This window comes from Pyrus communis, chromosome 15 (assembly GCF_041283825.1).
Source record: "Pyrus communis isolate YQ-2024b chromosome 15, ASM4128382v1, whole genome shotgun sequence".
Taxonomy (NCBI): domain Eukaryota; kingdom Viridiplantae; phylum Streptophyta; class Magnoliopsida; order Rosales; family Rosaceae; genus Pyrus; species Pyrus communis.
Genome location: NC_142579.1, coordinates 2430647 through 2536742, shown reverse-complemented (window position 1 = coordinate 2536742; position 106096 = coordinate 2430647). Strand labels below are relative to the sequence as shown.

The 106096-nt window shown below is 36.5% G+C and overlaps 14 protein-coding genes across 60 annotated transcripts; 8 read left to right on the top strand and 6 right to left on the bottom strand.

Annotated features, from left to right (window-relative positions):
* Positions 1-1054: 1054 nt before the first annotated feature.
* Positions 1055-6944, bottom strand: LOC137718012 (sulfate transporter 1.2-like). 2 transcript variants are annotated; one of them, XM_088686126.1, is made up of 11 exons: positions 6004-6944; positions 4621-5072; positions 4294-4501; positions 3983-4157; positions 3258-3323; positions 3017-3130; positions 2817-2933; positions 2071-2675; positions 1770-1855; positions 1601-1677; positions 1055-1493 (listed from the first exon to the last, which is right to left on the bottom strand). In XM_088686126.1, exons 2-11 carry the CDS (start codon positions 5027-5029, stop codon positions 1353-1355), a joined length of 1998 nt encoding a protein of 665 aa, XP_088542252.1. In that variant the 5' UTR covers positions 5030-5072; positions 6004-6944; the 3' UTR covers positions 1055-1352. The 2 variants fall into 2 exon arrangements, with proteins under 2 accessions (XP_088542252.1, XP_068313640.2); XM_068457539.2 differs by having other exon boundaries at positions 4621-5069; positions 6004-6163.
* Positions 6945-8145: 1201 nt separating this feature from the next.
* Positions 8146-10369, bottom strand: LOC137732691 (uncharacterized). Its single transcript, XM_068471985.2, has 3 exons — positions 9800-10369; positions 8935-9010; positions 8146-8556 (listed from the first exon to the last, which is right to left on the bottom strand). Exons 1-3 carry the CDS (start codon positions 10256-10258, stop codon positions 8435-8437), a joined length of 657 nt encoding a protein of 218 aa, XP_068328086.2. The 5' UTR covers positions 10259-10369; the 3' UTR covers positions 8146-8434.
* Positions 10370-17535: 7166 nt separating this feature from the next.
* LOC137710971 (F-box/kelch-repeat protein At1g22040) lies at positions 17536-20131 on the top strand. 4 transcript variants are annotated; one of them, XM_068450170.2, is made up of 2 exons: positions 17536-17807; positions 18433-20131. In XM_068450170.2, the coding sequence occupies exon 2, from the start codon at positions 18485-18487 to the stop codon at positions 19913-19915; it is 1431 nt and encodes a 476-aa protein (XP_068306271.2). In that variant the 5' UTR covers positions 17536-17807; positions 18433-18484; the 3' UTR covers positions 19916-20131. The 4 variants fall into 4 exon arrangements, with proteins under 4 accessions (XP_068306271.2, XP_068306254.2, XP_068306278.2 ...); XM_068450153.2 differs by having other exon boundaries at positions 17568-17807; positions 18427-20131; XM_068450177.2 differs by having other exon boundaries at positions 17570-17807; positions 18339-20131.
* A 489-nt stretch (positions 20132-20620) lies between these two features.
* On the bottom strand, positions 20621-23784 carry LOC137710997 (aminotransferase ALD1, chloroplastic-like). 4 transcript variants are annotated; one of them, XM_068450188.2, is made up of 9 exons: positions 23630-23784; positions 23405-23433; positions 23230-23297; positions 22964-23080; positions 22746-22808; positions 22016-22120; positions 21880-21930; positions 21247-21774; positions 20621-21164 (listed from the first exon to the last, which is right to left on the bottom strand). In XM_068450188.2, exons 1-9 carry the CDS (start codon positions 23707-23709, stop codon positions 20871-20873), a joined length of 1335 nt encoding a protein of 444 aa, XP_068306289.2. In that variant the 5' UTR covers positions 23710-23784; the 3' UTR covers positions 20621-20870. The 4 variants fall into 4 exon arrangements, with proteins under 4 accessions (XP_068306289.2, XP_088542191.1, XP_068306296.1 ...); XM_088686065.1 differs by lacking the exon at positions 22964-23080 and having other exon boundaries at positions 20629-21164; positions 23630-23775; XM_068450195.2 differs by lacking the exon at positions 23405-23433 and having other exon boundaries at positions 20629-21164; positions 23630-23766.
* A 7212-nt stretch (positions 23785-30996) lies between these two features.
* Positions 30997-36690, top strand: LOC137746655 (protein RAE1). Of its 8 annotated transcripts, none has more exons than XM_068486674.2 (12): positions 30997-31106; positions 31285-31377; positions 31491-31577; positions 32073-32150; positions 32994-33184; positions 33329-33470; positions 33786-33866; positions 34341-34469; positions 35188-35265; positions 35535-35606; positions 36201-36281; positions 36371-36690. In XM_068486674.2, exons 2-12 carry the CDS (start codon positions 31321-31323, stop codon positions 36416-36418), a joined length of 1044 nt encoding a protein of 347 aa, XP_068342775.2. In that variant the 5' UTR covers positions 30997-31106; positions 31285-31320; the 3' UTR covers positions 36419-36690. The 8 variants fall into 8 exon arrangements, with proteins under 8 accessions (XP_068342775.2, XP_068342763.2, XP_068342767.2 ...); XM_068486662.2 differs by having other exon boundaries at positions 31022-31111; XM_068486666.2 differs by having other exon boundaries at positions 31038-31106; positions 31289-31377.
* Positions 36691-38414: 1724 nt separating this feature from the next.
* On the bottom strand, positions 38415-44514 carry LOC137727940 (laccase-14-like). The gene is given in 9 exon segments (XM_088686413.1): positions 38415-38502; positions 38546-38588; positions 39260-39603; positions 39605-40208; positions 40914-41042; positions 41728-41972; positions 42263-42414; positions 42513-42565; positions 44469-44514. Coding segments are annotated over 9 exon segments (1704 nt in total).
* A 1793-nt stretch (positions 44515-46307) lies between these two features.
* Positions 46308-52928, top strand: LOC137711059 (BRASSINOSTEROID INSENSITIVE 1-associated receptor kinase 1). Its single transcript, XM_068450265.2, has 11 exons — positions 46308-46776; positions 46870-47002; positions 47131-47202; positions 47347-47490; positions 49048-49119; positions 49237-49308; positions 49412-49488; positions 50012-50140; positions 50226-50567; positions 50880-51274; positions 52289-52928. Exons 1-11 carry the CDS (start codon positions 46677-46679, stop codon positions 52601-52603), a joined length of 1851 nt encoding a protein of 616 aa, XP_068306366.2. The 5' UTR covers positions 46308-46676; the 3' UTR covers positions 52604-52928.
* A 2462-nt stretch (positions 52929-55390) lies between these two features.
* LOC137727948 (pentatricopeptide repeat-containing protein At1g51965, mitochondrial-like) lies at positions 55391-57880 on the top strand. The gene is given in 3 exon segments (XM_088685307.1): positions 55391-56165; positions 56283-56869; positions 56871-57880. Coding segments are annotated over 3 exon segments (1731 nt in total). The 5' UTR covers positions 55391-55637; the 3' UTR covers positions 57487-57880.
* LOC137745300 (small ribosomal subunit protein uS9m) lies at positions 57704-61068 on the bottom strand. 2 transcript variants are annotated; one of them, XR_011069676.2, is made up of 5 exons: positions 60011-61049; positions 59159-59599; positions 58454-58534; positions 58189-58330; positions 57704-57960 (listed from the first exon to the last, which is right to left on the bottom strand). XR_011069676.2 is itself a non-coding variant. In XM_068485237.2 (4 exons), exons 1-4 carry the CDS (start codon positions 60495-60497, stop codon positions 58239-58241), a joined length of 1101 nt encoding a protein of 366 aa, XP_068341338.2. In that variant the 5' UTR covers positions 60498-61068; the 3' UTR covers positions 58047-58238. The 2 variants fall into 2 exon arrangements, 1 of the variants encoding a protein (XP_068341338.2); XM_068485237.2 differs by lacking the exon at positions 57704-57960 and having other exon boundaries at positions 58047-58330; positions 60011-61068.
* Positions 61069-61921: 853 nt separating this feature from the next.
* Positions 61922-65547, top strand: LOC137711069 (BRASSINOSTEROID INSENSITIVE 1-associated receptor kinase 1-like). Of its 7 annotated transcripts, XM_088685310.1 has the most exons (8): positions 61922-62312; positions 62407-62479; positions 62590-62661; positions 62835-63179; positions 63505-63896; positions 64478-64733; positions 64900-65028; positions 65115-65547. In XM_088685310.1, exons 3-8 carry the CDS (start codon positions 62619-62621, stop codon positions 65483-65485), a joined length of 1536 nt encoding a protein of 511 aa, XP_088541436.1. In that variant the 5' UTR covers positions 61922-62312; positions 62407-62479; positions 62590-62618; the 3' UTR covers positions 65486-65547. The 7 variants fall into 7 exon arrangements, with proteins under 7 accessions (XP_088541436.1, XP_088541440.1, XP_088541438.1 ...); XM_088685314.1 differs by lacking the exon at positions 62407-62479 and having other exon boundaries at positions 62748-63179; XM_088685312.1 differs by lacking the exon at positions 62407-62479 and having other exon boundaries at positions 62744-63179.
* Positions 65548-66504: 957 nt separating this feature from the next.
* On the top strand, positions 66505-68752 carry LOC137711078 (BRASSINOSTEROID INSENSITIVE 1-associated receptor kinase 1-like). The gene is made up of 2 exons (XM_088685315.1): positions 66505-66917; positions 67971-68752. Exons 1-2 carry the CDS (start codon positions 66714-66716, stop codon positions 68283-68285), a joined length of 519 nt encoding a protein of 172 aa, XP_088541441.1. The 5' UTR covers positions 66505-66713; the 3' UTR covers positions 68286-68752.
* A 2565-nt stretch (positions 68753-71317) lies between these two features.
* Positions 71318-94233, top strand: LOC137727994 (BRASSINOSTEROID INSENSITIVE 1-associated receptor kinase 1-like). 5 transcript variants are annotated; one of them, XM_088685302.1, is made up of 11 exons: positions 71318-71369; positions 87785-88161; positions 88255-88307; positions 88418-88489; positions 88663-89007; positions 89329-89720; positions 90304-90559; positions 90726-90854; positions 91007-91333; positions 92534-92928; positions 93802-94233. In XM_088685302.1, exons 4-11 carry the CDS (start codon positions 88459-88461, stop codon positions 93991-93993), a joined length of 2067 nt encoding a protein of 688 aa, XP_088541428.1. In that variant the 5' UTR covers positions 71318-71369; positions 87785-88161; positions 88255-88307; positions 88418-88458; the 3' UTR covers positions 93994-94233. The 5 variants fall into 5 exon arrangements, with proteins under 5 accessions (XP_088541428.1, XP_088541430.1, XP_088541429.1 ...); XM_088685304.1 differs by having other exon boundaries at positions 71330-71369; positions 87785-87991; positions 88187-88307; XM_088685303.1 differs by having other exon boundaries at positions 71330-71369; positions 88255-88332.
* LOC137711105 (BRASSINOSTEROID INSENSITIVE 1-associated receptor kinase 1-like) lies at positions 71354-83726 on the top strand. 2 transcript variants are annotated; one of them, XM_088685305.1, is made up of 14 exons: positions 71354-71686; positions 71788-71920; positions 72048-72119; positions 72265-72408; positions 76007-76078; positions 76189-76260; positions 76364-76413; positions 78009-78164; positions 78257-78598; positions 78923-79314; positions 80370-80628; positions 81343-81428; positions 82339-82421; positions 83697-83726. In XM_088685305.1, exons 1-11 carry the CDS (start codon positions 71602-71604, stop codon positions 80592-80594), a joined length of 1743 nt encoding a protein of 580 aa, XP_088541431.1. In that variant the 5' UTR covers positions 71354-71601; the 3' UTR covers positions 80595-80628; positions 81343-81428; positions 82339-82421; positions 83697-83726. The 2 variants fall into 2 exon arrangements, with proteins under 2 accessions (XP_088541431.1, XP_088541432.1); XM_088685306.1 differs by having other exon boundaries at positions 82522-83726.
* Positions 72881-75673, bottom strand: LOC137711116 (uncharacterized). 21 transcript variants are annotated; one of them, XR_015956413.1, is made up of 8 exons: positions 75289-75640; positions 75100-75166; positions 74912-75006; positions 74475-74582; positions 74048-74109; positions 73374-73441; positions 73141-73274; positions 72881-73050 (listed from the first exon to the last, which is right to left on the bottom strand). XR_015956413.1 is itself a non-coding variant. In XM_088685321.1 (8 exons), exons 3-8 carry the CDS (start codon positions 74925-74927, stop codon positions 73010-73012), a joined length of 384 nt encoding a protein of 127 aa, XP_088541447.1. In that variant the 5' UTR covers positions 74928-75006; positions 75100-75166; positions 75289-75650; the 3' UTR covers positions 72881-73009. The 21 variants fall into 21 exon arrangements, 13 of the variants coding, with proteins under 13 accessions (XP_088541447.1, XP_088541449.1, XP_088541448.1 ...); XR_015956412.1 differs by having other exon boundaries at positions 72881-73014; XM_088685321.1 differs by having other exon boundaries at positions 73141-73229; positions 75289-75650.
* Positions 94234-106096: the final 11863 nt, after the last annotated feature.

Sequence of the window (106096 nt, the reverse complement as noted above, 5' to 3'; positions counted from 1 at the left end):
ACATGCCACAACCATTTGAACCTTCTCATCCCTTGCTTCCTTGTGTTGGCATGAACTCCAGTAACCTTACTGGAAAAGATCTTCCAGGCTCATCTACTGCAAAAGAAACTGCATAGTTGTTCCATCTCTGAAAATCCAATACGAAGGAGTGCCTACGTGGGGATGCTCTTCCTTGGCCTGCAATGGTGAAAAAAAAAGTGGAGAAGGAGAGCCATCGAGAGTTTTCTTACTTGATTAACTTTTGAAATTTGCACCATACAAGGCTTGATTGATTATTGTGCATTTAATTGTTATTTTGTATATAAGTTAAAAAAAAAAAGTATTAATAATTAATTAGTTATCAGACTAAATCTTAACCATTAATAGTAAGATAATCATATTCTAAAGGTTTAAAACTTGTGTCAAATATTGTGTAAAAAATATGGTGTCACGGATCCGTCCCACACAGACGTAAAAGAATGTGCATTGTGCCTTATAAGTAGTCACGATTTCTCGTAAAAAAATAAGAATCTCTTTTCCTTAGCTCTTCACGCACATCCCCAACCCCTAGACACATATGGTAGACTATATCGAAGATCGGCTCGACAAGCACAAATACGACTACAAACTCCACTTGGCACAGATTTGGGCTCCGTGCTACGACTTAGGCCCATGACCTGCAATTTCCAAGAGAACAACATCCAGACTGCAGCATATTGCTATTCAATAATTTATGGTTTTTAAGCCAAATTCCTTTGTAACTTATGTTAAATTCAATTTTTAAAGTTTTGAGGATTTTCACGATTTTGTTATCTTCATATTGTTTTTCCTATCATAATTTCTAGCACTATAAAATCATCTTTATGCGGTGTTAGGTTGTTATCTTTTAGATCATTCAATTATTTGACATACTCGTGAGCGTGGACCGAAAGAAGTCATAATTTCTAATTTTATCTGTAGATGTTGATGTCTTGAGTCTCCAATTAGTACTAAACTAGTAAGAAAAGTGAAGAGGAATCATAGTATCAGAACTGATCTTTTGCCAGACGTCTGGCAAGAAAATTCTCCGGCCGTTAGATTGGAAACCGCAGCCGTTAGCAGGCCTTTTGGACTCCTTGTCATTTAAATTGTTCAGCATATATAAGTGCTTCCGCAGAATAAAAAAAAACTACAAGAAAAAATTGAGACAGACTGCATGCACATTGTGTGCGAAGATCGGAAGATGACCCAAAAAAAAGAGAAGAATACAGCATACAAAAAGAGAAGAAAAAGAAAGTGACCCCTAGCCATCTTACTTTAGACAGAAAAGGAAGGAGGAGAAGGAAACGAAAAATATAGTTCTTGGATAACCCTGTCTTGTTTGTTGGAGTAAATCAAGGTTCTTCATGATGGGGGGCAAATGTAAGAATGGCATCTGCAACTGAAAGAAAAATCTTGCCCTTTCCAATCAAATCGACAAACTCCGATGCATGAATCTTGTCAATGACTACTGTGCCAGGATTTGCTAAAGCAAGCTGAAATGTGAGATTACCGAAATTGTCAAATTAGTTATTTCAACCAAGTCACTTGTTAACTACAGTAACAATGAGTAGATTTTTATCGAAAAGATTGAAGGCATTACCTCGATCTTTCTCTTCTGAAGACTCCTGTAGAGCTCTTCCAAGGCATGAATTCCACTTGTGTCTATGTCAGTGACAGCTGCGGCCGGGAAATGAAAATCCGTGAATTAATGCCATCTCTCTCAATCAGTAAAATCTACATGGCAGTGGACAAAATTAGAATTCACTTACGCGACATTTCTACAATCAAGTACTCGATTTTGGGTAGATTCTGTTCCTTTAGTTGTTCTTCTTCGTCTGTTACCCATCTCAAAATCCTGAAAGAAATTAGTTAGTTGGTGTCATTTAGTTCTCTAGGCTCTAGCACCAGTGACAAAACCTAGTACGTTCACCTGTCACTTGTCAGAGTTGCATTGCTAAAATGTGAATAACGAAAGTATGTCTAAGCGAAAAGAAATTGTTTGAAAAGAGATCATTTGGACATGCAGATTGATCTACACATCCATATATGTGTATGTAGTTATTCTCATACCTCTCTTTAATATAGTTGGAGTTGGAGAAGTAAATTGCAGAGTCAACTCTAACAATGAGAATCCCGGGAATCTGTGTGGCATGGGGATACTGCTGGATGTTTCTGTACACACTAGTCCTGGGGAGCTTTCCTAGCAGTGTGGTTCTTGGTCTTGTGACTTGCAAGATGATTTTGGCAAATGAAATGGAGACGGCAATCAACAGGCCAATCTCAACGGAAATGAAAACAACACCGAAGAAGGCTCCCATGCAAGCAACAAAGTCGAATTTGTCAATCTTCCAAATGAGTTTCATGGCCTCAAAATCGATCAGTCCCAGCACAGCTGAAATAATGATGGAAGCAAGAATGGCGTTGGGGGTGTACTTGAAAATGGGTGTGATGAGTTCCAACGTGAGGAGGACCACCAAAGACATGACGATGTTTGAGACCGCTGTGTGGCAGCCGGCCATGTAATTGACAGCTGAGCGAGAAAAGGAGCCGGTGGCAACATAGCAGGATGTGAATGAACCAATAATGTTCATGGTTCCCATTGCCACCATTTCTTTGTTTCCATCAACCTCATAGTCCTTAATCCCAGCAAACGTTCTCGCGATTGCCACACCTTCCTGCGCGCATTAATTAAAAACATTAACTGTTTAATATAATCAATCAATTAATTAGTCAATCAATAAATTATCCATCCATCGATATTTCAAGATTAATATGTTCGTTTCAGCTGGTTTGGCAAGTACGTAGTGCAAGCTTACCGTCAATGCTACCATACCGGCCACAGAACCAATCCTGAAGCCCTTCATAACATTCTCTCCTGTGAAATAAATTAAATGAGCGGAAGATGGGTTTATGCCGGGCCTTATTTTAGACACCTGAAATAACAAACGTAAACGTCATACGAATTTTCAGTATTATATATGCTTAATTATAATGCGGTACATTCAAATTTACTTACAATTGCAACACCTTTCTTATCTGCACGGGTGATATAAACAAAAAAGGTAGACAGGATAACTGAGATCAAAGGTGCAATTGCAGGCACCCAAAATAGTTTCTTGTTCTTTTTTCCCTACATCAGCATTATCATTAGCAATTTAGCAAGCTCCAATAAATCAATTAATTCAAAATTAATCAATGAATATACAGTTGATTCTCGATTGAGCGGAACTAAATTTATGAGAAGCAATAGGACTTACGATGTACTTCGTCAACAGAAGAAAAACCAAGAAGGAGATTCCTATTAGTATAGTTTGCCAGTTCCACTGCAAAGTTAGACATACAGTTGATAAATTAGATATGAAGAGAAGGCATTCAAGAGGGGAATTCGAACTTGAGACGTATTAATACATTGAAAAGAAGTACCACTAGACGAACTAATAGCTAGTCAGTTAGAAAACAGTATATACTTTATAAACAATATCAATTAAACTCACTCAATCGCTCTTGACACATGTGCATACGATTAGCTTATATATATGGACAGATGGCTGAAAGGATTGAAAAACATTTGTTGGAAAGGTGTAAAATCGGCAGCAAGGCTAAGCATTGTAGATTTGGCCTCCCATGTCCGGTTTGGACGCGTGACCTGCCGTTTCGGAGAGAACGGCAAGGTGAACCAAAAAATCACTTTGCCCTAACGTAGGGCCATTTTGGCCTAATTTCTTCATTTACAAACCTAAAACGGGATTTTAAGATTTATGACCTTTTTGGTATTTTGTTATTTGCTTCTCGTTTTCTATTGTACTCTAGAAATCCTAGGGCTAAGACTATATAAGCAACCGTAGGGGGCTAGGATTGTAATCTTTCCTTATCATTCAACGATAAACTTTGAGGTTTTCTTAGTTTGCTAGTGAATTCTAGCTTGGAGTATTTCGTTCAATTTCCTTGTTCATTATATCGTGCTGCATCAATATATCAGTACCCCATGATGTACTGCAGAAAATACTGAACGCATAACGGAAGCAATGTCAGGTTTCTTGGTAAATATCTTGATGCCAAGTAACCCTTTAAGCTGCTGAAGGGAAATGGTAATGGCAGCTCCACCCATAAATCCAACAATGGAAGCATGAGATAGAAAATCAATCAAGAATCCCAACCTGCACAAAACTATGAATTAATTACTAACTAATATTCATGCATACAACATATATATATATATATATATATATATGTGTGTGTGTGTGTGTGTGTGTGTGTTCTTTTATACAGACAGACATATGATGATGATAATACCTGAGAAATCCTAAAGTAAGTTGTGTGACTCCGGCAAAGAATGTAGCAGTTAACATTAGGCGCAGATAGTCATCTGCATCCGTTTTATAATCAACCTCATTCTGCACCAAACTCCCAAGCAACAGAGACACCACGGCCACCGGTCCAATCGCAATGTCCCTTGAGCTACCCATGAACGCATAAATAAGCGGCGGTACGAAACTACTGTCTACATCACGTACGGATCATGTTATAATCGTATATATGTATTAACTTATCTATCAAATTTCGGACTTGGCTACGGTACATGCATTAAAGGCGGGTAGAAGAAGAAGATGGAAGACTCACATAAGCCATTCTCACTTGGCAGATTGGCAAGCTTTGCATATCCAAGATCCTGAGGAATACAGAGGCTTGCAATGGTAAGTCCAGCGATGACGTCTCCTCTGAGTTTAGAAAGGTTGTAATCCCTCACCCACCCAAATATCGGGAAGAGAGCTTGAAGACCGAGAACCAACTTCCTCCTCTTTGTTTGGTCTTTGAAAGCACGCAAGGGCTCATCCGAAAAGAATGTTTCCTTCATGATGGCACTGAATTCCTTAAAAAGTTGTGGCTTGGCAGGCTCTCCAACCTTATGAACTTGATATGCCTGCTGCTGCTGCTGCTGCGGCAACACTCTCTCAGCTGAATTAGTTTGTTGGTTCGATGAAGGTCCGCTTCTGATGTCCGCCTCATCGTCTTTGATACGCTTACTCATTATACCAATACCAGACACCCCACTTCTACAATCGGCTACCCTGCTACAGTTACACAAACTTATTGTTTTTGAGCTAAACAGATCATAACATCTTAAAGAACGTACTTCGGTTTCTAAGCAGAAGATAGTTACCACCAAGGGGAAATCATACAACTCTAAGAGTTCCTGCTTTCAATCATCCGAATTGTCAATAGTTGCTTTCATTCATAGATGGTCCTTACAAAAATTAGACAAATTCAAAACCATTTAGATATTTGATTTAAGTGATTTTTTGCAAAAACGAAAACAAACAGCTTGTTGGAAGGTGAACCGTACAAGGATATCCTCAACTCAAACTCACTATATATAATTACATATACAAGTGTTTAATTCAGTAGCCTTCACCGGAAGTACATGCCAACAAAGCAAGCTGAGCTTGACCACACCTTGACATCACAATCATCCAATTCCTTCACATAATTTTGGTTGTTTAAATACAACGACATATTTACACTATGGAATGGGGAATTTGAGTTGAGACACACATGCAATGGGTTAGTCAATCATAATCATTTGGTATTTAGCTCACCATTCACAAGAGTAGAACCTAAGATCTTCCCTTATAAGTAGAGAAAAGTATCACTAAATCGTAGTACCATACAATCGTCTCTCTCATACTTGCTAGCTGGACTTTGGAACGTACTTTAGACGACAGCCATTCGTGGTGATCCTTCTCCGCCACCCAGATTAACGATTAAGCGCGGTGACAATTACAAACAATTACTTCACTATTTAACTTCACTTTCTTTTCAAGATCAACAGTGGAACTATGAAATCATTATAAAGAATGAATAACACTGAAAAACATATAATCAAAATATATCATGTTCCAAATTAGAAATATATATATATATATATATATATATATATATATATATATATATTGAACAGAGAGTCTAATTAAGCTGTGTAGAGTAGAGTAATTAAGTTGGTACCTTAATAATAAACTTGAATGTGGATCACTGAGAACCTTGAAAGCATTGACGACACTGATCAATCTCTTTGTCTAACTAGTGTGGGCGTGCAATATAATTAATCCAAGGTAATTAAAACAGTTTTGTATCAAGAACAATATGCGTCAGAACCAACGAAGCTAAAGGAAGGAAGATAATAGGATCGGACTATATATGCATCCAAAGACAGTCATTCTGTTTCAAGGTTTAGCAGGCTATTATTGAGCAGCCAAATTCTGACTCAGCTGTTGGACAACGTAGAAGTCATCGCTCTTGTCACTTAAAAATTAAAAGGAATACCAATTAATCGCAATACGGCCAAACTCACATGCACTGGTGATACTAACCGAAACACAATAATTATAGTTGCACTCTTGATCCTACTTCGAAAAGTTGTAATCGAATCGAGACAAAGGATAAATATTTCAAATATATATGCGCGTAGGTATATGGCCAAACTTAGATTAGTAAATTACATTCTCTTGTCATTTATGTTTATGTCTATATTGTTATTATCTACAGTTCCAGGCCAAGAAGGGATTAAAACAAAAGCAAAAAAACAAAACGCTATTTTCATATGTGAGCTGTGAGCAGTGAATTAGAAACAACAATAACTTTTGTAACAAGAAACAAAATAACAATAGTTTGATAATGTAACTATTTGTGGATAAACAATTAACTATGGTTACTCTATCATTTAAGGGTAATGCTAGTAAGACCAATTTAATTAAATCTTTGGTCTCCCTAGCACATCTTTATCCTAAATTAATTAAATCTTAACTAGCAGCGTGCACATACTCTAGATTTGTGAGAAGTTAAACCGTTTTAAAAAATGGAGAGACCTAAATGGGTTGGGCATTAGTGGGTTTGCCAACTAACCCGACCAATCCAACCAAAATGGTATGGGTTGCATTGGATTGTACATTTCAAAAATTCTTTTCCAATAAATTGAGTGTGATATCCACATACTCCATTTTATTTCTCACACATTTTTTTAATTTTCGGCCGTCGAATCGGATGAATTGAAGAAGATCAACAGACATAAATTATCAAGGGGTGTGTGAGAAGTAAAATGGAATGTGTGGATAGCATACCCCTAAAAATATGACCACATGTTCAATAGGTAAGTTAGTTGGATTGAAGTATTAATAACCCGTAGAGTATTCAAAAGAAAAATTTTAAGTTCCCATTTAAAGGCAACTTATTTAGGAGTGCAAATTGGAATTGTGTTTGCAATTTCGCCAGTAAGTTTTAAAATCCGAACTTGAAAATCCAAATCCGAGTATTTTCAATCCGATTTTTTTTAGTGTTTCGAACTTATTCCGATACAAAAACATCCAAAATGTTCCTTTTTTTTTATAGTTAATTACTCATAGAGTCATATTCTATATTTTGTAATTAATTTTTGTATTATACTGTTAGTTTTGGATACATTTTGGTCTTTTTTTTATATTTTTAAACATACGCTTATATATTAAAAAGGAAAAGCATACTAGTACATCACAAAGTTAATTGAATGTATACATAAGCATATACTAAATATTAAGAAAGAACAATAAATTGCATGGAGGAAAAAGTTTGAGAATATTTGAAAAATTATAAAATACATAAGCATATAGCAAATTATGTTCTAAAATTTTGGAGATTACCTTTGATTCCAAAATTTCTGAATTTGCTAAAAATTGATCTGAATTTTAAAATTGTGATCCGATCCGATTCAAAATTTTTGGAAAGGAAATTGGAAACGTTGTTTTCAATCCAATCCTTCTAAAAAAACACCCCTAAATTTATTTGTAGAATTTTCAAAGGGTAACTTTAATATTGTTAGGTTGAAAATTTCGAACTTAATTTACTGTAACTTGAAAGTGATTTTCCAAAAACCAAATGCCCAACTCATTTGAGTGAGAATAAATGTCATTTGAAGACAATGGTCTATCACAATATTAACCTTTACAAACTCAAATTTAGGAAATACTGACGTCTATAAGTGCCTTTTTATTTGAATTGAGATCTTTAGTCTTTATATATTTAGTTATTAAACTTTCGATCATGTATCTTATTGTCATTCATATTGTTTATATTATGAGCCGGTACACTATTGAATTTTCTTTTGTCGTAACATGGTTAAAAAATAAAGAAATAATATAAATTCAATTGTGCTTCGATTGTCAAACCATGATACATCACCATCACTTTCAATTTGTGACCAGGGAAATTAAAGGAAGAATGGAAAAATAAACATGTCAATATCAATGGGGCCATAGCTCACATGATCAAATTAGCACCCACATTTACCTCATTTTATTTTTTTGGAAGGACATACCTCTTGGAGTAGTTACCCTAAACAGAGGGTACAAATACCCATTAAAATTGACCAACTTTTCCCACTATATGGGGTAACCCTTAAATGGATTCAAGAGGCTAATAACTCTGCCTTCTTCACTTTTGAAATGCTCTCCACGACTCCAACTGCTGAAACGTGTCCCCTAACAGTTACCATCTTTGTCTCTAGGTCAATACTGAAAGATGTAACCCCTGGTACATATACAAAATCCCAAAAATATTTAATTTCCTGAAAATGTTAATTAATTGCAAGCATAAATGGATAAAACAAACAGGAAATGATAACGAAACAAAAAGTGTTTAGCGAGAAATACACAGTAAACCGATTATGGGAAATTTTGGTGTAATTTTTCGAACTTATGAAAATTTTGAGAAAACACGATAAATTTTAAACGACGGGAACAACTTAACTCTTAAAAATAAGATTGGTGCCTCCTTTAAAAGACATATATAGTGAACCAAACCTTCTAAGTTCTAAGAGAAAATTAAATAGAATCAAGGACCCTAAGAAGAAAAAGCCTAGAAAATATTAATGTGATATTCATAGTCATATAAAATATTAAAACGTACCTTCCATCTTAGAGAGATGTTTCTTCAGTTTACCAGCACATCCTTGGCAATGAATGGAAACTCTCATAACCACCACCTGCATATATATGTAACCAACTCATTACACTGCATTGACCTTTAAGTTAAGAATATTTCTTTCTTTTGAGTTATTATGCCAGATCATTCACTCAAGACCTTTGATCTCTACTCGACCGGATGAAAAAAAATGAGATCACTTCATATGGACTTGTTGAGAATGATTCCAATTCAACCCGATCCATTCGTTCATAGAACTTTTTACTTGATCGCAAACATTTCTAAAACACTTCAAACAGAGAGATATATAGTCAATTTTGGAAGAACTTGATGTTTTCTTATAATTTTTTTTACGGGTGGATATAAGGGTAAAACTTGTTTGACTATTGATTTACTTTTTGTTTTGTTTTGTTTTTCTAGGCAGAAAGGAAAGTAATTACGTTGAAGTCGGCAATATAAATCAAGATTTGAGAGAGACGGACCAAGTGAAACTATTCATTATATATTGTAATTTATGTTGACAAATTTCCTAGATGATATTCTTTTACTCTTCAGTAGTATACTATCCAGAAAATATAGTATAGTTACTCAAAAAACAAAAGAAGGAAAATAGTGTTATTGTGGAGGGCCTGGCCTTGCAGGCTGTATATGGCTGCTTTCAATTGAGTACTGGTTCAACTGATCGATTGAGGTCTGGGATAAGGGGATTTGAGAATTTTTGCATAGGATTAGACTGACGTTGATCATTCATATAAACATTTGAGAAAATTTTGTTCCATCTAACACACTACAGTTGGAAAAAAATATTAAAAGTTGATGACGAAGTTTGCAAATAAATATGTATTTTTACCTGGAAAACATTTTCCGCGGATGGCGACGGTGGTAGTAAATCTGGATCAGATGATGGTAGTTTTCCAATCGACTTTGACATTGGCTGCTGATCATGGTGGTTAAGAATACTGCTAGTGGTAGTGCTTCGCCTGCGACTGTGAGAGTAGGACGTCTCATGGCCGTGAGCTGGAGGAGGAGGAGTGTTGAGGAGCCTGGAGTAGTAGTGTTGACCACCGCCGCTGCCATCACCAGCGTTATTTGTACTAGTTGATCTTCTCATCATCATGTAATGCCCATGTCCAGCATTGTGATTGTGGCGGACAGTGGTAGCTGCAGCTGGTCTTGTTGGCGGCACAATAACGGAGCGAGCATCAGTCATACACACCGCAGTTGCTACCTGAGACTGGCACATGAACCCTCTCATCATCATCTTCTTCTTCATCTTTTCCTTAGTACCGCTGCGGCTTTTCATGTTCATGATATATAATTGGTCGCTAATTAGTAGGAGGGAGGGAGGGAGGGAGGGAGGTTGGGAGATAGAGTGAGAGTGTATGTTACTAGTTATGCAAAAGCTAGCGGTGAATAATATAGATAGGAGATGAGCAAAGGAATGAGAACAACTTACATAACATGAGTACAACGTCAAGTGGTGTTATGTGTCAATAAAATAAAGATATGTGGACAAAACTTACACGTGTCTTTTATTTTTATGTCAAATGATGCTTTACTATTGATGAAATACTCGTACTATGAAAGTAATTATTGGCAGGAAGATAAGAATAGGGATGATGAGAAGGAGAGAGTACTGAACATGCTGTCTTTATGACTTAGCTAACAGAGTTTGGCAGGCATTGCACTGCAACTGGCTCTGCCAGACAGTTAATTTTATTTCTAGTACTAGCCTTCTTCACCATCCTGTCTTTTTCTCTGTTTAATGTACTTCACAAATTCACCATTTATCTTCAGTTGTATTACCTAGTTGACTACTCCTGCATCGACCCACATCACATATGCATATGCAATGTATCCTTTTCCTTTCTGAGTAAATGTACCGCATCCTTACTAATGCTACCTGCAGCAAAAACCAGAATAGGACTAGATTGATGATTAGATATATTGAATGGAAAGCTAAAGCTAGTTATATGGTGCTTTCTGGTATAATATACTTATTTAATCGTTTTACATATTAATATTGGATTTTTAAACAGATTGTTAAAAAAACGAGCATCATAGAAAATGTCGACTCTAGTATGTATCGTTCTCTTCTTTACTTCCTAATATGTTGAATTATTCAATTAATCTACTACATTGAGAACACATCATCACTATTCGAAAGGACTATAATTACTTGGGGTAATATATAGAGTCCATATGTTCTCAGGCTAATGAAGTAAATTTAGGCTTTATATATATGTTAAAGCATATTGTAGTAACTCTAGCAGGTTAGAGTTTTATCATGTCTAATAGGTGCAATATCTACAGACTTATGAGACTATATATAGGTGGTCCCTCCTCTCTCTCAAAGACAAGTTTAAATTCTGTCAGTGATTACTGAAAGCATAAGGATACAGTTTTGTGGGAGTAAGACAATCTTCTAGTGCCCGCAGTCATATCTTCATCTTCATTGTATGTGTGAATTGATTTAGTATGTAATTAATATTAGTTTTAGATCCTTAATTTTATATCAGGTATCAAAGCATCATAATTTTTTTATGAAAAAAATTTAAGATTACTATAAGGACACGTCTTTAATGTTTTATAAAAAGATTTTTGAAGAACAACTTTGTAAAATGAATAGGACAAATAAAATTTAGCATTTTTATGATACAAATTATTTATGGTGTTGCAGTACTATTAGATTAAGAATGTGATTGTGTAAATCCTAACATATTTAGGATATCATTATGAGATTTTACCATATCTCTTAGACTAGAGATTATCCTATTAAAGTTGTAATCCCATTGGGGTAAATCCATCTCTAACTGAAGGGTTCAGAGGGCCGAAAATAGCCCTAAAACCATCTCTAACCGAAGGTCAGGCCAAACGGCTCATGGACCTCATTGGACCAAAAAGGGCCAAAGGGCCAACCGACCGGCCCAAATGAACCAGCCAACAGGCCTCCGGCTGGGTTGGAATTCAAAAAGCAACGGTCAACTAGTTGACGACGTTATTTTATATTTTATTTACATAATTTGTTTAATTATTGGCCCAGAAAGTATGTTTGGGTGTTCTTTTTATAGGCTTTAGAGCTTACTCAAATCCCTTCCACAATCGATGTGGGACTCCCACCCACTTCCCTTTTTTAGATGGCCTAGGGAATTTATCTTCCCTACTACTATAAATAAAGGCACAATGAGTGGAATAACACACACCTCACAATTACACATCTCTCTTTTCTCTCTCTATGTGCCGCACCCCCTCTCTTTGGCCTCCATAATTGTTCAGTAAATTATGTCGACAACATGTTATCAGCACGTTCTTGATGTTGCGCTAAAGAGAGTTTGTTATTTAATCATGAGAGTATTACGTTTTAATCATTCTTTTTATGATTATTTTTTTGTTTATTGAATTGATCTACTTGTTATTGATTAAAATTAATTTTTTTCTTTGTTGAATGTGATACAATGCATTAGAGATGCAATTCCAGCTTTCTGAGAAGGATCTTCTACAAATTCAAAGGCCAAATTGTTTTTTTGCCAATTAGGTTCTTTTAAAATAAATTAAGATATTTTAAATGACCGTGAAGCATGAAAATATTCCCCATAATGCATGAACCCCCTACATTTAGATTTACCTTCCAATATATATATTGTACATGTTTCATATATTTGTTAATATATATATATATACACACACACACGTTTCATGCATTACGTAATTTTTTGTTATGTGGAATTTGTGAGTCAAAGAATTAAAAGAAATTAGAAGCAATTAGTGTTTTCAAACCCTTAGGAATTTTGGAAAAGAAAAGAAAAGAAAAGGAAAATTTAAAGTTGGAAAATATGCGGCTGAGCCGTGCCACCAAGCCGACCTGATGCTAAAACCGAGCACGTAGCTCGAGGCTTGGGTGCTGGAACGACGTCGTACTGACATCCTTGTGAGCCAACAGCACTTTGGGCTTTGCTTCATATGTAAACCAGGCCCTCGACCTTCGTTTTGAAATTTGCTCGGCTTGCATACCAGCAATTTGTTTGATGAGCCTCTTCCTCACTCCAGCTCGTTCCAGACCAAACCAACACGTGTTGGGCTTGTCCAATGCCTTCAACTCGCTAGCCAGTAAGCATAACTTGATGAGCTTGTCTCGCATCCCATCCCAAAAGCCAGCGCATTGCTGGGATTTTCACATACCAACCCATCTGCCAACCGCTGACTGGGCTTACATTTGCAACTGCCCTGTTTTCAACTGCAAACTTGTAGCTTGCTTTGTACGCTGGGATGCACATCAGCCTTTCCCAAGCCCATTAGCAGCAAAAAACAAAAAAATGCTTTGATAAGTTATTTACCTCAGCCTACTGCCATCTGCAGTCGTGTCCTCAAGCCCAATGACCTGAAATTTTTGTATTTGTTGCAGGGCAGTGTGTTATAGCTAGCCCATATGTGTTAGGCTGCATTTTTTTTTTCGACTAATGTCATATTTTGGCATCCCCTTCTTCTTAACCATACCTAAATATTTTTGGGACGTTTTTGGTTAAAGCTGTACTAGGCTATAATTCACTTGTCACCTGGTCCGCCGCCAATCGAAACTAATATGACCTGAATGTCATTATTTTGCTTCCACGATTGTCCCCGTATGGTCCTAATCTGTTGAATTAAGTAAAAGTGACTAGCATTCCATTAATCTAACAAGACATCCAAAATTATTGGCCTGAAGCCTACTTTTGGACATTAACGATTCAATAATTTATTTCTCTTCTTTGAACCGTTGACATCCTTTTGTAGTCCCGAAACATTCACACCTAAGTTCCCAAAACAACTCAAATCCACTACACTTAAATCAACATATTGCATTTTGTGTTCTTGTAGGAACCTCCATTTTATGAATTAAGCGTTCATAAACTAAATTGAATATGTAGTTTCGAATTTAGTGCCTTGAAAACCCAAAATTTTCATAAAACAAAATAGCCATGAAAACTCAACGTTTTGCATGCAAACTATCTTAGAACCCGAATGTTCTAACTTTGTCGAAAGCATACCGTGCTTACGTCCATGAATGAGTACAATTTTGAAGTTTATAAATCCGATTGAATTTTGACTAGAGAATACTTTTCTTGTCCTTTCATGTTTCTAACTCACTCCTGAAGCAGCAATATAGAAAGTAGAAGTTTACCAAATTCTCGTATCTGATTACTACCACATATGTGAGAACAGTATAGACTCAGCTTCGGCTGGAGTCTACTGAACGGTGGACCCAGTTTCGGTTCAGTTTCACCGAATGGTATCGCTTTGCTTCGACAAACGTTTACCAAACAGACCCCTTCAGCTTAGGCTGAGGCCTACCGAACCCAAGTATGGGTCTGTCTGTCTCTTTCTCACCTATTTTAAGGTTTGTTTTACAACATATGGTAGAATCAGGGTCTATCAAGGTGTGGCATCATGCCCGAAGCATGATCCTTGGCACATAAAACCTAAAACTTCAAGAATAAGGGATATTGTACCCGAACCTCAACTGTGCAGGTTTTACTTCCATTTTGATGGAAGATATCATTGATTATGCACATGTTCGTGCCTTTTACCAATGTCGTTGAGGAGTACCATTCTCGTAGTCAATATGTGAGACTAATTTTGCTCCACCAAACACTGTTGGAAAAGCAGAATTTTGACATGAATGGCCATGTTGACCGAATCCACCTTTGTACTGACGATGTTTTGGTCTACTAGTCGAACAACACCCCGAATGTGTTACCTTTTGAGTATACCTATGATCTTCCATACACCATATGCAAATGAGACCTTTGAAGAGGTATGGAATCCAAAGTTCCAAATATGAGTTCAACTTTGCGCTTTGTTGTCTTATCTCATTGGGTTAGAAAAGACATCTCCTTTGCTATTGATCTGTTAGTAAAGATGCAGCATCGCGCCTACACTCATCCACTGAATTGGTATTAAAGACATTTTCCACTACCCTGAAAGGTACTACAGATTTGGGCTAATCTCAACGCATCCCGAATGGATTCGACCTTCTTGATCCTCGGAATGATGCTTGCCTTGTTGTTATGTTGACGTTATGTTGACACTGGTTACTTATCAAACCCGCACAAGACACATCCCCAAAATGGTTGTCTTTACCATTAAGGATATCGCAATATCTTGGAGGTCCACGAGATGACCTTAGTTGTGAAATCTTTGACTCCAAGACCCACCTTACTTCACTACGCAACACGTGAAGCATGATTGAGATATCTTGTTGAGCATATTCGAAGTACATGTTGTTTTCATCCATCGATAAGTGCTGGCAACGATCCAAGAAGATTATGATGCATGTATCAACCCGGCCAAGATATGATACATCAACGAAGTCTACGCCAAGACATATTACATCTACATCAACCAAGCATCAGGAGATTGAAGTCATGCAAGCTGACCTCATACAACCTTGGCGACCTCTACATAACGTCACTGCTGAAGTCAACCTTCCAGAAGCTTGTCCGAGGAATTGGTATGCCTAACTATTCATATGAAATGTTTGTAGTTCTCATTTGGAAGTTTTTTCAAACTCAGGAGAAGTATCCAGAAGTATACTCTCTTGATCTTAATGTACTATTTTTTCCTATAATTAGGAGCATTTTTCCCACTGGGTTTTTGCTACCTAACTAGGTTTTGACGAGGCACCCATCTTGGGCTAATCATACTCTTGTGAGCTCTTCTACTTGCGTTTAGAAGACGTATAATTTTGACTTAATGCAACTTCTCACTTTTCTCCTTAGTCTATAGGTTTTTCTCCCATCTTGGGTTTTACCATATCGAGGTTTTGTGAGTTTTACCTTTTATGTATTCTTCCGTTGATTTAAGACTCACATTCGCTCATTGTACCAACAACTTCATCAACTATACTTACTTCATCGTTGAAGACCTGATTCGACATTTGTTTGAGTATTTACACACTCAAGGGGGAGTGTTGCAGTCCTATTAGATTAAGAATGTGATTGTGTAAATCTTAACATATCTAGAATATCCTTATGGGATTCTATCATATCTCTTAGACTAGATATTATTCTATTAGAATTGTAATCCTATTAGGGTAAGGAATTTACCTTCCCTACTGCTATAAATAAAGGCACAACGGGATGGAATAACACACATCTCATAATTACACCTCTCTCTCTTCTCTCTTTATGTGCCGCACCCCCTCTCTCTGACCTCCATAATTGTTCAGTAAATTATGCCTACAACATATAATAGTTTAATTTGAGAATAATTTTATGAGAAAGTAAACATTAAAAATGTGTCTAGTACGAAAATTTGAAATGGAAAAAATTACAGATTCTATGATGGTGTTAACAAGCGTCATGAAGGGAAGATGATACATGTTTTATGTTTCATGTATAGTAAATCTGTAGAAGTGGTTGGTTGTAACCTTTTTTGTAATATAAATTTTAGCATAGACGTGGTTGGTGGTTGTGGGTAGTGGTGACACTGGTTGGTGCGGGTTTTTTGGTTACAACAGTTTAGGATAGGGGGAGCAATTACTGGTGGTGGGAGTGATGGCTGCGAAGATGGTGGCGCGGGGGAGGGGAGAGGGTGCTAGGGAGACGGTGGGAGTGATTATGGCAGAGATACACGCATGAATGATAGGTGATGAAAGAACGTTGTGGTAAAACAAATACATAGAGTTAACTAGAACTCGTGCACATAAGATTAGATATTTGAATGAAAACCTAGTTACAACACTAGTTCACAAGTGAACTAAGCGATTAAATAACTAAATAACAATAAAAGAGTTTGGATCAGTGTGTGATAGAGGAGATGGTGGAAGTGGTGGCGGCAATGTGGTGAAAATGGCGGCAAGGTTGAGATGGTGGTGGGCGGTGGTAGCAATGGTGTGGGGTGAAGGAGATATGGTGACTGTGGTAGTGAGGATTGTGACAATGATGGTTGGGGAACAACTAGGATAACAATTGAAAGGTGGTCGTGCCGTACATGATTTTATTTTTTTCATTTTCTAACTTTGTTCTATACATAAATTATATTGTGGTTATTAAGTTGGAGACGATGTCGGTGATGTAAGTGGTGGATCATGATAAACCTAAAAATTTATCAATATTTTCCCCTTTATCGCTTAAGTTGTAAGAGATTTTCACAAGCTCTTTAGACTACTTTATGGAGTTTTCTAGAGGGGGATGTCTCTAACATTTCAATTTGTAAAAAACACAAAAAATGAATAGATGGGTGCATGATAACATTTTTAGAGTACCAATAACAACTGCTTTGTGTACATAAATTTGGATAATAGTTGCATTCACCTCTTAGGGGATGAACTCATTCTTCATTGTAGAAGCTTTACCATTGGAACCGTTTAATTCTTAATCTTCATTTAAAAATCATCCTTACAAAAAAACCATTCGAATACGATAGCTTTTAGCCATCCAGATAAATCAACAATATATGTACCAAGTAGCGTATTCACAATGTACCATTGATTTATTTTATATATTTACACAATTAAACTGATTCAAATGATGTTTTGTACGAATGATCTTGAAATGAAGATTAAGAGATTAAACAGTTTCGATTATGAAAGTTTTACAATAAAGATACATTATAAGTAGGTGGATTAAGAGTGAATCTGTGAATGTCTTTTATTAGCAGAGTATTTCCTAACCTAAGTAGCAAGACGAATGAAGTCGGAGACATAAGTTAAGACGTGGACTGCGTTGCAGGGAATCGGACGACTTTGGTAGCGCACGCAACGCAAACAAAGAGACAAACAAAGCAATCAGAAGAGGAGAAGAAACTGAGGGATTTCAACGACTTTTGTTTCAGCTCACTATTAAGCTTGGATTGGAGAGCATCCAGATTCCATTTCCCAGGTGATCCAACGCTCTCGATTCCCTTTCTCCTGTTTATTTATTTATTTTAATTATTCGATTTATCTGTTAATTTGCTTCCAATTGTGTTGATTAATTGTGTAGAATGATTGAATTTTGATTCCAATTGCATCAAATTTCTTTTAGTTTACTTGGTGGCCCAGAAAAATTGAGGCAAACAAATAAGATAGTGAATTTGTTTTGTGAGTTTTGGACTCTTTTATTTGTATGTTTCTTTCATATTTCCTAAATGGCACCCATTTCAGTTTGATAATTTGATCTTATGAACCATTTTTCGGCATGAACATCTTAGCAACCATTGTTATCTGAATTATATCTAAAATCCATTGAGCTAACCTGTATGGTGGATGAAGGATGGCAGCAGTTATTATATTTTGGTGTCTTGAATTCAAGGTAGCAATTTAGTGGACTTATGATAACTTTAGGGTTTTCAGTTTTCATTTGATCCGCATTGCATTCTGTCACTTATGATAATTGGCGTTCGGTATTGATTCTTGATTTCTCATGCCAAAGTTTATTTGGCATTCTAGGATTCATACAGCCGACCTCACTTAGTTGGATAAGGCTTTGTTGTTGTTGTATTTATTTGGCGTGCTTGTAGTTGTAGATATATAGGATGTTACAACTGTGATTGAAGAGGTTGAAGGAAGATATACCCAATGGGGGCTATATTGAGCTTGAATCATTCCAGGAATAGGGTCAGTGAACCTTCTCAAGCTTTGCCGAGTGCATCATGCAAGAGGATGAAGTTGTCTCCAAGCTTTTTTGACGAAAACCCAAGATTGATTCCCTGCATTCCTGACGAGATATCTATTCAGATTCTTGCCAGAATTCCTAGGATCCACTATTTGAAGCTCAAGTCTGTTTCACGGACCTGGAAAGCCACCATTACGAGTCCTGAACTTTTTTCTTTGAGAAAAGAACTAGGAACAACGGAGGAATGGCTCTACATGTTAACAAAGGTCCAAAGTGATAAGCTTGTATGGTGTGCTCTGGATCCTCTGGCTGGAAAATGGCAAAGGTTGCCATCTATGCCTAATGTTACTCCGGAAGAAGAATCTAGGAAGGGTTTAACTGGCCAGAGAACGTGGAACATGGCAGGCTCCAGTATCAGAATTGCGGATGTCATCATGGGTTGGCTTGGGAGGAAGGATTCACTGGATCGAATGCCTTTTTGTGGTTGCTCTATTGGGGCTATTGATGGTTGCCTCTATGTGCTAGGGGGATTTTCAAAGGCTTCGGCTTTGAGATGCACATGGCAGTACAATCCAGTTAAAAATACTTGGAGTGAATCAAGTCCAATGTCTATTGGTAGAGCTTATTGTAAGACCGGCATCTTAAACGATAAGCTTTATGTTGTTGGAGGTGTTACAAGGGGTCACGGTGGATTGATCCCTCTTCAATCAGCTGAAGTATTTGATCCAAAGACAGGTGTGTGGTCCCAATTACCAAGCATGCCTTTTACGAAAGCTCAGGCGTTACCAACTGCATTTTTGGCTGATCTGCTGAAGCCTATTGCTACCGGAATGACTTCATACAGGGGAAGGTTGTTCGTTCCACAGAGTTTGTACTGCTGGCCCTTTTTTGTTGACGTTGGAGGAGAGGTTTATGATCCAGAGGCAAATTCATGGGTTGAAATGCCAACTGGCATGGGAGAGGGTTGGCCTGCAAGGCAGGCAGGGACGAAAATGAGTGTCACGGTTGATGGCGAATTGTATGCATTGGATCCTTCTAGTTCTCTTGACAGTGCAAAGATCAAGGTATATGATTACCAAGCTGATGCCTGGAAAGTTGTTGCAGAAGATGTTCCAATTCGTGACTTCACTGAATCAGAGTCTCCCTATTTGCTTGCTGGTTTGCTGGGGAAGCTTCATGTGATCACAAGGGATGCAAATAACAACATTGCTGTTCTGCAGGCTTCTGTGCCGGACCATTTTGCGTCGATCTCAGTAGCTTCATCCTCATCACTCAATGACCCCCATGAAGATGTTGAACGACCAGCAGAATCAGAACGAGATCTTTGGAAAGTAATTGCCACAAGGAGTGCACGGGCTGCTGAACTGGTTAGCTGTCTAGTCCTTGATGTTTGATGTTTTGCATTCCCTTAAGATTTTGAGTATAGCTCAAAACTTGAAAAAAGTTTCGGTTGATGTGATTGCTATTAGTTATTATACCCTTTTTCCTGTCAAAGTTTGAGACTTTTATCAGTGCATTGTGATAGCTCTTTACTGGATATAATCATTCTATATTGACTGTTGTGTTTAAAAGAAGCAAAATTATAAAGGTTGAGGATATATTGTATGTAAGACCTGGTGTCTCAAGCTATTTTCTTTCCCGTTTGATGAATTTGTTTTGAATTAATTTTCCCAGATCTGCAGTTAGCTCAATTATCTCTATGCTACATTAAGAACACAGTTTTAGCATTTTCTTTATCTTGATAGCGGTGCATCGGATTGTTGGTGCATTTCTACTGACATAGATTGTAGATTTCTTTAAGAATTACTTTATTATGAGGCGCAGACGTTCAGCCCCTGGCATATATAGTGAGTTGAAGCGATGTGGCTAGTAGTTAAACGGCAAGTGAGATAAATATGTCAGCAAATCTTCGTAACATTTTCTTAGAGAAACAGTGTATGTGTTTTGAGTTAATCATGTCAGTTTCTTTTGTACGAAAGTAGGTAGTGAATGTTTATGGCAAAATTTTGCTTAGCCATTTGCCTCGTTCCTTTGAGATTACTCTACTTCTGTGACAGGACTGTTTAATTCAAGGGTAAGTGTAGCCAAGCGACTTAATATTTAGAAAAACCCACATAAACTCTCAAAGACATATATAACTTTAATACTAGGTAGAAAATATAATAAATCTCATATTCTCGTACAGATTTTTACCCGTGCCACGAATTATTATTGGTTTAGTAATTATTCCTCTCATAAAACGAAGCCTCTAAGTTGTAAAGTATAACATTTAGCGGGCCAAGCCATCCCAATGATGTCGTGTATGCTGATTGTGAATAGATGAAGTGAGAAGTAGGGTGTTCCTTATTCCTATAGAAATAGGGTTTTAAGCCTAGCTGTGGCCTCTAGTATACACTCTCTGTGGCCAAAAGCACTAATTCTCAGGAACTCTTCACCCGACGGACCAAATCCAGATCCCGGAACTGTAATTATGTGTGTTTTCTCAAGAATGTGTTTGCATACATCCCAAGAATTTGAACCTGGAAAGTGCACCCAAATGTAGGGAGCATTGGCACCGCCGTATACTTGTAAACCAACAGAAGACAATGCCTCACCCAGTACATTTGCATTCTCCATGTAGTAGTCAATCAGAGAATTCACAGCCTGAAACCGAAAATGTGAATTTGTAATTTTGTAGACATGTAACTTGTTTGGAAGTACTTTACTTTATGTATAAATGGTTTACCTTGAAACCTTGCGAGGAAAGACAGGCGAGTCCACCTGCTTGAGCAACATTAGACGCCCCGTTGAAGCAAGTGCTGACAATGCGATTGAAGTCGTGTATAACAGGAAATCCATTCGAGTATAAGAGCTCGTCAGGCACAACTGTCCAGCCTAGACGGACACCAGTGAAGCCAGCAAACTTGGAGAATGATGATATTTCGATCGCAACCTGTCTAGAACCGGGAATTTCAAAGATGGAACGAGGGCAGTTATCGTCTTGTACATAAGACGAATAAGCAGAGTCGAAGATGATAATGGATCCATTGTCCCTGGCAAACTTGACAAGAAGCTCTAATTGCTCCCTAGTTGCTGCATGACCAGTGGGGTTGTTTGGAGAGCAGAAGAAGATAACATCTGTTCTTGAAGTGGTTGCCAAGTCGGGAAAGAAGTTATTTTCAGGTCCACACTTCATGTACTCAATGCTCCCATACCTTCCACTCCCACCTTCGTCTCCAGCTTGACCGATAATCACACTTGAGTCGATGTAAGCCTGCCAGCGCAATGTATCGGATCAGATACCAATCGTCAGTTATTCGGAATAATTCAATTAAGCATTTGTTCGTTTGGAACAAGATTGAGTAACGTAGCAACGTACCGGAAATGATGGATCCTGCACAGCTATGGTCACTTTGGAGCCCAGCAACAACTGTAAGTACACAAGAAAATCATAAATCTGTGTTACCGGAATACCCTTGCTTCTAGCCTTGCACGTGTTAAGAAAACGAGAGTACCTGAAGCCGAGTAATGTCACACTGCGCACCATCTGATACGAAAACTTCTGTGTCTTGTATCTGCAGATCTTTATAGAATGCTTTTACAATTGCCTCCCGCAATGCCTATATGTAGACAAACAGTTTAGGTACTTAGCAAGCGCACGGACACGAGCGCGCACACAAACACACCGACATATATATAGAGGGGAGAGAAAGAGGAGTAATGTTTTCTCACTAGACTTGTGTTCAGCTGACTATGAACGTGGAACACACTTGAGATTCATAATCCGACAAGAGAACAAGCTCGGGGAAGCAAAGCAAAAGAAAAAAAAAACGAATGCAGGGCAATGTTTGAAATTTCTTTGGTGCGGTTGACATTTCCGTGAAAATATTGAAAAATTGACAGATTTCGTTGTCCTAAAGAAACTCTTAAATTTCAACTAAAATCATTAGATTTTATCGATATTTCCGATATATTGGTTAAATATCGGCAAACTCCAATATCCTAAAGTTCCATTTTAAATTTTTACGTTTTTTAGCAAAATTTTTATCATTTTCATCGAAAGCAATCGGTATCAATACATTCATCGATATTTTCACCAATACTAATATTTTAAACACTGATGCATGAAACACATAAAATGTTGAAGAAAGCAAAGCAAGCAATATAGGGTATCCAAGCATTAAAACTCAACCGCCCACTCAGTAAAAATGACATTCGGGAGAGAATCATGCATTACTATGGTACCTTATTGCCTTGTTCAGGTCCGTACCCTGAATAACCGTCAGCGGTCGAAAGGGCATGTGCATACTGCAAAACACCGAAATTCTCTAAACATTATTAAGACATTAAAAACAAAGTCCACCCAAAATCTTTTCTTTTCTTATTCCCCCTTCTTCTGTAATCTGTATGCTTTTAAAAGTAGTTAGTAGAATATATTCATCGATTCAGTTAAATTTACTAACATTAGCCATGCTTGATGCGATGATTTCTGGTATTGGTTCTGTTGTGTCGCCGATTCCGAGGCTTATCAACTTTGCATTCGGGTACTTCTCAATGTGTTCAAGCTCCAGCCTTGAAATCTGAATTTACACACACACACACACACACACACAGATATATATATATATATATATATATATATATATATATATATATATATTGTTAGCATGAGTTTCTGAATAGTGTATTCAAGAGACTAATCCAATTGCCAAAAGAAGAATGAACTCACCTCAGGAAACAGGTAGCCATTCCGCAATTTCTCCATGTTTGCATTGCGAGCTACCTTCGTACGACAACCTGATTTTTACAGTTGGCAGATTCAAAGATCAAAAAATTATGATACGCAGTGTGTGCGTGTGGAAGGAAAGGATAATCACGTAGAGGAGAAATAGTAACGTTCATACCAAACATTTGGTCCTTTTCGTTCTTGAATCTGCGTGAATGACAAACAAAAGAAAGGTTACAGATTAGTAAACCAACTGGCAAGTGCAATGGAGCATGATTACTTGTGAATGCAGGGTTAAGGGTTTGTTGTTGTTGTTTGCAGAAAATGGAGTGACAGGTAGAACTGAAAGAGCAGTGAACTAGTGAGGTAGTTTATAATTTTGAAAGGCATTGCAGAGTAGTACCTGAAGGCCTGAATTATCATCACAGGCTGCAATGTCATGGCATGGGACATTGATGAAAAACTTGTAGGAAACTTGTACATTTGGATTTGGATTATTGATTGCTCCAATCACAAACTTCGACTCAAATTCTTTTTGTGAGTTGGGACTTGTAGTGTGTGAGAGAGAGATATATATGTGTATATATAATCTATATCTATAGGACTCGGTTATAAAAGTCTCAGCCTAACGCCGTCTAGGCCCCGCTTAGACGGCTAGCTTCTGCCATGATTAATTTTTAGATGTTTAAAAAATAAGAAGGGGAGCCTAGGCTAAAAGTCTTGGCCTAACATCGTCCAGACCCTGCTTAGGTGACTAGTCTTCGCCATGATTAATTTCTAAGCATTTTAAAAATAAGAAAGGGCGTCTAGACTAAAAGTCTCGGCCTAACACCATCTAGACCCCACTTACGCGGCTAGCCTCTGCCTTGATAAATTTCTAAGCGTTTAAAAATAAGAAAGGGCGTCTAGGCTAAAAGTCTCCGCCTAACGCTGTCTAGGCCCTGCTTAGGCGGCTACCCTCTGCCATGATTATTTCTACGCATTTAAAAAATAAGAAAGGGCACCTAGCTAGACGCCCACCTAAACCCGCCTAGACCTGCATTTTATTTTTTTCAATAAATAGTAAGATACTTGTTAAATACTTGTATAAACACTCATCATATATTTGTTCTCCATATTTTCAATATGTTTAAGTACTTTATACTTTATATGTCATTCTATTTTTGTATTATGTATCTGAGTACACTTATTTGTTTATTTTAAGTATCTGTTTACATTTATATGTTATTATTTATTTGAAGTATAAGTACACATTTATATGTGATATAATACATTTAATTAAAGTTAAAAAATTTTAAAATTTTTTTTTTTAAAAATGCCGTCTAGTCTCGGTCTAGACTCCTAAGCGCTAAGCCTCTAACTAACAACTAGTATCTTTTAAAATCTGAATAAAACTTATATAATAAAATATGCATTTATCGGAAACATGGTCAATCTATCTAATACCCTTGACCATAATAAAGAATATTTGGTCAGCCTTGATCCATAAATATTTATATGGCAAAGGAGGTGACCCGTGCAGGAAAATTCTGCAGCAGCCGCAGTGCTCATAAGCAACGATATGTCAGATCCATTGGTTCACACCACGTTTCAACATCCGCCATTCATAAGCAACGATATGTCAGATCCATTGGTTCACACCACGTTTCAACATCCGCCATTTATATTTATTCTATATATATCTATGTATGTGTGTGTGAGAAAATTGTAGTGATGTTTCTTAATTTTAATAATTGGACCAATAGTCGCTCAATTCAAAATTCATAATTATTGGTCCCTTAACTCATTAAAATGTGTAACTTTGGTCTTTTTTGTTACTCCGTTAAAACTACTGTCAAAATGAGTCATGTGCCACACTCGTGAGGCTGAATCAAGGGGAAAATATAGAAAACTAAATGAGAAAAATTATAAAAATTGTCTCTCAACTTTAACCTAATTGAATAAATGATTCCTCAACTTTAACCTAATTGAAGCAATGGTTCCTTAGTTTTAACCCAATTGTAGCAATGATTCTTCTAACATAACTCGTTTTGATGTAACTTCTGACATAATTGACGAAAAAAATCACAGTTTCACATTTTGAGGAGTTCAGAGACTAGGTCATGGATTTTTAGTTAATATACTATTACTCCAATTAGATTAAAGTTGATAAATCATTTTTACCATTTCATATATTATATACACACACACATACATTATATATAAACATTGACAAACAATTGTTATAATTTCATATTATATATATATATATATATAAATAGTAGTTGACCAGAACAATGGAAAAATCTATTTTCCACACCACCACCTAATTTCCACTTGTTCCACATTTTTCTACAGTGACGTATTGACCACCTGTGAAATGCTGGGAAACTGCACTTGAGCTCCTCTCCTTGATGTTTATATGTTGAGTCGTCTTTTTATGCAAGAGAAGATGAAGAAAATGAAAACTCCCAGTCGAGGAAAATGATGTCCTCTGTTGAAGTGAATACATCTGCAAAGACAACAATAAAACTTTATCCCACGAAATGAGTCGATTGTATGAATTTTAGAACACCATTGCGTTCGATTTTGCGCTAAATCTTTTGTTAGGCCCAAGTCTCCCTTTGTGCCAAGTCTACTGCAATAAAGTAAACAAAATTTCCACAACTAAATGAATTGAAAATGACGTGTATGAAAGGAAGGATTTGAAGTAGTAATGAAATTTTCCTACCAACCAAACAACTAAAAATTAATGAAATACGATGAACATGGGGACAAACGTTTAGTAAGGACCGAGTTGATATGCGTATTACTTTAGACTAAGTAGCGTCAACTACAAAAAGAATTCTAAAAAAATTTCATTAATCCAAGGGTGCTATTATTCAAGCTTCGTAATAGTCAATCCGCACTCTTTTCATTAAGAAAACTAGGAGATAAGTGACACCTGAGAAGACTGCAGAGTGGCTTTTTAAAAGTGTTAATAACAACTCACTGTTTTAATTATAAATTGGTCCTCCTCCCACATTGCAAGTTTGTAATAGTTAAACTTGAAGATCAAGCATGTGAATTTTATTTCTTGCCGCAAGAAATTTTTTCAATTTGCCGGTAATACGGTCTGGTACACTAAGTGTTATGATATAATTGGTTAGAAATTTTTATCAGTTCATAATCAATTGTATTATTACACTTAATGTACTGAACTATATTTTCAACGCATTGAAAATTTTCTATCATGGTGGATATCAACCTATTTGTGTCCACCATTTATGGTTGCACATTCGTTTGGATTTTGTGGCCCATTTTTACACGTTTGACGTGAAAGTGGACAAAGACTCCCCTTAGTTTAGGGGTCAACATTTACCCTATGGCCTATATACCTTAAAGACCAAAGTCTGGCTGGGCTGGTACACAAGGCCTTATGTTGATGGGTCAGGCTTGGGCGAATAATCCACAGTTTCAATCCGGCCCGTTTGACTACCAAAAGTGGACCGAGTTAGCACGACAAATCAGAAGAAGCGAGGGAGGGAAAGATTCTCTGTGTCTGGGTTTGTAGGGATGAGCTTGCTTGGTATCCGGGCCTTAGAATTTCTCTATACATAAAGATTTCAATCTGCCGCAAATCTGGTGACTGTAATGGTAGTTTTATGTGAGCCTTCATATGCTTCCAAATGACAAAAGAATTTTGTTAAAAAGCTTATTTTGATTTAGTAGCTGTCTGTTATCTTTGCAAAAATAAAATTAGGCTTCGTTTGATATTGCTTTTTTCACTTACATAAGCAGCTTTAGCGCATGGTTTATGGCTACTTATGTCCTTCATGCGCCTAACATGAATTCTCGATGGGATTGCATGCCTAAATTCCTTAAGGAAGTCCAGAAACAACTCATCAGAATCAATCTTGACATGAGCAGCTTTGAAGTATCCAAGTCTTAACAGAGGACCCACCTTGACGATACTTAGGTGGGGAATCTTCATCATTGTTACGCTTGGAGGAGGACATTCTAAAATGGTCCTGCAGAGGAATACCGACAAATATTCGAGAAAAATAAAATAAAAATAACGAAATGCCGCAAGCCAAGCCCAACGCGTTAGGCCTAACGTAGTAGCCTTACAAACTCAACAGACGGGCCAGCCCATCAACTCTAGCTGAGCCTTTCCTCCTGCACTCGAACCGGCCCGCTCCAGTCTCTCCCTCCTAACCCCAGCTGCGCTGACGCCCTTCCAACACCTCCAACAGCATCGCCGACTCCACCACGTGGCCCCAACCGAGCCGCATGAAAAAAAAAAAAAAAAAAAAAAAAGGATAAAAGAAATTTTCTTACCTTGGGGGAAGGGAATTTCTTCTTTTCTCTCTTTCTTGTTTAAGAAATAATTGCTCTCCGGATGGCTAGCCATGTTCCCTATAAATACACTATTTACATATTTCTTAAGTAAGTTGAAGTTAATTCTACACAACTCAACCGTAAAATCTCTTTATTTTTTGAAAAACTTAGGCATCTGATGTTCATTGACCAAACCACTCTCATTGGGCATGTGGCTATGGCCGTAACCAAATGTGTTTAATTTGTTTTGTAGATACAATTTCGTCAAATCAAAGGATAACTAAAATTTGCTACCATATCAAACATAGAATTTAACTAATTGTAAGTTTTGAGAATTTATCGCGGTCCATCCTGTTATTAGAAAGAAAGGAGTTGAAATGTTCGAAATAATATTGAACGGGTATGGAGAGTTAAAAATTCAAAATAATTTTGAAACCAAGTCATATACAAAACATATTACTTATTATAAATAAATAAAAATTAACGAAATTAGCATGAAATGAGAGAATAATGATTTAAGAAGTTGATATTTATATGACAAATTAAAAAAAAAAAAAAAGAAAAACTAATGAAGGGACTTCAAATATTTACATTTTAATAAAAAATCATCTACTAACTTTATTTAATAATAAGAACTAAAGACTAACAATAAAAAATATCAAAAAACCTAACAAACCCAACTTGGGCTGGGGAGCATACCACCCCCCCCCCACAAAACACAAAAAAAAAAAAAAAAAAAACCTCAAACACTCCACTTTTTCTCCCATTAATAACATAAAAAATAAAAAATTTCACCACTTATATAATAACACGTGGTATACCATTTATGTTACAGGCACGAGGAAATCATTAATACCATTTCATTTTATATATGTATGTATATATACACTCACACACATTATAATTTCATATATATACATATATAGTCGTTGGAGACCAGAACAACGGAAAAATCTATTTTCTACACCACCACCTAATTTCCATTTGTTCCACATTTTTCTACAGTGATGTATTGACCACCTGTGAAATGCTGGGAAACTGCACTTGAGCTCCTCTCCTTGATGTTTACATGTTGAGTTGTCTTTTTATGCAAGAGAAGATGAAGAACAAGAAGAAAATGAAAATTCCCAGTCAAGGAAAACGATATCCTCTATTGAAGTGAACACATCTGAAACGACAACAAAAAAATTTTATCCCACGAAATGAGTTGACTGTATGAATTCTAGAACACCATTATGTTCGATTTTGTGCTAAATCTTCCGTTAGGCCCAAGTCTCTCATTGTGCCTAAGTCTACCGCAATAAAGTATAAAAAATTTCCACAATTAATTGCATTGAAAATGACCGTCTCGTGTATGAAAGGAAGGGTTTTAAGTAGTAATGAAATTTTCCTACCAATCTTACAACTACAAATTAATGAAATACAATGAACATGGGGACAAACGTCTAGTAAGGACCGAGTTGATATGTGTATTATTTTAGACTAAGTAGCGTCAACTACAAAAAGAATTCTATACAAAATTTCATTATAAGGGTGCTAGTATTCACGTTTCGTAATAGTCAACCCGCACTCATTTCATTAAGAAAATTAGGAGATAAGTGATACCTGAGAGGATTGCAAAATGACTTTTTAGAAGTGTTAATAACAACTCTCTGATTTAGTTAAGCAAGAAATTTTTTCGGTTAACCGGTAATCAGGGGTGGATGCATTGAGGGGCCAGGGGGGGTCAGCTGACCCTCCTAACTTAGTGAATGTCCAGGAATAACTTGAGTGCTGATCCTCCGAACTTTGGTGAATGTCCATGGATGACTTGGGTGCTGCTCCTTTAAAAGTTGGGGTTGCCCTTCATATATGCCCTTCAATTGCTTGATAAAATGCGTTAGAGAGGTGTTGTCCCTTTACAGTCTAGTCCTAATATTATTTACCTTTGGCTTATTTGTTGGTTGTGATTACAATTGTAGGCAGAAAAAAAGAACCAAGTAAAAAATTATCCAAAAATGCAAAGTAAATGAAATGGTGATCTCAGAGAATAACAAAGTATCATCATTCTTGGACATACATATTAATGAGATGCAGTGATATCAAACAATGTTAGTGTGTTCAAGATAAGTGTGTTTTTTTGTTAAACATTCATATGGAAGCAGCCTTGGAACATGTTAGTTACCCACGCAAATGAGGCATTAACAGGTGTGCAGTATGCCTTTCCAAATGACTTCAGGCTTACAAAGACTCGATGAAATGACGATATGCATGCTATTTATGTTAAAAAAATTTGCACACTATTCTTACTGATCTCCCTAATATTATTTCCTATATCCACCATTGCCAGTAATACGATCTGGTACACCAAGTGTTATGATACAATTGGTTAGAAATTTTTTATCACTTCATAACCAATTGTATTATTACGCTTGACATACTGGGCCGTATTTCTAACACATTGAAAAATCTCTAAATGGATATCAACCAATTTGTGTCCACCATTTATTGTTGCACATTCTTTTGGATTTTGCAGCCCGAAGATGGAAGTTCGGACTAATTTACTATGTCTCAATATTTTGTGGCCCATTTTTACACGTTTGACGTGAAAGTGGACAAAGACTCCCCTTAGTCTAGGGGTCATCATTTACCCTATGGATAAGGCCACAGTCTGGCTGGGCTGGTATACAAGGCCTTATGTTGATGGGTAAGGCTTGGGAGAATAATTCACAACTTCAATCCGGCCCGTTTGACTACAAAAAGTGGACCAAGTTAACACGACAAATCAGAAGACGTGAAGGAGGAAAAGATTCTCTGTGTCTAGGTTTGTAGGGATGAGCTTGCCTGGTATTTGGATCTTAGAATTTCTCTATACATAGGGATTTCAATCTGCTGCATATCTAGTGATTGTAATGGCAGTGTTATGTGAGCCTTCATTTGCTTCCAGATGCCAAAAGAATTTTGTTAAAAAGCTTATTTTGATTTAGTAGCTGTTTTTTATCTTTGCAAAAATAGAGTTAGGCTTCGTCTGATATTGCTTTTTTCACACGCATAAGCAGCTTTAGTGCATGGTTCATGGCTACTTTTGTCCTTCATGAGCTTAGCATGAATTCCCAATGGGATTCCAGAGGACCCACCTTGATGTTCATTGACCAAACCCCACCCCCTCCCTCACTGAGCGTGTGACTATGGTCGTAACCAAATGTGTTTAATTTGTTTTGTAGATATAATTTTTTTAAATCCAAGGGCAACTAAAATTTGCTACCACATCAAACACAGGATTTAACTAATTATAAGTTTTGAGAATTTACCGCAGTCCATCCTGTTATTAGAAAAAAATGAGTTGAAATGTTCGAAATAATATTGAACGGGTGTGAAGAGTTAAAAATTCAAAACAATCTTGAAACAAGTTGTATACAAAACACGTTACTTATAATAAATGGAAAACTTAACGAAATTATCATGAAATTAAAAAATGTTATAAATTCACGTGACATTTAAAAATGTTTCCCATGTACACTCGTATTTTTCTTCCTCGTCGTTCAAACTTCTAAGCCACACATCAGTCAGTTTCTACTTTCTTCTGCACTCTCCACCTTCGGGTAAGGTAACACACACACACACTCTCTCTCTCTCTCTCTCAGGTCCTTCGGGTAAGGTAACACACACACACACACACACTCTCTCTCTCTCTCTCTCTCTCTCTCTCTCTCTCTCTCTCAGGTTTTACTTCTCAGATGAATGCTCGGTAATTTATTTATTTATTTTTGAAATTTCGAGGTAGAGAAGAAGCGAATTTCACTGAGTGCTACTCCAATGTCGAATTTCATGGCTGCTTCGAATCAGAATCAGAATCCGAACAAGTCCTTTGAGGTGAATTCGATTAACTTGCAGTTATTCGTCGATCATGCTTTGTTTTGATTCTCTTCCTTAATTTAATTTAATTCTATTCAATTTAATTTTAATTTTAATTTTTGATATTTTAGGTCACCCATCTTCCTAACGACTCGATATCGAGCCTAAGCTTCAGTCCCAAGAGCAACATTCTGGTCGCCACCTCCTGGGACAACCAGGTATGTATGTATGTAGCCTTGCATTCTGTTTGGTTGCTAAGAAAGATTTTTCTATAGGATTGGATTTCTGTCATCAGACTACCAGGCACTATAATGTATGATTGGGATTCACATATAATTGTTTACTGGAAGCACGTCTTTAGAGAGTCAAACTTCGTGGCGGATGCAGCGACTAGCATGGGATTTGAAGTTGCCAACTTTTGTATTTGGGATAGAACCTTGCCTCCTGTGGCGAGAAAAGCTCTTTTATTTGATTGTATTGGTTCGGGTTGTGACCGTGGTCAGTCTAATTAATGTTTTTTTCCTTTCTCAAGGGAAAAATATATATATCTATTACAGTATGCTTCTTGCTTATGTAGTATGTATGTGTGATTCATGGAGCCGAAGAAGATACACCATTGGATTGATTTTTATAATTTCTTTTCTTATCTGTGCGACCAAACAAACGGTTTATTGGTAGGATTGAGTAATGACTGCTGGTATGCCCGTGTTTAGGTGCGATGCTGGGAGATACACCAGAGTGGACAAAATCTTGCTAGTGTGCCCAAGGCATCCATATCCCATGACCAACCGGTAATGTCTCTCTCTCTCTCTCTCTCCCCATGTTACATGAAACTAGTTCAGTTGTCAAATTGTTTTGTTTCACATGTTTGAATTCCAACATATTGTGGAATAACAGATACATACACAACATTGTGTCAGCTATATTTTTTAATTTGAACTAGGGTATGAATTGGTAATGCCTGTTGAATTTATAAATGCTAGATTGTCTGCCTTTACTTGGTGAATTCGAACTTGGAACCTTTTAGTGTTCCACTGGCAGAGCTAGGGGAGTTTACATCTGGCCATGGCCCTCTCATATGATTCTTAACTTCTGTTCCTCATAGTGACTTAGTGTTATTCTGGTTGAATACAAAACAAACAAAAGGTTTGCTGTTTGTTTCTAGATGTATTACTCAGGAACCGATATAAGATTAGTTTTGGAGAAATATATTGGATGCAAAAAAATTTTATGGTTACAGTTGGACGCAAAATTTTGTTAGATAAAAGCAGTACAATCTTTATGTAGAAGGTCAAATATGGAATTTTAATTATGGGAGGTCTGAGACATGTTTGCAAGATCTTACGTTTGCAATGAAAATATCAAGGACAATTGCTTTTACACTTGTTATATGCTGTTGATTAAGAAAGTAATTTTTTGTACCGTTTATCTATGATCTCTTGTAAAAAGTTGAGTCTTTTGAATAAGGATCACCACTATTTCAAAGATTTATTGATAAATAGTTAAATACATATGTTTTGTGCGTGCACAAGTATGTGCATTTGATTTGAGACCACATTAGATCAATGTATGTTAATTAAGGAAATTCTGTGATATAACTTGAAGGATATATGTCTATCTATAATTCTATATAGGTTTTGTGCTCAGCTTGGAAGGATGATGGATCTACTGTGTTCTCTGGAAGCTGTGACAAGCAAGTTAAGATGTGGCCTTTAGCTGGTAACCAACCGGTGACCGTTGCCATGCACGATGCACCAATAAAAGAGGTTGCTTGGATCCCGGAGATGAACTACTTAGTCACAGGAAGCTGGGACAAGACTCTGAAGTAAGTAAAACATTTGTTTTTATCTAGTTTGAGCTATCTGAATTTGTGCACCAGAAATTTCAGTCGGATACTTGTTAAAATAATTTGTTAAAGAAGTCGTTTTTTTCTTCTTTTTAATGTATGACCTTTGCCATCTATCTTCAGGTATTGGGATCTGAGGCAGCAAACTCCAATCCATACCCAAGCTCTACCTGAGCGCTGCTACACTCTATCAGTGAGATACCCTTTAATGGTTGTTGGCACTGCAGACCGAAATCTGATTGTTTTTAACTTGCAAACCCCACAGGTATCATTTTATTTGTAAGAGTTATCAGATATCATTTATTTTATCAATTTGATGCAACAAGAATACATCGACGAATTAAAGCAGTTCACTTCTTCATTAACTTTGTTTACTTCTAGTCTTCAGAATTAACATTTATCTAGGCTTTTAATTATTTTTGTGGTACCTTGAGGATAAGCTTCTAGTTCTTTTTGAAGTTTTCAAGTCCAGTCAATAGAGATGGGATTTATTATATAGAGATTCTAATATTTGATTGGGTTGCCGTCATTGACATTCTATGTTTTGACTCTAATTTCAATTATTTCTAATTACTAACAGACTGAATTCAAGAGAATTGTTTCACCCCTAAAGTATCAAACAAGGTCTGTTGCTGCATTTCCGGATCAGCAAGGATTCTTGGTAAGTATTTTGATTTTCCCTTCAAAATTGTTCTTTATTTATTTTTTGGCCTTGTAATTACCTGTTTAGTTTCTGTCTAAAAGTATAGTTGTTCTATTAATTATCTAGGGGAGACCAAAACCATGAAGAATATGAGCGCTACCAAGTTTATATCTTTGACTTCGATAATAGTGCTATAATTTTTCAGAATGAGATGGGTGTTCCCTTCCACTAAAGCACATGGGGAGATTGTATAAATTATCTGCTCAAATGTATTATAATCTTTTTGAGAATTTGATGTGTTGATATCATTGGACATAACTGATATACCACTTTGCCATCAGTTCTATCTTTTGCCATTCTACTTTTTTTTACTATCGTGATTCATGATTATTGAACATCACATAGGATCACTAGTACTCTTTTTTTTTTTGCTTCATAACCTATTACCTTATCTGAATAATTAATGAATCAAATAATTATGATTCTGACCAGGTTGGCTCTATTGAAGGGAGGGTTGGTGTACATCATCTTGATGATGGACTACAAAGTAAAAACTTTACCTTCAAGTGCCATAGAGAGGGCAATGACATCTACTCAGTCAACTCTCTGAACTTCCATCCCGTAAGATCCCTTTGTCTTTTTCCTTTTTCATAGTTATGTCTGGACAATGTACTGAGGGTCCAACATATTTGTTTTTGGTGTTCTATATTTTTGTTTTTAAATTAAAGATAGGTGTGAAGGAGAGAAAAATACGTTAGAGTAGTTTATAGAATTTGAAACTCAAAATTCAAAACACTTCAAAGTGAAATGTCTCTGTTGTGGTCTTCGTTACATGCATTCTTCGTCAGCTCTGTAAGGTCCCATCTCCCCCTTTCCTTTGTCCTGTTGCTTTTCACTCTCTTGAATTGTGAAAGACAAAAAGCAAATAGGTTTCTGAATAATCCTTGAATTACTATTTTTCTTTTGTTTTGAATTTTTCTTTTATATTATTAATGGATTGTATTCGTTGTTGGCTTGTCATAGTGTATGAGAATCTGTAAAGTAGTTAGATTGCTATGTATACTGGATGATTTTGTCTGAACGATGAATTTGGTTAATTTAAATCTACCTTCATGTTCGAATTTGTCTTTTTTTTAGGAATGAGTTTACTTCAAAATCATGATTTGGAATTCCTAATTATTTGACAGTTTCCATCCAAACTAATTTATTGAACATTCTCTGTTGGTTCGTTATGTTTATTGTTAGGTTGTTGAGTGAGATGTTGATAAATTCTGAGGCTTCATTTTCTGTTTTACTGTTATTTGTCGCAGTAGAGCTTATTTTGTGCTCCTCGTTTCAGGTACATCACACATTTGCTACCTCTGGTTCTGACGGTTCTTTCAATTTTTGGGATAAGGATAGCAAACAGAGACTAAAGGTTTCTCCCATATTTTTTTCTACTGCTACTTTTGTCTTCGTATTATGCTTAAATTATAAGCATCTTGACTGTTGGTTTCCGATCAGTTTAAGTTGCCGCTAATCTGGCAATTTTACTTTGTTGGCTTTAGTTCTGTACAAGTCATTTTCTTTTTCTGGCATGAGCTTGTCCAGTCCCCGACTCTCTCCTTCCTGTTTATATATTTGGTTACTGATCATTTGTTTTGTATGCGTATAAGTGCCTAATAGAGGGTTTTCTGATTTTTTCAGGCAATGGCGAGGTGCAGTCAATCTATACCTTGCAGTGCTTTCAACAGTGATGGTTCCATATTTGCATACGCAGTAAGTCTCTTTATTCGTGATTTTGCAACTAATATGAGGGTTCGGTCTTGAGGTTTGCCGTTCAAATTTTCACGGCACTGACTCATGGTGTAAAATTTGTTTACAAAAATGAAAATACTATCCTTACGTTTCTGGTTGTCCTCTTTTAAATCTGGGCTGGTAATGAATGGAGTCTGGAGGTTGTATACATCCATAGATGTTATGTTCTTCCAACTGATCTAAAGTGGTAGAAGTAGGTTGTATACGTTGCAACTTCAGGAAATACCTTTGCGTATGCATTTTTATTGTATTTCTTGCAATGATGACTAACCTTTTGCAATTTCAATTTATTCCACAATGAACCTTCCACTCTGTAGACTTGCTTGTCTTTCACTATAGTTTCTGTCGAGATTATACTGCATGGCTTGGCATGGTTATTTTGGTCTTGTGCTGTTGTGGTCGTGTTTCTTTCTGTATTCAAGTGACTGATGCTGGTTTGTGGTTCTAATCTCTGAGAGCCAATTTGACTCAAAAACTGGTTGCACAAATTCCTTATATTTTTCTCTCCTAATTTAAATGTTTCACCGGAGATTCTTTCCAAACGCGTGTTTTTAGGTTTGCTATGATTGGAGCAATGGTGCTGAAAATCACAATCCTGCTACTGCAAAGAACTGCATTTACCTCCATGTGCCACAGGTATGTCTCTGACCATACATTTCCAGTAATTTTGTTGACGAAGGCCTGGAAATACTCAAACTGCAATGTTACGCTTTTCTCGGTTGCAGGAAGCTGAGGTTAAAGGCAAGCCAAGAATCAACACCGGAAAACGGTGAAGCTGTTTGCGACCAGCCATGTTTGCCATGAGCTATTTGTGCATACGACGTTTTTTAGTCTGCAAACGCGTGATCAAGGCGGCATTCTCCGTGTCTAGATGTTTAGATAGAAGATTGTTCTGGTGCTATTTCTGAGTTGCCATTTTCGAAGAGGCGGCTAGTTTGTTCTTCGCTACGTACTAGGTTGTTCAAAGGGTCTTGTTCTTGTTCCATTTTGAGCAGAGAATTCAAACCTTATAAATATCTTTGCTAAAGCTGGAGGATTTTCGTTATTCTGATGCGATCTTTGCTTAAACTACTTCAATTGCTAGTGGTTACGGCTAAATTTTAACAAAGTCATTTTTCTCTTAAAAGCACGGAAATAAAATTAAAATTAGTTTTCTTTTCTTTTCTTTTCGAGATACAATAATAGGAAAAGATTTGTGGCACCATATTTTTACACAACTTTTGACATACGTTTTTGTAGGATCTACTTTGTAATGCATTTTGACAAATCGAACTGTCTATGTTTTAGATCTTCCATCAAAGATCATGTTTACCAAGTCACCCAAATCTAAAACTAATATGACTGTTGGATTAAGGGTTTAATGTTTCTTTATAGAACTAGATTTGCCCATTTCCTTCACTACAAATGAATATCTTAATGATTTTGGATTCATCTATTTTTTTGCAATGGTGATCTATGAATGATATTCTAAAATATAGATGGTACAGATTGTTAAAATACATTACTGAATGGGTTCATAAAAACGTGTGTCAAAAGTTGTGTAAAAAAAGTGATGGTACTGATTTGCTCCCTATATATATTTACATTAAGAGATGGGGAATAAATTGGTATCAAATTCATTATGTAAGAAACTTAAAGCTAAATTAAAATTAGTTTTAGATATACAAGACCCATTCACTTTGGTATATTATGTTTTTTTCTTTTGAACAAACGATATTATCTACACTAAGTAGGAGGGGAGCGGGTGGACTTAACCTCACAATGGGCTAGCAATAATGTGGTTCAAACTCGACTTTGGCGATAATCAAACTTGACACCCTCTCACTTACAAGTGAAGAGGAATACCACTAGACCGTAGTACTAAGTGACTTTTTGGTATTTATGTATTTTTATATTTATTCCACTAATTAATATAATGAGGGCCAGTTTGGGATTGATATGCTTTAAAAAAAAAACTACTTTTGATGTGCTTTAAAAATAATCAAATGTAAAATAAAGCTGATGAACGTTTAGTTAACTGAATTTTAAAAGTGCTTTGAGTATGAAAAGCAACGTAAAAACATTTCATAAAATTTAATGTAAAAGTGATGCAATTGTATACAATGACAAATGAACATAGTAGTAGGAATGTGGGCAACGACAACAATGGTGGTAATGGTGGTGGTGGTTGCGGTGGAGGTGCAATGGTTGTGCTAATAGTGGGATGTGTTGATTGGGGTGGAGAGATCACAAAGGTGGTAAGGCGGTGGTTGCACCGATAATGGCGGTTTTGGTTGTGGTGGTAATGGCAATGGTGGCGGTGGCTGCAATGATGGTGGTAGTGGTAGTTGTGGTTGTAGTGGCAGTGGTGACAGTAATGGTGGTGGTGGCAGCAATGGTGGTAACAATGGTTGTAGTGGCGGTGGTGGTGGTAATGGTGGTGATGACGGTAATGATGGTAGTGACAATGGTAGTAGTGGTGACATTGGTGGAGGTTGTGGTTATGTCGGTGGTGGTGGCAAAAATGGTGGTTGTAATGCTGGTGATGGTGTAAAATTAACAAAGGTATTACAACAATTGAAAATATTTATTAAAAACTCAACTCTGCTTTTTATTACAACAAATTTTAAAAATAAACTACAAACTGCTTTTAAAAATTACTGTCTAGAGCCCATTACTTTTAGAATAAGCAAAATATTTTACTTTTTTTCAAACATTTTTTTACTACTTCAAGTACTACCAAACAGAGCCTAAATCCAGTAAGGAACATGATATATTATGTCCGACCCCTCAACAAGTGGGCAAATCATGAGGGGGTGGAAGAATTTTACTTTTTAGATCAACACCACTTTTCACGAGGAACACCGTTGTCATTTTCAATTGTTGTATGTCATTTTCAATTTTACTTTTTAGATCAACACCACGTTTGATGACGCTCTATGTGACAATGCATCACCCACACACCTGCATTCATCACGATATTAACCATTTCAGATTTTTTTTTTACTTGATTTGATAATTAAAATGTTAATAAATATGATGACACAAGAAAATTACAGGCATGCAAAATTAAATTTGATTTATCTTTTTTCTTTTTAAAATTGAAAGTAGTTACCAAACGAGATTTTAAATTTTAATTTTAAAAAAATAAAAACAAAATGATTATCAAACGTCCTAAAATTGATTTTAAATTTCATTCTCTCTTTAGCATTTGAAGCATATTCTTAATTTTCTTACATAATAAATTTAGGATAATACTTTTTTTTAGTACAAATTTAAGATAATACTTAAGTACTCACAACGAGTACTCTATATGCTCACTTTTCGATTTAGCCCGACAAAAAAATGTTACTTGTCCTTATTTTTAAAGCCTAATTAAAATTAAATAACATGTCCATTATTTTTTTAAACAATACAAGACGAGTTATCATTGTACAAAATAAAAAAGCAAGTACTCACCAATGAGTGTCCAAGTATTATCCATAAATTTATGAATCTTATCAACATAAGAAAATGGTGGTGTGGATGATACCCAAAGGGCTAGCTAGAAAATAAAAAAAGACAAAAACAAATACACAAAAATGTTTAAAGAAGAAAATTAAGGTTAGCATTATCCTTATAATTTTGTTAGGTACCTGGATTATCTGCTCTAAATCTGATTGCAACCCAACCGTTCTTAGGAACACCAACTGTACTCTCCTCTGGAGGATCAACAAGATTGTAGCTTAAAGGGCCTTTCTTGGGGTTGAAGTTTCCGAAACCCCAGCCAACAACATAAAAGCTATAGCCATGCAAATGCACAGGATGGTTATCACTTGCTAGCACATTGGCTCCCTGTAAAACTAGTTCAACACTCGCATTGTACTCCAGAACCACCACCTTCGGGCCGTAGGAAGGGGTAAACAAGTTGTCGGGAAGTCGATCACCGGTATAATTGAACCACTTAGAAGGTTTTCTTGGAAAATCTTTCTCGAAAACACATCTTATAATAGTACGCTCGAAGTATGTCGATGGATGGGGTTACAAAGCTTACGTTGTTCACGCTAGCGGAAAATCTTTTACCAAAGGGACCGCTGCATGGTTTGCCACTGCAATTTAGAAGATTTACAGATATGGCGAAGAAGAGGTGGGTGTTTACATGTAACGGGACATTGGTTGGGTGCTCTTTCGTTGCTAGGCTTCTGAAGTGCTTGGTGAAGTCGGTTGATGCTTGAGTTCTGTTATAGGGAGGTAGATGGGAAAATTTGTAGTGAGGAAACTGTGGATGATCTCGGTGTGAACTGCGGTATTTAACGATGGCTGTTGTCGTGGTTTGATCGAAACCAGCTCCGGTGGCGCTTGAATATGCTCTTGCAGCCATGAAATAGAGACTTGGAGGTTGGTTTGCTTGTAATAAAACATCCATGGATTGGCCTGGGGTTATCATTAAGTAAGATGTCTCGATTTGTTTTGTGTAGTAACCATCCTTTCCCACCAATGTTAATTTGTGGTTTGCTATGCCGAAGAAAAGCTCTTCATCCATTACCGCGCTAATTATCCGAAGCAAATAGGTTTTCCCATTCTTCACTGATATTTCGAAAGTACCTGCATGTTAAATGAATAAAAAGATATATACACATTAAAGAAAGAGCGATTAAGCGAGAAAACAGATATTGTAAAATATTTATTAAAGATGGAGAACTAGAGAAAGATTAAAGATTAAAACAAGTTTTTAATTTTTTTTTAATATACAATAATAATCAAGCACGTATACATTTTATTTTCAAAACTACAAACTAGCCACAAAAGATAAGTCTATTTTTGAGGTTTACAATTTAACTCACTAAATTATTTCAACTTCAAAATTTTGTTTAAAATGACGTTATAAAATGACTAGCTAGTCATGAAGGAAACTTATTGACGGGATAAGTTTTTTAACTGCTAATTCATTTTCCGTCTTCGACTTGGACAAGATTTGAAAGTTAAGTATTCATTTCCTCCTTTAAAAATACATTGAATGTAGTGAGTTGTCCAATTCAATCCAAGAAATTAAGTAGACCAGGCCTAAATATACATTGACACAAACTTATTAATATTCTTGCAGTCCTAATGCTATTAGAAGTTTCTCTCTCACTTATTAGTATAAATAAATGCATAGGGCGTGATAAACATCACTCACAAATTCTCAAGCCTTTATCTCTCGTCTTCTCTCTGACTGATCTCTCTCTTTCTTCCTTCACTAAATTCATACTACAACAACTATTTATTTACAAGAATATTTATCAATTTTCTTTGTTGATATCAATATACCTGATTTGGAACATGGATAGAGATGGCCTGGTTGCCCATTTATGGTATATGCATCTGAGAGTATTGGTTCACCTCCTGTTATATTTGCATTTCCTGGTATCTCCATAACATCTTTCTTCCACCACTCGCCTAAGAAAGAACAATAACATTATTAATTTTGAATATTTTAAAGATCATTTGATCAGTGACGGAGCAAAAAATTGGAGCTAGAAGGGGCTTTTAAGCCATATAAAAGAAATTGGACAAAAAATGCTAGCACGAATGGAAGAAAAAAGGTTAATTTTTATAGTGCAATGAAAAAATTTAATCAAAAGAGAGTAATGGAGTAGGGAAAAAAAAAGAGATTGAGATAATATAAGCACCAAACTTTTTTGTAAGTTTCTACAATGACATTGAACAAAAATTAATAACCATGGTTCAAATCTGTAGCTATGAAAATGGTCTTTCAAGATAAATTCTTCCTCTATTCCATATATATGTAGTTTTACTGTTAAACAACACTCTATCATGCAAAATGATGAACTGGAAGGCAAGTTGATAAAAGGCTTTGGCTTCATAACAATACTACTGTAAAACACATTTTGTTGGTCAATTAGAGAAATATAATAAAGCTAGCTGGGAGCAAAAGCACATAAGTCGAAGAATACACTATGTTCAACCAAAAGCACACAAATAGAAGCTACAAAGTGAAAAAAACTTCATAACAAGCACAAACCTCTCCTGACCCTCAAGTGGCTCCACCACTGCATTTGATAATCATTGCATTTTCTACGTACATACCTTATTGCATTTTCAGTTTTCAGTACGTACATACCTAGTATGATTGGAACCTCTGCATGAGGTTTAGAAAAGGGATAGCGAGAACCACGTTTTGGATAGACAAAAATGGGTCCGTGAACTGTTGCTCTTGCCCACCCACTGTGTGCGTGCCACCACATTGTTCCTTCTTCCGTTGTAAACTCTACTTTGTAAGTGTACTTGTTTCCTGGCTCAATCGGGCACTGCGTGATGTACTCAGGTCCATCTGACCATAGATTCCTTACTTGTCTAACTTCATGCCTGTAAATTAAACATACATTTTGTTGAAAAATGCAACTCTACATCAGAAACTTGACAAAATATATTACTACTTATAAATGAACGGTTTTGCTATAAATAATATCGAGATCTTTTGCGATAAAACTTAACACCTATCTTACTACACAAATGGTTAAATAGGTTAAATCAGAGTGATTAGTAATAGGTTGTTGGCCCAACTTTGAAATCTTAACACATTTTGACACAAAAACAAATTAATTAGTTAAATACATGGATAGAACTATAATTTGAATATAAATTAAATGACGCACCAATGAAACGTGATGTTGTAGTTTGTCTTGTTATAGACCGTAATAATCATTTTATCTCCTCTACGAGCTTTCAAAGTCGGCCCTGGGAATCGGTCGCTCACAGTCAGGATTTCCTTGGTACTACATAGTCGAGTGTAAGAAGATGATTTCACCTGCACCAACAACAACGCAATTTACACACATGAACATGAGAGAGAGAGAGAGAGAGAGAATGTGAGAGATCTCGAGAGAGAAATAGATCGGTACAAACCACGAACTTCTGTTGATGGATTTTCCCATTTGTAACATTAAAAAGTAGAAAAACTTGAAAACACACAAAAACTAAGATGTACTAAAACATTAACCATGCCTGCAAAACTTTCAAAGCTCACTATTTGTTTCAAATCCCAAATTGTCATCAAACTTCTCTTATGTGTAGTGTATACTCTCTCTCTCTCTCTCTCTCTCTCTCTCTCTCTCTCTCTCTCTCTCTCTCTCTCTCTCTCTCTCTCTCTCTCTCTCTCTCTCTCTTCTTTCTTTTTATGTGGCAATTAATAACACTTTCCTCTCTCTCTTTCTTCTTTCTTTTTATGTGGCAATTAATAACACTTTCCTACTGTAGACCTCAGTATTGGATTCATATATTCAAAATTACATTAAATTAGTTGATTTGGTTGCAAACCATACAGTGGAAATGCTTTGTACTTGCAACGTTGTTGTGAAAATCTACACCAACTTTCTTAAATAAGTTGATTTTGTAGATTAGGATAATCTATTTATGGAAATGTTGGTGTGAAGGTGCATACCAATTTTCTTTATTTTATCGTTATTTTAAGATAAATTCTCTTATTTATATGTTACAAGTGTGTTTGGACCTAAAATCCTCATTTCGGCCCAGTTGGTAGGTGCGGGCCTAGAAAGGAGGTTGTGGGTCTCAGCCCAATGATGTAGTGATGATGGAATAGTCGAGTCCTAGACAAAGTAGGATTGTCTAAGGATTAGAATTGGGTTCTAGAGTGGCCGAGTCCTAGATGAAGCAGGACTATTTGAGGGTCAGGAATGATGATAAAGGTTTGAACTAATTTCTCAGTCGTAAGGATTGCCATTGGATGAGATATGAATTGATCATGTTACAACTTACAAGTTTTGGTTCAGAGTTCTAGTTCAAGTTGAAAAGGGCGAGATTTGGCAGTGATAGAGTTTTACTAGAAGGAGGTTTTGTGGAGCTAATTCCAAAGTGTTTTTTTTCAGATAATGTTGAGGAATTGCAATACTATTAGGACTCTGCAACTCGACAGTCTTAGGTATCAAGTAGCTTGTCCTATAAATACAAGAAGATTGACAATGTAGAGAGGGCCTTCAACTCGACACATAAATCAATGCTCTATACAAAACCCTTTTACACCCTATTGTGAAAACTAACTACTTCACTAATCGTTAACCCAAATTTCAACTGGATAGACGGGTCTAGGTTGGCAACTGATGGACGAAGACTAACTAAATAGATGCGGTTTTCCATAAGCAACTATTGAAGGCGAACAACTGATTTGAGGGGACTGAATTTGTAGAGTCAGTTTTCCTTAAGAGATTCGAACGACTGGAGACGGGGATTCTCTATGAATCTATGACAGGCTAGTTATTTCAAGTCTCAAACACCAAAGAGTCTTTGATTCTTGCTGAAAGAGATCACTTCATTAGCCTTCTCGACAAAGTGAAGTGTTTTATGATTGGCTACTCTCATGTTACATTTAGAGTTTGACATACAAACAACCGAATCTTTTTTATGATGAAGACACTCATCTCCTTTGAGTTTCTTTGTCCATATAGTTTGATACTGGTTTGGTGGGCCTATATTTCAACCAATATAGTTGAGGTTGCCAAAACTTGTGCAGCAGATCCAAAACTTCACAGTGATTTGGATAACTTTATTTTTAGGTTCTTGAACTCAAGGATGAGAATGTTCATTCCTCGATCGAAACTGCTAAATTCAGGAGTCAGCAACGCATTTTACCACATTACCACATTTGAATTATTCGTCCGATTGAGCTTGGTAGCAAATTGGCACGCTTGCATCAGCATTCGAGCCACTGAAGAATGTCATTAACTTTTAGTTACTCAACTTGCGTGCTATGTAGATTTGTAATTTTAAAATCAACTAAGTGGCTAAGAGAATTTCTTCTACAAATAAGTACTAAATGAAATTATTCAAATGGTACATTCAATCAACTTGGAGACGCTGCATCATCATTGCTAAAGGCTTGTTTGGTGACCATTTATGTTCGTATTTATATATTGGAAACGGAGGAGTTGATGGATGATGATGAATACATGAAGATATGAAGTAGAATTTGAATTTTACTTTCTTTTAGTTTTCATTTTGTGTAATGTGTAACCTAAAAAACCATTTCAACCTATGTGGCAAGAATGCCAAATAACAAGGAATACAAAAACTTCATTAGGCTTGGGTGTGATCATAGAGTCATTCAACGGGCAACCGGGTGTTTTATACCGAAGGCAGTGCTAGTCACACAATCATATTTACTTTTTTATGTACTTGTGTTAATTTTTTATCATCGATCTTTTATAATTTATTCAATCTGACGACCAAAAATTAAGAGGATGCATGAGAATCAGAGATAAAAATTAGGTGTGTGGATAGCATCACGAGAAATGTTAAGGACATCAAATTGGATTCCAAATAAAATAGCAAGGACATGTTATTAATATTCAATTGATGAAATTAACAAGTGTAATTTAACAATAATTAATTTTGTAAGCAATTTCTACTTTACAACCCTCAAAGTTTGCCAAAATCAGTGTACTTCACTTACTTTTTTTTGTCTCATTTTCATACATAAAGTTTGATTTTTTTGACACTTTGATAGTACTTCCGTTAACTTAGCCATTAACTTTTCTGTTAATTGATGATATGATAAAATCTTAACCATTAAATACCTAAACAAATATTTATATGTTTTTCCCAACAATTTTTGTACTTCATAAAAGAAACAATCCACTTAAGGTGAAGAAATTTTTGTGCGTGTAGCCGAGTCTCTTCTTTTTAGGTAAAGAAGGGCGTGGGGTTAAATCGTGGTTGAAGAACAATTTTCATCCGAAAGTAGGGGTGCATTTTGTATTGGGCCAACCCGAACTCATTCATGTCTAACCCGAATTTAAACCTAAAGAAACGAGTCTTTTCTTAGTTATAAACCGCCCCAATGCAACCCAATTTCAACCCGGTTATTATTGGGTTGGGTTGGGTTAATTCTTTGCATGCCGATGCCCAACCCGATTTATAACCCACTCTAGTCTCTAACTCGATCATAACCCAAATGAACTAATGCACATATTGTACTCATGTCCACCAATCAACAACCTTTATAATGTTTAATACAATATCCTTTATAGGTATAGTTGATAGTGCTGAAGCTTTTGGTAAGGAGGTTCCATGTAGCACTTAACTTGATTCTATTTGGCCATTTGTAGGTCCTCATGTACTTTGTTTTAAATGATTATAATGACAGTTGTGAATATATGACCTACAACTAACTATTTTTCTTATTTAATACAAATGCAAATTAAATTTGGACAAAAAGACTTGAGTTTGGTGTTTGTTTATACTTGGTATGAAGTGTCGTTGTTATTATTATTATTTTTTTTTTCTGTACAAGCTTTGATATTTTCTTGTATTTTTAATTCATAACTTTGCAAGTTTGCATGGTTAAATTTGCGTATTTGGTTTAACTTGTAAGCAGATAGCAATTTGTGGAACTGAATTCAAGTTTTGATTGAACTGTGATAATGAACGTAACTAGTTTTGATGCTACTTTGCTTAATTTTTTTTTTTTTTAAATTATTGCAAAATAAGTTGTTAAAGGATTAAACTTTAAATTAAAAAAAGTTGGATAATCCGAATCCAATCCAATTAAATCCGAATCCATATGAACCTAAACGAAACTCAACACGAACCCGAACTTGAATTGTGAATGTTGAGCTAAGGTTGGGTTTGACCGTTCAATCCGTCTGAGCCATACCATAAACAATGACAACAACAATTTAGTAAATTAAAATGAAGAAAAACAAAAATATAAACAAAGGAAGAAAGGAAATTTCCAACGTGGTGGACAGCGACTTTGACTTATTGAGAACCCTCCATCTGCAGCTCCTCCCGTCTTCTTCCCCAACCTTTTACTTTTCTTCCTTTCTTCTCCAAAACTAGTAAGCTCTCTGATTTCAATCTCTTTCACTCTCTAAGAGGCAGCGGCATGCTTTTCCAAACGCAATTTACAATTTAGTCAACAGGCAAAAGCAAGAGCCACCGAATTTTCTGGAATCCGGTTAACGTGGAGATGCTCCAGATTTTGATCGGTCAACGCCTGCTGCTGCCCCAATTATTAGAGTTGGAATTAGGGATTCGTGTATGAGCTGAGCTCCAATGAACCCAACAGCGATGACGTCCTCCGCCTCTGTTTCTGTTTGGCTGATTCTGCTGTTTGGCTTCTTTCACCTCCATAAGCTTGCTGCCAACGTAGAAGGTATGTCTGTGTCTGCGTGTTTTTGAATTTGGGTGTGTTTGGTTGCGGGAATTGGCATGAACTAATGAATGAATGAATGATTGGATTTGACAGGTGACGCATTGAACGCGTTGAAGACCAATCTAGCTGATCCAAACAATGTTCTGCAGAGTTGGGATCCGACTCTCGTCAATCCCTGCACCTGGTTTCATGTCACTTGTAATAGCGAAAACAGTGTTACTCGAGTGTAAGCAAACCCAACAAACCCCTCCTTTTCAATTCAGTTCAATTCAATTCAATTCAATTCAGTTCAATTCACTTGTAATAGCGAAAATCGTGTTACACGAAATTTCTAACCTTTTTTGCTCCACCCAGTGATCTTGGCAATGCCAATCTCTCTGGTCAATTGGTTACACAGCTTGGTGTGCTTTCCAAGTTGCAGTACTTGTAAGTGTGTTTTTCGCTCTGCTTTTTTATTTGTGTTCTATCCAACTGTTCCATCAGTATGCATTTGAATTGAAATTGGTATCGATACACGACGAATGAATTCACTACTGCATTTGACATTATCGAAACACCCTTTCTTGACAGGGAACTTTACAGTAATAACATAACTGGAACCATTCCCGAAGAGCTTGGGGGTTTGGCAGACTTGGTCAGTTTGGATCTTTACTTGAACAAGTTACATGGTTCCATTCCAGCGACACTTGGCAACCTTGCAAAACTACGTTTCCTGTATGAACCCCCATCCTTTTGTTAGATAAAATATATCTTGTCTTGCTTTTTTTTAATTGATATGCTAATCTACTGTTTTTAATTGTTCTGTTGGAGTGACTTTCTTCCTTAAGGTCCACGATAGCATTTCAGTTGAACCCAAAATATTACTTAGGTTGACTATAATCTCCCAATATGTGGTTAAGGCATATAGCTTGAGTTTTAACAAATTTGAAGAAGGATCACAATATAAAACAAGTGATAAAACAATATGCACAAGACAAGAAAATATGGGAAATCACGTAACTGGAACCTTGAAGGCAAATATTCCTTATGCCGGATGCATATAATTATAATATGATCCCTGGTTTCAAGATTCACAAGAAGGGAGACTAGCTCCCTTGGTCATTTGAATTTGGAATTCTAATGCAAAGATGCATTAAGCTATGATCACCAGATTAAAAATTCTAAAGATCCAACATGAGACTCCTATGTTTGTAGCATACCCTTTGTGTTATACCAATTCTTTCTTTACTTTTCTCCTCTTTTGTAGATCCCCTACCCTAAAAAGAAAAACACAAAAAAGGAAAGGAAGAAAAATATAAGTTCCTATAGCTTTTACTGTGACGATTGTGAAATCCCAGGTTGCCATGGCATATAATAGCTTGAGCCTTGAAAAGCCCCTTTCATTGATCTGTTAAGTATTTTTCAATTGTCGTGTTTCTGAATTCTCTAAATAGTTAAGACTGCCCCGAAAGAGATTAATTGTGCCAGTAATCATGTGCATGAAGTTTTAGTATCAAGTGAGACTTTGAAGCTTCTATTTTATTATGGTTAACACTATTCCAGTCTGTGTATATGTCTGATTGCACTCATTTATATTGCAAATGGAAGCTTAACATTAAGATTTAATTGGAGAGTATCATTGTTTTCCTTCTAATTTTTGAGCCACCCTTGTAACATCTTCTTAGGGTTACCCTGAGTAAACTTGCTTCCCTAAAACTTCATGTAAAATTTTAGAGAGATTTATTTATTTAGATGAATACTGAGCGTATGTTACAAAGAGGATATCTAGAATTTCCAGAAATTTTGAGAATTATTCCTTTGTAGTTCAAGCAGTAACAATTATGAGGTCCGTATTATGTAAGGTGCTGAGCTAGAATGTGTGTTTTAGGAAATTTTTTGACTTTATCTAGGAGTGAGTCCTAAGTAGTGAAGGGCCTTAATTGGAATATTTACAGTAATATATTTTAGGGGAAATAGAAAGGAATTCTGTAACCAGAGTGGGTGAACCCTCATATCTAGTGGGACGTTTTGAAAGTTTCCTAGCTCATTGCTTTCTTTGTCTATTTGTGTCCGTAATTCCATATGTACTTTATGCACACTTAACACTCACATACTCTTCTGGTGTTTATATGGCGACAAGAAAAAGGGTAAAATGAAAATGAATTATAGCAAAACTACTTTCACATTTTATTAATTGTTTCCCTTATTATTTGAATAATTATGTGTTGGAAATATAATATCTGTTGTCATTGTGATTATTTATGATTTAACGCTTTCTGTTCCATGAAATAGGCGTCTCAACAACAACACCTTGTCAGGGACTATTCCCGTGACTTTGACTAACATCCTATCATTGCAAGTCCTGTGAGTTTCGTATACTTTCATCTCAATAAGAGGGGGGAGAGACAGAGAGAGAAAAGTTACTAATTTCTCTGCCATCAGAGAATTTGCAAATAACACATAGTTTTCCATCAAATGCAGGGATCTTTCAAATAACAAGCTGACAGGGGATATTCCAGTCAATGGATCTTTTTCACTTTTTACTCCCATCAGGTTTGTTGAAGCCTCTTTATTCTTTTTCTTTACCTTTTTCATGCGGTGGCCGTCCTAGCAAACGACCTAAATGATGTACTGACTTCTATTCTTTATTTTGCAGTTTTGCCAATAATCCTCTGAAACCACTTCCACCCTCTCCATCTCCTCCTGTTTCTCCGAACCCACCAAGTTCTCCAGGTTTATACAACTTATACTGTTGTGATATTAACTCAAATTTGTTTTGAAAGCTGGCTCTATTTTGTTTCAGACCCTTGTGATATTGATTCCAGTGATGGTTAAAAGTGTTTCTGGTGTTTTTCTGTTAATTTCTTTTTACATAATATAACATTATTTTTGGAATTACTGCTCTAAGAGAAGATGCTAGTTAGGAAGGGAAGGGATTGAGGGTCCAAGAGGATACTCCTAATTTTGTATTGTACTATTTCTGTGAGTTTGAAGAGATGAATTAAAACAATGACATATGAAGTTGGAATCACTGCTGTAAAGATGCTAAGAAGATGCTAGTTACGAAAGGAAGGGATTGAGGATCCGAGAGGATGCTCCTAATTTTGTGTTGTACTATTTCTGCGAGTTTGAAGAAATGGATAAAAACAATGACATGTGATGGAGAGTTCATCATATAACTTCTGACTTTAAGGATTTTTCATTTAGTTCTGGTTCATGTTGTGCAAATAATTTTAACTCTGGTGATTCATACTAGGTGCCACTGCTACTGGGGCTATTGCTGGAGGGGTTGCTGCTGGTGCTGCTTTGCTATTTGCTGCACCTGCAATTGCACTTGCTTATTGGCGACGAAGAAAACCACAGGATAATTTCTTTGATGTACCTGGTTAGTGAACTATAGGAGTAATTAGCTTGATAAAGGTGGTGTTGTAGTATGGGATGCGGGTTTCACTAATCTACTGTCTTTGCAGCTGAGGAGGATCCAGAAGTTCATTTAGGACAGCTCAAAAGATTTTCTTTGCGCGAACTACAAGTTGCAACGGATACCTTTAGTAACAAAAATATTCTTGGTAGAGGTGGATTTGGTAAGGTTTATAAAGGACGCTTAGCTGATGGAACTCTGGTTGCTGTAAAAAGACTTAAAGAGGAGAGAACCCAAGGTGGGGAGCTACAGTTTCAAACAGAGGTTGAAATGATTAGCATGGCTGTCCACCGCAATCTGCTTCGTCTGCGTGGTTTTTGCATGACACCAACAGAAAGGCTGCTAGTATATCCTTATATGTCTAATGGAAGTGTGGCATCATGTTTAAGAGGTACTCATCTAAATTGTTTGCTGTGTTGATGAATCTTTTTGTTTTCATGAAATTAAAAATTGTTTGGATTACATTGATAAAGTGAATTTATACACCCGACCAATTTGGTTTGGAGTATCAGTACTGATGTTTTTTTTTCTGTTCTTTTTTTCTTCAATTATAAGTGACCTTCTTGATGTTGATTTTATTTAATGGATAACAAGATGACTCTTTTTTGGGTGGGACGGGTGGCATGATATGTGTTAAACCACATTACCTGTTGCTTGTAATTTAAAATTTTACTCTCATAATCATGTTGATAAATTATTGTAGATCGTCCAGAAGGACAAGCTGCACTTGATTGGCCAATAAGACAACGTATTGCATTGGGATCTGCAAGAGGCCTTGCTTATTTACATGATCACTGTGATCCAAAAATTATTCACCGTGATGTGAAAGCAGCAAACATATTGTTGGATGAGGAATTCGAAGCAGTTGTTGGAGACTTTGGGTTAGCTAAACTTATGGACTACAAGGATACACATGTTACCACAGCTGTACGTGGCACAATTGGTCATATAGCACCAGAGTACCTTTCAACTGGAAAATCTTCCGAGAAAACTGATGTTTTTGGATACGGAGTCATGCTTCTTGAACTCATCACTGGGCAGAGGGCTTTTGATCTTGCTCGGCTTGCGAATGATGATGATGTCATGTTACTTGATTGGGTATGCTTTTACGTCTTTCTGTTTCTGTTTGTAGCTAATTTATTGTTATATGCAAGATTATTTTCCAACAACATTTGCATGAGGTCCACCTTCTGATTATATTTTATTGTTCTAAATCTTCCATAATTTCTTTCATATTTTATATGATTCAACGATATTCTTGCTTCAATCTATTGTGTCCCTAAGTCCAAATCTTGAAAATTATGTTTCAATACTCATTGTTAAAGAAATGTTATATAATATACTGTAGATTAGGTGTATCTCTCCATACCAATGTTGCTATTTATTTAAGCTAAAAATAATGGGTCTCGACACCTAATCACTTTATTTCAAACCGCTAATCTCATATGACTTTCTTAATCATTGTGTATGGAACATTTCTGCAATCATTTTATTTGGTTCTTTGCAAAGATACATTAAAAACCTATTACTCATCATAGAGCTGCCAAGTTCCTGTTCAATTAATGTAAAAATCACTTAGTCATTTTTGGCTAAAATATTGAAAACAGTTAGAATCATGGATAAAAGAAAAGAAATAATACTTAACTTTTAGAAAATAACTTTAGTTTAATTAGCTTTTATTAGTTAGAGTTACAATTAAGCTGTGAAGATTTATTTATAGCAATCTAAGGTTTAAATTGTCAGAGATTAATTATTACATTTCCTTGGTAATTGTAGTTGCTTCTTTTGCCAATGTATTGGCCTTGCTGTGATTTCTTGAAGAATTTGGCATGTGTTTTGTATCGATCCTAATTTCCTCATTATCTCTTTATTCTCGCTATCTTGGCCTCTTTCTTCTTTCTATTCTCTGTTTGCATCTTTGTCATATGTTTGCATCATATCGATATTTGAATGACGTTGCATTTTTGTAAGCAATTTGATTTTCTGGAGATATTGTGGCCCTTAAAATCTTGAACATTACAACACATTTTCACTCTCCTAGGTGCCCTCACCTTTTGTTTCAAATGGTAGAACTATCTGACTTTTTCCTTTTTGTTTTAACTAAAATAATAGGTCAAAGGACTACTGAAAGATCGGAGGTTGGAAACACTTGTTGATGCTGATCTAAATGGAAATTATGTTGACGATGAAGTGGAGCAGCTCATCCAAGTAGCTCTGCTGTGCACACAAGGCACCCCAGGGGAACGACCCAAGATGTCAGAGGTTGTCCGAATGCTGGAAGGCGATGGTTTGGCTGAAAGATGGGAGGAGTGGCAAAAAGAGGAGGTGTTCCGCCAAGATTTCAACCCTATTCATCATCCAAGTACTAATTGGATCATAGACTCAACTTCTCATATTCCTCCGGATGAGTTGTCCGGTCCCAGATGATATGCTCGTTGGTTCCGCCCCCCTGTATACATGTAAGAAGCCTTCAGAGGACTGGAGAAGGTCCATTTTGTATTTCAGTGATACCACATTTGTGCATATGTTTTGTCTTTGTTTTCGATTTTGTTTTTGTCTCGCTTATTTTTAAGATCACAAAAATGGAGCTGGTGTTGTTGTAATTTTTATAGGGTTAACTGGCATTACGAAGTTATATGGTGCTAGCTGGAATTAGGAAGGGCCATAAAAGCACCCATTCCAGATGATTTATGTATCTATCCAGAAATTAGTCCAGATTGTCGAGTAAATAATCATTCTGAACTTACAACTATCTATATTTTTGAGTGTTCCTATAGATCCCATAGATACGATAAGGACACTAGGTCAAGTGCGTGGCTGCTTGTGGACGGATAGTGTTAGAAATTTCATTGTGATCATTGCAAGTGGGACTTTGTGGCATTACCCTTATAAGTACTTGAACTAAGGCGTTAGGGGATCAAGAGATCACTTTGTGTCATTCCAACACAGGAATTCGAGCCCTGTCTATCCTTTTCAGAGTATCGCCAATGGAGATCCCTCTACTATCTTTGAGGATTTGTTTAAGACCAACTGTAGGGTAAGATCCAAATCTAAATATTTGAGTTTAAACAAAATAAAAATGCAATCTAATTGTGGGATTTTTTTGTTTTTTTTGAACAAAAAAATATTATCTAGATTGGGTTAAGCCTTACAGTGGGCTAACAATAATATGGTTCAAATTTGTTTTTGGTGAAAATCGAACCTAAAGACTTTTCTTATATGTGAAGATGAATATCATTAAACTCTAGTACTAGGTAATATCTAATGGTTGGACTTAAACCTAAAATGTTTGGCTTTTGACCCAAGCTAAACCCAAATTTGGGTTTGTATTTGGCTGACCCAAAATTTTGGGGGCCCTACCTTTTTTTCTTAAAAGCAATGGGCGAATGATTTATTGAAGTGGCCGATAGATGGATCCCTCACCTAGCGCTAGCAGGGTCCCAGCTGCAAAACGGTAACAGTTTAAGGATCTATGAGCTGTTCAATTTTTGGGCCATTGTTGATCAACGGTCAAGGTTAAAATCCTTTTATGCATTGCAATCTTTAGATTTTGATCTAATTGTTCGTATTTTTTTTTTTTTTCAAATCTAGTTGAAGGATCACATGAGACTACTTTCACATGAGATAGAGACATTAAGAAATAGAATAGCGGCAAGTTTGATGAATGCATCTAATTAGACTACTTTCAAGTACATTAACAATATTGTACTAATGAATCCTAGCTATTTAGTCTAATATATTTCAATTGAAATAGTTTGTCATACTAATTAATATTTAAGATAAAGTTTATAAATATTTTTCTTTTAAAAATAAAGTATATTTAGTAATTCATCTTTATTTGTTGGGAAAATTAAATTAATAGCACATCTAGTATTATACCCCTTTTGGTCATTTCACATAGTCATTGCTGTTTTACATAAAAGTTTACCAAACACTATCATACTGTTTTTTTTTTTTTTTTTTTTTTCCACAAGCACTTTTACAAAAAAATTTACTAAACACTTTGTTGCTTTATTTCACAGCTGCTTATTCTCACAGCACAGCAGAAACAATTTTTTTTTTTTCAAAGCACAGCAATACCAAACCAGCCCTACATCTCTTTTTACTGTTTTATTTCAACAACCACTCTCTCTCTCTCTCTCTCTCTCTCTCTCTCTTTCTTTTGTTGTTCGCTCAGAAAAAGACCTTTAAGTACTACTTTGGTACTGAGGTGATTTGTAATTAAGGTATTCATACATGGCGATTTGTTGTCAATTTTTGTAATTGTTCCGTCGTTTTTATTTCAGTTCACTTAATTTTTATACAGCTCAAAAAAGTGCGGGCAGAGATGGGAGAACTCTCTAAGCATTTGGGGTTGATCATCAGGAGATTATATCCATTGCAGAACCTCTTCTCTCTGACCTACCGAGTGTGCCTTGCTATGAGGAGCCACCATCCAAATATGTTGGAGGAGAGTTCCGTTATCAAGCTGATACAGCGGTTCGTATTTTTCTCCATTCAAAAGTTGTTTCTCCTTTCCTTCGTTTTCTCCTCATTGTCTGATACAAAAATATAGGAAATTTTCATGGGATGTGCGGTTTTTTTTTTTTTTTTTTTTTTTTTTTCATGACACATAAATCGAGCTTCTCGTCGCTTTTATTTTAAATAAGTGAACACGTTATATTTTTTTATGAGTTATTTAATTTGGACTTTTTCTTTGGTGTTTATAATTGGAAAGAATTGGATAACTCATAGAATTTACGGTAGACCTAAGATAGAGATAAATGTTGTGAAATTTAGTCTTAGGGAGAGAAGTTTTTTCTTCTTGCATGTAAAGTTGTATTGGATCAAAACGTTTATATATAGAGAGAGATGTTTGTAATCTCATAACAACACACAAGATCGAGAGTGAAAGTAATAATACCAATATTCCTCCTCTTTTTGCCTACATCCATTCCATTTCTATTTCTAACAAAGGTTATTTCTCTCTCATTTATCCCTATTATAACAATAAAGTGCTGATAAAAAAAATAAATAAATAAAGTGACTTTTCATTATACCAATATTAGAGGAATCTGCGCTTCAACTTGATGAAAACACTGCTGTGGAATGCGCAAAAACCACTCTGTGTACGACGTCGTTTGCTTTTTAACAAAACACAGTTTAACCAGTACAAACCTAGTCCACTGCTCTTTCTAACGGTAACATTCGAATACCAAACTAACACTAACCACTACCGCTACCGCCACCACCTGAGACTCCTCCGCCTCATCAAACCCACGCCCTCAACCACCACGTGCCGCCACTATGCCACAAAGTACACCGCCAAAATAACCTCAACCTCCCCAACTGGCCTTTCCGTCTCGGCCGAGGTAACCCCGCCGTGCCCCTCCCCGCCGACATCCGCGGCTACACTCTTCCGCGGCGCGACCTCGTCTGCAAAGCCACCCAAATCCTCCTCGGCCGTCAATCCCCTTCCGCCATGTTATCAGACCCCTTCTCCGAACTCTCTGACTGCCTCACCTCCCTCTCCCTCCACATCACCCCGTCCGAAGCCTCCGAAATCCTGAAATCGGTAACCTGCCCCGACCTCGCCGTCAAATTCTTCCGATTTTGCCCCTCGCTCTCCTCTAATTTCCACCACGACGCCTTCACCTGCAGTCGAATCCTCCTCATCCTCTCCAAGTCCACCTCCCCCGCCCGGTTCGACCTAGTCCGGTCGATCCTCCGCGACATGGACCGCTCCAGCATACATGGCAACATCTCCACCGTCAACATGCTTATCGGCCTGTTCGGCAGCACCGAAGACTTGGAAACCTGTATTGGGTTGGTGAAGAAATGGAATCTCAACATGAACAGCTACACTTACAAGTGCTTGCTTCAGGCCTTCCTGCGCTCTCGCGATTCCGGCAAAGCTCTCGATACTTACATCGACATGCGGCGGCGGGGTAACAAGCACGACATTTTTGCCTACAACATGCTGCTGGATGCGTTGGCGAACGACGAAAAGGTTTGAATTTTGATTGAATTGAATGCAATGTGACATTGTGGTTGCGCTCACATGTTCGAATTCGATGTGGGTTTTTGTGGGTTTCTGATTTTCTGATTTGCAGAAGAAATTTGGCAGGTTGAGGATGCACGCAAGGTGTGTGATGATATGAAGAAGAAGCATTGCGAGCCGGATGAGTTTACGTACACGATTATGATCAGAATGGTTGGGAAATTGGGTAAGGGCGATGAGTGTCTCGGGTTGTTTCAGGAGATGGTGAACAAGGGTTGCGCTCCGAATACGATGCTTTATAATACTATGATTCAGGCTCTTGCTCGGAGCAAGATGGTTGACAAGGCCATCATTGTGTTCTCGAAAATGGTACAGAACCATTGCCGGCCTAATGAATTTACGTACAGTGTGGTTTTGAATCTTTTGGTTGCAGAAGGGCAGCTGGGTAGGTTTGATGAGGTGGTGGGGATGTCGAAGAAGTACATGACGAAGTCAATATATGCATATCTTGTGAGGACATTGAGTAAATTGGGTCATGCCGGGGAAGCTCACAGGTTGTTCTGCAACATGTGGAGCTTCCATGACATGGGGGATCGGGATGCATATACTTCAATGTTGGAGAGTTTGTGCAGTGCAGGTAGAACTGCAGAGGCGGTTGACTTGCTAAATAACATTCATGAGAAAGGGATAACTACCGATACTATTATGTACAACAGTTTTGGCAGCTCATGGAAAGTTGAAGCAGATACCCCATCTTCATGAACTGTACGAAAAGATCAAACTTGATGGGCCTGAACCGGACATATTTACCTACAACATTATGATTTCGAGCTTTGGTAGAGCTGGGAAGGTTCTTGAGGCTGTGACAATATTCGAACATCTCAAGAATAGTGATTGTAAACCGGATATTATCTCTTACAATTCGTTGATCAATTGCCCTGGGGAAAATGGTGATGTGGATGAAGCCCGCATGAGGTTTAAGGAGATGCAAGAGAAGGGTTTTAGCCCTGATGTCGTCACCTACAGCACTCTGATCGAGTGCTTTGGCAAGACGGGTAGGGTTGAAATGGCATGCAGGCTGTTCGACAACATGCTTGCTCAAGGCTGCTATCCGAATATAGTGACATACAACATCTTGCTTGATTGTCTTGAGAGGTGTGGGAGGACTGCTGCGGCAGTGGATCTATATGCGAAACTTAAGCAGCAAGGGTTGACACCGGATTGGATTACATACGCAGTGCTTGAACGGTTGCAGAGCGGTTCACATAGGAGAGTTAGGGTTCGTAAGCAAAGTCCGATCACAGGTTGGGTTGTGAGCCCTTTAAGGTGATGAATGGTGTAGATATACCAAATTTTGCATTATTGCTTCTTTGGAGCCAGTTTCGAGTTCCTCCCAAGGCCGAAGCATGTGGCTGCTGCTGCGACTACTCAAGAAACTTGCTTCCCACGGAGCCATCACAACCAGGACCCGTTTTGTTCGCGGAATGAGTTACTTGGGCATGAAAATTCATGCTCATTCCTGTGAGATAGAAACTGCCTCACTTGAGTTTTCGACAAAAAATGATTCTCACTTGTGGAACATCACAAATTTAGTCACAGATTCACAAGTGTTGTTGACAAATTCAATAATTGATGTGGAAGCATGTCTTGTATTTCAGAATTGATGTCTCACTGTCTTTCAGAATTGAACTTTACGTGAACAATGAACTTGTATCGTTGCCTTCCGTAGTCCTCTTATTTCAGAAGCCGTCTCAATTTTAAACGAACTCTCTGAAATTCAACTCGTGTCTCAACGATGCTTTGGCTGCAAAGAAAACAACGGCTCACTTCATAAGACAACTCAAATAGTACCTAAGTTTGCAAATAAATGTCTGACTGGAAGCAAGGAAGGATCAGAAACAAATCGAATAGCTCCGGATGTTTTCTCACACCACAAAATCTACAAAATTCTTCTACCACTCATCGTCTATCACAAGCTACACTTGAAATGCCATACGAGTGGATCTCAATAAGTTATTGCAGTAAACCATACTTTTAAGTTCCAAACAAAACTGCGCAGAAAGCCAAGCTCGGAGTACTTGATCAACGCTTGACCCACTGGAAGCTCTTCCTTGCCTTTGCTTTTCCGGGTTTTTTCCTTTCCACCACACGCGAGTCCCTTGTCAAGAAACCAGCTGGAAACACAAACAAGTTGCTGGGTTAGCAAGAAAGGGGCAGATAGATATTGCAAGGTTAAGATCTGTTTCTCCTTATAAGCCAGAAATAACCAGCGGACACAGGGGAAGAGAAATATTTACCTTCTTTGAGAGCAGGACGCAAGTCAGGTTCCCAATTTTGCAAGGCCCTGCTCACTCCTAATTGAATTGCTCCAACCTGACCTGGAAAAAACACCTTTTTAATTTTCCATATTTAACACAAACAAAAACGTTTATGCAAAGAATTAACGTACCGAACATATTAAACGTTGTTCTTTAAAAAGGAGTTACTGTTGAGAGTAACAGTTTGCACAGAGAGTATTTTTGTACTCAACTACTATTAGGAAGAAGCGCCAGCATCAAAAAGCACGAAACAATCTTTAGAAATTACAATCAATTCGTATTTAATTCTGTCGAGATATTGGCTCCGATTTTCTTCTCTTTTCCTCTGCTCTGTTTCAGTTTAATTATTTGAAGTGAAATGAAAATCTAACCACAATTAATTCACCTTAGCAGCCTAGGAAGAAAAGGACACTCGCATTCATTTGACTTCATGAGAGCAGGGGAAGAAAAGCTTTAGTAACATATGGAACTGGACAGAAATTTGTTTTCCATGAGAGCTTGGCAGTGCAGGTAGTAAGTAGCGAGGCAAATTAGTGGTTTTCTGGCATATAAAGCTATAGAATTGCAAGTTCAAGGATAACGGAGGGAAACAGCAGTTGAATTGGATCTCAAACAAGTCGATGTCAAGGAAAAAAGTCAACATATAAATCAAAATAAAGTGCGTAGCAACAAACTTAGGCTTACCTGTGGTGCCGCCTCCTTGAACAGTACAAGCGATGTCCCAAAGGCCCAACGTTTTTGTCTCAGAGAAAGGTCGGAGGAGAGCAGCACGATGATCAAGCATTGGAAAATAGGCGTCAAATTGTTCATCATTAATTGTGAATTTACCATTACCAGGATGAATCCAGACACATGCTACACTACATTTCCTTCTTCCTGTTCCATAAGCTCTCCCCTTGTCGTCTACTGTTCTCACTCTTGCTTTGGCAACTTCCTCCTGTTTCTGGCGCTCTATTTCAGCTCTCGAGGATTTTCTGGTATTTTTCTCATAACGAATGTCTTCAAGCTCTGATAGAGGGGGCAATCCCTTTATCCCTTGAAAATCCTTCAATGAAATCAAAGTGTCAAGCATTCCATCTGTCATTCCAGATGCACCAATAAAGTCACCAAAGCCACGATTCGGACCTGCAGTTACCATACTGAATCAGTCTAACACCTAAAGAGTCACCTAGCTGATAAATGAATCAGCAACTGCATTCAAAACAAAGTACTATTTGAACTATAAAAGTTCGAGAAAGCCGAAGAAATAATCTTATCCCATGTAGAGTGCTTGCAGCTAAACCTAACAAGATACCTGATCATTTTAACTCCTCCCACTAATCAATAAGTAGTGTAGTTCCCAAAATCAAAAGCACAACAATAGACACACCAATATTTTAATGAACTTGCAGACCTCCCAACAACGAAACATACAATTGGTTGGTGCCCAAATCAACCCAAAAGGATTTAGTACGGTACAAGTTGTTCCACTAAGCTATACACCTTCCTACTCTTAAGCATATCAATGTTATCCAGAATTTAGGAAAAAGAACTAGCCTTTGAGAACAGCAGTAAGCTCCCGCTCCTCTTTCTCAAGCCTCTTAGCCTGTTCAGCCTTCTCAATCTCCTCTCTACTTGTCTCACTGTCAATGGCAGTAACAGTCTGTACACCCTCTCCGATATCGAACAAGTCACTCTTCTCCTCCTCTCCCAAGCTCCACAGCTTGAACTCCTGAGATGTACCCCACTCCTCGCCTCCTTTCCCCTTCAACCAGTCGGAATCGGCCTCGCTGGATTCAACTTCTGCAATCCCGGAAATGTCCCCGGAGCTCTCGCCGAATAAAGGGTCAAATTTTCCATCGGTTTCCTGAGAAAGCCTCCAAACATCTGATTGGGAGGGACCCTTACCATCGTCACTGGAGAAGAACCTTGGAGTGAAAGTAGCGAAAAGAGGATTTTGGGGTTGGGGGAAGGGATGGAACTTTGTGGAGATTAGGGTTAGGCGAGAGAAATGTGAGGGTTTGGGTAGAAGACGAAAGAGCATGGTGATGAAGCAGAGACTTGACAAATATTTTAGATTTTTGAAATTTAGGGTTTAACAAGCCAGAAGAGTATGATGTCTTAAGCTTCACAGAACTGACAGAATAAATACATATAAAAACCCTAATGGTAAATTTGTCAGATAATTATATTTCATTTTTTTAGAAAATTTTATTAGAAAAAAAAGGAGATAAAATGTAAAAGAACAAACGTGGAAGACACAAATTCAACCAGGTTCGACGCAAATCAGTTTTCAGAGAAAAAAGAAAGAAAAAAAAACGAAAAAAATAGACGAGGGAGGAAAGTAATGAAAAAGGGAGGATGAGAGTCATGATATTCACTGATGGCTATGGTGGAGTTCGCCGGGAGGGTGGTGTGTGGCGATGCCGTTGCACCCTCTCGGTGCTTGCCGAGGAAGAAGGAAGAGAGAGATGCGGGAGAGATCGAGTGAAGAGAGAGAATGAGGTAGGATGAGGTGGCAGCCACAGAACAGTGTGAGGGAGATTTGAAAAAATGGTGAGAGAGAGAGTCCCGAGAGGTAGGGAGACAAGGGAGAGAGGTGGAGGAATGGGGCGTGGGCTCCATTGGCTCACGTAACAAAGCCACAAAAGAGAAACAGAAAAATATCTCTCATAAATTCACGCTTCGAAATTTGTAAAATCTTCGTTGTAATCTTGAATTCAGTTATGTTTGCATATATGCGTTTATACAGTCGAGTAATTCGAGGATATGCTAAAAAGGATATTTTGTATGTCCCACTAATCTCACATTTAGGGCATTTTCGTTAAATTATTTTTTTTAAATTTATAAAATTATAAAATTAAGAACGGACTGTCACACTAATTCTTTTAGTTAATTTAACTTGATTTTATTGTAAAATATTTTTTTGTGAACATTATTACCCAAAAAAGTTCAAAATTCTCGAAGCCATTTTTTTTTTCTTTAGAACTACAATAGCTTCATTATTGGCTATATCATGCTTATGTCTTAGTTTGTATTATAGCTCATGTCATGACCTATTATTTCTGATCAGAATTAGACTTCGACTCTTTGCAATCATTGGTCAACTAGATGAGTTATTAATTAAAAGTCATTTTATAATTATTTTGTTTTTAATTTTTAATTTTAAGTTTTCACTTTTCTGTTTTGAAATTAGTTAAAATAATATTTGAAATTGGTATAACTCCTTATTTTATTCTTAAGATCTAAAATTGCTAGAAGTGATTCCTGAATTTCTTAACTATCAATCATTTTGATTATTTCATTAAAAATATTCATTAAATAAGGAACAGATAACAAAAATAATCTTAATTTAATAAACAATAGACTATAATAATTTGATAAAAATTGAGTGTAATTTTGTTTTTTCATGAAATAATCAAAATAATTTATGAGGGAAAAAAATCAGAAATCTCACTTTGAGTGAGGAGTTGCATAACAATTTCAGGAATCAGCTAAAAAGTCAAATAAATATAAACAAAAGAAGCAACGAAACTTCCGACGCGGTGGGCTGCGACTTTGACCGATTGCGAGTCCTCCGTCCGCAGCTCCTCCGTCTTCCTCCCAAACCTTTTACCTTTCTTTCTTCTCCAAAACAAGCAAGCTGAGATTTCAACCTCTCTCTCTAAGAAGCAGCGGCATGCTTTTCCAAACGCAATCTGCAATTTAATCAAACAGCCACCGAATTTTCTGGAATCCGGTCAACGCAGAGATGCTTTTCCAAACCCAACAGTGATGACGTCCTCCACCTCTGTTTCTGTTTGGCTGATTCTGCTGTTTGGCTTCTTTCACCTCCACAAGCTTGCTGCCAATGTCGAAGGTATGTCTCTGTGTGTCATTGAATTTGGGAGTGTTTGGTTGTGGGAACCGGAATGAACTAATGAATGAATGAATGACTGCAAACATTCCCGGAGAGCTTGGGGTTTGTCAGACTTGGTGAGCTTGGATCTTTACTTGGCAACCTTGCAAAACAGCGTGAAAAGTCCCGTGAGTTTCATACACTTTCATTTCAGTAAGAGGGAGGAGAGAGTGAAAAGTTACTAATTTCTCTGCCATCGGAGAATGCAAATAACATATAGTTTTGCCATGGAATGCAGGGATCTTTCAAATAACAATCTGACAGGGGATGTTCCAGTTAATGGATCTTTTTCACTTTTTACTCCCATCAGGTTTGTTGAAGCAACTTTACTCTTTTTCTTTACCTTTAGGGACAAAAATAACAATCTGACAGGGGATACACTTTCATCTCAGTAAGAGGGAGGAGAGGGTAATATAGCTTGATCAAGTTGGTGTTGTAGTTGTTGTATGGGATGCAGGTTTCACTCATCTACTGTCTTTGCAGCTCAGGTGGATCGACAAGTTCATTTACGACAGCTCAAAAGGTTTTCTTTGCGCGAGCTACAAGTTGCGACGGATACCTTTAGCAACAAAAATATTATTGGTAGAGGTGGATTTGGTAAGGTTTATAAAGGATGCTTAGCTGATGGAACTCTGGTTGCTGTAAAAAGACTTACAGAGGAGAGAACCCAAGACGGGGAACTACAGTTCCAAACAGAAGTTGAAATGATTAGCATGGGTGTCCACCACCGCAATCTGCTTTGTCTGCATGGGTTTTGCATGACAACAACTGAAAGGCTGCTTGTATATCCTTATATGGCTAATGGAAGTTTGGCATCTTGTTTAAGAGGTACTCATCTAAATTGTTTGCTGCGTTGATGAATCTTTTTGTTTTCACGACGTTAAAATTTTTTCCGATCACATTGATATAATGAATTTAAAAACCTAACCAATTTGGCTTGGAGTATCTACACTGATTTTTTTTTAATGTTTTTTTTTTTCTTCAATTTTAAGTTACCTTCTCGATGCTGATTTTATTTCTGTTTAATTTGAAAAGGATGACAAGAAGATCCTTTTTTGGGTAGGACGGGTGGTATGATATGTGTTAGACCACATTACCTGTTGCTTGTAATTTGAAATTCTCCTCTCATAAGTATGTGGATATATTATTGTAGATCGTCCAGAAGGACAACCTGCACTTGATTGGCCAATAAGACAACGCATTGCATTGGGATCTGCAAGAGGTCTTGCTTATTTACATGATCAATGTGATCCAAAAATTATTTACCGTGATGTGAAAGCTGCAAACATATTGTTGGATGAGGAATTCGAAGCTGTTGTTGGAGACTTTGGGTTGGCTAAACTCTTGGACGACAAGGATGCATATGTTACCACACATGTATGTGGCACAATTGGTCATATGGCACCGGAGCACTTTTCAACTGGAGTGTCTTCTGAGAAAACTGATGTTTTTGGATACGGAGTCCTGCTTCTTGAACTCATCACTGGGCAGAGGGCTTTCAATCCTCAGCTTGCGAGTGATGATGATTACATGTTAGTTGATTGGGTATCCATTTACGTCTTTCTGTTTGTGTATGTAGCTAGTTATTGTTATATGCAAGATTATTTCCCAACAACATTTGCATTTCCTTAGTAATTAGCTTTTAGAAAATAAGTTTGGTTTAATTAGCTTTTATTAGTTAGAGTTATTATTAGCTGTGAAGATTTGTTTATCTTTATTTATAACAATCTAAGGTTTAAACTGTCAGAGATTAATTATTACATTTCCTTAGTAATTGTTACTATTGTTGTTGCTTCTTTTGCCAATGTATTGGCACTATGTGATTTCTTGAAGAATTTGGCATATGTTTTGTGTCGATCCTAATTTCCTCATCATCTCCTTATTCTCGCTATCTTGGCCTCTCGTTTTTTCCTATTCTCTTGATTGCATCTTTGTCTTCTCTTTGCATGATATCAATATTTGAATGACGATACATTTTTGTAAGCAGTTTGATTTTCTGTAGAAAACTGCAGGCCTTCAAATTTTGAACATTACAACACATTTTTTTCTCCTAGGTTCCTGCACCTTTTGTTTCAAATTGTAGAGCCACCCGACATTTTCTGTTTTATTTTTCCTAAAAAAATTAGGTCAAACGACTACTAAAAGATCGCAGGTTGGAAAGACTTGTTGGTGCTGATCTAAATGGAAATTATATTGACGATCAAGTGAAGCAGCTGATCCAAGTAGCTCTACTGTGCACACAAGGCTCCCCAGGGGAACGGCCCAAGATGTCAGAGGTTGTCCGAATGCTTGAAGGCAAAGGCGAAGGTTTACCTGTAAGATGGGAGGAGTGGCAAAAAGAGGAGGTGATCCGCCAAGATTTCAACACTATTCATCATCCAAGTACTTGGATCCTAGACTCACCTTCTCCTAATTTTGTGTTGTACTATTTCTGTGTGTTTGAAGAAATGGATGAAAACAATGACATGTGATAGAGAGTTCATCATATAACTTCTGACTTTAAGGATTTTTAATTTAGTTCTGGTTCATGTTGCGCAAATAATATTAGGTAACACTGCTACTGGGGCTATTGCTGGAGGGGTTGCTGTTGATGCTGCTTTACCGATTGCTGCACCTGCAAGTGCACTTGCTTATTGGCGACGGAGAAAACCACAGGAACATTTCTTTGATGTACCTGGTTAGTGAACTATAGGAGTAATATAGCTTGATAAAGGTGGTGTTGTAGTATGGGATGCAGGTTTCACTAATCTACTGTCTTTGCAGCTGAGGAGGATCCAGAAGTTCTTTTAGGACAGCGCAAAAGGTTTTCTTTGCGCGAACTACAAGTTGCAACGGATACCTTTAGTAACAAAAATTTTATTGGTAGACGTCGATTTGGTGAGGTTTATAAGGGACGCTTAGCTGATGGAACTCTGGTTGCTGTAAAAAGACTTAAAGAGGAGAGAACCCAAGGTTCGGAGCTACAGTTTCAAGCAGAGGTTGAAATGATTGGCATGGCTGTCCACCGCAATCTGCTTCGTCTGCGTGGTTTTTGCATGACACCAACAGAAAGGCTGCTTGTATATCCTTACTCTTCTAAATCGGTTGCTGCGTTGATGAATCTTTTTGTTCTCATGAAATTAAAAAATGGGTAAATTACATTTTACACCCTCAGGTTTGAATTTAATTGCAACCTTACATCTTTAAAACATTTCAATCTCATACATTTACTTATCAATTTTAGCAATTTTATACATCCGTTAGTCAAACCGTCAGTTTGACTGTTAAAGGATGACATGGCAAATGTGACGTCAACATTTTTGTTGACATGGATGCCAACTATGATCCACGTGGAATAAAAACAAATAAAAAAGATTAATAAATAGAAAATTAATTAATTTTTTTTATAATTAAAAACTAAAAAAATAGAAAAGATAAAAAAAATTGGTGGTGTTCATCCCTTTCCTGCTCTTACCCCGCCCCCGCATTCTTCATTTCCCCCCGGCCCGCGATTCTCCGTCGTTGCCCAACCCTTTTTCTCTCCAGGAACCAGCCACCATTAGCCTTCTCCAACTCCCCCTCTCCAACCCAATGAGATTGTTGTTTCCAAAACGAAAATGCTAGTAATTTTCAAAACTCACAGTTCAGACAGAGAACGAATTTCAAATTAGAACTACATGATCGAAGGAACATTTGGAAAAAAATCCTTACATTTTCGAATCCAAATCTCACTTTCATTCTTGACAGACTTTTACCAACCAAAACCTTAACCCCAAACTCGTACAATGTCCGTAACAGCGTCCACCGTGATTTCAGATCTCGGTAAACATCTCAATCAATGAAATAGTAAATAAGGTATGAAAGTGATTTTTTTTGAAAATATCGTATAAAGTTGCAATAGAGCTTAAACATGAGGTGGTAAAGTATAATTTACCCTTAAAAAATTGTTTGGATTACATTGATAAAATGAATTTAAACACCCGACCAATTTGGTTTGGAGTATCAGTGCTGACGTTTTTTTCCTGTTCTTATTTTCTTCAATTTTAAGTTACCTTCTTGATGTTGATTTTATTTAATGGATAACAAGATGACTCTTTTTTGGGTGTGACGGGTGGCATGAGGTTAAACCACATTACCTGTTGCTTGTAATTTAAAATTCCACTCTCATAATTACGTCGATAAATTATTGTAGATCGTCCAGAAGGACAACCTGCACTTAATTGGTCAATAAGATAACGCATTGCATTGGAATCTGCAAGAGGCCTTACTTATTTACATGATCACTGTAATCCAAAAATTATTCACCGTGATGTGAAAGCAGCAAACATATTGTTGGATGAGGAATTTGAAGCAGTTGTTGGAGACTTTGGGTTGGCTAAACTCATGGACTACAATGATACACATGTTACCACAGCCGTACGCGGCACAATTGGTCATATAGCACCAGAGTACCTTTCAACTGGAAAATGTTCCGAGAAAACTGATGTTTTTGGATACGGAGTCATGCTTCTTGAACTCATCACTGGGCAGAGGGCTTTAGATCTTGCTCGGCTTGCGAATGATGATGATGCCATGTTACTTGATTGGGTATGCTTTTACGTCTTTCTGTTTTTGTTCGTAGCTAATTTATTGTTATATGCAAGATTATTTTCCAACAACATTTGCATGAGGTCCACCTTCTGATTATATTTTATTGTTCTAAATCTTCCATAATTTCTTTCATATTTTATATATAAAAGACATAATGTTGTTGAAATTCAACGATATTCTTGCTCCAATCTATTGTGTCCCTATGTCCAAATCTTCAAAATTATGTTTCAATACTCATTGTTAAAGAAATTTTATATAATATACTATAAATTAGGTGTATCTCTCGATACCAATGTTGCTATTTATTTAAGCAAAAAATAATGAGTCTCCACACCTAATCACTTTATTTCAAACCGCTAATCTCATATGACATTCTTAATCATTGCATATGGAACATTTCTGCAATCATTTTAGTTGGTTCTATGCGAATATACTTTAAAAACCTATTACTCATTATGGAGCTGCCAAGTTCCTGTTTGATTAATGTCAAAATCACTTAAGGTCCTTTTCGGCCCGAATGTTGAAAACAGTCATGGATCAAGGAAAAGAAATAATACTCAACTTTTAGAAAATAACTTTAGTTTAATTAGCTTGTATTAGTTAGAGTTACGATTAAGCTGTGAAGATTTATTTATCTTTATTTATAACAATCTAAGGTTTAAATTGTCAGAGATTAATTATTACATTTCCTTGGCAATTGTTGTTAGTGTTGTTGTTGCTTCTTTTGCCAATGTATTGGTCTTGCTGTGATTTCTTGAAGAATTTGGCATGTGTTTTGTATCAGTCCTAATTTCCTCATTATCTATTTATTCTCGCTATCTTGGCCTCTTGCTTCTTTCTATTCTCTGTTTGCATCTTTGTCATATGTTTGCATCATGTTGATATTTGAATGACGATGCATTTTTGTAAGCAGTTTGATTTTCTAGAGATATTGCAGCCCTTCAAATTTTGAACATTACAACACATTCACTGTCCTAGGTGCCCTCACCTTTTGTTTCAAATTGTAGAACTATATGACTTTTCCCTTTTTATTTTAACTAAAATAATTAGGTCAAAGGACTACTGAAAGATCGGAGGTTGGAAACACTCGTTGATGCTGATCTAAATGGAAATTATGTTGACGATCAAGTGGAGCAGCTCATCCAAGTAGCTCTACTGTGCACACAAGGCACCCCAGGGGAACGACCCAAGATGTCAGAGGTTGTCTGGATGTTGGAAGGCAATTGTTTGGCTGAAAGATGGGAGGAGTGGCACAAAAAGGAGGTGTTCCGCCAAGATTTCAACCCTATTCATCATCCAAGTACTAATTGGATCATAGACTCAACTTCTCATATTCCCTCGAATGAGTTGTTCGGTCCCAGATGATATGCTTGTTGGTTCCGTCCCCTGTATACATGTAAAAAGCCTTCAGAGGATTGGAGAATGTCCATTTTGTATTTCAGTGATACCACATTTGTGCATATGTTTATGTCCATTTTGTATTTCAATGATACCACATTTGTGCATATGTTTTGTCTTTGTTTTCAATTTTGTTCTTGTTTTGCTTATTTTTAAGATCACTGGAGCTGGTGCTATTGTAATTTTTATAGGGTTAACTGGCATTACGAAGTTATATGGTGCATTTCAGTGATACCACATTTGTGCATATGTTTTGTCTTTGTTTTCAATTTTGTTCTTGTCTTGCTTATTTTTAAGATCACTGGAGCTGGTGCTGTTGTAATTTTTATAGGGTTAACTGGCATTACGAAGTTATATGGTGCTAGCAGGAATTAGGAAGGGCCATAAAAGCACCCGTTCCTAATAATTTATGTATCTATCCAGAAATTAGTCCAGATTGTCGAGTAAATAATTATTATGAACTTTTAACTATCTATATTTTTGAGTGTTCCTATAGACCCTATAGACACTAGGTCAAGTGCGTGGGTGCTTGTGGACGGTTAGTGTTTGAAATTTGATTGTGATCATTGCAAGTGCGACTTTGTGGCACTACCCTTATAAGTACTTGAACGAAGGTATTAAGGGATCAAGAGATCACTGCGTGTCATTCCAACATGGGTATTCGAGCTTTGTCTATCTTGTTTAGAGTATCGTCAATAGGGATACCTCTGATATCTTTGAGGATTTATTTAGAGTATCGTCAATAGGGATACCTTTGATATCTTTGAGGATTTATTTAAGACCAACTGTAAGGTAAGACCCAAACCTAAATATTTGAGTTTAAACAAAATAGAAATGCAATCTAGTTGTGGGACTTTCTGGTTTTGTTGAACAAAAAATATTTTCTACACTAAAAGGGTGGGGGATTGAGTTAGGTCTTATAATGGGCTAGCAATAATATGGTTCAAATTCATTTTTGATGAGAATCTAACCTAAGGACCTCTCGGTTATATGTGAAGAGGAATACCACTAAAGTGTGGTAAAAGTTATATCTAATGGTTGGACTTAAACCTAAAAAGTTTGGCTTTTGACCCAAGCTAAACCCAAATTTGGGTTTGTATTTCCGTATTTGCCTGACCCAAAATTTTGTGGGCCCTACCTTTTTTTTTTTTTATCAAAAGCAACAGGCGAATGATTTATTGAAGTGGCTGATAGATGGTCCCTCAATTGACAGGGTCCCAGCTGCAAAATGGTAACATTTTAAGGAACTACGAGCCGTTCGATTTTTGGGCCATTGGTGATCAACGGTCTTGGTTAAAATCCATTTGTGCTTTGCAATCTTTAGATTTTGATCTAATTGTTCTGTTCATAATTTTTTTTTAAATTTAACAATAAAATAAAGTCAACTGTTGAAATTTAAAATTCAACGTCAAAATAAAAAAATAATTTTTTTAGAACATATTCACTTTACTATTGGATGGTGTGTGTATTGAGTTTGGTTGGTTGTTTGTATATTGAAGATTGGTTGGTGTGTGTATTAAAGTTTGATTGGTTGGTGTGATTTGTTTGGTTTTGAAATTTTTGTCGAAATTTAATTTTTTTTTAATGTCAAAACACTTGTCAAATTAAATTAAAATAATATAATTCAAAAGTTCAAAAAAAAAAAAAAATCTTTTTATTCCGAAATTTGGATCTTGATAGTTTGGTGATATTCACTGTTCATAGACTTAAATTCCGTCTTTTAATGGACTAAATATTTGGGTTTGTGTCTAAGGGTTGGAGCTGGTATAAGGACTTTAATGAAATCTTTTTATTCCTAAAAGAGTATTGCCTCATATGATAAAGTCCATATAGTATAAATCCTAAGTTTGAAGTTTACATAATTTTATGTGATAATTTCATTAGAAGTTTAGTTAATTTAAATTGATTTTATTGTAAAATATTTTTTGTGAACATTATTACCCAAAAAAGTTCAAAATTCTCGAAGCCAAATCTTATTCTTTAGAACTACAATAGCTTCAGTATTGGCTATGTCATGGTCTATTATTTCTGATCAGAATCAGACTTGGACTCTTTGCAACCCTTGGTCAACTAAATGAGTTATTAATTAAAAGTATTGTTCTAAAAATTTCCGCCTAGCGCGCTTAAACCCCGCCTAGGTGCTAGGCGGCTGGTCATCGCCCCAATTAATGCCTAGGCATTTGAAAATTAAGAAAAGGCGCCTAGACCTACTGAAGAGCCCGCTAAGACCTGCCCAGGTTGCTGCTAACTTAGATAGAAAATATATAACTTTCATTTTGCATTTATTTTTTTCAATAAATTGTAAAAGACTTGCTGAATACTTAAATGAACACATATTATATGTTTGTTTCCCATGTTTTCATTATGTTCCAATAACATAATATATATGTCATTTTATTTTGTAGTTCATAATGAAATTATATATATTTTAAATATAAATAGACATTTATTTACACTAAATATAATAGATATAATTAAATCTGCCTCGTCCGCCTAGGCACCTGCCTGGACTCCGCCTAACCACCTAGGCGCTAGGCCCCAACCCGCTGCCCTACTAGCATCTAGCTTCTTTTAGAACTTTGATTAAAAGTAGCTTGATAACCATTTTGTTTTCAATTTTTAATTTTTAGTTTTTACTTTTCTATTATGAAATTAACTAAAATAGTTCATGAAATTAGCATAATTCATTAATTTGGTTTCTGAGATTTGAAATTACTAGAAGTGATTCCTGAGTTTGTTAACTGTCAATCATTTTAGTTATTCCGTTAAAAATATTCATTAAATAAGAATCAAATGATAAAAATAACCTTAATTTAATAAACAATTGACCATAATAATTTGACAAGAAATTGAAGATAATTTTGTATTTTTACATTATGATCAAAATAGTTGAAAGTGAATAAAATCAGAAATCTCACAACAAAGCGAGGAATTGCAGAACAATTTCAGGAATCCGCTAAAAAGTCAAAGATAAATATAAACAAAAGAAGAAATGAAACTTCCGACGCGATGGGCTGCGACTTTGACTGATTGAGAGTCCTCCATCCGCCAGCTCCTCCGTCTTCCTCCCAAACCTTTTACCTTTCTTTATTTCCTCTCCAAAACTAGCGAGCTGAGATTTCAACCTCTCTCCCAAAGAAGCAGTGGCATTCTTTTCCAAACGCAATCTGCAATTTAATCAAACAGCCACCGAATTTTCTGGAATCCGGTCAACGAAGAGATGCTTCGGATTTTGATCGGTCAACGCCAGCTGCTTACCTGAGCTCCAACAGACCCAACAGCAATGATGTCCTCCGACTCTGTTTCTGTATGGCTGATTCTGCTGTTTGGCTTCTTTCACCTCCATAAGCTCGCTGCCAACGTAGAAGGTATGTCTGTGTCTGTGTGTTTTTTAATTTGGGTGTGTTTGGTTGCGGGAATTGGACTGAGCTAATGAATGAATGAATGAATGAATGATTGGATTTGACAGGTGACGCATTGAACGCGTTGAAGACCAATCTAGCTGATCCAAACAATGTTCTGCAGAGTTGGGATCCGACTCAAGCCCATCACTGCACCTGGTTTCATGTCACTTGTAATAGCGAAAACAGCGTTACTCGAGTGTAAGCAAACCCAACAAACACCTCCTTTTCAATTCAGTTCAATTCAATTCGATTCAGTTCAGTTCAATTCACTTGTAACAGCGGAAATAGCGTTATGCGAAGTTTTTAACATTTTAGCTCCACCCAGTGATCTTGGCAATGCCAATCTCTCTGGTCGACTGGTGTCACAGCTTGGTGTGCTTTCCAAGTTGAAGTACTTGTAAGTGTGTTTTTCGCTCTGCTTTTTTGTTCGGGTCTTATCCAACTGTTCCATCACTGTGCATTTGAATTGAAATTGGTATCGATACACGACGAATGAATTTCACTACTGCATTTGACATTATTGAAACACTCTTTCTTGACAGGGAACTTTTCAATAATCGCATAACTGGAAACATTCCCGAAGAGCTTGGGGGTTTGTCAGACTTGGTGAGCTTGGATCTTTACTTGAACAATTTACATGGTACCATTCCAGCGACACTTGGCAACCTTGCCAAACTAAGTTCCCTGTATGAACCCCCATCCTTTTGTTAGATAAAATCTGTCGTCTTTATTTTTTATTTGATATGCTAATTATGCTGTTTTTAATTGTTCCGTTGGGGTGACTTTCTTCCCTAAAGTCCATGATAGCATTTCGGCTCAACCCAATATTGTGGTAAAGGCATAGCTTGAGTTTTGACTTTTTCTAGGAATGGGTCCTAAACAGTAAAGGGCCTTAACACCGGAATATTTACAGAAATACTTGAGGCAATAGAATCCGTATGATGCCGCAAGTTTTAAAACTTTGTTAAACATGTACAAATATATTAAAATCTAATTGTATCCATATCAAAGAAATATTTATTTACATCCTCATAATTAATAAGGAAAAGAAAAAAATAGATATATATACACATACATACATATATATCACATACTAAAATCTGTCTACAATTACCAAAGTCTATTTGCATTCTTACGTGTAATAATGAACAAAAGATAGGTATTTGAATAATACATTACATAGAAAAAGTTGTGGATTAAGTTGTTCATACAAATACAATCACATAAAAATATTTTCCATGTCCCAACTCTTCACACTACATTCAGTACTTCACTCTTCTTTCTTTGTTATTCTGTAGATAAGGATGTACATTTTTCCTCAAGTAACGCTAAAAATAAATTTAAAGAGGTCCCTTATGTTAACAATACAATCACACATGCTAATTGAATACTCTTAAAGAAAAAGAAGAGGAACTCACGCTGTGCTTCTTGAAAGCTGGCGAGAGAGAACTGGAACTGGGTTGGAAGAATGTACTGGAAGCAAATGGAACACCCCAGCCTTTTCAGCCTCGTCATGAAATAATTTTAACAATTTGGTCAAGTATAAAACCATCTGCCAATTATGGTTTTTTTAAATTATGTAGAAGCCAAAAATCTAATAAATAGTCTAACAACAATGGAAAACTTCATGAAAGATTAAAAATCTTTTTACCTCTGCCTGTGGTCAATCTTTTTTACTCCTATGCAAGGCGGTTGGGATTCATGAGTGTATCTGCCCTTCTGAGATGCAAAATATAAGAACATGATGTAAATGTCAGAAAAATAGAAGATCACTTTTTTTTTTTTTTTTCGTTTCAAATGCAAGAAAAATTAAATCACCTATATAAAAATATTCAAACTCAGTAACGTACAGAAAAAATCCAAATTGCAAAACAGTAAAATTCAACACAAAACCAAAATAAAAAGGAGGTACATTGAGTAGGCAAAAGTATTTAAATTATAGGATTTGAGAAATTTTAAGCTATATAGGAAATTCAATAATATTCTTGTATCCAATTAATACTATTCAGTTTTTTATGATATTCTATATAACTGTAAAATTATCTAACAGAAATTTAAACATTCATTACTTTCTATGTCCATATACATCCCTCAATACATGAATTGACCAATCTGTTAGTTTGCTCTTATGATCTTTTAAAGCATTCCATAAAACCTAAGGTGTTCATGTTGCCGGTGATAAAAATGAATGTAGCACAACGAAAGAATATACATATATATACATACATATACATATACATATATATAGCATAATTGTGATGCTACATACTGACCTGGTAGAGAAGATGACTTTGTGTTCATTTGAAAAATGAGTATAAGACTAACCTTTATAGAGCACCTATGAATCACTTCCAAAATGAGATACACAAAATCTGAAACTGCTGCACCTATCCAAAGTTATAAACCAAAACTAATTAAATAACAATTAGGCAAGAACAACAAAATGCGACAAACAAAATGAAAACACCAAAAATCATATCAAGGTTGAGAATTTCTAATTTATTAGAATTAGGGATCCATTAATAGAACTAAGTCACACGTACTAATTTTATTTATTTGGCCAAAAACAGAAAAAACTGAAAACACCAAATTAAAAAGAGTAGGCAAATGAAGAACATTCACACCCACACTTATCAATTTACACATAAATTTCAATTTTGAATCATTTGGGCTTGCAAAAAAATGCATAGAAATGCAAAAGAAGATGAACAAATTGAAGCAGAGTTAAATGTACTGGGCAATCACGACTCACCCGACATTGCTATCAAGCTCTGTTGCATGTAATACCTTACAATTGACAGCACGTTTACAAAGGTTTTGAAAGGCTTAGATTCAACTTTAAAATATGTAAGACTCTGAGCTTCAAAACCAAAACAAACCCAACTGCACTTTTAGTTCACCAACCCCGTTGAATAAAATCCAATTCAATAAAACAACAGAAAATTAAACAACCCAAAAATCAAAACAAGCCCACTTGTAGTTGTAGCTCACTAATCCGTTGGATTAATTGATGCCAAATTCATTCAGAAAACATACAATTAACAACCCATAAGAGCCATCCAAAAACCCAACCAATTAACCAAAAAATACCACTTGTACTTTTAGCTTAGTCTTCCGATTGAATCAGATCTATCATCAAATTTCAATCAGAAAATAGAAAATTAAGAACAGCCCAGAATTTCCACTCACCTGCTGTGAAACTCATCCCTGTTGAGCAGCAGTAGGAACCAGTAAACTGGGTGACATATACAACTAATTAAAACACTCAACTTTAGCTGCTTCAGCTACATAACAGAAAAAAGTTAATTTAACTATAATTAAGTAATCTGGTTTAAGACTAATAAAAAAGCTTGGGAATTTCGGCTGTAAAATCACACCTCAAGCAGCAACTCGACAAAGTCTGCGAAATTAGAATCCAAAATGCGATCTTCAGTCTTCCGGCTTCTGTTGCAAAAATTAATCCCACAATCCCCAAAATATTAAAAACTTGAAGTTTGATTTGAAATTAAAAATGCATTCTTTGAAGATAAATTCCAAAAATTCAAAGTTATATGCGAGAGAGATACCTTGTTGGTATTCGGAGTTAGAGTGAGGAGTTCTCGAATTGGGAGCGGCGGAGTTCCGTTGCAAATTTTCTTTCCACGGGTGAAGGGTGATTGCGATTTTTTGGCTAGAGGAAATGAGGTTTTAAGATTTTTGGAATTTTGAGAGAATGGATAGTGTGGCTGGTTGTGAGACAGAGAAAGAGAAGTCGATGGAAAATGAGGGGTGTTTTCATCCCCTTCGATAGAAAAAGATGAAGCAAAAGAGCATAGAAAAGAGGAAAAGAGAAAGGAAGCATCGATCACCAACACGTGTAAAAATGGTCCAAACCAAAATTAAACAAATCAAGCAGGATAAAATCGGTATCACACTGCTCTATGTACTTCATGGGGGAAATAGAAGGGAATTCTGTGAGGATTCACATCTTTGAGTGGGTGAACCCTCACATCTTTGAGTTATTGAGATATGGAATTATGAGTGCTCATTATTCTGTTTATTTTTGTCCGTAACTCCATATGTACTTTGTGCGCACTCAGAACTCATATACTCTTGTAATGTCTATATAGCGACTAGAAAAATGGTAAAAAAAAAAAAAAAAAAAAAAACTTAATGTCGCAAAACTACTTTAGCATTTTACTAAAGCGTCCCTTATAATTTGAATAATTATCTGTTGAAAATATAATATTTGCTGTTGTTGCGATTATTTGTGATTTAATTAGCACTTTCTGTTCCATGAAATAGGCGTCTATCCAACAACAACTTGTCAGGGAATATTCCAGAGACTTTGACTAACATCCAATCATTGCAACTCCTGTGAGTTTCATACACTTTCATCGCAATAAGAGGGAGGAGAGAGAGAAAATCTACTAATTTCTCTGCAATCAGAGAATGCAAATAACATATAGTTTTGCCATGGAATGCAGGGATCTTTCAAATAACAATCTGTCAGGGGATATTCCAGTCAATGGATCTTTTTCACTTTTGACTCCCGTAAGGTTTGTTGAACCCACTTTATTTTTTTTCTTTACCTCTTTCCGACGGTGGCCGTCCCAGCGGACGATCTGAATGATGGACTGGCTGCTATTCTTCATTTTGCAGTTTTGCCAATAATCCTCGTCTGAATCCACTTCCAGCCTCTCCAGATCTAGGTTTTTACAACTTATACTGTTCTTGTGATATTAACTCAAATTTGTTTTGAGAACAGTTGAATATCAGAGTACTATACTACAAAATAAGAATATTATTAAACAAATAAAAATACCAAAACGGTTACAAAATTTTAAGAGACTACATTGTGACACATTTGTTCTAAGGGGAATAACAGGCATCCTATTTATAATAAACTATAACCCTAATCTCTAACAAATCCTAATTTTAACGGGCTGACCTCAAATCCTAAACTTATTACTTTCCGACTGGCTCTGTTTTGTTTCACAGACACTTGTGATATCGACTCCAGTCCATTGGTAGTTAATGTTTTTTCTTGGTGCTTTTTTGTTAAAATTTTTTTCATGGTACAACATTATTGTTGGAATCACTGCTATAAAGATTCTAAGAAGATGCTAGTTAGGAAAGGAATGGATTGAGGATCCGAGGGGATGCTCCTAAATTCCTATGAGTTTGAAGAAATGAATTAAAACAATGACATGTGAGACAGTGAGAGAGAGTTCATCATATAACATCCGACTTTTAAGGATTTTCATCTCGTTCTGGTTCATGTTGTGCAAATAACCCTTCCTTTTTAACTCTGGTGATTCATATTAGGTGCCAGATTCGGTGAAATAGTGTCTGGATTCCGTATCGGTACGGACGTACCATTACTTTAGCGATTCGGTGGTGAATTTAGTGGTTCATCTAATCATCTCTAATAATTTCTAATCAGATTAAAGAAACTGAGAAAAGTAAACGCACCTGTAATTTTTGGAAACAGAGGAGTGAAACAACTGGAATTTTGGGAAGCTCGGTGCTTCTGGTTTTCATTGGGCAGACAGAAGACGAAGAGGGAGAGGAAGAGAGAAAATTTTACTTTCACTTTTTGCATTTAATTCTTTTGATTCGAACGAAATTTGTTGAATTGAGGAAGCAGATCTCTTGCTATCAACAACTCTCCAACAAAACCAATGACTGTGGCTTCCAAGGTTGTTAATTTTCACCTCTTTTTTCGAATTTTCACCAGATAAGTTAATTTCTGGATTTGTTCAATTTGGACTGTTAGAGATTTGCAATGGGGTGGAGAGATCATGTGTTTGTACAAGTGGTGAGATTTTTGTGTTAAAATATTAATGATATAAAAAATAAAATTTCTCACAATTTATATAATAACATGTGGTGCACCACTTGTGTTACGGACACACGAAAAATCAATTCAATGAAATGGGTCTATCAACACTCTTTTCTTATTGTATTAGTGGAGAGACCCATCTGCAGTGTTGATTTTTTTAGAGAAGATGTAAGAGTCGGTGGCCCACAGCATTTCCCAAATTCCATATTAATTTGAGAATATTTATATTATTCTGATTAGAAAGTTAAGTGAATTAATTGTTTTTGATTTGTAAAATAATTGCTTACAAATAATCAATTCTATTAAACAAAAATAATTGCTTACAATGAACAATAACTATAAATTATTGTAAAATGTATATGTATTATAAATATTTTTAATTTATATTTTTTAACGAATTAAGAATGAATCGAATTGAATATCATATTGTCTATGTGTACTCTCTAACGAATAGTACCATAGGTTACAACCGAATTACGAACTCGCACCGTGCCACTAATACTGCGGCTATTGCTGGAGGGGTTGTTGCTGGTGCTGCTTTGTTGTTTGCTGCACCTGCAATTGCACTTGCTTATTGGCGACGAAGAAAATCACAGGATCATTTATTTGATGAACCTGGTTAGTGAACTATAAGAGTAATATAGCTTGATCAAGTTGGTGTTGTAGTTGTTGTATGGGATGCAGGTTTCACTAATGTACTGTCTTTGCAGCTCAGGAGGATCGAGAAATTCATTTACGACAGCTCAAAAGGTTTTCTTTGCGCGAGCTACAAGTTGCGACGGATACCTTTAGCAACAAAAATATTATTGGTAGAGGTGGATTTGGTAAGGTTTATAAGGGATGCTTAGCAGATGGAACTCTGGTTGCTGTAAAAAGACTTAAGGAGGAGAGAACCCAAGGTGGGGAGCTACAGTTCCAAACAGAAGTTGAAATGATTAGCATGGCTGTCCACCGCAATCTGCTTCGTCTGCATGGTTTTTGCATGACACCAACAGAAAGGCTGCTTGTATATCCTTATATGGCTAATGGAAGTGTGGCATCATGTTTAAGAGGTACTCATCTAAATTGTTTGCTGCGTTGATAAATCTTTTTGTTTTCACAACATTAAATTTTTTATGGATTTCATTGATAAAATGAATTTAAAAACCCGACCAATTTGGTTTGGAGTATCAACACTGATTTCTTTTAATATTTTTTTTTCCTTCAATTTAAGTTACCTTCTCGATGCTGATTTATTTATTTCTGTTTAATTTGAAAAGAATGACAAGATGACCCTTTTTTGGGTAGGACAGGTGGTATGATATGCGTTAGACCACACTACTTGTTGCTTGTAATTTGAAATTCTCCTCTCATAGTATGTGGATATATTGTTGTAGATCGTCCAGAAGGACAACTTGCACTTGATTGGCCAATAAGACAACGCATTGCATTGAGATCTGCAAGAGGCCTTGCTTATCTACATGATCACTGTGATCCAAAAATTATTCACCGTGATGTGAAAGCGGCAAACATATTGTTGGACGAGGAATTCGAAGCAGTTGTTGGAGACTTTGGGTTGGCTAGACTCATGAACTACAAGGATACACATATTACCACAGCTGTACGTGGCACAATTGGTCATATAGCACCAGAGTACTTTTCAAATGGAAGGTTTTCCGAGAAAACTGATGTTTTTGGATACGGAGTCATGCTTCTTGAACTCATCACTGGGCAGAGGGGTTTTGATCCTCAGCTTGCGAGTGATGATAATCTCATGTTAGTTGATTGGGTATGCACTTACGTCTTTCTGTTTGTGTATGTAGCTAACTTATTGTTATATGCAAGATTATTTCCCAACAACATTTGCATGAGGTCCACCTTCTGATTATATATTATCATTCTAAATCTTCGATAATATCTTTCATATTTTATATCAAAAAAGACATAATGTTGTTGAAATTCAACGATATTCTAGCTTCAATCTATTTTGTGTCCCTAAGTCCAAATCTTGGAAATTATCAAAGTTTCAATACTCAGATTGTTGTAGAAATGTTATATAATGTACTGTAAATTAGAAGCCTCTCTCGTTACCAATGTTGCTTTTTATTTTAGCTGAAAATAATGGGTCTCCTTATTTAATGATTTTATTTCAAACCGCTAATCTCTTATGACGTTCTAAATCATTCTGTATGGAACATTTCTGCAATAAGTTTAGTTCTTTCTAAAGATACTTTAAAAAACTATTACTCTTTATGCAGCTGCCAAGTTCCTGTTTGATTAATGTATAAATCGCTTGTCTTTTTTGGCCGAAATGTTGAAAGCAGTTAGAATCATGGATCGAAGAAAAAAAACTAATTAGCTTTTAGAAAATAAGTATGGTTTAATTAGCTTTTATTAGTTAGAGTTATGATTAAGCTGTGAAGATTTATTTATCTTTATGTATAACAGTCTAACGTTTAATTTGTCAGAGATTAATTTTTACGTTTCCTTTGTTACTATTATTGTTGCTTCCTTTGCCAATATATTGGCCTTGCTGTGATTTCTTGAAGAATTTGGCATATGTTTCTTGAAGAATTTGAATTCATCATCTCTTTATTCTCACTATCTTGGCCTCTCGCTTCTTTCTATTCTCCCTATTTGCATCTTTGTCTTATCTTTGCATCATACCAATATTTGAATGACGGTACATTTTTGTAAGAAGTTTGATTTTCTGGAGAAAACGGAAAGAACAGTGGCCCTTCAAATTTTGAACATTACATTTTACTCTCCTAGGTGCCCTCAGCTTTTGTTTCAAATTGTAGAACTAGCTGACATTTTCCTTATTATTTTGACTAAAAAAATTAGGTCAAACGGCTACTGAAAGATCGGAGGTTAGAAACACTTGTTGATTCTGAACTAAATAGAAACTATATTGACGATCAAGTAGAGCAGCTGATCCAAGTAGCTCTACTGTGCACACAAGGCTCCCCAAGGGAACGGCCCAAGATGTCAGAGGTTGTCCAAATGCTAGAAGGCAATGGTTTGGCTGAAAGATGGGAGGAGTGGCAGAAAGAAGAGGTGTTCTTGTGAAACCCCGTCCTTGGATTTCATTGTTTAAAATAAGGTATTTTGTATTCCTAGTTTTGACGCATTTATATGTGTGGGGTTTGTTTCTTTTTTTTTGTTTTGAAAATGGGTAAAAGACGAAAATGCCCCTCTTGTGCTAAACGGGATTTTACATAGACGTATTTGATTCTTTTGTATTTTTCTATTGTTCTTGGCATATTTAGATATTACATGTAACTATAAACGCGCAAACGGATTAGAGTTTGAAATTCGAATGAGAAGGTTACGAATTTTCTAAATAAAATGACATTTTGGTAAATTAAAGTGGAACTTTCTGGAAGCCAATGGCTTCCTTTTTCTTCTTCCCTGTGTGCAAAACCAGCAGCTTTGCTGCTGTGTTCTTCTCCTCTTTAATTCTCCTTCACTCCAAAAACTTCATTGAATCATAACATTTTCGTACGGCAATGAAATCACCCATATGTCGAAGTCTATGTATTCGTAGCGCAGCCCTTTTCATTTTATACCAAACCCATATGCTGGAACCAAGCGTGCCCATATGTTGAAGCCCAGAAACTTTGACGATTTACGTAGTTTTTTTCGCCGATTCTGGCTAACCTCGCTGGGGATAGGTCTCGATCCAAGAGAGAAAAATACTTCCCTCTTTATGCGCTTCCAGGATATGTAAGTGGGTCTTCCGAATTTCAAGTTTCATTTTTGAACAAGTTTGAGATTTATGTGTTTAACTTGAATTTCCGGTGTTCTTGTTGAGGAGTTGTGGTGGTGACATTGATTTAGCTAAGTGGTAGATTGATGAACAACTTTGGAGGAGTTTGGAGGGCAGGACAAGAACAAGAAAAGGTACATACTTTAATTTTATTGAATTGTTTGTAGTCTTTGGCTAAAAGAGGAAGGATTATGCATGATATGGGTAAGCTAACACATTGAAATAGAAGTTAAATATGATGCCTAGATAGTTTGGGATTGCCATGAAATTGTAAATTGGATTAAACGAGTATGGGTTCTACAATGCACAAAACTTGTTCATTTTGCAGAGAGCAACTATGTTTCAAGTAGCCTACTTTGGCTCTCGATTTCTATGTCCTTGTGAGTTCCTTTTGATCTAATATTGTGTGTTTTGAAAATAGACATGTCCGTGATCAAAACCCTTCTGATTTCACTTAATTCTGTTGTATTTTGATTGATCAAAAATCGTGTCCAAAGTTGAGTCACAGGGCTGCCAGACAGCAGCAAGTTTTGTATTTCCAGTTTTGGGAGTCCATTTTATAGTTGGAATAACTTTCAATTTAGGGCTCCGTTCTCTACGACTATTATATGATTTTAAAGTACACAAAACAAGCCTCCAAAAACCATTTAAGATGGTACCATTTGGTTCAAATTTGAGCGGTCATTATGAGCTTAAACTTGGTTGATCAAAGCAGTTACATGCAACTTTTGTATAGAAGAAGATTGTTATTTCTACATTATGCAATTCTTATCCGAGTCTTTCTTTAAATTACTTTGCTTTATACTAGTGTTGTTATTTGAAGTATAAGTTGTACTAAAATAATGCCTATGCTACACAAGTTAATAAATTGTAATTACTCACTTCCAGCTTAAATTGATTCCTTCCAGCTTATTTCCGTCTGACTTCTGATTAGGGTCACAAATTTCTCTCTGACTTCTGATTTTTGAATTTGTGCCCAGTTTTTTGTTTGTTGAGATTTTCGGCCTACGGTCTGATTGACGTTGGGTTTGCTGGAGTTTACAGGTCTATGTGTGCAGCAAGCAAAATCCTTTCATTCATATGAGCTTCTTGGGCCTCTTTACCTTCACAGCAGCTTACCTACCTGGGTCAGTAATCTTAAATTGATTTCTTGATTTCTGTTGTTGAATGTTTATCTTAAATTGATTCCTTCCAGCTTATTTCCGTCTGCTGATCTTTTGGCTCCAGAATACCATATGGAGACATATCATCTTTCTCTTCTCTCTCTCCGTCTGTCTTTCTCTCTTTATGAGCGCTGTCTTTCTTTCTTTAGGTGCGCACCATCAGGGGTCGGGCCGTAATTAAATCTTATCTTTTTGCTATATTTCTTTTACTTTTGAGTATTATGAGGGTGGGATTTTAGACTTATCAACGATAAAAAAAATTGCTTTCATTTTATAGGAGTGAAAGATTTGATTTTTCACGCATTTATCTTTTAATTTTATTTGTTTATTTAGTTTTCCCAATATTTTGGGTGAAATTCTACCCCATGCATTTGGGTCTTAGTCTTTTCTAGGCCAGTTGCTAGAAAAAAAAAGGCGTTTTAGAGAGAGAAAGAAGACAGCTTGAAAAATTTAGTATCTTGAAGTGATAAAGCAAAGAGATTTCCAAAGTTAATCAAATTGTTATCATCAGCTTGCTCTCTTTGGATTAATTGATGTTATAATGCATTTTGAAGCTTAAATTATAGATTCCTTTTCTGTGGCAAACCTTGATTTATCAGTGTATAGAAAAAAATATCAATTCATTTCAGTTTAAATATTTCTGAAAAGTTAGAGATCGTTTTATTAGTTTCTAATTATACACTACGGAAAAGTTCAACATCTGCTGAGCACGTTGACCGTTTGTAAATTAGCCAAATTATAGGGTCATGTGCAGGTGTTGTGTTTAAAACTTCTTTTTTTCACGAGTTTTTATTAAGCTTTGTGATTTTTTTTTTGTATCTGTTGATTTCTAAATTACTATAATTAAGAACAAGATTAGTGAATTTATAATTTGCTGCTTAGCTTAACACGATCCTTGAATAAACTGTGGAAAAAGAAACAAGTTTTGCTGAAATCAATTTAAAGGCACAAAAACAAAGGTATAAAAAAAAATCTATTGGATGATGTAATTTGGTTTGGATTTGTAAAGTACGCTTTTCAATGTGGATTAATTGTTTAAATAATTTTAGATTATGCTGATTGTCTGTTTTCTCTTATTTTGTGTTTTCCAACTATTTTTCTGTAATTGCCTTTTGTTTATATTATATGACAGGTGTGTAATTCTTATTTTGATAATTTTTTCTCCTTTCTCTCTTTGATACTTTGCATGTGTATTCACTTGGGAAAAATACTTAAGTCTGAATGATATTAATGCTGCAGGATATATTTTCTTTTGGAGCCATAAAATCTGCAAACAGTTTTCCAAGTATACAACGAGGTTGCTGGCCTTTCAGCACTTTGACTTTGGGTACACAGATAACACTGCAGTATACCATGCAAAAGGTTTTTTTCCTTCCCTTTTGCCCTTTTTTGGGATATTAGTTACAAAATCTGTTTAGAGCATACATGTGAAATTTACAGGACGGGTTAGTAAGTTAATTAGTTAATTTGATTCTCAATGGATGTGAGTTATTGCGATTTGCAGAGATAGACTAAAGACTTAAGGAAAACAATGTTTGTTTCGAGTACTTCTCACGCCATCGAGGCACAAATGTTGTTTATGCATTAATTAATTTTCTTTATATCGAAATTGAATAAATTTAATTTTCCCTGATATCCAAATGTATTGAAGTAATTTTGATTGAAGTTTGTTTATGTCTGCTTTCCAAGATTCATTTTTTGGTTACTAGATATCTCATTCCGTTTACGGTGTGCTTTTTTTAGTTAATTGAAAAAAAGGCTTTTTATTCTTTGGTTTTCAGGACTTCATTTACTGTTTATAAGTCAACCCCGCAATACTAAAGTACAAGAGAAACAAGGATTAGAGGTAATTTTTGCTCTAACTTGGAATAGTTTCTAAGATTTGTATTGTGCAATTGGCCAGTGTTAATGACACACCCCGATCGAGATCAGGGCATGCTGGCCGTCACGTGGAAGTGACGTAACCATGTACACAGTGCGGAAGCTAATAAAATAATAATATAAATAGTACGAATAAATAAAAACTAGCTTTACACAAAGTAATAACAAACAAGTGCAAGCGTAAGTGAGACACTAAGTTCAGAGCATAAAAGCCTAATGCAGTCCAGGAGAAAACGACGCAACAAAAGTACACCCGAAGGTGGTCCTACACTGGTGATCGTCTGTCAGATATGCCGGGGAAAACCTTAGGGAAACCACCAAACGTGCTAGCCAACTAGAACCTGGAGGGGCACAAAACAAAAGCGTGAGTGGGCAAAAACAAAGCTTTTCGAAAACCATTTAATAAATAAGTTCTAATCCCTTGCCGTAAAACCTGTATACTTCTCAGAAAATAGAGTATATAAATATATAAGTCATGCTCAGGAATATGTTTTGCCAAAACCTTAAGGTAAAATGCAAGTGCTCAGGTAATATCGCATCCATAACATATAATCTGTCAGCCGGAGTCGACTAACGTGACCTGTACGGCTGAATCTAGAGCTCAAATCTCAATCTCACTAACTAGACCTGCACACGAGTCGGAACCACCTAAAGTGGTCTGTACGACAAGCCTGGGTGTAACATATATATACGCCCAAGTGCTACGATCACGTGAAGGCTGGGCGAATAATCGCGGGTTACCTACGAGTCGGAACCACCTAAAGTGGTCTGTACGACAGGACTGTGCACCTAACTTGGATCCAAGCTGAGCGTGTGGTGCGGGAGGTGAACATCACGTGAAGGACTATGCCCAACTCTGGGCGGGAGCATTAACACTGGGGGTGCAGGTTATGAGTTTTCTATGTATCTCAAATCACTACTGAATGTAAACATAAATCACAACTCACCTGACATTTACCTGTGCGTCCGCATCAGCAACATATATATATATATATATATACACACATATATATACACATACATACAATTAACGATTCATAAACAACGGCAAACTATAGGCATGACATATAAACGAATAAACGTTCTAAATCAATTTCTAGGAAAAATATAAGTATATAGGTATATACGGAAAACCAAAAGCCCACTCACTGGTATGTGGAAGGGTCGTAACCCCCCTACCTCGAGTGACCACGCTCGTCCTCGGGATAGGATTCACCTATATGTGAAATAACTATAAAAACGTTAATTTTAAAACACATAACCAATATTAAGAAATAACTTCTCATATAATGCTCAAATGGGGTGTATGAATACACCAACGTGATCTACTCAACCTCAGGAACATCCCCATATTTTTAAAATAATTTTTCACCGTCGCACGTGCCCCACGCGCCGGCCAAGGCACGGCCACACGGGCAGGCACGTGCCTGGCACGCTGACGGCGTCAGGAATATTCCGTTAACTTTAACGGATTTAGTCAACGGCGTTAGGAATATTCCGTCCAAACTGACGGAATATTCCGTCGTCTTCTCCGGCGAGGCTCCGGCGCCGTCGCCGGCGCTGGAAAATCGGGAAAATTTCAAATCGTGATATCTTCTTCGTTTTTCAACCAAATTTCACAAAATTGGTACCAAATTGAAGCTTACAACGAGAGGAACAAAATCATACCAACTTTCAAGTGCTAAAATCCACGAAATCTCGCCGGGAAAATACCCCCAACTCCGGCCAACCTCGAAACTCATGATCCCGATGTCCAAAACCTTCAAACGAACCACCCCGAGCCTCCTAAGGACCTCACCAAGCTTCCTACAAGCTTGAAATTCCAAAAAACATAAGAATTTACGTGTGCATGAACAATACCAAAAATTGGGTATCCCGAGTTTGACGTGAAAACGAAGGTATCCTTACCTGAAATGGGTATGGTTGGACTCCAATGAACCTCACGAGCATGGATATGTACTTTGTTTCTTCGATCTGTGAAGATTTGGGTGGTTTTGGAGTGTGTCCGTACACATGGGTATGAAAATGGGAAGGGAAATGGCACGGGATGGGTGCAGGGATAAGGGAAAGGGTGAAGGGAAGGTGTGGTGCAAAACCAGCCACACCAAGCTCAAAACAACCACACAACGTAAAAATCACACTAGGGGCAAAATCATCTTTTCACGCGTACGGTTTTAAAATTTTCGGAACGGGCTGTCACAGTTAACTACTAAATCGATTAAAAAACATTATGTAGAAGCTGCGCCGCCATTCAATTACCTATGGAATTTATGACATGCAATCAGTTTCTTTTTAGTTGAGTTCAAATAATGTTGATTGCGCTGTTATAAAGCTCTTTTTTCTTGTTAGGTTGAAAATCTTATCGATATATTCTTTATTTAGTTGGTCCAATTTGTAACAGATGAGATTGTTTTGTTTGATGTTTCAATCAAAATTTGATCTTTTTTTTTTGTTTTTTTTTTTTGTGAAATTATAATGGAATTGCAAGTCAAGTATATTTTAGACTCTTGGTTGCATACTCACCTTCCCACAACTATTATATTATCTCCTGACTGGATTGATTTTTATAATTTCCTGGATCTACGGTTACAATGCTTTTTATAATTTCCTAGATCCATCCTTTTTGTTTGTTCATGTTTTTCAGGTTAAATGTGTCTTGTTCATGTAGTTAAGACTGGTGTATTCAAGTCCTGCAGCATCGCGCGAGCATATTACTAGTAAATCCTAAACTTGAAGTTTACATAATTTTATGTGATTATCTCATTGGAAGCTAATTCTTTTAGTTAATTTAACTTTATTTTATTGTAAAATATTTTTTGTGAACATTACCAAAAAAGTTCAAAATTCTCGTAGCCAAATTTTATTCTTTAGAACTACAATAGCTTCATTATTGCTATCATAGTCTATTATTTCTGATCAGAATCAGACTTTGGACTCTTTACAACCTTGGTTGGCTAAATGAATTATTAATTAAAAGTAGTTTGATAACTATTTCGTTTTTAATTTTTAATGTTTAGTTTTTACTTTTTTATTCTGAAATTAATCAAAATAGTTTATGAAATTAGCATAATTCATCAATTTAGTTTTTAAGATTTGAAATTATTAGAAATGATCTCTGAGTTTGTTAACTATCAATCATTTTGATAATTATGTTAAAAAGCTCCATTAAATAAGGAGCAAATGATAAAAATAATCTCAATTCAATAAACAACGGACCATAATAATTTGACAAAAAATGAAAGTAATTTTGTTTTTTTGTACAAAATAATTAAAATAATTGATGATGAATAAAATAAAAAAATCTTACAACAAAAACAAAGTGAGGAATTGCATAACAATTTCAGGAATCAGCTAAAAAGTAAAAAGTAAATATAAACAAAAGAAGAAACGAAACTTCCGACGCGGTGGGCTTCGACTTTGACCGATTGAGAGTCCTCCGTTTGCAGCTCCTCCGTCTTTCTCCCAAACCTTTTACCTTTCATTCTTCTCCAAAACAAGCAAGCTGAGATTTCAACCTCTCTCTCTAAGAAGCAGCGGCATGCTTTTCCAAACGCAATCTCCAATTTAATCAAACAGCCACCGAATTTTCTGGAATCCGGTCAACGCAGCTTCTGCTGTTTGGCTTCTTTCACCTCCACAAGCTTGCTGCCAATGTCGAAGGTATATCTCTGTGTGTTATTGAATTTGGGAGTGTTTGGTTGTGGGAACCGGAATGAACTAATGAATGAATGAATGACTGGAAACATTCCCGAAGAGCTTGGGGTTTTGTCAGACTTGGTGAGCTTGGATCTTTACTTGGCAACCTTGCAAAACTGCGTTTCCTGTATGAACCCCCATCCTTTTGTTAGATAAAATCTATCGTCTTTCTTTTGTATTCGATATGCTAATCTGCTGTTTTTAATTGTTCCATTGGAAGTCCCGTGAGTTTCAAGATTCACAAGAAGGGAACATCCAATCATTGCAAGTCCTGTGAGTTTCATACACTTTCATCGCAGTAAGGGGGAGGAGAGAGTGAAAAGTTACTAATTTCTCTGCCATCGGAGAATGCAAATAACATATAGTTTTGCCATGGAATGCAGGGATCTTTCAAATAACAATCTGACAGGGGATATTCCAGTTAATGGATCTTTTTCACTTTTTACTCCCATCAGGTTTGTTGAAGCAACTTTACTCTTTTTCTTTACCTTTAGGGACAAAAATAACAATCTGACAGGGGATACACTTTCATCTCAGTAAGAGCGAGGAGAGGGTAATATAGCTTGATCAAGTTGGTGTTGTAGTTGTTGTATGGGATGCAGGTTTAACTCATCTACTGTCTTTGCAGCTCAGGAGGATCGACAAGTTCATTTACGACAGCTCAAAAGGTTTTGTTTGCGCGAGCTACAAGTTGCGACGGATACCTTTAGCAACAAAAATATTATTGGTAGAGGTGGATTTGGTAAGGTTTATAAAGGATGCTTAGCTGATGGAACTCTGGTTGCTGTAAAAAGACTTACAGAGGAGAGAACCCAAGACGGGGAACTACAGTTCCAAACAGAAGTTGAAATGATTAGCATGGGTGTCCACCACCGCAATCTGCTTCGTCTGCATGGTTTTTGCATGACACCAACAGAAAGGCTGCTTGTATATCCCTATATGGCTAATGGAAGTTTGGCATCTTGTTTAAGAGGTACTCATCTAAATTGTTTGCTGCGTTGATGAATCTTTTTGTTTTCACGACGTTAAATTTTTTTCCGATCACATTGATATAATGAATTTAAAAACCTAACCAATTTGGCTTGGAGTATCAACACTGATTTTTTTTAATGGTTTTTTTTTTTCCTTCAATTTTAAGTTACCTTCTCGATGCTGATTTTATTTCTGTTTAATTTGAAAAGGATGACAAGAAGATCCTTTTTTGGGTAGGACGGGTGGTATGATATGTGTTAGACCACATTACCTGTTGCTTGTAATTTGAAATTCTCCTAAGTATGTGGATATATTATTGTAGATCGTCCAGAAGGACAACCTGCACTTGATTGGCCAATAAGACAACACATTGCATTGGGATCTGCAAGAGGTCTTGCTTATTTACATGATCACTGTGATCCAAAAATTATTCACCGTGATGTGAAAGCTGCAAACATATTGTTGGATGAGGAATTCGAAGCTGTTGTTGGAGATTTTGGGTTGGCTAAACTCCTGGACAACAAGGATGCATATGTTACCACACATGTATGTGGCACAATTGGTCATATGGCACCGGAGCACTTTTCAACTGGAGTGTCTTCCGAGAAAACTGATGTTTTTGGATACGGAGTCATGCTTCTTGAACTCATCACTGGGCAGAGGGCTTTCAATCCTCAGCTTGCGAGTGATGATGATTTCATGTTAGTTGATTGGGTATGCATTTACGTCTTTCTGTTTGTGTAAGTAGCTAGTTTATTGTTATATGCAAGATTATTTCCCAACAACATTTGCATTTCCTTAGTAATTAGCTTTTAGAAAATAAGTTTGGTTTAATTAGCTTTTATTAGTTAGAGTTATTATTAGCTGTGAAGATTTGTTTATCTTTATTTATAACAATCTAAGGTTTAAACTGTCAGAGATTAATTATTGCATTTCCTTAGTAATTGTTACTATTGTTGTTGCTTCTTTTGCCAATGTATTGGCATTATGTGATTTCTTGAAGAATTTGGCATATGTTTTGTGTCGATCCTAATTTCCTCATCATCTCCTTATTCTCGCTATCTTGGCCTCTCGCTTTTTCCTATTCTCTCTATTGCATCTTTGTCTTCTCTTTGCATGATATCAATATTTGAATGACGATACATTTTTGTAAGCAGTTTGATTTTCTGTAGAAAACTGCGGGCGTTCAAATTTTGAACATTGCAACACATTTTTGTTCTCCTAGGTTCCTGCACCTTTTGTTTCAAATTGTAGAGCCACCCGACATTTTCTGTTTTATTTTTCCTAACAAAATTAGGTCAAACGACTACTGAAAGATCGGAGGTTGGAAAGACTTGTTGATGCTGATCTAAATGGAAATTATATTGACGATCAAGTGGAGCAGCTGATCCAAGTAGCTCTACTGTGCACACAAGGCTCCCCAGGGGAACGGCCCAAGATGTCAGAGGTTGTCCGAATGCTTGAAGGCAAAGGCGAAGGTTTGCCTGAAAGATGGGAGGAGTGGCAAAAAGAGGAGGTGATCCGCCAAGATTTCAACACTATTCATCATCCAAGTACTTGGATCCTAGACTCACCTTCTCCTAATTTTGTGTTGCACTATTTCTGTGTGTTTGAAGAAATGGATGAAAACAATGACATGTGATAGAGAGTTCATCATATAACTTCTGACTTTAAGGATTTTTCATTTAGTTCTGGTTCATGTTGCGCAAATAATATTAGGTAACACTGCTACTGGGGCTATTGCTGGAGGGGTTGCTGTTGATGCTGCTTTACCGATTGCTGAACCTGCAAGTGCACTTGCTTATTGGCGACCGAGAAAACCACAGGATCATTTCTTGGATGTACCTGGTTAGTGAACTATAGGAGTAATATAGCTTGATAAAGGTGGTGTTGTAGTATGGGATGCAGGTTTCACTAATCTACTGTCTTTGCAGCTGAGGAGGATCCAGAAGTTCTTTTAGGACAGCTCAAAACTGTCCTTGCAGCTGAGGAGGATCCAGAAGTTCTTTTAGGACAGCTCAAAAGGTTTTCTTTGCGCGAACTACAAGTTGCAACGGATACCTTTAGTAACAAAAATATTCTTGGTAGAGGTGGATTTGGTAAGGTTTATAAGGGACGCTTAGCTGATGGAACTCTGGTTGCTGTAAAAAGACGTAAAGGGGAGAGAACCCAAGGTGCGGAGCTACAGTTTCAAACAGAGGTTGAAATGATTTGCATGGCTGTCCACCGCAATCTGCTTCGTCTGCGTGGTTTTTGCATGACACCAACAGAAAGGCTGGTTGTATATCCTTATATGGCTAATGGAAGTTTGGCATCATGTTTAAGAGGTACTCTTCTAAATTGGTTGCTGCGTTGATGAATCTTTTTGTTTTCACGAAATTAAAAAATGGTTAAATTACATTTTATACCCTCAGGGTTGAGTGTAATTGCAACCTCATACAACATCTTTAAAACATTTCAATCTCATACATTTACTTATCATTTTTAACAATTTCATATATCCGTTAGTCAAACTGTCAGTTTGACTGTTAAGAGATGACATGGCAAATGTGAGGTCAACATTTTTGTTGACATGGATGCCAACTATGATCCACGTGGAATAAAAACAAATAAAAAAGATTAATAAATAGAAAATTATTATTATTATTATTTTTTATAATTAAAAACTAAAAAAATGGTGTTGTTCATCCCTTTCCTGCTCTCACCCCGTCCCCGCATTCTTCATTTCCCCCCGGCCACCATCGCCACCGTCCCTTTCCTCAGCCACTGCAATGAGGCCAATCCAGTCTCGCTCACCCTCAAACTCGCACACCTCCTCCAGTTCTTCCCCGCCGTTGGTGCCCAAACACTATCCGTGATTCTCCATCGATGCCCAGCCCTTTTTCTCTCCAGGAACCAGCCACCATTAGCCTTCTCCAACACCCCCTCTCCAACCCAATGAGATTGTTGTTTCCAAAACGAAAATGCTATTAATTTTCTAAACTCACAGTTCAGACGGTGAGCGAATTTCAAATTAGAACTACAAGATCGAAGGAACATTTGGAAAAAATCCTTACATTTTCGAATCCAAATCTCACTTTCACTCTTGACAGATTTTTACCAACCAAAACCTTAACCCGAAACTCGTACAATGTTCATAACGGCGTCTATCGTGATTTCAGATCTCAGTAAACATCTCAATCAATCAAATAATACGTAAGGTATGAAAGTGAAATTTTTTAAAGATATTATATGAGATTGCAATAAAGCTTAAATCTGAGATGGTAAAGTGTAATTTACCCTTAAAATATTGTTTGGATTACATTGATAAAAAGAATTTATACACCCGACCAATTTGGTTTGGAGTATCAGTACTGATGTATTTTTCTTAAATTTTAAGTTACCTTCTTGATGTTGATTTTATTTAATGGATAACAAGATGACTCTTTTTTGGGTGTGACGGGTGGCATGATGTGTTTTAAACCACATTACCTGTTGCTTGTAATTTAAAATTCCACTGTCATAATTATGTCGATAAATTATTGTAGATCGTCTAGAAGGACAACCTGCACTTGATTGGCCAATAAGACAACGCATTGCATTGGATTCTGCAAGAGGCCTTACTTATTTACATGATCACTGTGATCCAAAAATTATTCACCGTGATGTGAAAGCTGCAAACATATTGTTAGATGAGGAATTCAAAGCGGTTGTTGGAGACTTTGGGTTGGCTAAACTCATGGACTACAATGATACACATGTTACCACAGCCGTACGCGGCACAATTGGTCATATAGCACCAGAGTACCTTTCAACTGGAAAATGTTCCGAGAAAACTGATGTTTTTGGATATGGAGTCATGCTTCTTGAACTCATCACTGGGCTGAGGGCTTTTGATCTTGCTCGACTTGCGAATAATGATGAAGTCATGTTAATTGATTGGGTATGCTTTTACGTCTTTCTATTTCTGTTTGTAGCTAATTTATTGTTATATGCAAGATTATTTTCCAACAACATTTGCATGATGTCCACCTTCTGATTATATTTTATTGTTCTAAATCTTCCATAATTTCTTTCATATTTTATATATTAAAAAGACATAATGTTGTTGAAATTCAACGATATTCTTGCTTCAATCTATTGTGTCCCTAAGTCCAAATCTTGAAAATTATGTTTCAATACTCATTGTTAAAGAAATGTTATATAATATACTGTAAATTAAGTGTATCTCTCGATACCAATGTTGCTATTTATTTAAGCCAAAAATAATGGGTCTCCATACTTAATCACTTTATTTCAAACCGCTAATCTCATATGACATTCTTAATCATTGTATATGGAACATTTCTAAGGTTTAATTAGCTTTTATTAGTTAGAGTTACGATTAAGCTGTGAAGATTTATTTATCTTTATTTATAACAATCTAAGGTTTAAATTGTCAAAGATCAATTATTACATTTCCTTGGCAATTGTTGTTAGTATTGTTGTTGCTTCTTTTGCCAATGTATTGGCCTTGCTGTGATTTCTTGAAGAATTTGGCATGTGTTTTGTATCAATCCTAATTTCCTTATTATCTCTTTATTCTCGCTATCTTGGCCTCTTGCTTCTTTCTATTCTTTGTTTGCATCTTTGTCATATGTTTGCATCATATTGATATTTGAATGATGATGCATTTTTGTAAGCAGTTTGATTTTCTAGAGATACTGCAGCCCTTCAAATTTTGAACATTACAACACATTCACTCTCCTAGGTGCCTACACCTTCAAATTGTAGAACTATCTGACTTTTCCCTTTTTATTTTAACTAAAATAATTAGGTCAAAAGACTATTGAAAGATCGGAGGTTGGAAACACTTGTTGATGCTGATCTAAATGGAAATTATGTTGACGATCAAGTGGAGCAGCTCATCCAAGTAGCTATACTGTGCACACAAGGCACCCCAGGGGAACGACCCAAGATGTCAAAGGTTATACGGATGCTAGAAGGCGATTGTTTGGCTGAAAGATAGAAGGAGTGGCACAAAAAGGAACTGTTCCGCCAAGATTTCAACCCTATTCATCATCCATGTACTAAATGGATCATAGACTCGACTTCTCATATTTCTCCGAATGAGTTGTCCGGTCCCAGATGATATGCTCGTTGGTTCCGTCCCCTGTATACATGTAAGAAGCCTTTAGAGGATTGGAGAATGTCCATTTTGTATTTCAGTGATACCACATTTGTGCATACGTTTTATCTTTGTTTTCAATTTTGTTTTCGTCTCGCTTATTTTTAAGATCACAAAAATGGAGCTGGTGTTGTTGTAATTTTTATAAGGTTAACTGGCATTACGAAGTTATATGGTGCTAGCAGGAATTAGGAAGGGCCATAAAAGCACCCGTTCCTAATGATTTATGTATCCATCCAGAAATTAGTCCAAATTGTCGAGTAAATAATCATTCTGAACTTATAACTATCTATATTTTTTTAGTGTTCCTATAGATCCTATAGACACTAGGTCAAGTGCGTGGGTACTTGTGTACGGTTAGTGTTTGAAATTTGATTGTGATCATTGCAAGTGCAACTTTGTGGCACTACCCTTATAAGTACTTGTAAGGGATCTAGAGATCACTGCGTGTCATTCCAACATGGGTATTCGAGCTCTGTCTATCTTCTTTTAAAGTATCGTCAATGGGGATACCTCTGATATCTTTGAGGATTTATTTAAGATCAACTGTAGGGTAAGACCCAAACCTAAATATTTGAGTTTAAAAAAAATAGAAATGCAATCTAATTGTGGGACTTTTTTGTTTTTTTGAACAAAAAATATTTTCTACACTAAAAGGGTGGGGATTAGATTAGGCCTTATAGTGGGCTAGCAATAATATGATTCAAATTCGCTTTTGGCGAGAATCAAACCTAAAGACCCCTCATTTATATATGAAGAGGAATACCATTAAAATGTAGTAAAAATGATATCTAATGGTTGGACTTAAACCTAAAAAGTTTGGCTTTTGACCCAAGCTAAACCCAAATTTGGGTTTGTATTTCCATATTTGGTTGACCCACAATTTTGGGGGCCCTACCTTCTTTTTTTTTTCAAAAGCAACATGCGAATGATTTATTGAAGTGGCCAACATATGGGTCCCTCAACTAGCAGGGTCCCAGCTGCAAAATGGTAACATTTTAAGAAACTACGAGCCGTTCGATTTTTGGGCCATTGGTGATCAACGGTCTAGGTTAAAATCCTTTTATGCTTTGCAATCTTTAGATTTTGATCTAATTGTTCATATTTTTTTTTTGTCAAATCTAACAATAAAACAAAGTCAACTGTTGAAATTTAAAATTTAACGCCAAAATAATAAAATAATTTTTTTAGAACATATTCACTTTACTTTTGGATGGTGTGTTTATTGAAGTTTCGTTGGTTGTTTGTATTGTAACATCCCACATCGTTTAGGGGAGTGAATCCTGTAAGCCTTATATGTATATTTCCATCTCTACCTAGCACGAGGCCTTTTGGGAGCTCGCTGGCTTCAAGTTCCGTAGGAACTCCGAAGTTAAGTGAGTTCACACGAGAGCAATCTCAAGATGGATGACCCACTGGGAAGTTCTCGTGTGAGTTCCCAGAACTAAAACCGTGAGGACGTGGTCAGGGCTCAATGCGGACAATATCGTGCTACGGTAGAGTCGAGCCCGATATGTGTTGGGACCCCGGCCGAGATGTAACATGTATATTGAAGATTGGTTGGTGTGTGTATTAAAGTTTGATTAGTTGGTGTGATTTGTTCGGTTTTGAAAATTTTGTCGAAATTTAATTTTTTTCATGTCAAAACACTTGTCAAATTAAATTAAAATAATATAATTCAAAAGTTCAAAAAAAAAAAAAAATCTTTTTATTCCTAAATTTGGATCTTGATAGTTGGGTGATATTCACTATTCATAGACCTAAATTCCGTCTTTGAATGGACTAAATATTTGGGTTTGGGTCTAAGGGTTGGAGCTGGTCTAAGGACTTTAATGAAATCTTTTTATTCCTAAAAGAGTATTGCCTCATATGATAAAGTCCCTATAGTATAACTTTCTAACTTAATTACATACGAGATTCTTGGCGTTTCGTTAAATGATTATCCTAAATTAGAAGTTGACATAATTTTATGTGATAATTTCAGTAGAAGCTAATTCTTTTAGTTAATTTGAATTGATTTTATTGTAAAATATTTTTTGTGAACATTATTACCCAAAAAAGTTCAAAATTCTCGAAGCCAAATTTTATTCTTTAGAACTACAATAGCTTCAGTATTGGCTATGTCATGGTCTATTATTTCAGACCAGAATCAGACTTCGACTCTTTGCAACCCTTGGTCAACTAAATGAGTTATTAATTAAAACCACTGTTCTAAAAATTTCCGCCTAGGTGCTAGGTGGCTAGTCACCGCCCCGATTAATGCCTAGGCATTTGAAAATTAAGAAATGGCGCCTAGACCTAGTGAGGAGCCCGCCAAGACCCGCCTAGACACCCGCCCAGATTGCTACTCATTTAGATTGAAAATATATAATTTTCATTTTGCATTTATTTTTTTAATAAATTGTAAGAGACTTGTTGAATACTTAAATGAACACACATGATATGTTTGTTTCCCATGTTTTCATTATGTTCCAATTGTAAAGCTATAGATAAGGAAGATGAATCCAATGGCCAAGAAGGTGCCATTTGTCAAGAGATTAAGTGATATGGTTGTGAGTTTGTTAAGGATTTGTTACTTGCTGTGCAAGTAGTGTAAAGTGTATAAATAGGAACCTTTGTATTCATTCAGTAAGTAAGTGAAAAGAAGCAATAACAAGAAGTACAATTCTCTCTCTCTACATTTTGTGTTTACAATCTTTCTCTCTCTTTAAAACACCATTGATATTCTTCAAGCTCAAGGTAGTTAAATCAACATGGTATCATCGCCGGTGGTGGCGTCTCTCCGATCCTGATCTTCTTTTTCTGCTTCCGCATTCATCTCTGTGATTTCTGATTTTGCATTCTTCTTTGCGACTTTCTGGTATGCAATTCCTCTTCTGGAGTGCTATAGTGTATGTGCATTTTCCTCTTGATTTCGAAGCTTGATTCTTGCACATCAGGTGTTTGATGAAATGTGTATGTGAATTTTTTGCTGTGATAATCTTCTCTGTGTAATTGAAATTGCTTTTCATCTCAAGATTGATCAAGAACGGTCTTAAAGCCCTAAATTCTTGCAAGAAATTTTGTTTGCTTATACGATTTGCGCAATGATGGTGACTGCTGCACAGCTCCAAATTGTGCAATCTCCAATTACGAATTTAATTCCTACTGTGTCCACTTCTGTGACTATGAAACTGGATGATACAAATTACCTAGTTTGGCATTATCAGATGCAATTGCTTCTTGAAAGTCATGGGATTCTTGGCTTTGTGGATGGTTCTCAACAGTGTCCAACTAGGTTCATTGATAATCCTGATCTTGAAGGTGTTGAAACTGAAGCATATCAGATATGGAAGATGCATGATCGGGCTTTAATGCAACTAATCATTGCAACTTTGTCTGCTACTGCCATGTCTTGTATAATTGGCTGTACCAATGCAAGTGAAATGTGGATGAGTCTTTGCGATAGGTTTTCCACTGTCACCAAAGCTAGTATATTTCAATTGAAAACTGAGCTTCAAAATATTAAGAAGGGAACTGAGTCCATTTCGCAGTATCTACAAAGGGTAAAGGATGCCCGTGATCATTTGGCTGCTGCTAGAGTATCATTTGATGATGATGATGATATTGTCATCATTGCTCTCAAAGGTTTACCTTCCGAGTACAATACTTTTCGAACAGTAATTCGCGGGAGAGACAATGTTATCTCACTAAAAGACTTTCGAGCTCAGTTGATTGCTGAGGAAGCTGTTCTTGACAACTCTTCACTCTCTAATTCTTTTGTTCCTGCTATGCTAGCTCAAGGACATAGCTCTAAAGGGAAAGGATTACTACTTACAGAGGATTCTTCTCCTACAAATGGCAATCAGTCATCACAATATCAAACTGGAAGTTCTTCCTCTTCCAATACATGTGGATATAACTATAGTTCTGGAGGTTTTAACAATGGAGGACAACACTATAGTTCTGGCGGCTATACTAATGGTGGCAATAACTACAATTATGGCAGTTTTAGAGGTTCAAATTTCAAAGGCCGATCTCGCGGTCGAAATCATTTTGGGAATCCAAGATTTTCTAGTAACAATTACAATACTGGTCCTGCAAGACCTCATGTTTCTACTTGTCCTGAGCATGGCAATAATGTGCCCATTTGTCAGATTTGTACCAAAAGAGGTCACATTGCCTCTGATTGTTTTCAAAGGCACTCTCCTTCATCAGTTTCGTCTTTACCCATCCAATGCCAAATTTGCTGGAAATTTGGGAACTCTGCACTTCAATGCTATCACAGGGCTAACTTTTCTTATCAAGGAAGGTCCCCATCACCAAATCTCACTGCCATGAATGCCACTTATCAACCTTCTGCACCACAAGAACAGTTTTGGGTGGCTGACACTGGAGCTACATCCCATATGACCTCTGAATTGGCAAACCTCAATCTTGCAACTCCTTTCACAGGCACTGATACTATCATCACAGCTAGTGGTTCAGGTTTGGAAATATCCCATACTGGTTCTTCAACTTTAAGAGCTCCTAAATATTCTTTTTAGTTGAAAGAAATTTTACATGTTCCCAAACTGTCACAACATCTGTTGTCAGTATATCAGCTCTGTAAAGATAATCATTGCCGATTTATATGTGATGAGTTTTGTTTCTGGATACATGACAAGATCACAGGGAGAATCTTTCTTCAGGGGTTGTGTAGAGCTGGATTGTACCCGATTCCTTTTCACATACCTTAATTCCTCCTCAAGCAAGCATATCAAGCATCATACCTACCTAAACACCAACATTGTCTCATTGGTCATCAAGTCAACACATCTCTTTGGCACAACAGATTAGGCCACCCTTCAAATCTTGTTGCTGCAAGAATGTTGAACCAATCTCAGGTTCCATTTACATTAGACCAATCTAGGCATGTGTGTATCTCTTGTTTAGAGGGCAAAATAACTAAATGGCCTTTCACTTTTCCTGCCAATAAAACTGTACAACCCTTAGAAGTTATCCATAGTGATGTCTGGGGGCCATCTCCTGCATTGTTAATAGAAGGTTTCAGGTTTTATGTTATTTTTATTGACGAATGTACCCGGTTTACCTGGATTTTTCCATTAATGAATAAAAGTGAGGTGTTTCAAACCTTTGTGCAGTTTCATGCTTTCGTGTCTACTCAGTTTTCCAATGCAATAAAAATCTTTCAAAGTGATGGTGGTGGTGAATTTTCTAGTAACAAGTTCAAACAATTTTTCCTCGACAAAGGCATAATACATCAAAAATCTTGCCCCTATACACCTGAACAGAATGGCCTTGCTGAGAGAAAGCATAGGCACATTGTTGAAACTGCCCTCACGAAAACATTTGGATGTAGTTGTTTTCCTTTACTAAGACCTTACAATACTACTAAACTTCAACCCAAAACTGCCCAATGTGTGTTTCTGGGTTATGCAGGACAATACAAGGGTTACATTTGTTTTCAACCAAATACAGGCAAATTGTATATGTCCAGGCATGTCATGTTTGATGAATACACTTTTCCTTACACAACCTTGGTGTCTAAAACTCCTCATTTGGAGTGTGTTTCCAATTGTACTTCTTCTCAGTTTATTCCACTTCTCACAGACACCAACACAGTGGTTTCCCGTCCACTATCATCTTCATCACCAGCACTATCACATTTCATTCATTCATCATCATCATCTACATCATCTACATCCTTAACCTCTCGAGCTTCAGAGTCATTTGTTGAACCAACTTGTGCTTCAAAGTCTTTGAATGTACCTTCTTCAACTCCAGAGTTGTTCACTACTATACCTGCATCTCCTACCTCTATCACAGATACACAGTCCCAAATCCCTGATGATCCTGATTTTCAATCTGAAAATCTTACTATTGTGCTTCCAGTTTCTTCAGTCAATCTTCATCCCATGCAAACTCGGTCTAAAAGTGGGATTATTAAACGAAAAGCATACTTAGCTACTGTTCCTTCATCTGAGCATTCTATTGTTGAGCATACCACTTATAAAGCTGCTAGTAAAATACCAGAATGGCAATTAGCTATACAAGATGAGATCCCTGTTTTACATTTGCAACAGACCTAGGATCTTGTTCTCCTTCCAAGTGGAAAAAAATCTTGTTGGGTGCAAGTGGGTTTATCGACTTAAAAAGAATCTTGATGGGTCCATTTCCAGGTACAAGGCACGGTTGGTTGCCAAGGGTTATAGTCAAGAGGAGGGGATTGATTATAGTGAGACCTTTAGTCCAGTGGTCAAACCAACTACAGTTCGATTAATTCTGGCTCTTGCTGCTCAGTTTCATTGGGATTTAAGACAGTTAGATGTAAAAAATGTGTTTTTGCATGGTGACTTACATGAAGAGGTGTACATGGCTCAACCTCCGGGGTTTTTCAGTAATGATCATCCATCTCACTATGTTTGCAAGCTCAAAAAATCGTTATACGATTTAAAACAGGCTCCTCGAGCTTGGAATGAAAAGTTTACAAGTTTTCTTCCAGGTTTGGGTTTTCAACCTTCCCTTGCAGATCCCTCTCTCTTTGTCAAACAAACTGAGCATGGTGTTGTTGTGTTATTACTATATGTTGATGATATCATTATAACTGGTAGTAGTTCAAGTGATCTTGGCTCTTACTCAACAATTTGATATGAAGGACTTGGGACAACTCAGTTATTTTCTTGGATTACAAATACAGTATCAGCCTGATGGTTTATTTGTTTCCCAATCTAAATATATCAAGGATCTCTTGCAAAAGGTTGATATGCAAAATGCCAAAGCCTGTGCTACTCCTTGTCTTCTTTCTCACAGGCTTCTTAAGGACGAAGGGCAGCCCTACCACAATCCTGAACAGTATCGTAGTGTCGTTAGTGCATTGCAGTATCTGACATTTACCAGGCCCGACATTACATTCACAGTAAATCAATGCTATCAATTTATGCATCATCCCATAGATTCTCATGTAGTTGCAGTCAAACGGATTCTTCAATATCTAAGTGGTACGATGACTTATGGCATACATTTTAAACCTGGTCCATTGTCTTTACAAGAATATAGTGATGTTGATTGGGCTGGAGATCCAAATGACCGTCATTCAACTTCAGGTTATATTTTCTATCTCGGTACCAGTCCAATTTCTTGGGCATCCAGGAAACAACACAGTATTTCTCGGTCGTTTACTGAGGTAGAATATAGAGCTTTAGCTATAATTGCTGCTGAAATGGCTTGGATATGACAACTTCTATGTGATTTGCAGGTTCCTTTATATGCTCCTCCAACGCTATATTGTGACAATATCTCTGCTATAGCATTGTCTTCTAATCTCTGCTATATTTGTTACTTGCTGTGCAAGTAGTGTAAAGTGTATAAATAGGAACCTTTGTATTCATTCAGTAAGTAAGTGAAAAGAAGCAATAACAAGAAGTACAATTCTCTCTCTACATTCTATGTTTACAATCTTTCTCTCTCTCTAAAACACCTCTTCAAGCTCAAGGTAGTTAAATCAACACCAATAGCATAATATATATGTCATTCTATTTTGTAGTTCATAATGAAATTATATATATTTTAAGTATAAATAGACATTTATTTACACGAAATATAATATATATAATTAAATATGCCTCGTTCGTCTAGGCATCTGCCTGGACCCTGCCTAGCTACCTAGGCGCTAGGCCCCAACCTGCTGCCCTACTAGCGTCTAGCGTCATTTAGAACCTTGATTAAAAATAGCTTGATAATCATTTCGTTTTCAATTTTTAATTTCTACTTTTTACTTTTCTATTATGAAATTAATCAAAATAGTTCATGAAATTAGCATAATTCATCAATTTGGTTCCTGAGATTTGAAATTGCTAGAAGTGATCCCTGAGTTTGTTAACTATCAATAATTTTAGTCATTCCGTTAAAAATATCCATTAAATAAGGATCAGATGATAAAAATAACTTCAATTCAATAAACAATTGGCCATAATAATTTGACAAAAAATTGAAGATAATTTTGTATTTTTACAAAATAATCAAAATAATTGAAGGTGAATAAAATCAGAAATCTCACATCAAAGCGAGGAATTGCATAACAATTTCAGGAATCAGCTAAAAAGTCTTTAAAGATAAAATATAAACAAAAGAAGAAATGAACCTTCCCACGCGATGGGCTGCGACTTTGACTGATTGAGAGTCCTCCATCCGCCAGCTCCTCCGTTTTCCTCCCAAACCTTTTACCTTTCTTTCTTTCCTCTCCAAAACTAGCGAGCTGAGATTTCAACCTCTCTCTCTAAGAAGCAGCGGCATGCTTTTCCAAAGGCAATCTGCAATTTAATCAAACAGCCACCGAATTTTCTGGAATCCGGTCAACGCAGAGATGCTTCGGATTTTGATCTGTCAACGCCAGCTGCTTACCTGAGCTCCAACGGACCCAACAACGATGATGTCCTCCACCTCTGTTTCTGTTTGGCTGATTCTGCTATTTGGCTTCTTTCACCTCCATAAGCTCGCTGCCAACGTAGAAGGTATGTCTGTGTCTCTGTGTTTTTGAATTTGGGTGTGTTTGGTTGCGGGAATTGGAATGAACTAATGAATGAGTGAATGAATGATTGGATTTGACAGGTGACGGATTGAACGCGTTGAAGACCAATTTAGCTGATCCAAACAATGTTCTGCAGAGTTGGGATTCGACTCTCGTCAATCCCTGCACCTGGTTTCATGTCACTTGTAATAGCAAAAACAGTGTTACTCGAGTGTAAGCAAACCCAACAGACACCTCCTTTTCAATTCAATTCAATTCACTTGTAATATATTCATTTTCCATGTCCATACAAATACAATCACATAAAAATATATTCATTTTCCACGTCCCAACTCATCACACTACATTCAGTACTTACACTCTTCTTTCTTCTTTGTTTTTCTGTAGATGAGGATGTACATTTTTCCTCAAGTAATCTGTTCAAGATAAATACATTGGTTAGGCTTCTGAATCATATGAGCTTTAACTGGCTTATAAAAATACTCATTTTTCATATGAGAAGGACAACCAGTTTAGAGTTTCGAAAGATAAATAAAAATTCCAATTCTCACCAAGAAAAAAGAGCCGAAGAAATACAATGGGTTTTGAGGAGAGACGAAGTCTTTACCAACTAACAAATGAAGTAAATCATGTTGTTCAATACTTGAGCTTCCAATTTAGTACACTTACATCTTCAATCTCTAACAAAACGAAACAAAAAAGCGAAAATTCATTTGTGCTCATTTGGAAATTGGAGTCAATTATTGGGTGCTCTGCCTCCAGAGCTTTTAATGGCAAATTGGTGCGACTCGCCTAAATTGACAAAATTTGGTTGGAATTGAAAATTAATATCGAGTCAATATATAATTCAACTTCGAATTGAAAACACCAACTTGTCTAAATTGACGAAATTTGGCTTGAATTGAGCTAGCAGTTAGGGTTTGAATTGGAATTCAAAATTTTGATGCATATCTTCATATGCAATAAGCGTGTTGTGCATTGCATCTGAATAATTTATTTATAACCCTATTTTTAATAAACAAATTAGGTATCAAAGGGAATTAAATTTGTATTTAAAAAAAAACAAAATAAAACTTACTACCTACAAATTTCAACACAAATACAAAAAGATTCACAAAAATTTTGGGGAAGGTTTCCAATATTATTGCACCCTCTACATCTTTATGAAGCATTGAAGAAAACCAAAACCAAATTCAGAAAACTGTAATTAACTATCTTGTACAATTGAAACTACACTGGAAAATGTTAAATCCTTAGGCAGACATATAATCCAAAATGAAGAGAAATTTGAAAGATTTGAGTCTTACCTAACCAGCGATAAAACAAAAGGTGTACAGATAAGGTTTGAAATTGGATTTGACCTATGACAGCTAAACATAGAGGGGTTCATGCATTATAGGAAATATTTTCATGATTCGTGGACGTTTCAAATATCTTCCTTTATTTTAAGCGTACATGATTAGCAGAAAACGAATAAGCCATTGAATGTGGTGGATGTGAGTCTCCTTCTACGATGCGTCAATTCCTCAGCTTCTAGCAAAAGCGTGCTGATAACGTGTTGTAGATCTATTTGATTGAATGATCTAGGGTTTAGAGAGAGAGAGGGGTTCGACAATATTGAGAGAGAAGAGAGATTGATTTAATTGTGAGATGTCTTTGATTCACCCTATTGTGCCTTTATTTATAGTAGTAGGATAGGTAAAAACCTTTCCTTTTAGGATTACAATATTGAATAGGTAATCTACTCCTAATAGGAATATAAGACACATTCACAAATTCCCTAGGATTTACACAATCACATTCCTATTCTAAATATGACTGCAACACTTAGATATTTATAGGAAAAGAATTAAGATTTTTTATTTTTTTTAAATTTCATCTTAAAAAAAAAACATCAAATCTAACTAGGGCTGGGCACGGGCCCAATGTTGAAGAGACCAGACTGGATCCGAGTTTAAAAGAAACAGGCTGAATCGGGTCAAGTACAACAAATTTTAATACAGAACCGAATCTAATCCGACCCGTTTGAAACGAACCGGTTCGAGCGGGATCCACCGGCCCTCTTTTATTTTTATTTTTTTTTCTTCTTCTTTAGATCTCTCGAATCTCGATCGTTCCAGGAGTCTGGACTATGAACGACACGCAGACTTCTCTTCTTCTCACCTTTCCTTCTCAGCTCTCTCCATATCTCTCTCTCTCTTCCCGTTTATGTCAAACCAGTTTCTTGGGTTCGCAGCACTTTGGCCTGCCTCACCTGCCAATCCCCAATCTCTTCAAATCTCTAAACATTTTTATCTGGGTTTCCAATATTTCACCCTCAGATTATACTTTTGCCCATTAAAATCTCCCTTTTTTTTCACTTCGAATCACTGACTGAGAAAAACCCATCTCGGTTTTGGTCCTTTCTGACCCTCCTATGAGTACTTCAATAGATTTTGAGTGTTGGGTTTTCACAACAGGTCAGTTTCTTCTCTCTCTCTCTCTCTCTCTCTATCTTTTTTTTATTTTTATTTTTTGCATTTTGTGATTGGAATTTGGAATATGCGTTAAACTGTGTATCAGAGCAGGGACTTAAAGGTCTGAGAGAGAGGATAGCAGTAAGGTACAATGTAGATTGTGGGATTTAATCAATGGTGGAGATTAAATCTCTACATATTGGACAGTAAATACGGTCCGGGACGGGGCTCCGTTTTCTTAGTAATTCCGTCCCGCTCTGCCTCATTTTAGATTTATACAAATTAGACCCGTCCTGTACCCGCTCCTACCTGCAGGTGTCCATCCATAAATCTAACGACTATCTGACGTCAGCTAACATCAGCTCGCATGTGGGTTACTGACAACTGACCCAGCTTTCCGTGCTGGCTGGATGGCTTCAACTGCCTAGCCTGATGGCCATGGGCTGGAATTTGACTTAGTGGATCCCCTTTTTCCTTGGGCCTAGACCTCCATTCGAGATTATTTTTTCCCTCATTTTGGGCTATAAAATAGCCTATAACCTTATGACCTGATTCATTGAAGATGATGTTAGCTACGTAAAACTTCAAAGAGCCGGGAAACTTTTATAGTGAATATTCCAGCCTCCCAAACTCAAGAACTTGCACAACAGCAGACTCGTGGTAGATTAAAGATTTTCGGGGGTTCCCTCTAGCCTCTAGGCAACGGAGGCTTCCATGCCATTTTTCAAAGTCGAGGGCAAAGGTTTTGATCATCCAAAATAGCAAGTTTGTGCGTGTGTTTACATTTTACGACCTTAATTTTGGGTCACATAATAAACTTGTACCTTATTTTTTGAACATTACAATATAATACATCAACTAATAAATTAATTAAAAGAGGAAATTATAATCATGGTCCCTCAATTTTAATTTAATTGGAGCAATGATATCTCAACTTTATTCCTGTGACCATTAATTCCTCAACTCATCAAAATATGCT

What these genes read in the sequence shown, in the direction of transcription:
- LOC137727994 (XM_088685300.1), top strand. Translation starts at nt 88,626, where the DNA reads ATGGGATGCAGGTTTAACTCATCTACTGTCTTTGCAGCTCAGGAGGAT. An exon ending in TTTGGCATCTTGTTTAAGAG is followed by an intron (nt 89,008 to 89,328) that starts GTACTCATCTAA and finishes ATATTATTGTAG; the next exon opens with ATCGTCCAGAAGGACAACCT. An exon ending in TTTGGCATCATGTTTAAGAG is followed by an intron (nt 91,334 to 92,533) that starts GTACTCTTCTAA and finishes AAATTATTGTAG; the next exon opens with ATCGTCTAGAAGGACAACCT.
- LOC137710997 (XM_068450188.2), bottom strand. Translation starts at nt 23,709, where the DNA reads ATGTACAAGTTTCCTACAAGTTTTTCATCAATGTCCCATGCCATGACA. An exon ending in ATGATAATTCAGGCCTTCAG is followed by an intron (nt 23,434 to 23,629) that starts GTACTACTCTGC and finishes TCATTCACGCAG; the next exon opens with ATTCAAGAACGAAAAGGACC. An exon ending in ATGGCTACCTGTTTCCTGAG is followed by an intron (nt 23,081 to 23,229) that starts GTGAGTTCATTC and finishes GTGTAAATTCAG; the next exon opens with ATTTCAAGGCTGGAGCTTGA.
- LOC137711069 (XM_088685308.1), top strand. Translation starts at nt 62,228, where the DNA reads ATGACGTCCTCCACCTCTGTTTCTGTTTGGCTGATTCTGCTGTTTGGC. An exon ending in TTTGGCATCTTGTTTAAGAG is followed by an intron (nt 63,180 to 63,504) that starts GTACTCATCTAA and finishes ATATTATTGTAG; the next exon opens with ATCGTCCAGAAGGACAACCT. An exon ending in ACATTTCTTTGATGTACCTG is followed by an intron (nt 65,029 to 65,114) that starts GTTAGTGAACTA and finishes CTGTCTTTGCAG; the next exon opens with CTGAGGAGGATCCAGAAGTT.
- LOC137711059 (XM_068450265.2), top strand. Translation starts at nt 46,677, where the DNA reads ATGAACCCAACAGCGATGACGTCCTCCGCCTCTGTTTCTGTTTGGCTG. An exon ending in ATCCTATCATTGCAAGTCCT is followed by an intron (nt 49,120 to 49,236) that starts GTGAGTTTCGTA and finishes CATCAAATGCAG; the next exon opens with GGATCTTTCAAATAACAAGC. An exon ending in TAATTTCTTTGATGTACCTG is followed by an intron (nt 50,141 to 50,225) that starts GTTAGTGAACTA and finishes CTGTCTTTGCAG; the next exon opens with CTGAGGAGGATCCAGAAGTT.
- LOC137745300 (XM_068485237.2), bottom strand. Translation starts at nt 60,497, where the DNA reads ATGCTCTTTCGTCTTCTACCCAAACCCTCACATTTCTCTCGCCTAACC. An exon ending in GCTTACTGCTGTTCTCAAAG is followed by an intron (nt 59,600 to 60,010) that starts GCTAGTTCTTTT and finishes TGGTAACTGCAG; the next exon opens with GTCCGAATCGTGGCTTTGGT. An exon ending in GCGTCCTGCTCTCAAAGAAG is followed by an intron (nt 58,331 to 58,453) that starts GTAAATATTTCT and finishes TTGTGTTTCCAG; the next exon opens with CTGGTTTCTTGACAAGGGAC.
- LOC137746655 (XM_088686965.1), top strand. An exon ending in ACTCTCTGAACTTCCATCCC is followed by an intron (nt 34,470 to 35,187) that starts GTAAGATCCCTT and finishes TCCTCGTTTCAG; the next exon opens with GTACATCACACATTTGCTAC. An exon ending in TTTACCTCCATGTGCCACAG is followed by an intron (nt 36,282 to 36,370) that starts GTATGTCTCTGA and finishes TCTCGGTTGCAG; the next exon opens with GAAGCTGAGGTTAAAGGCAA.
- LOC137711078 (XM_088685315.1), top strand. Translation starts at nt 66,714, where the DNA reads ATGGACTACAATGATACACATGTTACCACAGCCGTACGCGGCACAATT. An exon ending in ATGCCATGTTACTTGATTGG is followed by an intron (nt 66,918 to 67,970) that starts GTATGCTTTTAC and finishes TAAAATAATTAG; the next exon opens with GTCAAAGGACTACTGAAAGA.
- LOC137711116 (XM_088685318.1), bottom strand. An exon ending in GAGCTTGATAGCAATGTCGG is followed by an intron (nt 74,110 to 74,474) that starts GTGAGTCGTGAT and finishes AACTTTGGATAG; the next exon opens with GTGCAGCAGTTTCAGATTTT. An exon ending in TTCATAGGTGCTCTATAAAG is followed by an intron (nt 73,442 to 74,047) that starts GTTAGTCTTATA and finishes TTTGCATCTCAG; the next exon opens with AAGGGCAGATACACTCATGA.
- LOC137718012 (XM_088686126.1), bottom strand. Translation starts at nt 5,029, where the DNA reads ATGAGTAAGCGTATCAAAGACGATGAGGCGGACATCAGAAGCGGACCT. An exon ending in GCCAAGTGAGAATGGCTTAT is followed by an intron (nt 4,502 to 4,620) that starts GTGAGTCTTCCA and finishes TACGTGATGTAG; the next exon opens with ACAGTAGTTTCGTACCGCCG. An exon ending in TTTCTGCAGTACATCATGGG is followed by an intron (nt 3,324 to 3,982) that starts GTACTGATATAT and finishes CTAACTTTGCAG; the next exon opens with TGGAACTGGCAAACTATACT.
- LOC137710971 (XM_068450170.2), top strand. Translation starts at nt 18,485, where the DNA reads ATGGGGGCTATATTGAGCTTGAATCATTCCAGGAATAGGGTCAGTGAA.
- LOC137732691 (XM_068471985.2), bottom strand. Translation starts at nt 10,258, where the DNA reads ATGAACATGAAAAGCCGCAGCGGTACTAAGGAAAAGATGAAGAAGAAG. An exon ending in CCGCGGAAAATGTTTTCCAG is followed by an intron (nt 9,011 to 9,799) that starts GTAAAAATACAT and finishes ATATATATGCAG; the next exon opens with GTGGTGGTTATGAGAGTTTC. An exon ending in ACATCTCTCTAAGATGGAAG is followed by an intron (nt 8,557 to 8,934) that starts GTACGTTTTAAT and finishes TATATGTACCAG; the next exon opens with GGGTTACATCTTTCAGTATT.
- LOC137711105 (XM_088685305.1), top strand. Translation starts at nt 71,602, where the DNA reads ATGATGTCCTCCGACTCTGTTTCTGTATGGCTGATTCTGCTGTTTGGC. An exon ending in TGTGGCATCATGTTTAAGAG is followed by an intron (nt 78,599 to 78,922) that starts GTACTCATCTAA and finishes ATATTGTTGTAG; the next exon opens with ATCGTCCAGAAGGACAACTT. An exon ending in ATCTCATGTTAGTTGATTGG is followed by an intron (nt 79,315 to 80,369) that starts GTATGCACTTAC and finishes TAAAAAAATTAG; the next exon opens with GTCAAACGGCTACTGAAAGA.